Below are 138,473 nucleotides of genomic sequence, written 5' to 3' on the forward strand. Positions count from 1 at the left end.
CATTCGAATTAGTTGCAAATTGAACTATTACATCATTAAATCGGTTGAAATTTTGACGAAATTGGACGGGAAAACCTATATTAAAAAAATAAACCAGGAAATACCAATTAATTAAGATCCATGGATCGCCATCTTGTGGAGCGTTGTGGCCCAGTGGATTAGTCTTCTGACTTTGAAACAGAAGGTCGTGGGTTCGAATCCCAGCCATGGCGTAATTCCCTTCAGCAAGAAACTCATCCACATTGTGCTGCACTCAACCCAGGTGGGTGTTTCATAAAGCTGTTCGTAAGTCAAGAGCGACTTTAAGAACGACTGGTGATCCTTTCTCGTGGCAAATGGTATATTCATTGGTGATGGTTTAGCACGTAAGAAAGGTTCACCAGTCGTTCTTATCTTATGAACAGCTTTATGAAATTCCTTGAATGCTTGAGCGCCTAGGCAGCTCAGCTAAAGCCGAGGTAGAACAGTTTTCGAAACTGAAGTGGCTTCCCTGGGTAAATATACCAATATCATTATCATCATTATTATGATTAAAAAAAAACACACCCCCATACCTGCAGCCAGCATAAGGACTTTTCATATACTTATGGCTATGGTGGGCATGGATTATCAGATCAAATGGATTGAGCTTGGTGGAAATGGCTCAGTCAGATGTGCTCTGATCTGCTGTCCCGGTTCATAAATTTTCGACAAAGACCTCCCGGCTGTTCATTGTCATTTGACGGGCATTTTCAATATATTTGCTATGTTATAGAATTTATCCTTGTTGCTATTGCGAAAAGTCGCGACTATCGACAGATCTCAGACGGCTGAAATATGTCACACACAAAAAAGACCCCAAAATACACGTTCCTTGTAAATACTCAAGGTACGTACGACACGTTCGTCTTTTATTCCCCCCGGCAAGTCTGGAGATGTAAATATTTAATATCAACAGCGTTTAGGTGTGGTTCAGAAAAAAATCCTGGTCTTCGACGAAAAGGGGCAGAGAAGTTTCCGTATTATCTTCGACATACCAACATAATCAACGTTCATTTGTAGGTCGGGATTATGTCCCGTATATACATGAGATATTGGGCACATGTTACAAAAAACAATCATTGTGCGACTATTTTATTTACTTGATTTCGTGTTACAACGAAATTAAACAAAAAAGATTACGTGGTATATTACATCATACAGACAGTAACGATTGTTGAAAATAAATGAAATAGATGTGATGAAATCAATAATGCTATAGCAATCAGCCTCTGCCCAGTTACATATAAGGCAATCTCTTTTATTACAAATCAACTTACACGTCAAACCACTTGTGAAAGCTCATTTCGAGGAAAACAATATCGATCATAATGTGATTGGGTCCTTTTAACGGACCGTATAAGAGTTACATCGAGGGTAATATAATATAGTTCTTTGGATCTAACAGTTCAGTTCCACAAAAGAAGGACCAGTTTATGGGGGGAGGGGTTAATTTTATTTATTCAACGTTTCAATATTTCAGGGAAGGTGTGAGCAATGCACTTCAAAAACTCCGGTGTTGATTTAACACCAGCCGGGATCTATATATGTCCACACCATAAAAGTATTGAAACCAGTATGGAATCAACCCGATGCCGTTTTAATACTAATTTGTGTTATATGATTAACACCTAGTATCTGGTATTGTTTACCACTTATCTCTGGTGTGGACATAATATATATTCCGGGATGGTGTTAAATCAACACCGTAGTTTTTGAAGTGTAATATGTCCATGATGTGAGCAAGCTAATTGACACAAAGGGCCTTCATTATAATTTACAAAAAAGGTGAATATGAAAACTATCTTATTCTAAATTATAAGATAAGGACGATCTTAGTTCTGTTACAAAACAAACACAAGTAAAACACAAAGATCACATCACTGTGATCACGTTATCCTCCTCTTAATCTTAATAAGATTCCATGTCGAGTCCCTCTTATATAGCTTGAAGGGGAATTAAACCTTTGAAACATGTGGACTTGTGTGGAAACAGAAACATAAAAGAATAGGAACAAAGAAATTTTGAGAAAAATCGGACAAATAATGAGACAGTTATGCGCATTTGAATATCGCAATTACTAATGCTATATGGACATGATCGAGATCCTCCGATTGGCAATGAGGCAAAAATGTGTGACGTCACATGTGAACTTTCCATTTGGTGAGGTGGTAGACTATAAAATATCCCCCAAATTTCTCTTTTTGCTCTTTCTTATGGTGATACAAACTCTTTATCCATATTCTTTAGAAATTTGTATTACGTGCCGTCTTGTAGAAAGAACCATGATCTACTAAGAGTTGTGATAAAAGTGGCAGTTTAAGTGAAATATATACAAATAAAAAGTACTGGGAGAGTAGTTCACAAGTGACACCACACTTTGTCGCATTGCCAATGGATCTCCGTAGCATTAGTGATCGCCGTATATAAAAATGCTCATAACTTCCTAATTATTTGTCAATTTTTTCAAACTTTTGTTGATCTGTTTCTTTCATTGATTGCTATGTTTTTACACAAGCTTGTTCCAAAGGTTTTATTCTCCTTTAATACAACCGTCCCCTCATCCCTTTTCCCTTATTCAGATGATTCAACTATATCCACAATATACAATATTGTTATTGCCATGGAAATGTGCATAATTATGTCAGTCAATTGTCGATTATACCCAGGGGCGGTATTCTGAACATTGTCTTTTCTCCATATTTTATCTTATCTCAGAGATATGACAAAATCGGTATTCTGGTGGATGTCATAACTTTTGTCACAAAAATTGTCATAAATTTTGTCTCTTCTCTTTAGCGCGCAGCAAAAATACGCGGCTTTAAATGCGCGTAATCCTTTTATACAAGCAAAAGATATGACAAAAGTTATGACGGGGGTAGCAGTCATAAATTTTGTCATATCTTTTAGTACCAAATATCCCGATACCCTGCCGACTGAATGTCAAGCAAAGAATTATATTATTTAGATTAGATTGTGGTATTAGTTTCACTCATCTTCCATGACAATTTTCAAAATTATTTTTTCATGCTACAATTAGTTAGGCCCTACATATTTATTCCTCCCTTTTTTCTCTGTTTTCCTTACTTTTATACTTCTCTAAAATTCTTCACAGCTCCCTGTCTCTCTTTGTAATTAAGCGCATCAATATATGCGTAGTTGCGCGATGCCAGCAACTGTTTTGGGGATACGCCCTACTTGCCACGGGGCTTTCCTATTGGCTAGAAGGGCTCCAACTGGGAACTAACGATGATTTTGATTGGTTTGCTTCCGAAAAGATGGGTGGGAACTTTGAGAGATATGACAGGGAAAAGACAATGTTCAGAATACCGATTTGTGACAATCATAGCGGTGTCACATCTCGGAGAGAAATGACAAGTTATGACAAAAGTTATGACAGAGTTACAGAATACCACCCCTGGGGTGGTATTCTGAAAACGTTCTTATCTTTGTTCTTATCTTTTATCTTATCTCACTGAGATAAGAAGACGCTAAAATCATTGCAAATCGGTATTCTGAAAATCTTCTTAACGCGTTCTTATCTCTGTAAGGACTGCCCCCTTCTTATCTCCAACACGCCCATTTTTAAGATTTTACCAATCAAAATGCGCTTTATATTGGCAGTTTAACCAATAGAAGCGTTCCTTATGTGAAGAGAATATCATGGGCGCTGCGCGTTCACCGTTTCTGGCGCATTGCGCGAAATAGGCATTTTATACGCAATGACTGATTTTATTATTTCGAGACGTCCACGTGCAAAAAAAGTAAGAAAAGTAAGTAAAGCAGGTACGAATAAAGAACAAAATATGAAGAAAGCAAGTAAGTAGGTATTAAAGTAAGAAGACAGAAAAGGGTCAGAATGAAGCAGAAAAAAAGATGAAAGGAACAAAACAGAAAATAATGAAAAATAAAGAGTAAACGAAAGAAAGCAAGCAAAAAGGACTTAAAAATAAAAAAGAAAGAAAAATAGAATAAATAAAAGAAGGAAAAGGATGAAAGAAATAAAACAATTATCAATGATAAAGTGAAGGAACAAAAAGAAAAAGAAAAGAAAGAAACTAAAAGGAACACACACACAAAAAAGAAAAAGGTCGAACTGAAAAGATTTAAAAAAGTAACATGGAACCGAAAAAGAAAATAGTCTAAAAGCGAATAAAAGAAAGTTAGAAAGAAAAAAAAGAAGGATAAAAAGGGAATAAAATGTAAAAAGTGAAGGAAGAGAAAAAAAGGGAAATGAAACAAAGAAATAAAATTGAGAGAGAAAAAATGAAAGGAAAATTAACGCAAACATGAAGACTACAAAAAGATAAAGGAAAGAAAGGTAAATTCAAAGAAAGAAAGAAAGAGAAAAAAACGAAAAGGGAAAATAAAGAGTTAAGAGAAGAAAGACAGAGAGAAGAAACAAAGTAAAGAAAAAGGGTAAATAAAGAATGAACGAAAAAAGAATGAGCGACGAAATAAAGAAAAAAAAAGAAAGTAAAAAAAGACACAAAAATTTCAGAAAGCAGAAATAAAATAAATTTAGAAAGAAAAATTAAGAATTATTAAAGGGAAGGAAGCAAAAGGGGGAAAAACAAAATGAATGATTAAAAAAAGGAAAAGCATATATAAAAACGAAAGAATTGAAGAAAAAATAAGGAAGAAAAATAGAAAGATGACAAAAAAGTGAAGGAAGAAAGAAAGAAAAGGAAGAGAAAAGGGGGAAAATAAGAAATAAAGACTCAGTAGCTATAAAGAAATAAGAAAGGGATAAAACGAAAAGGGAAAATAAAAATGGAAGAAAGATGAAGTATAAATGAAACAAAGCAAAAGAAAAAAATTCAAAAGATTTAAACAGATCAAAAGAAAAGATATAAATGAAGAATTAAATAAAAGAAAGACATGCAGATAGAAAGGAAGAAAGACAGACAAATAGAAAGGAAGAAAAAAAGAAAAAGGGATAGAAAAAATAGACGGGCAAAATAAAGGGTGAATGAAAGAAATGGTGGGAGTAATACTTGTGGGTACTTATTACTACTAGTGGCCGTCGATTTTGAGCAAGAAAAAACGCAGACATCGTGAGATGTGATAACCCTCTAGCTATCTTAAATATTATCTTAAATACCGTGAAAGATAAGAAAGAAAAAAGATAAGAACGTTTTCAGAATACCACTTATCTTGATTTTGTTCTTATCTTTTTAGCGCACTTTTGTATTATATGCGCGAGTGGTAAATTTACGCGCTCAGCATTGGGGGTGGAGAGCAAGATAAGAACAAAGATAAGAACAAAAGATAAGAAAAAGATAAGAACGTTTTCAGAATACCAATTTAAGAAAGTGACGTAGATAAGAACAAAATTAAGATAAGAACGTTTTCAGAATACTGCCCCTGGTGTTTTACGGCCACCGGATGCACCTTACTTGCATCAACGATCTGAATTTGGAACAAAGGGTATTTTAAACATTGTTTTTTCAAATCATTAAATAAACAGACAGTTTCATTAGAGCTCCAGGAAAACAGAACATCTAAATTGTTCAATAGATATGTGTCTTCTGTAAGCAGTAATGTACAACTTGGTAGACAAATCGAAGCTAATCCTACGATTGCTATAACTAACGTCTAATTACGATTATGAATTAAATTCGATTTTTTTATCATGAAAATATTAAATAACAATTATTGTTCACATGATGATTAAGTAGTTATGGCTCTATTGTTTGTTCTATGATTTAATCTTATCATTATTATCACGTATTTATTCCAATCTTGGGTCTTAGTCCAATCGTAAGGTGTTTAGTGGCCTTGATACATCGTTCCCACTGTCGTGTGATCCGTTACGATTGGCCTTTCGTAGCTGATCGCGAAAGATTTTCAGCCGTACACAAAATTCTACAACCGAAACGATCGGCAAGATTGACCGCCTTAAGATTTGATAAGATGTGACACGATCACTACGATCACTCCACGATATTGATCACGGTTTCAATCGTGGCACAGATCGTTACAGTGAGAAGTGGGTACACGTGTAGGTCATTTATCACATCCGACTCTATGGCCCGTATTCTGAAGTCAGGTTTAACTTAGACCATGGCCTAACTCTTTGCTAAAATTATGGGAAGCCAAACATTCCAAATTTTGTATTAAGTTGAATGTTTCTTACTGCATGTTTACTGTACTCTTTCTCGATTCATCGATGTTGAAGACAATTATCTATTCATACTTCCTAGATAATTATGAATGATTTGAAAGCCAAATGGGATGAAATATGATAGCTCTACTCTTAGTGATTTATGTAACAATTGACTATCCATACTTAAACCACAACTTTAAACCTGGCTGGGTTAAAGTTAGACCTGACTTCAGAAAACGGGCCTATGTATTGAACATATCAATGTAGAGAAAGTAGACTTGTTTCCACAACCAATTACAACATGAACAATGAAAAAAAAATGATCATGAAGAATGATGATCTGATTGTACATAACTGTACAGTATTTATTCATATTGACAGTGTGGTAATGTTCTATTCCATTATCATATCAAAATATCAAATATGACGTCACTATAAATGAACCGGTGAGAAGATTGTTTTAAGTCAAATACAGCAATTTAAATATCTGCACTATATAATTATTTTTATAAGCTTTACGCAAAATCATGTTGTATTCATGTAAGATGTATACAAAAATATCTTTTATATTTTAATTCAGATTGAACACTTATTTGCACATGTAGGCCTATGCGGTAGCATAAAACAAATGCAGAACTAAAGTAGTTTTAAAGTAGTTTTAAAGTAGTTTTATGTGGAATCAATTGTCGTTGCTCGCTTTTTTTTTGCATTGTGGGCAGTGGTGTATCAGGGAGGGGGTGGTAAGAGAGTGCGTGCGTCGGTGCCACCTTTCGGGACGCAGAAAGGAGGAAAGAATGTAAAGCTGAAAGTGCATATGATAAAGATGAAACGATTTTCGCGAACAATCATACTGCAAAAACTCCGGTGTTGATTTAACACCAACCCGGAATCTATTTCTGTCCACACCAGAGAAGTATTGAAATAACACCAGATTGGAATCAAACCGATGCTGTTTTAAAGCTAATTGGTGTTGTATAAACACCTATCTGGTGTTAGACCAAAATCAAACTGGTGTTGTTTAACACTTCTCTGGTGTGGACAGATATAGATTCCGGGCAGGTGTTGAATCAACACCGGAGTTTTTGTAGTGCAAATAACATGATGCGTGAGGAGTTGGAAGAGATTCAGCCTCAGCGTTTAACGACCCCTCCCCAAAACAAACACACAAACAACTTTGAACAGTGTTGAAAGGGGAGCAATTTGTGCCTGCCCCAATATGCCACAGATAGTACGGTAGAATTACGATCCCAAACATAGCTCCCAAGACAAACATCTACCATGAAATATCATGATAATATAACCGATAAACCTACAATAACTTATGCAAACATAATGACAATTTATGATTTATATCAAATTAATTCCACCAGGGGCCAGTTTTATAAACCTATTTGTAAAGCTATGATTGACTCTGCAATCGATCAAATTATACTTTGCATTATGGCGATGCGCATGCGCCGGGATAAAAGCTAAAGAAATGATGAAAATCACCTCCTTGAGACACGAACGATTACTTTGTAATGTTATGCAATAAAGGAGAATGTTAATCATTAAGATTGACATCAACAATTGCATACTTCAAACTTTACTTAATGCAATAGACTATTGGCTTCCCAAATATATAACATATATATCTAGGATATATGAAGAGTTTGGTTGCAAAAGGGGTTAAATCCACTTTGGGCCATCATGAGAAAAAACTTGTTTTTTATTCTCCCATAGTGCACTATTTTTTTTTATAAGAAACTAAATTATCACGATGCACTACCCTTCCGTGTGAACATAAAATTGAGTATAAAAGAAAACTACCTGTCTTCTTTAAATATTTTTTCCCCAAAAAATCATCATTGTAGATCTAACCCCTTTTGCAAGCAAACTGAAATGGATCCAATCCCTTTTGAATAAAAGGTGATATTTCTTTGCCATTTTATTCACATTTCAATGGGAATTTCAAATTTTCTTTAGTATCACCAGAGCACTAAAAATCGATGGGTTTTGAAAAAGAAAAAAAAACAATTTTTTTCTGAAAAACGGATCAAACCCCTTTGGACAAATGAGCTTTTCAGAAGAGTTTGTTTGCAAAAGGGGTTAGATCCACTCCAAGAAAATCATGTTTTTTTTCTTTCTCCCATATTGCAATATTCTTAAGAAAAAACAAATTTGCATGATACCCTACCACATGAAAATAAAATTGGGTTTTCAATTTTTTTATAAAATATTCTTTCAAAATAATTTATGTGGATCTAACCCCTTTTGCAAATTAACTGTAAAGGATCTAACCTCTTTTGTAGAAAAGTGATTTTTCTTTGTCATTTTGTTCACTTTTTAATGGGATATTCAACTTTTCTTTGGTATCATCTTATAGAGCTACCAAAAGTCTATACCTTGGCTTGAGACCCCCCCCCCAAAAAAAATCAAATTTGATGAAAAATAAATCTAACCCCTTTTGAAATTAAGCTCTTCATATATATACAATAATCATTTATACACTCTTACTTTTGAAGTGTAAATTTGACTAAGAATAACGCTACCTAAGAGTTAACTCTGTTATGGACGGATTTCTTAGTCAAATTTGATGCAGAGGAGTCAGGGGTGTTAGTCATCCGTAACTTTATAAACAGGTTCATGAAACACACCAAATAAGAAGAAAATAAAGTACTAGACACAACAATTATTCATTCAACAACAGAAAACCAGCAAAACTACCTCCAACATTTGCAATAAATACAACATAAATCACTGACATAATTAACAAAAGCAACAATTGACATTAGCATATATTCTGCTTTTATTTTCATATCACACACTACTCTTTTTTTTTTATTTAAAGCTGCTATGCACCCATTCAAAACTATACTTGTAGTAAGGAAATATAAAAATCTGGTAGTACTATTATCACATCTACAGGAATGTAAAATTATGTTTAAAAAAAGAGTATGATCATAAATCATATTTCATTAAAAAACAATGTTCTATAAAAAAAATCAGGTCATGTGTCATACTACAGACCTGCTGACTTGTGAGATATGACATCACAGAAATCAACATGTGAAAAAAAAAATCAATTTTTACTTTACTTATTTGATGGCTTTTCAGTAAGATTACAGGAAAATGTTTTGCAAGTTTGTTATATGAAAACAACTTGATGGCAGAGCGAACCTCTGCCCTACAAATTTACATGTTTTTTTTACTTATTTTGCACAAGCTAAAACACAGGATCAAACAATTTAAGAAAATAACTCAAGTTTTAACCAGTTATATGCAATAATGCAATATCACCAAGCAAATATGTCTGTCACAATCTTGGTAAGCTTTTCACAATTATTCGGGAATACAGACCATGACATCAAGATTTAATGTAAGTGCCTTGATTTAGGTGACTTGATTGTATACTGTGTAATATCCCTACTAGCATAGAATAGTGTTCCACAGTTTTCCACAGTGTATTCACAGTGTGTGTTAAGTGTGCTCCAGTGTGGAACACAATGGGAAACCATCCTCTCACTGTTAAAAAGCTCAAATTACATTTAGAAGCCTCTTTTCACAGATTTAATTATGCAAACACACTGTGAATATCCACACTGAAGACCATGGCACAGTGCAAAATTATCTTGTGTTAAATTTGAGCACTATCATAGTGTGAACCACATCTTTATATTGTCTTCTATGTGAAAGCAATGTGAACACCCAAATGGTTTAGAGATCCAGTGTGAAATTATCTTCTGTATTAAATTTGAGTATGTTCATAGTGTGTACCACATATTCACATTGTACACTATGTGAACACACTATGAACATTCACACTCAAAATCATGTCCACAGTGGGAAATTATCACTTTAAAGTGTTAAATTGCTAAAAAGTTAACATTGATAATGACACCTTCACAGTCTACTATGGGAATACATGTTAACATACTGTGTATCATTTCCACACTTTGGAATTATCTTGCAGGGTTAAACTGCTTAAATGTAACATTAATAACATTTTCACACAGTCTGCTATGTGACCACATTGTGAAAACATACACTGTGCAGATGTCCACAGTACTATTTTTTCACAGTGTTAAAATTTAACGTTTTAACAGTGTGAATACTATTTTCACATAGTCCACTATATTAACACACTGTGAATATACTGTGTTCTTGCCAGAAGAGATATATAACATTTACATAATAACAAAGCAACATCTTCTGACAAAATTGTTCTTTGGTTTACTTTGGTCATCAATACTATACTGAAGGGTATGATTATAAAGAACAAAACAATGCATGAACATGACTTATCCATTTCAAGTGACCCAAGTTGGCATGGTAACATAATTCATTAAATTCTATATGTCAAATGTACTGTAATACTAATAATATATAGCATTTATGAGGCGCCGATCTATCTAGTTGCCTATTCAGTGGCGCACTATATATTACCCCGGCTGTAGCTCCAGCTACTAAAGGCGCTTGGTGCGTTCAAGGAATTAATCCTGCCGGGTACCCATTCACCTCACCTGGGTCGAGTGCAGCACAGTGTGGATAAATTTCTTGCTGAAGGAAAACACGCCATGGCTAGGATTTGAACCCAAGACCCTCTGTTTGAAAGGCTAGAGTCAGAACCACTAGACCACGACGTGCCCTGTAGAATAATATTACTATTCAGTTGGTTTCAATGAAAGCATCAGTGAATATTCAAACATCTTCATATAGCAAAACGTGGATTTTAGATGATAAATGTATTACATTTTAAGTTAGCGTAAACAGTCATAAAATCATGAATGATTAAACATTTGGATCATAAAAACATGTCTATATGTGGTCATTATGTGAATCTTGTTTTTTCATCAATCAATTTAGTTTGCACTCAAACTTTGTGATTATCTCTTTACCAATAATGTATTAAGTTTCCTAGATAGCTTTTGATATATATGTATGATATCTGTACCCTCAACATAGCATCAGATGTATTATTTTCTTGCACAGAGTACAACAGCACATTATGACTTTGTATCTGGGTAGTTCTTTACAACAGAGCCACCCTAGGCCTATTGGTTCTTTGATTGAAGTCAAGATGGCTTGTTAATTTTGGGGGAAAAAACATATCATGATCAGGTCTACGATTGCATAACAGGAGGAAGATAGAAATAAACTGAATTAGATTAATTTTGTTCATAACATGTTTTTTATGAATGGAAAACTTCAAATGTATTTCTTTAACAAATAAATAGTACAACCTGATTGTAAAGCAACCTCAAGTGTCAATTCATTGTAAAAAAAAACAGAACATACCAATTGCTGCACGACATCGAACTTCAAAATTCACAAAATTCACATTTTTTTTCAGCACTACTGCAAGAATGTGATGAATATAAAAATAGCTCAATAAATATACATGTACATGGACAGTGAGTTTGTATTTGCAATAAAGGATTTCACATAAAATTCATAACTTTACAAAATAGTGCACTCTGTGCTGAATCTGATGGAATTTGTACATTTCTTGTTAAATTTGCATATAATTCAAATACACAATATTCAGATACACAGTGAAGACTAAGGTGCGGAACAGAATTAACTACTTACAGAATGACTGACTGTCATATGATGCGCTCATGTTTGTACAAAATGACGGCCAATCAGCGCAAACAATTTTGCAATTCTAACAAAACTGTCACCCAAGCGAAACAGACTCCAATACGACCAAATCTTTTATATTTTCTTGGTTTGGAGTCAGTTTTGTTCAGGTGTTACTGTACCAGTCGGCATGAACTTCGACTGGCTATATCCAAAATTTCACATTTCAATATTGCTCAACCAAGGCCTCTCCAAACAATGAAGCTCCTCTATTCTTCCTCACGCAATGCATGGGTCCTCATTTCATGAAACTTGTGATTGACGACATAATTTCTATGACAAACTTTGTTGTCATCCGATCAATTGTTATTTCTGTAACTTGTTACTGGGCATTGATTATAGTTTCATGAAACTTGACATAGATTCTACTTCCATCATAAATTTGTTCTCAACCTATCAAATACCATTCAGTAGCTTGTAACATTAGCTTGCCACTGGACGTGAAACCGGCTTGGGCCTCTGCAGCACTAAGTCCATGAAAAAAACTTCAACAAAATCACAATTTTGAAAATTCATACCTAGTTTATTTTTTTCCTATTAAGCTTGCATTGAGAGCGCAAACAAAATGGCCCCATGTTTGCATTGATCTGTCTTCAGCTTTGATGATACCAGACTCTGGACGCAGACTCAATGGAAACCATTGTATCATCAACAGGGCTCAGCGAAATATGCTGTCCAATGAAATAGAATCAAAGATATTCCTTTGCCTGATAAAGGCAAATTCGGACCAGGGATGGCAAGAAAATAAATGAACGTAGTAAAGTACAGGCAAGGTTAAAAATATAAAAAGCAGTGCATTGACAATTCTTATCGGTTGTATTGTAAAACCTTATTCCACTCTAGATGATGCACTAGACCTGGTATTTGGTAAAACACTTGGGGGTAATTCCCCCACGAAAATTGATGCCCGACAATGGAATGACTGAATCTAACGTTGTACAATATTGACTTTCTGCACTTGATGTGTTCACTGCGCATTACTGTACATTTGAATAGAGATTTTAAAGTACATGTTGGAATTCCACAAATCAGAGCATGCACAGAATTATTTACAAAGCTTTTCTAGAAAAGAAAAAAAATCCATCTTGAAATACATGAGGTAGATCATATTCTTTACAGACCAGGGCCCTGTTTCATAAACTTGTAATAATAACAAATTTGCAATGACAGTTTAAAGCTACTGAAATCCTTCGATTTGATTGGCTAATAGTAAATTTCTTATAATTTGTTATTATAACAAGTCTTAATGAAACAGGATACAGTTATTAGAAACACTATGAATTTGATAATTCAATGATTCAGATAGATTTTCACAGGGTAATAAATCAAAAAATCAGGGGTACATATTACATTCATTCAACAATGCAAATGACTAGTATTTAGAGATGTATGCTACTGGAAGTGGTTTTTACAACGATGTAATCCTAACGTGAATATTAAAGGCTGCAGAGTAAAATTTCTTTCAAAATGATTCAGTTATTTGGTAAACAATATTTTTTGTTATTCTCAATTTGAACTTCTGACATATTTATTCAATCTTACACACATAATGATAATAATAATAGTCAGTTCTTGTATAGCGCATTACACATTATGAATAACGTCTTCCAAAGGAGTTGGATATTATTACCCTGGCTGTAGCTCAAGCAGCTTTTACGCGCTCGGCATTTCAAGGAATAAATTCCTGCCAGGTACCCATTCACCTCACCTGGGTTGAGTGCAGCACAATGTGGATATTTCTTGCTGAAGCAAACTAGGCCATGGCTTGGATTTGAACCAACGACCCTCTGTTTCAAACTCCGGAGACTAATCCACTGGGCCACAATGCTCCACATTGGTATTGACATGATATTGACTATGATATTGACTATGTAAACAAATTCCTATAGCACACATAATATGCTGTTTATTCAGAATAATAGAGCTAAAACAGACAAGCTGAAGTCCATATCTGAACAAATTCCATACTTTTAATAAGTTTGATAACACTTACTCAAGAACATGAAGTATAATTAATATTTAGTCTTAATTTTATATATTGACCATGATATGATATATGAATTATCAAAAACTCATAACAATAACAAATGATATTACTGTCATAAAATATACAAGCTTACAAAAAACTTACCATAAATAATCATAAATGATATATTTCAAGGATCTCTTTGTTCCCTGTTAACCAAATAAAAGCACCTGGGTTTTTACTGAAGCTGGCAAGCATTACATTCAAAGCAATTCAATATTTTTCAGCAAAATAGTAATACATTCAGCAAATGGATCTCAGCCTCTTGAAATTTCTGTTTTAATAGTAGACAACTATGGATACAGTTACAATGGTGCGACCGGGCTGATAACACTAGTAGTAGCATAGACTTCTGGTCCCGCAATCTGACCTCGGGTTTAAATTAAACCCTATTTTGAAGTTGTGGTTTAACTATGGATAGCCAATGGGGCACAAATCCTTAAAGGGGAATCCAACCCAAATAAAAACTTGTTTTTATAAGGAAAAGAAAAATCAGACAAGTTGATAGGTGAAAGTTTGAACAATATTGGACAAACAACAAGAAAGTTATGAATTTTTAAAAGTTGTAAATATTGGTAAATCATTATACCCATGGAGACTTCAAATTGGCCGCATATGGGATGTCATAGTGATGTAAGGCAAGGACTACTCTTCCATGTACTCCAATACATATTATGGCTAAAATGTCATTTTTCCCAAAAGTTTTATTTCAAATTATATTTTTCTTTCATGAGGACATACTACAATATACTACCTGGGTTATATTTAGATTACTGCCCCAGGGGAATGGGTACTTAGGAGAAAACCACAAATCCCTGATAATAAAGTACATGGCCTATGGGAAAGTTGTCCTTGCCCCTTGTCATAATTTACTTACACAGTTGCCAATTTGAAATCTACATGGTATTAGTGATCTCAATATTAAAGCAGCTATAACTTTCTCATTGCTTGTCCGATTTCTTTCAAACTTTCACCATTCTGTTTAATTTATTTTTCTCCTTCCCAACATAACATTTTATGGCCAAGGCTGGATTCCCCTTTAATGGTACACATCCAATGATGACTGAAGTGATTTGAAATAGATTTCTTCATTATTAAAGCAAAAGGAAACAAAATAGTAAAAATAAGAAATATACAATACAAACAGATTTTTTTAACTTTTGGTTCCCCATAATTTTAACAGAGTTAGACCATGGTCTAAGTTAAACCTGACTTCCGAATATGGGCCCTAGGCTCATATTCTGAAGTGCAGAGTAACTAAGACCATGTCGATCCAAACTCAGTGCTGAAATTATGGTTAAGCGCATAAGAAAGGATCACCAGTCGTTCTTAAAGTCGCTCGTAACTTACAGCTTTATGAAACGGGCCCCCTGCTCTCATATTGAGACAATGAATTCATTCATTATTCCCAGTTAATTATGAATGATCTGAGTGATGGATGGGATGATGAGCTTTATGAAACGGGCCCCCTGCTCTCATATTGACACAATGAATTCATTCATTATTCCCAGTTAATTATGAATGATCTGAGTGATGGATGGGATGATGAATAGTACATGTACCTGTACTTGCAAGAGATATGTGCCACAATTGGCTATCCATAGTTTAACCACGACTATACACCAGAGTTTCTCTCAGGGTAAATGCACATGAGGGATTAGATGCATGTATTGTGAAATGCATGGAATTTTACTGAACACCAAGAGCAATTGTCATTAGCAAAAGTAAATGAACACTTTACGCCTCAAATCACATATTAAAGTATAGTAAGAACAAAACTTCAACACAGTAGTTTACTAACATGCCCACTTTATGAAGAAAAGATATGTTTGATGACCAAAAAGTTGGCAGGACTTTGGATGAAACAGCATCATGGAAGGTACATAAAGTGGATTCTAAGTAGTATTGTCGTTTGAATATTGTCTCGTTACTATGTTGGAAAAACACAAACATACCAAAACAATAATCAAGTCTATGATATGACTTGACTGGGGATCAGACCCGTGAACTCCCCATTCGTGAGGAGTGCACCTACTGCTAAGCCACTACACATCTTACGATGGCAAAAGGAGATATGGGAATTTATAGTTTCCAAGGAATGGCTACGAGTAAGTGTATTTGGAATGACATTTTACTTAATGCACTAGCACACTCTAATCAAGTATATAAGCTGCAATCTTACGATATTACACTTTTTTCCACACATCTAAGCCTTGAAAGATGCAAAACAAACAGACATACAAAAACCAAACTATCTGTAATCACATGATCTAGCAATTGACTAATTAAAAAAATGAAACCTTTAACTATGTGGATAAGAATAAAATGTAGGTGCAGAGATGGTATTCTGACAATACTAGAGAAAGTTGTAAATGGAATCTTTTAATCAAAGAGAGTCCTGCTCTCCAAGAAATATATTTTTAATATTGTTTTGTGGCATTTGACACAGAGCAATATCAATCTTGAACTTATCAATAACTTTATTTAAGTTAACTCACTGAATATTGATACTCTATTTTTACATATAAAACAGCAATATTGTAGCATAATAGAGTTGTAACTTTTCAAAGGGCTTGTGACAGCAAATAGCCGGAAAGCAGGGTGGTGTCAATATTTAAAAAACTTACTTGTATTTCAATATTGGAGATTGATTTTCACTAGTATCAATAGAAACAATTTTTTTTCTATATACTATATTTTATTTCACACAGGACTTGATAATTTACAAAAGGATTATTGCAAATAGCCTGCAGCCACATATGTTGTCAATAAACATTTATTTACTGGTATAACAGTATTAGAGTTTACTCGTATCAAAAGAAATAAAAGCCTCTTGATATCTGATAAAGTATATGTTTCAATTAAGAAAACGATTATTACAAATATCCTGTAAAAAAACAAATATCATGTCAACATACAATATTGATCTATGTGACAATTCCAGAGTTTATTCTAATCAATATCATTAGAAACAATATACTCTCTCCTTACAGCCTGCGGGGGTTGTAAATTTGCAAAAGGGTGTTTTTGCAAATAGCCTGTTACCAAAGTGATGTCAATAAAAAAAATTGATACATGTTATATTAGAGTTTGTTCAAACTAGTACCAATATAAAAAAAATATCCTTCAATATTTATCACAAACTAATTCATATTGCACAGTGAACATATTACAAAAGCATGTGTATACAAAGAAATATTGCATGTGCTAGCAGTCAATATAACATGATATAAACACCAACAAATGGAGAATTGCCTCAGGTGGTGTCAATATAAAAATGTGATATTACAATGAAATACATGTAGATTCAGCCTGGGGATATTTACATGAATAAAATATTGACTGGTCTTGAGGGAAACATCATATATATTGACTCCAATGGAATCATATTGGCCTGAGTCTAAGATGAGGGCAATATATATGAATGGGGAAAGGTGTAAAATGGTGATAACATGAACTGCATTATAGAAATTCCATGATCTGCACCCTATGCTTTAATATTTTAGTTAGCATGTAGATTTTATCAAATGCAACACTGGGACTTTTATACATGTAAGATAGGGTTATGTTGAAAGAACATAAAGGAATAGCAGAATGCATTCTAGATAATTTTTTTCTCTCATTTATAATATGCGACCTGCTAAGAGGGAGGGGGCAATTGTGTGTATGCTTTGTTTGGCTCAATAGGAATAATAGGAGACAACTCCACATCACATGGGCTGCAGTACAAACTTTGAAATATTTATTCAAAGGGGGGAGGGGTGGGACTTTAGTTTCCCCATGCTCAACCGAACATTCTATTATAAATAATTATCAAATGACAAGATGATTATGCAATTTCAAATCATACCAATGAAATAAAAACATCAAATGACTTTAAAAAAAGACATAAACTCCTGAACCTGAAATTTTCACAGGTTTATATAACGTATTAGAGGTAATCAGATTTCAGCTTTTTGGTCATATATGTTTCAAACTTACTACTTCTTTAACTACAACATAATACTTAAAGCAGTGTAGAAAGACATTCTCTCATAAACATCAAATAAGGTTTGATGAAGTTAGCAAAGCCAGCACATATTGTTTTAATAGCAGGATGTAGCCTGGTAATTTATCTCCTCAAAAAGATATAAAGAATTAAATATCATCAAAACTGAGAGATATCTAAAAAAAAGATGTTTAATGGTAATGGGTGAATTGTGACGAACAAGTGTTGCATGGATGTATTTCTACATTTTTGCATAGAGTGCAAAATTACAGGGCAGCAAAAACTGTCACATTTAATAAAAGTCTGAGAAATACATTTGCTCGAACGCTTATACATGTACATACTGAGAAGTAGAGGAATTGATTACTTAAAATACTAGTTGAATGACTACTTACTAGCATCAACGACATCATAAACAGCATGGAAGTATCTGTAAAGGACTAAGGCTTAGGTTCTTATGAAGAAATATGCCTTAATGAAGTAAATTTTGTTCTTCTTCTCCAGTCATTCACTGCACAGGTGCAGTCTTGTGAAAAACACAAAATCTTGTGTAGTGAACCGATATTGGTAAAAGAAAGAAAAAAAGCAGAATAACAAACAAAATACTAAATACAGATGTTCCTCTCACTGGCATTGACATGGAACCTTCAAATGCATGGACAATACAAGAAATACCCATACAAGGAGTATCTTGATGACTTTTCTCAATTTTCATAAAATCTTTTTGGAAACAAACTTGGAATATAAATAATGGACGATTGCTTGCCTAGAAGAGTCTCTTGACCTTCATCCTCAGAATGCAATAACATATGACCCGCAGAACGATGAAAAAGACGGCCAAAACGCCAAAGTCCAATTTGAGGTTGTCCGAGCCGATGTCCAGCTCATCGAGAATGTCCTGGGCGGTCTCGAATATACAGTGGTCCTGGCTCTTGCAGGGAATGGGGCCTCTATCGAGACCGTAGACGGAGATCATCACCCCCTCGTAGGAGTAGCGGACGAAGGATCCATAGCTCATCCAACGGAGGTAACTAGGGATGTTCTCCAGAGTGACAAAGAATCCGGAGAAGAGGAGGATGGGAATGCTAGAGACTGGACCTACAAACACAGCCACCTGGTTAGGCAGGGTCAAGGTCATATGGCGAGGTCAAAGGTCATAGGGAGAGGTCAAAGGGCATTGAGAGAAATCAAAGCTCACAGGGGGTGTGTTGGGAGGTGACCAGGGAAATATGACAGGAGGAAAAGTTGACAGAAGAATGATAACAGCAAGAGAGTGAAGCAGATAAAAATGATTGGATGAGCATAAAGGTGAGTTCAGTGATTGAAATGTGTGGTCAAATGGGTGAGGTAAGGGATAATTCAGTATGGACATAGGGTAAGGTCAGAGGTCATAGGGTGTGGTCAAAGAGGCGAGGTAAGGGAAAATTTGGTATGGACATAAGATAAGGTCAGAGGTCATAGGGTTTGGCCAAAGAGAGGTAAGGGATAATTTGGTATGGACAAAGGATGTGGTCAGAGGTCATCGGGTGTGGACAAAGAGGCGAGGTAAGGGATAGTTTGGTATGGAATCAGGGTAAGGTCAGGGGTAATAGCATGTGGTCAAAGGGGCGAGGTAAGAGATTATTTGGTATGGAAATAGGGTAAGGTCAGAGGTCATTGTGTAAGGTCAAAGGGTGAGGTCACAGGAGTGTGAGGGAATGGCAATAGAGATAAGATCAAGGGAAGAGGCAAAAGAGAAATAACATAGAATTAATTTTGCTATCAAAGAGAATGGATGCAGTAATATTGTATACAGAATCTTTTTAAAAATCTATTTGGAAACATTCCAAACAAGATCAAATATACCCTATAACTAATACAGTAAATCATATAGGGTAATATGTCATAGCACAATTGCACAAAGCCTTGGTAAACTTAGATCACAATAGTATGGAGTGCCAGTTGTCAACTCATTCACCAAGTAAATATTTGATCCTGCAAACAAACACTGTCCACAATTGTTATCCTAAATAAAATGAAAAAGAGAGAAACTATGAGTAAACCATGGATTCTTTAGAAAGTTATTCTTTTAAATAACGAAGATGAAACCCGGAATTCCTTAGAAGTGTGAACTTAATTTCTTGTTTAGTCATGGGTAGATCGTGGGTATAAATATCAGAATACAGGGCTCGAATTAAGAATTTAAAGGGGCAAGGCCATTTTTTTAAAAGGGCACTTAAGGGAAAGGGCAGGCAGTTTTCACTTTAAGGGACATCCAAGGCCACCAAAAAAAGGCCATCAATAATAAATGCACTTTTCAATGGGGCACATGCACTGGATTACCGCAGGGCACCAAGGCCACAGCAAAAAAGGGCAGTTATTTTGGCCTTAAGTCTACAAATATTTGAAAGGGAATCAAGGCCATTTCTGAGGGCATCTAAGGCCATGGACTTGGATGGCCTTGGATTAATTCGAGCCCTGAGAATACCACTAACTGTGGGAAATTCATAGTATTATTTTGTGATCTTCTTCATCTGGTAATGAAGGGTTCCCTGCTAAAAGCGGGGTTCCCGCCAAAAAGCCAGGAAAACATGTATAATTATTGCTCGGTTAACATTTTATTTTTATTTTTCATTTTCTGACCTCGATGGAGTTGGGCAGGTTTGGGGAGGAAGACCTGTGGGTTATGAATATTAAGTTAGCCTTTTCCATACCCAGGTAGCCTCTCCAACTCTCATCCTGGGGCATCCAATCAATTGTAACTCTATGGAAATCCATCAGTGCCATAATCTTTTTCTACAAGAAATTTGCACAATGTCCTTTGTAAACAAAGAGAATTGCACTGAATCTTCAAGAGAACGATGAATATATACCTCATATCTAGAAAATATATTGCACAAATTTGCATTATAGATGTTGATGTTGCTGGCCGTCCATAGTTGCTATTGTTGATCGGATCAATCGAAACTCTTTGTAAGACGGGGCCCAGGTCTTATTTTCTCTATCATGTAAAATTATAATTAATCTTCTCTTTGATTTTTTTGTGTTCTCTATGTTTTTAAAATGCCAAATAAAATGATAATAATCAATTCCCCCCCCCCCCCAAAAAAAAATTTCAATAACCTGTTTATAACTGATAACTAAAATCAATGGAACTGGAAATTAGTGAAATAATTTACGGCCCATTCCAAAGAAAATAATAGGCATTGCGTCTTTTGGCAAGGAACTTATCCATTTTTGTCACTCTCCACCCAGGTGTTAAATGGGGTACCCTAGAGGATGTGAATGTCAATATGATAGATTGGCATATGTGCACAAGTAAAAATAAATACCAGGTCATGATACTCCCCAGGGAGAGGAGATGGTGCACTTTATGTGCAGAACAGTGATAGATCCTATGACTGAGGTCATCATAAATAAAATGAAGTATGAAAGACTAGGCTATGAAAGACTACATAAATGTAACTATTATCATTATTATAACATTGCACTTTGCAAAAATAGTACATTTTTGTTTTTAGGACAATTGGTGCCAACTTCAGGCCTACCTGCAAAGAAGCCAAAGATGCTTGTTAGTAATCGGTGGCCACAAGACTCAAAGTACACCCTGGGAAGACCTAGGCCCCATTTCATGAAGGACTTGCAACTGTTGTAACTGCCATTATGGCAACTACCATGGTAACATGTCTCAGAAGCCAATCAGAATCAAGGTTGCCATGGTAGTTGCCATAATGGCAAAGTTACAACGGTTGTAACTCTTTATGAAATGGGCCCGTTGCATAAAAGTTACCATACTGGTATCTTTACAATCCAATGGTAACTCGCATGGAATTCTTCATTCTGGTTGGCTGTTTATCAACGTTGCCACGGTAGTTACCATAGTAGTAACGTTGTATGCAACAGGGCCTTGGAAATGAAGATAGATGCTGTTTTTACCAAAGGGTACTAAATGAAGCTCACTAAATGAGAATGGAACCCAGGTTACTGGATTTCAAGCCACTGCTCTACTCATTGAGCAAGAACGCTTTCTCTAATCTCTCACCTCTAAAGGCAGCCCTGCACCTATAATTAATCCTAACGACTGTGCCACTAGTGACGTTGATATTGCCATGGAGATGAATAACAGGAATCTACCGCCATCTGAAGGCTGCCCCGTCATCCAGTAGACGATTGTACAGTATACAGCAGGCATTAAGATCTAGATGGAAAATCAAAAGTAAAGTGGAGCAGGCTAAATCAAGTTCAATTTTGGAATGTGTGTATTTATTCAAAGTTTTCTGACAAAAATATATGCGAACTGCTCTCTAGGTTACAATAACATTTTTTGTCAGTTATTCATTCTTATTTTTATCTACTTTTAATTTCAAATTTTCATATTTATTTTTCATTTATTCATTTTTCATTTATTCATTTTATTGTTATTATCATTATTTTTGTTAGGGGGCTTCTATGTTACTACATGGCTACTTAGCCTTTGTGACTTTTTTAACACTGCCAGGCAGTTTAATAAAAAACAGATTTTACATCCAACCCGTCTTTTTCTATTCGAACTTCTAAAGCCACAATAATATGAGAGCTTTACAAAAATACCGAGACTTAAAACAAAAGATCGAGACAAACATTTCAAGAAGGTGGGGGATGTCATTGGCCCGCTCACTTGCATACTGATCAGTAAAGTATTTCACAAAAAGACTTGCCGAACTTTTCACCTGGCAAATTATCTGGCAATTACCATCATAACTCGAAGTAATGTACTTGAAGGAATATATTCTACTAATTTTGATTTGATGTACACAACAGATTTACTTTATTTCAATTTCAATCACTTGACTTTTGCTTCAACTAAACCACTCCTTTTTTTTTTGCTTTTGTTCATTGTTGTTCATTTAGACTATTTGTTTGTTTCTGTATATTGATTTCAAACATAATAGTAGAAAACAAATTTATTGATATTTCTATCAATCGCATTTGGCATTTTATCAATGTTAATGAACTTATGATTTATCTCTTACCATTGTATAATTCTGTTTCTGTTTGTGGTAACTCCCGTAGGAACTCGGCAGGACAGCATTTTGCTGGTAAACACCAAGCTGGTATATAACCAATTACCTACGAAACGTTTTACATCTAGGTTAATCAGTCATAGTGGCTGACGTTATAGACGACAGATATCACTCTCGGGCCTTTTTATCAAAGTGGAGACAATGGCAGAGTTGGGATTCGAACTCACAACCTTGCGATTATGAGTCCAATGCTCTAACCACTGGACCACACGACCCGTTGTAATTATACCATCTCTGTTGATATTTTGCTTTTTAATTCAACATTTTCAGCCTGCGAGCTGCCTGTTTGATATTGTTTTCAATAAACCAGACCAAGCTAAATAAATTTGTGCTTCTCAGTCACTCATAATCATGGAAAGTTGTCTGATGACTTGTCCGATGACATTGGTAATGCTCTCCAGTTTGTGCTTATAACTGTTTTTCTGAGATCAAGTGAAACTTTAAAATAACATAGCCTTCTTATTTCACATCGATTTTTTAATGAAATTTTATAGCTATTCTTGTTTGATTGATCCATGCTTTTTCAGAACATCTTCTGTTTTAGTGGACATGACCACTACCCAACTACATAAGTAGTACTCACCTGAAATATAAATTACATCTAACCAATTTTTTCCACCTTCATTACAATTTAATCAATCCAATAATTGTTTTTTCATGATATTTCCCAAATTGCAAATTTCAGTGGTCTCATATAATGCCTTTGATGTTATTTAAATACTCTGTTATGAATTATCATTTAATTAAGATATATTATGTTTATTGTCATGTTCAATTGTTCTTGTTAAATTTATACAATTTGTTGTCTATCATTTTGCATGGAATGTAAACAAGAAGAATTTCTAATTATGGACAATAAATAAATATTTATATTTATACTGATACTTTAACTTACCTGGAATGGTAGATCGGCCATCATTTTAGCGATGTAATACGATTTGAGGCTGTACCAGTAATTGAGATGCTCTCGGATTAATACATTCATCTCAAGTGGAACTGGAAATAAAATAAGTCAGAGAGAATCAGCTAAGTGAATATATGCACAATCCTATTGAAAAGAGTACATAATTGCAGAAATTTTAGGGATGGATACTTGTGGAGCGTTGTGGCCCAGTGGATTAGTCTCCGGACTTTGAAACACTTTAGCGCCTATTAATATGGCAGCTCAGCTATGGCCGGGGTAATGATATGGTACCAAGTATCAAAGCGCAGTTGAGTATATGCACAAACTAACTGCACTATATAAATGGACATATTATTATTATTATATCCTACATAAATTAAATCCTGTATTCTGATTGGTTTAAATAGCATCATGTGATCCAATATATTCACACTATTTTGGGATGATGTCGAAAATGAAACGCCCACCAAAGAAAATGTGCTATTTTGTGACGTCAATAATGGAATAGTCGACTATTCCATTATTGACGTCACAGATCATGATGGCGCAAGCACTAATACGCGTTCCGCACACTGAGCGCGTAGCTAAGCGCTTCAGGAAAAGTAGGTCAGTCAGCGCAGCTGGTTTGATTCAGCTTAAAAAAAGGATGAACTAAGAGTACAAGAACTAGATTATCAAGATCTATTTCTATAAATTATTAAAGTAGGATATAAAACAAATATACCAGGCATTTATTTCGAAAGTATAGAGAGAATTATTCATCCTAGGTTGTACTGGCATAATAATAGTAATGCCAGTCCAACGTCAGATGAATAATTCCCGCTATACTTACTCAAAGCATGGTATATTTGTATATTATTATACTATATAGAGTCATTTCCAGGACCAAGCACATGCATGCCCAAGAAACTGCATGGTTTACTGTGAAGCCACTCCAGCGAATCATTCTTCACCATGGAAACCTCCAGAGTCCAGTGACACAAAGGTTAGCGATCAATTGTAAGCTTGATTTTGATGACTAATTGTACACTGTAGTCAATGCAATCAATCATAAAGATTGTTCTACGATCATTGCTAAGCTTTGCATTGCAATCCCCGGGAGTAAAGTAATGAAATAAAAACCACACTCTCATCTATCCTTCATTGTCACTAAAAAAAAACATCTTAAGCTTAAAAATGGAGCACCATGTGTAATTTATTAAAGGGGAATGAAACCTTTGGAACAAATAGGCTTGTGTAGAAACAGAAAAATCAAAGAATAAGAATAAAGAAAGTTTGAGAAAAATCGGGCAAATAATGAGAAAGTTATGAGCATTTGAATATTGCAATCACTAATGCTATGGAGATCCTCACATTGGCAATGCGACAAGGATGTGTGATGTCACTGATGAACAACTTTCCCTTTGGTGGACTATAAAATACCCTCAAAATGTCTCTTTTTGCTTTTTCTTATGATGATACAAACTCTTTATCCATGATGTATTCTTAAAAAATATGCACTACATGCCATCATGTAGACAGAACACATGATTTTTGGATAGATGTGATAAAAGAGGCAATTCTAGTGAAATATATAATAAAGTAATGGGGAGAGTTGTTCACAAGTGACATCACACATCTTTGTCGCATTGCCAATTTGCTATCTCCATAGCATTAGTGATCGCAATATTCAAATGCTCATAACTTTCTCATTATTTGTCCGATTTTTCTCAAACTTTCTTTATTCTTATTCTTTGATTTTTCTGTTTCTACACAAGCCTATTTGTTCCAAAGGTTTCATTCCCCTTTAAAGTTGATCAACAATAACCCACACCAGTTATTTGATTGAATGAAGACGACATTCAGTGAGAGTTTCAAATAATAAGAAATAAGTTATGAAGTTCAGAGTTCACTCTAGCTTGAGATGAGCACACAGTGCGATCTTCATTAAATTTCCACTCAGTCAGGAAAAATATGGTGTCAAGAAATGGGGAAAAGATGTCATATTCAAGCAAATTATTTCGTAAATATGTTTTGAAATTATTGGTAAAATACTAACTACAGGCATGAAAGAGAGCTTAAAAAAATGCTTATCTCGTGTGATTTTTACAGAAACTCAGCAAGGAAGTGGAGCTAGATAATAATTTTTTTCAAAAGCTTTTGAAGCATGAACACTATGATAGAATATTATGCTAGCATTCATGCGATGCCTTTACAGTGAATGGGTAAAAAGCAGTACCGGCCGCACAGACACATTGAGCGCTTTAATACAGAGTGCTTAGAGTAGGCCCAGTCATGTCTTTCAGAGTGTGATGTCAAACAATGATTCAAGATGTAAATAACACTTTGTGGTGATATTGGGCATCGCCTCAACATTACCGGTTGGAAGAGGGACCACTGTCAGTGCATTCTTAACACTGACATCTTTTCTGTCAGGCCAGTACTGAACTCTCAGGATTTTATAACAGAACAACAAAGAGGAAAGGAAAACACTGAATTTCAAGAGAATCAAATAATCGGCCAAAGAAAAGATAGGTCTGTTGGCTGTAAAAAAATTGATAACAAAATTCCTAATAACAGCTCAATAAAAGATGGGGGGTTGGGGCTGATTCACCCCCTCTTATGATCTCGGCCGTCAATCATCCAATCGCGATGAAAATTGGCACGCGCATTACCCATGGTATAATCTACAAGACTATAACATCGAATTCTGCAAAAAATCTCACTCTAATTAACTAAACAATGCCCTTAAAATACTATTTTTTGGTTCGCAGACTCTTTTTTAAGAATCTGATCAAATGAACTGTAAAACAACTTCAGCATCACATTCATATTTATTTATTTTTTCTTTATTGTTTTCTAAATTTTTTATGGATATCTTTATTTTTTACTTTTTGTTTTTTATTGTTTACTCAGTGTTTATTTTCGGGGACTTTATTTTGACCATAAACAAGATGAAATTAAGTGATTTTCATAAGTAATACGAAAAATAATGATAAATTTATGAATTTTGGCTCAAAACACTACTTGCATTGGATTTGTACACAAATTCACGTTTTTGAGCAATTTGGAGTATGTATGCACTTACAAAATGTTGCCTGATTTTGGAACCTCGCACCCGGGGGTCATAATTCTGGTCTCAAAAGTTGCGCGAGACTTGAAAGTAAAAAGTCAGTGGAGACGCGGTAAAAAAAGATGACTTATTTTTTATCCATCTCAAAAATGTTGAGGGAGGCTGAATCAGCTCCCCCCCCCTGTCTTAAGGATTAAAGCTACTAAGCTACTGAAATCATTTGATAGGCCTATGCTTGGTTGATATGAAACTTGTTATAAAAATGGTGAATTTGTAATTATAACAAGTCTTTATGAAACAAATAGCAGAAGTCTGAAAAACTGTCAGATAAGAATCTTTTTTCAATGAAATGTAACACTAAATGGAGTGTGTGGGACAATGATATGAATGCTACGAGAAGAATGTTCACACTTACATGATAATACTGTAGGCATCATTGCAGAAAACATGAGAAAGAGCATAGAAAGAAACAAGAAGCCGGCATTGTTGAATGCCTTGCCTGCATCGTCACCGATATCAAGATAGAGCAGACCGATTAAGACCCCTATTACTACATGTGAGGAGAATCGGGTGTGAGTCAGAGTCTGGAATGGAAAGGGAATGATGAGAATAGGGAATTGATGAAAGATGTACATGACGATATTGTCATCATGATCATGACAATGATGATCATTATGAACATCATTATCCTCCTGATCATGATGATTTACTAACATAAATGTTATCACCATCGTTGCCATCATAGTCATCCTTGTCATAATCATCAAGATAATCATCATTATCATCATCATCATAATCACCATTATTATCAGTAATATCATCATTATCACCAACATTCTCATAATCATCATCCCCACCACCCACACTGCAATCATCACCATACCCACCATCTCCATCATCATCATCATCATCATCAACACAATCACCATCACAATTATTATTACCATTATCATCAATCAAGATCATCATCATGACCTTCATCATCACCACCACCACCACTGTCATAATTGCCTCCATCATCATCACCATTATCCATAACCATTATCGTCATCACTATCACCACCATCATCATCATTACCATCACCATCATCACTATCATCATCACCATCACTTTCAACCACCATCATCTTTGTCATCATCATCACTTTCAACCACCATCACTATTCTCTTACCCATGATCACAATCACAACCACTATTATCAACATCATCAGTAGCGGACCGTGGCCCGGAGGAGACAAAGCATTGGGGGGGCGGGCACTGCATTGTTTGTGAACAATGCCGTGCCCCCCCAATGCTTTGTCTCCTCAGGGTCACGGTCTGCCACTGAACATCATCTTCACTCTCATCATCACCATAACCATCATTATGAACATCACCATAACCGTCATTATGAACATCATCATCCTACTTACAGGATCCCTGAAGATGGTGATGAACGTTCTCTTGAATAGAACCCAGAACTGCATGAAGACATCTGTTCCAAAACTTGTTGTCAAAAAGTCTGGTAATTTGTTCTCTGCCTGCATGCACAGAAAGATATATTCCTCAATAGTAATTTCTTGATGAAATGTAAACAAAAAATCTTAAAACCTGCAATAAATAAATAAATAATAACAATAAACTAAATATGAATGACGATCTTCAAAACTTGAACCAAGTTGATTGAATGAAAATTATTCAGGAATTCAATCATCATATTCCATTTATTTTTTTATTTCATGAATAGCTCTGCTGTCCACTGATAAAAGGAAGCAACTGTAATATTTTTTCAAAATATTTTTTGCCTTGATTTGAGAAATTTTCCCCCTAATTTCTGAAAAATAGATGTTTCCTAAGCAACTACAGCCTAAATTTGTGACTCTAAGATTAAAGAACATTTCATATCAAAAGGGCATGTCAGATCCCAAAATGCTCCAAGACGTGAATCCACTAATAAATCCAATGGAAATTGTGTTTTTAGCTCAAATTGATAAATGTATGATTATTTCTACTCTTACTGATAAAGCTCTATTCATTTCTTCATTATGGTCAGAATAAAATCACATGCAATTTCCATAAAAATGTTTTTTTTTTTTAATTAAGAAATCAACGAAATGCATAACAAATTGAAAAAAAAATCCATAATGAAAAAAAATGCCATATGAAATTTTGTTAACTACATATGATCAAAATCCTACAAAGGCCTCTGTCAACCGAAGATACGCAGTTTGGGGCCTTCTTTAATAAATTGGAGCACACATTTGTTTTATATGCATGAATTAGCATAATCAGTAGTGACATTTTTCGAATAATTTGACCTTGCAGTTTTATGCCATGGGTGACACACGTCCCAATTTTTGTGTGGTCGATGGCTGAGATTGAATGAGGGGCTGAATCAGCCCCCTTCCCTTCAAAATAGCCCAGTCTCTTGAGGATTATATTATAGTTTTCCTGAGATTTCATTGCTATTTCTACTGATCAGTCTTTATTCTTCCCTGGGCTTGCAACTCATCGTTCAATTGAATGTTTCCTTAATTGTTCAGTCCTCACTTGAGGGGTGGGAAATAGATGTTGATCTGCAAGGAAAATTCGGCTTGTCATGAGATTGAGCATTGGTGGTGCTGTATTGTGAATGCATAAATTCTAACAATCCCGGGTAAAATATTCCTAGTCTATACAGGACCTACTGTCGTTATTTTGGTGCTGATCCCATCCGGTTCCTGAATCACCACCGTCGCCATGCCGTTGTTGGTGTGTGAGTTGCCATTAGCAACGGCCACGCCCCCGCATGCCCCCTGTATCGATGACTGGCTGGTGTGACTACTAAACCTCTCACATTCTCCGTCCTCTACTGCTTTGGTTAGTTGCTCCACGGCTGTGCCATATTCACCAGAGGCAAGTTCTATGACTGTGATGGGAGAGATGTAGGATAGGATTCATTCATCAGTTTAGTGTTATGTGCGTGTCCCTTGACCTCATCTCACTGCAACTAGGCGGTTATGAAATGAGGTGCAAGCAGTGTAAATGAGATTACAAACTTCTTATTCAATTAAACATATATGGCATTTGGGGTAGCCATCTGAAATCATTGAGTAGACAAAGTAACCAGTTATCTCACGATGTATCAAACATAGTTGGAAATCGACAATTTGAAAAAAAAAAATATTTAAAACTCTCTCCCTCATTCCTACAAAAACTATAGTTTACTTTTAAAAGCAATGAGAATCAACACAACCCACACCCACCTAACAAAAATCAGTAATGATAGATCAGCATAAATACTCTAGCTGTATAGGAGAATTGAGATAAAGGCAAAGTGTATCATATAACAAACTTTCCATCAATATATAAATGCTAAAATTCCCACACACACACCAGTGCACACCAAAACCCACTTACACCATCTTGCCAAAAGAAGCTGCGCTATGATATGTTGGACATACAAGAATTCAAACAGTGAGGGAAGGGGAAGGCAAAGCGAATCAGATTACAAACTGCTCATTCATATCAGCACTGGACACGAACATACACACCCACACAAGCTAATCCAGCTGGATATTGCTAATTAGTTGAAGGCATAGTGAAAGAGATTACAAACTTTTTATTTGTATAAGAAAATGAGAATCACCCCCTATCTCCCCCCTCCCCTACACACACACATCCACATCCTGACATCTTACAAAAGTCCTTTGCTGGACATGCATAGTCAAATGGTGGAAGGCATATTTAATCACATAAAAAATTCCCATTCCTAAAGCAATAAACATTACCATTACCATCCTAACCTCGCACACGCACCCACATCCACAAACATCATCTTACCAAAATCAGCTACATGTAGGTTTTAATACGGTGGGCATAAATAGCCATTTTATTTAGATCATACTGAATCTCATAAGTTTTCCAATCTCTGAGGATTACAATTACCCCGTAAATCTCTCACACACACACCCACACCCATTAAAATCATCTCACACAAATAATTTGGGTTCTAACATGGGCATTCATAGCAAATGGGTTATAGGTATTCTGAATCAGACAACAATCCTATCCCTATATAAGCAATGAAGAATACCATTACCCCCTAATCTCCCTAACACCCACACGCACAACACACATATACTCCCACACCCACCCACACAAGCTAATCCAGCTGGATATTGCTAATTAGTTGAAGGCATAGTGAAAGAGATTACAAACTTTTTATTTGTATAAGAAAATGAGAATCACCCCCTATCTCCCCCCTCCCCTACACACACACATCCACATCCTGACATCTTACAAAAGTCCTTTGCTGGACATGCATAGTCAAATGGTGGAAGGCATATTTAATCACATAAAAAATTCCCATTCCTAAAGCAATAAACATTACCATTACCATCCTAACCTCGCACACGCACCCACATCCACAAACATCATCTTACCAAAATCAGCTACATGTAGGTTTTAATACGGTGGGCATAAATAGCCATTTTATTTAGATCATACTGAATCTCATAAGTTTTCCAATCTCTGAGGATTACAATTACCCCGTAAATCTCTCACACACACACCCACACCCATTAAAATCATCTCACACAAATAATTTGGGTTCTAACATGGGCATTCATAGCAAATGGGTTATAGGTATTCTGAATCAGACAACAATCCTATCCCTATATAAGCAATGAAGAATACCATTACCCCCTAATCTCTTTAACACCCACACGCACACACACACATACTCCCACACCCACCAACATCATCTTACAAAAATCATGACAAGTTGGGCATAAATAATCTGTTGAAGGCATATTGAATCACATATTAATTTTATTCCCATTCCTATATGCAATGAGGATAAACATCACCTGTTTATCCGTCCCCAACCCCCCAACATACCCACTCCCACACACACTTAACAACATCTTACCAAAATCCGCCGGGTTATGATATGGAGGGCATACGAAACCCATGGAATGTAGGTAAGGAACCAGGTTAGATACCGTCCCTCTGTATAAACAGTGGCCTTCTCCTAAAATATAGAGCTAGAAAATAACAAGATTAGAAAAAATAAATCAAGAAAACACCATACAATACATAGTAGCAAGCATGGACAATACGTAATCAAAATAAAGCATCTACATAAACCCACACACCATAAACTGAAATTCATCTCTTGTCTTTATTCAGTTGAAGAGCTTTACAAACACAGCATGGAACTGCAATTATAAACCATTGTAGATAAATCAAATATCATATCAGGCACGAATAATAATTCTTTTCTTTACTTTATTTTTTAATGTGTGTTATTATATTTCTTTACTCCTTTTTTTCATCTTATCTATATATTTTTACTTTATAATATCTTTTATTTATTTATTTTCTCATCTATTTATTTACTCATTTATTTATTTATTTTCTTGTCTTATTTTTCTTCTGGGGGATGGGGGTCATACCAGTTGACCTGCATTCTTGGGTTAGGGGGGGCATTATGAAAAATATTGTAAGTTATTCAGTGATTTGACAGACAAATCCTTGCATCTGATTGGCTGAGAGCTAATTCGTCAGATAAAAACATTTTCTTTTCATGAAATGCTCCCATGCATTCTCTCCAATCACTAGAGTTAAAATATGATAAGTTCAGAATACAAAAGGTCTTGCATGTACTTCTATATTCATAACCATACTCAGTAGTCAAACATATTAACAACCCATTGTTTAGTAGACCCTTGCGGTCCCTGTACAAAAGATATAGGAATCAAGAGAACAAGGCAGTCAATCAGGGTAACAATTAATGAAACAAACAACTATTCTTATCACCAACTAGTTGTTATAAGCAACTGAAATCCTTGCTTCTGATTGGCTCAGAAGAAATAGTTGGAGCCAATCAGTGTACGTTTCATGAAATGCTCCTATGGTAACACATTAGCTAGTGGAATTGGGGTCATCCCTAGACTATGGGGATTACATAATTTGGTAGTCAAAGGGTAGATGACCTGATGTCAGACATACCTTATCAAACATCTCAAAGAGTTTGGCGCTAGGCTGGTGGATCGTACAGATAACTGTTCTCCCTCCATGGGCTAAGCTCTTCAGGAGTTTAACACATGTCAGACTTGACAAGCTATCAAGGCCACTACAAAGACAGGACAGAAAAAATACAAAATCTTACTACCATATTTACGTGTCAAATAGTGATATAAAACAAAGTTGCATATCATCATTTACATATAAAACTTGACTGTGCTTGATATTCTGTCACTAATGACACAGCTGCCACCAGTCAAGAATCATTTACAAATTGTATATACTTTGTTCCTGATCTTTTTCCATTTTATGACACAGGCATATGAATAACAAACAAAGAAGATAATGGATTACATGTTTCAGCAGGTCCCACTACCCCCACCCCCCAAAAAAAAAATTATTATTATAATTAAATATGTGAATAAATTAATCAATTAAAAAATTGTAATAATTAACTCTAAAACTGAAGTTTGGAAAAAAATTGAAATTAATATGCTTTCAAAGTTATGATGATGCTTGATGAAAAAAAATTGAGTGTGCTTGATATTCTGTTACTAATGACACAGCCACCACCAGTCAAAAAAGCAATGGTTAGGACTGGCTTCTGATATTCAGTCAAAACTGAACTATGAAAACACCTGGCGATGTGTAGTATGGTTAATATGATACCATGAATGCAACGGTTATCTAAATCTACCATCAACATCTGCATGCCCTTGTAATTTTCACTGGTATCTGGTAATACAAAACCACAGGCAAGTCAGACCCCACCAGTACCTCACAAACATCTGTTGTAATACACATCATAAAAAAGGTTCATTCACAGAAATGATGCAATGTGGTATCTATGTTACTTGCGGATGGTAGATTCTTATAGATATTTCTTCATGAAGGGAAAGTTCACCCTATGATGAGATGGTTTTCATGAAAGCACAAAAATTGGTGAATGTTTGACAAATATCTGTCCAAGAAAAATAGTTGTGATTTTTTTCTACTTTATGACTTCTGTGATGTTACAGGAGAGCAGCTCTTTATTATGCTGCATGATATGAATTCCCCATGATGCAATTTTTTAAAAATGTTTTTCTACTATGGATATATCATCAGGCACCTTATTTCATACCCTTTCTGGTAAAAAAAAGATAAAAAATTGTATTCATCATGTTCTAGTAAATAGAATTTATGGAATATACAGTGCGTATCAAAAAAAGTTTACACTTTGAAAAACCCTGGGAATTAAAAGATATACAACAGATGGGTAATTTTCTCAGATATATTCTTGGATTTGGGTATCATCTATCCAATGAAAGTAAAAGTTATGACAAAATGTTACACTTGAGTGAGCACTGTCCATTTTTGTAAAGCTCGCAGAAATCTGTTTGCACAGAAATGATAGTTTTTACGAGGTGTCAAGCGGGAAGGGCAAAATCAAACTTAGCCTGCGAAACATTTCTCATACATTTCCCTTGCAATTTTAGTCAATTAAAATATAATAGCTTTATTCAAGCATTTTGTAATAATTTTGCAATCCAAATTGAAACTTAAACACTTTGTAAGCACAACCTTTACCCTTTCTGTGCCAGCTGGATCTGAGGACATAACTGAATCTGACCAAAAGTTTATATCGGACATATCCAGCATTTTCCCACTAAGTTTTTATCTTTAAAGTGGGTTACATTTCATTTTTCATGTACTACTTGTTTCTCCACACTTTACCCAAGCTTGACAATAATTAATAAAATGAAAACCAAACCTGAGCCATTTCATTTAAATCACAGCTCAGTGTAAAGCAATTATCGTCACGATGGCCTTGATGTGTGTGCGGGAGTGGGGAGGGTGGCAATGCATTCTTCGAAGTTTTTGGGGCAAGGAAACAAGTTTAATAAAAAGGTAAAAGATATCTTCAAATCAATTTTACTAGCTAAATTCCACGTGTTCTTCATGATTAAGGACTACTTTTATTGGCATAATTATTTCAAGGTTCTGCGCAAATCATTTTTCACTAACTTTTCAAAAGTATGTGGTGCTCACTCAAGCGGAAATATTTTTCGACAGTTATATTGTCATTCGCTTAAATGGATCAGTACCAATGTTAAAATGTGGAAATATCTTCAGAATATTACAAATCTATAATTTTACAGGATTTTTTCTAAGTGTAAATTTTTTTTTGATACCCACTGTATATTACAGGGAACTGCTCACATATGACATAACAAAGTAATTATAACAATTCACAACTATCTAATTCTTTGTAGGAATTTCTCAACACTTCACCGATGTCTTTCTTCAAATTTTCTGTTTTTTATCAAAACAGCTATCATAAGGGTGAGCTTCCCCTTTAATTCTACCAAGCTGCATTGCTACAAGCAAATCAACTGGAGACTTATAAGGCTGTATCAGACCTTCAAGAAGCTTAAGATCAATTAAAGATCTGTGCCCCCAAATCAATCATATGTCTGGCATTTAATTGCCATCTTGTAATTCTTTGCTGATTTGTTCCTTACAACAATTAGTGTTATACCTGATTTGCTATAATCAAACTTGATTTAGTAAACGTTCAATTTGAACAGAAGTTTGCAATCAATTCTATTTTCAGATGATTATTATTGGGATAAAAGTGAAGTAAATGATACTAACTGTTGACATGCTAATGCATTTTGCATCTTCTTTTTTTATAAATCACTTTTGACCTCTATTGTTGATGCACATTTTGTATTTTCTATGATTGACATATTCATTATTTTACATTACAACTGATTATGTAATTAATATGTTTGTTCCAGAATTTAGTATTTCAGCAATTTCAAATGATAAACACCGATTTGAACTTTTACAAGGAAAGTAGGTATTGCCATTTTGGTTATTTCACCAAAATTAAGCCATGTCCTATCAATCCCTTGTCTGATTTAGTACCAAAAGACGGGCGAGTATGGTAAGAATTGGTTTGTCGAATGATGTGGTTTCAACACTAAGACTGTTGCACAGCAACATATAATTCCCTAAACGTATCAAGAAGGGGGGGGGGGAGCAAAGGGGGCAGGTAATTTGACTCCTCAGTTCATTTAGTGTTAAATACTTGAAAATAAAGCATAAATTAAATGAGTCCCTCAAAATACTCCATAACCTCAAAACTTTCATTGACAGTGCTGATTTGTTTTAACTGTCAAGGATCCCTTCCTTCAAAACTTGAAATATGTATCAAGTTTTAGTAAAGGTTCAATAGTGCGAATTATACTTGACTATTATCCCAATATTCAAATCTTACAAAATTGTTGACCATTTCATTATTCATAGAGCCCTCTCTTGTCCTTGATATTGGACTCACATTTTTTGACTGGGCATTGTGGCATGCGCCTGTAATCCAATTAAGTAACAAGTTGATGAATAGGTTCAAGCCCTAGTAGGAGTCTCATAAACCTGTTTGTACATGTAAGTTAACAGAAACTTTAAGAGCGACAGGTGATCCTGTTTTACTTGCTAAACCATCACCAATGAATGCTTGGTGTATACCGTTTAACATAAGAAATGATCACCTTTCATTCTTAAAGTTGCTCTTAACTTACAAACAGATTTAGGAAATACCCACCTGGTCACATCTTTCGGATGGTGATGTCAAAAGTTGGTCCAAGACATAAATAATAATATCTAATTGATGATAATAATAGGCATGTCTATGGCACCATCTATCTAGACATAATCTATTCCGAGGCGCATTTTTTTATTACCCCAGCTTTAACTCAAGCTGCCTTCCAGCACTCAGTGTATTCAAGGGCTTATTCCTGCCGGGTACCCATTCACCTCACCTGGGTCGAGTGCAGCACAATGTGGGTTAAATTATTGCTGAAGGAAAATATGCCAAGGCTGTGATTTGAACCCACATCCTTCTGATTGAAAGACAAGAGTGGTAACCACGAGACCTCTATGCTCCAAATAAACTCAATTACACACCCACCACATTTAATTACCTGGTAGGTTCATCAAAGAACATGATGGGCGGGTTGTTGACCAGTTCCTGGGCTATGGCAAGTCTCTTTGTCTGGCCTCCAGAGATCTGAGAGGTCCTGGTCTTAGCACATTCCATAAGACCAAGCAGGGTCATAATCTCATCAATCTACGAATAATGACACAGAAGCACTAGGATCAATAAATAATGAATAGATAAGCAGTACAATTTTCAAAATATTATATACATGGATGGATGTAAACTGATCTTGGATTGATCAATAAATTAAGGTAAAACTGAAAGAGTAGGAAGCAGAAGCGTGAAATATATACATTTTTTAACAGAAAATTTATCAATGGATTCACAGATATATGGTTTTACAGCGATATAACAGATTTTTAAGACATTGATGAAAAGGGGAGTATACAGAAAATATATAATGACAAGATAGAAAAATAGATAGACAGACAGACGGACGGACGGACAGACGGACGGACGGACGGACAAACTGACAGACAGACAGACAGACAGACAGATAGATAGATAGATAGATAGATAGATGGATAGATTGTGCAATGGAGTTAGCGTAAAGGAAATTCTATGAGAACCCATTTACACAACAGTCATAATGCTTAGTAAATATCAATTGCAAAATTAATGTCATCTCTTTGTATAGATATCATTCATGGATAAGCACTTCATGAAGAGATGAATATCAATTTTGATTATGAATACATCACAGATACATCACAGCGAAGAAATTATATTATGCATATGAAGAAAGAAAAAATAAATTACATGTCAAATATTTAAAAAGATAGATGGGTAATGGAAAATGAAAATAGAAAGATAGTTGGGGAAATGACAAATGGGTAAATAGGGAGATATATGAGCAGAAAAACAGTTCCACAGAATTGAAAAAAAATAATATATAATTGGAAGCTGGATTGTATTATATTCTATGATGAACATAATAAATGGTTAAAAATAGGAAGTAAATTTGATGTGCTTATCAATAAATCATCCGAGATGAACAATAACTGTGGGAATCCGATTACAAATTATTGCCTCTATATATCATGATTGTCAAGCAACAGCAGGTATTTATTCTAGTTTCCATGGTGACGGGACAGTAAAAAAGCAATTAAAAAAAAACTAGCAGCTATCAAATCCATGTGGCGAAACCCATTATTCCAATTGGTTAATACTCTTCATATTGCTGTTGCATGACATTTGCTCCGGCGACAATTGCTCCAATGGAAAATCTGCACATTAAACCAATTAGACCTTAGCAAATGTCGTGTCACGCACAGAAACCAGACATCATTCCCTCTTTTCCCTACAAGAATTACGCTACAAGCTGCTTTGTGGCTTTTTTTTCTCTGAGGGGGATTGCCGTATTTGTAACAAACTGTTTATCTGTTCTATCTTTAGCAGCTGTGATTGTGATGGAGATGGTCGAGCACTTCCATCATGTTGTCATGGAAACCAGCAATATTCACTCACAGCAACCCATATTCCAGATGTCTTTTTCATACCACCCCCATCAAGCTTTTGCAGGGTATCTTCGATGACAAAAACTTCAGGAAAACGTGCATTTCTAATCTGAGGTTCTGTATTTACCAGCTGAGAGGCCATGCAATGCTTTGTCTTTTTTTTTTTTGGGGGGGGTATTTGAATCATTTAGCTTTAGTAGTATGACATTATTATTGAACATTGTTTATTCTATTTTCATCCGATATCTTCAACCCAAATTCCTATGTTTCTATCTCTTCTATCCTCCCCCCCCCCCTCTCCTAAGGAGTCGAAAAAACCCAGTTTCTAATCTTTCAGTCCTTACCGCAACCTTCTTCTCGCTCCATTTCATTCTGCGAGGGAGTTTCAGCCCGGCTGCGACATACATGGCCTCCCTCACGGTAAGATGTGGTAACAAGTGACTGTCTTGCATAATATAACAAGACATTCTTCTGAACAACTGGGGATCACGAATCTCTCCATTCACCAACACTGTTCCCTTGGTCATTGTAGTTCTGTCAAATGAAAGAGAAAGAAAAAAAATGGGAATGCTATATTGTGGGCATTAAGGCCACCGCACACCTTACGACTGTTTGCGATCCGATTTTGGAACGAATTGCATTTTGCTCATTTTCTGAAAATGTGAATGGAACATATCATTTTATTTGAGGCTAAAATAAATTGAAAGAATAAATATAACCATTTTGAAAGATTGCAAGCCTTTATTTTGGTGTAAAGGCAAATTAGTTACAAATCGTAGCCATTCGTAGGACTGCTATGACATCATTAGGACTAGATATTAAATTTACTTTTATTCTAAGAAGGATGATAGCAGTCAAAGATTTGAACATAGGTATATTCATACGATGATTTAGAACATTACACAGTAAGATGTTCCATGTTTCAATATTATCATCAAATTCTACCATGTTTTATTCCAAATCGGGTTGCAGACCAATCGTAAGGTGTAAGGTCGCCTTTCGTCATACAATCAATCACTATTACTTGTGTGTAATACAGGACCAGGAGGGTGTTTCACAAAAAATTAAGTGAGACTGAGTCGCTCTTACATTCCTAGTTGTGCCTTGAATTACAGGCATCACCGCATTGGGCAAATCATACCAAGAGTTTGCGCACTACTGTGTATTAATCAATAGGAATGAGAGTTATATTTCATGCTTGCATCAGTATCTAAGTCAAGCACAACTCTTGTGAAAACACCCCTAGGGGCCGAAATAGGAGGTAAAACTGGGCTAACTTTGCCATTATGGCAACTACCATGGAATCAGGGCTAAGCTACAAATCACAATCAAGTTTAATCAGGGTTCAAATCAAGAATTAAAAAGGGCATGGCCATTTTTTTAATCGGGTACTTTCATAATAAAGAAAAGAATATGCAGGCTCATAAGGGCATCCAAACCATTTCAAAAGGGCAATTGTAAAGAGGGACACATACACTGGATTACAAAAGGGCACCAAGTCCATAGGCAATAAGGGCACATATATTGGACCTTAAGGGATGATCCAGGCTGAAAATATTTATATTTTTACATAGAGTAGAATTCACTGACCAAAATGCCACAAATTTCATCAAAATCGGATAACTAATAATAAAGTTATTGAAGTTTAAAGTTAAGCAGTAAATTGTGAAAACAGTCTTCATGAATATTCATTAAGTGGGCTGATGATGTCACATCCCCACTTTCTGTTTTCTTATGTTATGACATAAAATCATAATTAATTTTTTTTTTATGATAATTTTTTTTTCATTACTTGTGTGAATATGTCTCCCTTATAATGAAATAAGTTGCAGCACTAAATATCTAATGCACTAAATCAGTTGTCAATCCATTTTTTCTAGTTCTTGGAGCCCTCCTACTGATTATTCATGACAACTGTTTTCACAAAATATTGCTAAATTTTAAAATTCAATTACTTTGTTATTTGTTATCCGATTTTGATGAAATTTTCGGCATTTTGCTCAGTGAATTCTACTCTATTTATTAAGCTATAAATACTTTCAGCCTGGACCATCCATTTATTAAAGTCTACAAATGTTTGAAAGGGCATCAAAGCTATTCAGAGGGCATCTGAGACCATGACCTTTGGTTTTCACGTTAGGAAATAGGAATAATGGGAAATTTACAATAGTTCTATTAAAGTCTTTATCAATCTGGGCCATGGTACAGAGAGGGTTGATGATAATGTCACTCTTACTTGTATCCAGCCAATACATTCATGAATGATGATTTCCCTGCTCCGGACGGTCCCATGATAGCGATCAATTCACCGGGTAGAAAACAGCCAGATAGACCATTTAATATCGTCTTGCATTCTAATATGAGAGACGGCATAGGAAAGAGAAAACATGGTGGAGATGGAGATTAATGAAGAAAACATGTTGGAGATGGAGATTAATAATTGGTAAGCCAGAGAGAAAGAGAATGGGGTAGAGTGAGTGAAAGAGGGAGGAGGGTCAGGAAGGAATAAGAAAGGGAGAGGGGGAGGGGTAGTCTGCAGGAGCAGACCCTGATTGAAATTCTGATCAGCAAGTGTGTCTCCATGCAAAGACTAGCACATACAAAACTTGAGCGACTTCAGTACACAAGACATGAGTAGGCTGCACATTCAGACCCTTAACTCGAGCGAAGGGTTTGCACAGCAGACTAGGGGAGGGGGGAGTGAGAGGAGGGGGGGGGGGGGCGAGAAGGAAACAGAAAGTGGGAAGGGACAAGCAGAGATGAAGAAAGACACACAGAGCAAGAGAAAGACTGAGAGACAGACAAAAAGAGAAGGACAGACAAAGCCGAGAGAGACAGACACATGGACAGCAAAGCAATAGATGGAGGGAGAAACAAAGAGCAAGAAAAGGACTGAGAGACAAACAAAAAGATAAGGACTGACAAAGCCGAGAGAGACAGACACATGGACATCAAAGCGAGAGATGGAGGGAGAAACAAAGAGCAAGAGAAAGACTGAGAGATAGACACAAAGAGAAGGAAAAGCCAGAGAAAGAGAGGGAGAGAGGTGCAATCCAATGGAATCGCAAGACTATATCGCGTGAAAACTCAGCATTTGCGATGCTGGCTGTGACTTCCATAATTCAATAGCCGTCTGCATGACATGAATTTTACATTTACTCCCAAATACAAACCGGGTGTTGAAAGCAAATCGGCTATCTCAATACGTCATATCTCACTATCCTTGAGGCAACTGTCAAATCTACTATGAAAAGCTATTGGAAATGCTGTCTATGTAATGCTCATTTTTTTTTATTTTCATATTTTTATTTGATTTACATTGTGCTCTGCCCTTTTATTTTTGCTATGAGAGAGAAGGAGGTTTGTTTTGTTCTCTTTTTTGCAAACAGTTATGTGTTGTGTTTTTTTCTTTTTTCTTCAATCGAAATTTTATTTCAATATTGTAATGGTATCTCAAGTTCAATGGCAGACTAGCTGATATGAATGTCTTCAAGGTAAAGGAAATATTGAATGGCGAGATGCCAAGAAACAATGAGCTTTTTAAGGGGCTACTCCAGGCCTCATATAATATGATTTGAACAGATAAAGTAAAATCTTACAAATAAAACACTGAAAGTTTCATCAAAATTGGACAAGGAATGGCAAATTTATGATATATTTTAAAGTTTTGCATTATTATTGTGAAGCAATTCTATGCATGTGTCCATGCAATGACTAAGCTGACTCTATTGCATTTTATAAAACAAAATTATATTCATTCAAAGTTTCTCAACAAATTGAAATACAATTTGGATTGACAGTAGTGTTGTATTTTTACTGTGTACCAAAGCTACAGGCCTGAAATGGAATTAAATTGTCAACAACTACATGAGATGTCTTATAACATTCATTATCAGTTACCATACACAAAGGTATAGGTTTATTCATGGCTAAATATATCACCATGCCCATAATACATAGTAGACCAAAAGAGATAACATATCTCTTATAACACCAAGCAATATCATTCATAGAAAAGAACTTTGTTCTCATATAGGCTTAAAGCTCCATGGGCTTACCGTACTTTTTAAAACCCCTTTACTATAGTGGAACCAGCTTATGGAAGCGGTCATAGCGGTCTTTGAAGCTACGATCTTCAGTGCAAACCAGCTTGGAATTGTACCTCGCGATGTGGTTTTCACCCGCAAGTATAATAGTGTGTGTATGTTGGAAGTGCTACCTGTGAACACAACACTTGTTATCATGCCTACACTGCGGTTTGGAATATTGCACAAAACATGTGATCCCCCTGAGAGCGTTTCCTTGAAGTCAAGACCACTTTTCATGAAGACTTTCTGGAAACTAATAGGAGATATTCATGAAAATGCCATCAAAAAATATCTTCCACACTGGTTTCGTGAAGTGCTTTTAGGGGAAATAAGTTCAGAGACCCATCTTAATTATACACAGAATTGCGATTGATCAATCACAATTTTTTGTAAGGGGCCAAGGGGTGCCATTTTTCAACGTTTTATGTCCGACAAGTTTTTGGGTCCCATCTTACAAAGAATTAAGATTAATCCCATCAACTTCAAGTATATGGAAATCCATCCATGTCATATTTTTTTTCTTCAGGAAATTTGCACAAAGTCCTTTGCAAACAAAGAGAAGCATGCTGAATTTTCAAGAAAACTATAAATGTAAGAATATACATCATATCTAGAAAACATTTTGAACAAACATGTAAAATAGATGTTGATGTTGCTGGCTGTCCACAGTTGTGGTTGATTGGATCAATCGTAACTCTTTGTAAGACGGGGCCCAGATCTGATACCTTTCCATGAATTTCATTGGCTGAGAAGCATTGTTACCATGGAAAATGAGACTTGTTGGATAGAACGTCTGACAAATCCTTTCATGAAACGCTCCCCTGGAAAGTAGATCTATGTAAACAGGGTCAAATGCAGCTGTGCAAAACGTTTCACTCAAGTTAACAATGGTCTGCATGAGCAGCCTATTATGCTGTGCATATTGAAGGCCCTCATGAATTTAAACAGCAAGTTTTGTATGTGCTAGTCTTTGCATGGAGACCCACACGTTGATCAAAGTTTCAATCAGTGTCTGCACCTGCAGACTATGCTTGAACTAACAGTGACTTGTTTATGATAGGAAAGCAAAATACATTTATCATCATGAAAGTGTTGATAGCTTCCTTGTTTCTAAGTGCCTATTGTAATTTAGCTGTATACGGTCATGTTGATGAATTGATTTATCTCTGCATCAGATTTCAACCTTCAGTATCTAAATGGCGACAATGACACATTCAACCTCTCTCTGTCTCTATCAATAACGAGTCTTTGTGTCAGTCATTTATTTCACAGGGAAGTTTGCAATGAAGAAAAGTTTTATGTGTAAGAATACCAAAATTTAAAAAATATTGGTAACTGTTTGAGGAAAATCCATCAAAAATAAAGGAATCTGAAGTTTTTAATTTGTGATGTTTTATACAAGCAGCTGTCTGATATGTCATGTAATGCACACATTTAGATTTTTTTATAGATTTATGATGATTACATGTACATGTACAAGGTTTTTTTTCTATCTGGGGTGGTGTTAAATAATTTGTCTGTTGATACACCAAAGATATTTTGTCCATTGTCTGGAGCAGATGAAAACGTACTATGGAGCCACCCCAAAATTTTGCTTGTCCTCTGTATCCGTTATGGGTACGTTTTGTGTCCGTTGGCCAGTGGAACCAGGCCATAAGGTTATCATGAACCATAACTTTAGGTGGGCCAACATACCTCTTTGCCTCTTACAGCAGCTCCCGCCGACCTGGACGCTGTACGTGATATCTTCAAACTCTAGTTTGACCGGTGGTCTACTGGGTAGGTTGGTCAGGCGTTGGGTGTCCGGCGTCCTGGCTTCGTACTTCTTGAGGGTAGCCATGGGGCTTGGCCCAGCGGATAGAACAAGCTCTGGGGATTTCCTCTCTTGCAGTTCTGTATTGGAAATCATAAACATGGAGGTTAAATTTCTACATGTAGATGTACATGCTAGTGATGCTACAGTACTTAATGCATGTTTCATGTTATTATTCCAATTATAGCCAAGCCACTATACAGTGCGTACCAAAGAAAAGTTTACACTTTGAAAAAGCCCTGGGAATAAAAATATATACAACATGTGGGTGATTTTTTCACATATAATATTGGATTTGGGTCTCATCTATCCAATGAAAGTAAAAGTTTTGACAGAATGTTACACTTGAGTGAGCTCTGTCCATTTTTGTAAAGCTCGCAGAAATCTGTTTGCGCAGAAATGCTCGTTTTCACGCTGTGTCAAGGGGAAAGGGCGATATCAAACTTACTCTGCGAAACATTTCTCATACATTTTCCTTGCACTTTCAGTCAATTTAGATAAAACGGATACATTCAAGCATTTTGTAGCAATTTTGCCACCCAAATTGAAATTTCAGCACTTAGTAAGCACAACCTTTACCCTTTTTGTGCCAGCTGGATCTGAGGACATAACTGAATCTGAACAAAAGTTTATATCAGACATCTTCAGCATTTTTTCACTAAGTTTTTATCATTTAAAGTGGGTTTACATTTCATTTTTCATTTAATACTTGTTTCTCCACACTTTTTCAAAGCTTGGCAATGATTAACAAAATGAAAATCAAGCCTTAGCCATTACATGTAAATCACAGGTCAGTGTAAAGCAAATATCGTCACGATGGCTTTGGTGTGTGGGGGAGTGGGGTGGGGCGCAATGCACTCTTCGAAGTGTTTTGGGCAAGGAAACAAGTTTAAAAGGGTGAAAGATATCTTCAACATGTTCAAATAAATTTTACTAGCTAAAGTCTAAATGTTTTTTATGATTAAGGTCAACTTTTGTTCGCATAACTATTTCAAGGTTCTGCGCAAATCATTTTTCACTAACTTTTCAAAAGTAGTTGGTGCTCACTCAAGCGGAAATATTTCTCGACAGTTTTATCGTCATTTACTTAAATGGATCTGTACGAATGTTAAAATGTGGAAAAGTCTTCAGAATATTACAAATGTATAATTTTACAGGGTTTTTTGTAAGTGTAAACTTTTTTTTGATACGCACTGTATAGACGTTGGAGCGTTCAAGGTAATCCGACCAGGTAACCCATTCCCCTCACCTGGGTTGAGCCAGTGCGAATTGTTTTTCATGCTGAAGTTTACTGACATCGGATTTGAACCCACGAGTTAGAACCACTGAACCAACATACATCCACACAGATGGAAGAGGAAATATAGGGAGGGGGGAAAGAGGGAGAAGGTAAAGAGGGGGGTGGGGAGCAGAGGTAGTCTAGAGAAGTGGGGGTGTAGAGAGAGAAGCAGAGCCAGGAAGACAGAGAGATACAGAGAATATTGGGATAAAATCCCTGCAATCCCTGCAAGTCCATATCATTTGTAAAAAACATCTACAATTTATCAAAGTTTTTCAAATTCAAAGAGGTAATATCTTTTATGTTTCATGCTGATTTTGTTCAGTATCTCACAATCCACATAAAAACACACTTTTTATTCTTTTTTGAGATTCAGCATCTTAGTACTGATCCCTAGATTACCCAACTGTAATTTTCTTTACTCTTCAATGCAAAGTACGTTACCAGGGAAACATCTTTATTCACAAAATATACATAATATGAAATGACTTTTAGTCATGCAGTAGGGGGCATGACACCATCAGCCAGCCTATATTCATAAGGGCACGCTTATAGCGTTTCAACAAATATTGCCAAACTTGAATATTGAGGTTGAAATTCTTCATTCTCTAATAAATAATGATGTTGATGCAACTTTGGGCTTTGATTGTTGACATTTACTCTGTATGATTAATACAGCCTAATGTACCCCCGTTGGCTCTAATTCTGAAGGTGGTTTTGAAAATGGTCTGTTAAACCCATGGTTTATGCAGATTTCCTGTATAAATTATTCTTATTTTAATACCGCGTATATTAATTAAATATCCAATGCTGATGCGCACTTTGGCCAAAAATCAATTGAAAATCATCTGTTGAACCCATGGTTTATGCAGATTTCCTGCATAAATTACTGCATACAGTAATAAAATATCCAGTACCGATGCGCGCTTTGCCACAGCGCGCCAAATTGACACCTGTTACCATAGACAATTACGCTATTTTATTCATTAATCCACTGTTTTAATAGTGAACTCACTAATTGTTAACAGTGGACTTAAAACATAAAATAGCATACTTGACCATGGCGCAAGGCATCACTTTGGCCCACTGTGACAAAGCGCGCGTCAGTATACAAATAGCGAATAGGCAGGAGTGGGATGGTGGGAGATTTCGCAAGAGGTGAAAGAAAGTTGCTCTATTTGAATTGAGCGTTTCTTTTTTCACCGAATGCGAAATCTCGCACCATTGCACAAATAAGAATATTCGCTATTTGTGTGACAGTACAACGCCTCGGAATCTAGCGAAAATATGAAATAACAAGAGTTTTTCCCTCCAGTAATCTATGAAAAGGGAGCAAAAATATTGAAAGCGAAAAGCAAAATCCCACAAGCCAGGCCCACAAGCGCACATGATCTTGGACAGCATTGCGCATTTAGCCAGCGGGCTGTACGCGCATTGCCACCTACATGTAATTCAATGAAATCGCATTATGACGTCACCTCCTAAGGCCGTGTATTGGTACATTTGGATGGTACGTCTTGTGTGCAACGGTACGAATGTGTGACATTGAGCCTCCCATTTGCTCGCATAACCTAGTGGGTTCTACCGGTGGTTCTCAAAACCACCTATGTGAATTTGGGTCTTTAAATTGAGCCTGGGCAGTTTGTACATAGATAGACTCTTAATGAACATACTGCCATGTATTGAGCATTCATTATCATACATGTCACACACCTTATAAACACTGATGCATCATCAATTATGTTTTAATAATGCACTGCCAGTGGGGACCGTTCCAAGGGGAAAATAATAAAATGGCCTCTCATTCTAGATCTCCAGGCTTGTAATTATATGAACATTGATATCCATTTTTAATATTATGAAATAGGAATAATATGCAGACTAGATATATCTTATCAAACAATACAATCATGTGAGTCAGAGACCCTGTTGAATAGGGCTCAGGGGGCAGGGGGCTCCCCATATTATTCCAAATGTTCAATGAAAAAGGCAGGAAAACAAAATACAGAAAAAGGGGGAGAAGAAAAATTATTAAATTATCACATACACTTTCAAATAAAAGCCAATACCAACCACTATTCATTTTTTTTCTGTTTTCCCTGAAAACACCTTTGAGACGAGGAAAGAGGGGGTGGGGAGGTATTGTACAGATCTCCTCTGACGATCTCTTTACTTTACGGCAATGATGTTGTGTGCCTGTTCATCGATCAAAGTAAAGACCATTGCTGCTCTCCTTCAGACAAAATGACATCTCTTGGATTTACAAGAAAGACAATGTAAAGCCTTCTGGCCTAACTTCCTAACATGTATACTGCATGCATACCATTTGTGACTGGTATAGAATATGTTCACATCTTGCTTAGATCTGGCCCAGGAAAATAGGACAAAATAGCAATATGGAGGCTGATCAAAGGGACAATGCACAGTTTAATACACATTTAAAGGGCACAGGAAGATATTAGGATACCATGCCTTTGATATGAGGCTCTTTCTTTTACTGAATGAAAATCAGAACTGTTGTATACTTTGTAATGTTTGTGTGTTCTTTATTTTGCATTTTTTTTCATTGAAAATAAATGAATTCAATTTCATATTTACATCCATGTACATGTATACTACCCCAGAAATCATCCTTTGGAGAAGCACCAATCATTATTAAATGCACCTCTTCAGAGTTTTACGGGTGGTGTTTACGATCAGCATTTTGATAAAATGGGAAAGAATGCAATCATGTTTGAACTACATTTACCCAAAACTTTCTTTTGTGAAAACACACTCTGAATAATGTATGCATGATTTTATTTTTGTGCACTTAAAATGGCAGTGTTTAGGATTAACATTGAAAGATAAATACCAGTTGTGGTAATAATGCTCTCAAAATGAGTCCAAACAGAATCCATGGCAAAAGAAGCTGCTAAAAAAAGAGCCAATGGAGTAAATAAGAGAGTCGAAAGGGGCCTAATCTTTCGAGCCTAGCAGAATCTTCTTCGGAGGCAAAATGACAAACATATAAAGTGGAACAACCACAGACATTCAACAGCAACGCTAGAAACAAGGAAGAATCCAATGAACTTACCACCAAAATGTTTGTACAGTGTATGTATTTAATTTCAAACAACATGCGCCAAATTGCTCTGGAGAATATGTGTAATTGCTGAGAAATAGCAAAATAAGCACAGAATTCTATCAAATGTCCGGTATTTTTCGAGGCAATATTACTACTGTCCTACATATGCTATTCTGTGTTAGTGATCATCAGAACTATCAATTCTGAGCTAAGATTTCGTTATTTTACAAAAATATGTTTAAATTAATGTACCAGACCTAGATGTATCATATTTCAACAATTAAGCTGTATTTAAAAGCCTTTCTAAAGAAATAATTGTTTGATGCAACTACTGTCTTTAACCTTTAAGGGGTACAACCATCATTTGAACTGCACTTCGGCCCAGTAATGGGAAGCACACATGAACATGTAAATACAGCCTAAGATCATACTTTAAAACAATGTATGCTTTCTCTATCATCAAATCCCTCTACTGCATTAGATTGGATAAGCTCCCATCTCCCAGATGTGTGTCCCAGTCAAGGGCGCATTATTCATGCTTCTATTCATCGCTCACCAAACGGGAGATATCACACCACTCTTCAAGATTGGATGTACAAGTAGTGGAAAATGAAAACCCACTTAGCATACATCTACAAGTAATACAGTATCTAGAATATGGAGGATTCATCGGGCTGAACGAAGCGAATGGAGAGGTGAAAGATTTCGAGATGAACAAAACATTGTCAAAGCGAAGACAAAAAAACTTAGAGAGACTGTGAAAGAGAGAAAAGAGGAGAAGCAATAGGGGAGACAAGGAGCTGGAGAGGGAGGGGGGGGGGGGCAGATGAAGAGAGATTGCTAATTAATTAGATCATGAGAAAGAGGAAGAGAAAAAGAAAGAGAGATAGAGTGAAGGATCAATTCTTGTAGGAATGTGATAAACCTATATGATAATGAGGTAACGAGAGAGGGGAAGGGGGGGGTTAATTATTAGAACATGTCAATGATATTTGAAAATCCATTTCCAATCCAAAATCTGCCAATTTCTTTCCAATATTACAAAATCATGTGTTTTTGTTTTCTTTATCTTCTCCATTATTCTTTTCATCTGAAAAGCCCTTTATATTTCAAGATTTGATTTACTACACGTACAATATAAAAAGAATAATATGTAGGGAATTTATGTCAGGCTAGAGCTGGAACTTTCATAATTCCATTGCATTTTTATGGATCTATAGTGTGTCTGATACAGTTCAGGAGCAAAACAAAATAAGGTTTTATTACAATACCACACAGAACACTGTACAGGTAATTGCTGAGCAGCAGTATACTTCACTGTAGTCCCATGCATTCAAACGGGTGGAGGGAAATTATAAATGTCTAATGCACTTGCTAATGCACGGTGATAGATGTGGCAAAGTACAGTGGATAGAAACAACATGTAACGATGAGTGATTAGGAGTGCTCTAGAGAGACAATGCTATCAGTGGTTAAATGATGCATCTACATGTACCGTTATACGTTTGGGTGGGGGTGCTAAAGGGAGTAAGAGGGGGAAATTAAGTGCAACCCAGTAGCTTAATGAGTCACAAACTTCGAGGGATCCAGACATGACGTATGGGGCTGAATTTCTAAAAATTGGCCAGCGAGTAAGCAAACATGTTCAGTCCTGATACAGAAATCTAGTTTTGCAACAGATTAAAATTTGAATCATTCAGAAAATATTATTATATAGGCCCATTTGAAACCTTTTTGTTTCCTTATCTTCCCGTTTTTCCTTTTTTTTCTTGGTCATGAAAACTTTAGGGGTCAATAGCCCAGTTTCCTCCCCCATCTGTAATTCTGTACACCAAAGATATACAACAAAAACATAGCTAGATGAAAGTAATGTAAATTGCTCTCAATGAAATAGGCCTATGCTTTGCGAACCCTTGCTCATATCACTTGTTCACTGCTACCACCCTGCCTGTGGGGAATCTACAGGTAGGACTATGGTATGCCAATGTTGTACAGAGCACACACATTAAAAAAATCACTAAAATATAACTTTTGTGACCAAAATTACTAATTTTCATACAGTTGCAATTTATTTTTCATTAGTAACTTGGGAATAATTTTTGTATTCACCAGAGCGCTCAAAAACTTGAATTTTTGGCATATTTTCTTGTACGCCCTCTATTGGTGGAAAGTAATATGGCAAGAAAATTTTCATTTTTTTATCTCTATTTGTAATTAATAAAAAAATAATTCAAAGAATCAAATTTAAATAAGAGTCAAGTTGTATGAAAAATAAGTGTAATGGAAACTCTCATTGTAAAAAAATCAAGCATTTGCCCCAAAGAAAAAGAAAAAATAAGCCATACATTGCCACCCTTATTTTGCCACACATGGAGATATAAGTGAGAACAAGGTTATATAACCTATTTTTGGTAATGTGAAAGCAAACTACGCGTAATTTCCCCGAAAGAAAATACCCGCTAAATAGTAGGTACTTGGCAAATTTACATGAACTTTCGTGGGGATTTTTCCAAGGTCGCAGCCATTTTGGCGATGTGAAAGCAAATTACGGGAACTTTTAGCCCAGCGTGTCGTTGGGCGCGGCGGCGTGGGTGGCTGCTGGGCTAGTGATTTTGAATCTCACTCCTTGCCTGCTTATCAGACCACACTGCGCATGCTCGTAACTTCGGGAACTTATCCCGAAGGATGTGTTCCAGGGCGGTGTGAATGCAGGAATAATTTATGGGTATTTTTTAGCCTTAAAAAGTTCTCATAATTTAACAGGGATTCTTGTGATCGAGGCGGTTTGAAACCACCTAAAGACAGAATGGTTTCAAACATTAACATTTCATGGGTCATAATCATAAATAAACTGAAATTGTTAAACAAAAAAAAAAGGTTACAACAACCTATGTAAAGACAAAACAGGTGAAAATAGATGAATATTATTTGATATTTTTTTTACTGCATTGATTGATGTGCATGTATGCAATGCTGATCTGTAAACTGTATGATTGAAAAATTATGTAATTACTCATGTATACCACACATTAGAAATATGTAACATAAAATTGAAATCTTTCACAATTTTTTCTAGTACCCCAAATGCAGTCCCTATGAAGTTATCCTAAATTACAATAAGAAGGTGTATCGTAGAACTACATGTACAAGCTACATGTAGGTAAAAGAGTGTTCAGTCCAACTCCAATATTCTTGGTCAAGACAATTATTCTAATATGGATGGTTGGTCGGTTGACTGCTTACCAATCCAGGTGACCCCCACTGCTACAAGATTAAACCAAACCCCAGGGATAAGGGAACAATGATTGCAGATGACCCAATTCTTCTCTTATACAAAAAGGATCTGTTTTCATCAGCCAAAGTTTAAGAATTGCTACATGTACATGTACATGCAGCTATTTCTGATCCAGGGGAAACTGGTCCAAATTACTGGACATGGAGAAGCAATGAGCATGGGGTTTTTCTTGGTACATGTATCATGTACATGTAGCTAGAGATCAGAAGTCTTTTATTCTCTACGGTCAATCCATAACACAATCTATTCCAAGCTTCAGTGTTGCCCCCCCCCTCGAAAAGAAAAATAATAATAATAATTTAATGAATAAATTTTACTGAAAATTTGCACAAAATCCACCAAGTGCGTGCAAGAAGTGAGGACTTTCACTTTCTTAACAAGCTCCCTTGCTTTCTATCTTCTCTGAATTTTTTTCTTTAAAATGCATCCTCTTGCCCACCACCCCCTTCCCCATCCCTTATCCCCCCCCCCCCCCGGAAAAAAATACATTGAAGGCCACATGCTACATAGTGAACGAATGGTCTAATCATAGCTCCATGGTCTAGTGGAGACTTGTCTAACATGTGCATGTATAGAGGAAGGAGCAGAAAGCATCTTGTTGGCTGAATGTAATTATTAGTATGCATGCATGAGAGTCTACCGGTGCAAGAATGAAGTAGGAATTTTCATTAAAGCTCTAATGGAAGTGTGAAAGTCAGTGGCGGATACAGGAGTTTGAAATACATCGGGGCTCAAGAATTAAGATCAAAGGTGCTTCTGTTGCATATTACAAGACATTTAAATGTATTGTTTAACTGTGTAAGCAGCCGATTTAAAAAATTCTCAAACCAAGATTAAACATGTGTACAAGTGCATGTATTAGAACTAATAAACCCTGAAAACAACCATTATTGAGAATGAAAAGATAAAACTACAAGGCAAACCCCGATTATATGTAAATAGGCGTCTGATAGACACCTAAATAGTACACAGTGACATATTGTGTAGTGGATGAAATTCAGATGGTGTTTCTGGTCACTTTACATTTCAATTTTTGAAGCACTAAATAATTATTTTTGAACGCAATTTTTTCTGGGCTTCATTTTTGTAAAATATTGCAGACACAGGTGACAAGTGTGACATTCTAGCTCAGATGTTTTAAAAGTCAAAACAATTAACCAATCACTTTAAATATAAGCACCTTCACAGGCATAAGAAGCTATAAAATTATCCACTAAATTTCAGGACTTTTCAGAGAAAAGTTTTAATCCTTAATGAAACCCCTAACAAATGGTAAAAAGGACCCCCTATTCCCATGACTTTTTTTTCTTACTCCTGGGTTTATGCATGAACTGAGCCCCTAAAACATACCTTCACTAAAGATAATTGGGAAGACATGCAGGAAAGAAGACCAATTGATTTTTTTTGGGGGGGGGACAAGACTGAAGCGGATAGTGACTGTCAATGTATACCATCATAGGAGGAAATAGAATCCTGTTTTCAGATTGCATTCAAATCCTGCAAGGAATTCAAGATTAAGTTAATCCCTAGATAAGTACACCTGTGTCTTCCTGCTGTAAAATATACTAGAGAGTTAGTTTCCTTGGTGAGTGCTCAGCAACAAAACTGTAAAGAAGTGATTAAGAGGACGAAGAAGAAATCCAGGACAAAACTGCTCATTATTCACCAATTTTCATCAAACCCTTCTTGGTTGCTCTTTTTCATGATGCGAATTCAACAATTGATACATCATTGTCTATATGTAGTTGAAAATCTTCTGCATCACTATGCAAATACTCCTTACTGTAGCATACACACAAAGAATTTAATGACTTATGACCAAAAAGAAAATACATCATTAAGTTACTATTGTAGAGATTCAAAAGCAATTATTTAAAACAAAATAACACATCGCAAAAGAATGAAGGTTGTGCGAACAAACATTCCTTTTTTCCTTGAAATGATATGGTTATATAGAAAGAGAAGAAGGAAGTTCATTATAAGCTCAATATATAAGATCAATTACCTCCCCATGCCTACAAATCTCTATGTATGTGCCAAAACTTATGTACTCAAGGAGCTTCAAACAGAGCTACTTTAGACTTGATTACAATCTAAAAAAGCTGCTGATAAAATAAGACACTTCCTTTGTCCTCTCAGTGTAAAATTTGAACCTTCAAAGAAACAGGAAAAAAAGGATTCTTAACAATTATTTGGAACCATTTTTGGTTCTACTGTGGAACCCTTAAAGGGTTCTTAGAATGATGACACAACATTTGCTCCTGCAAAATCATATAGAGGGCATAGGAGCAGAGTTAGGATTGTAATAGAGTTTTTTACTTTCTAGTAATATGGAGGTTAGGTTTTATGCTTGCCTGAACATGCATATTTTCCATATTGAGCAAATGTCATGGAACCCATTTGTATTTTTAGGTTTCCTGTGGCTGCTGGTGTAAAGTACCCTACCATTTTTGCATAGGGTTGTTTACATTTTACTCTAAACCCTGTACATTTAGATCAAACCTTGAAGGGTTTCTTGCAGAACCACAAACAAAGAAAAAATTCTCTTGAAGATAAACTTGTTTTTTATAAGACAGTAGCTCTTCTGAAAGTGATTAATCAGTCTCATGGTGAGAGCTAAATAGAGAGAAACACAAAGCGAAGAGCAGCTCTTCACTGCTTCCTCAACGCTCATGCATTATTCATAAAGGCTAAAGTTGCTTCACCCCTGGATGGGGAGTGCTAGTCTACTTGAACAGACATAAAGTAACCACTGTATTTGTGATTCTCTGTACAAGGGAGTTGCCAAAATAAATAATACTCCACAGTTTATAACTTACATGCAGGACAGCTGTGATCACATGGTAAAATAACCAATTGAAGAAATATACTAGTAAAGCATCAGGGGAAAATGTGGCAGGGGCTGCATAAGAGACTAGCAGTATTTCTCGCTCTGGGGTGAAAGTTTGTTCACCCCATCTCTCATTACATGAGCTGGTAAATCACATGCAGAACCCTTCTCAGTGGATTCAAGCAGGCTTTCCCATTAGCTCCCATGCATTACGTGTTGAGGGAGAAATGGTGAGATGGGATATACTTCGTTCTACATAGCCTAAAGCTGCTAGCATGATAATAATGTTTTTCTCAGCTAGTGATGATCAACCTTTTATGTCATAAATTTAAGGAAATTGCCTCTGAAATGTGACAGTCGTAAATTCATCCTCAATTGCTCTATAAAATTCAATGCTAGTACGCGCACGTGCGGGTACATCAACATATCTTTAATATGGTACCAGCGGATATCTGATTACATCAATTACAGAAACCTACATGTAATGTACGAAGTGCAGTATAAATGTAACTATTATTATTATAGCATCATGATCTTTAGGCTTCGCTTCAAATTCATGTACATGTACATTGACTTTAGGGTAACCTTTACGTGAGCTGGCTCATGGAGTAGGCTCTCCATGCACACTTTATTGATTATATTGAAAGCTAGACTAAAGTGGATTAATTAAAGTGAATTAATTTGCCAGTGTTCAAAAACAGCAAATCAATGGAGGATACATGGATGCTGGCTAGAAGAAAGAGGGTTCAGTTGTTGTTGTTGTTTTAGTTTATACGGCGTGTGTCAGTCAGTAGTGAATATTTGCTCCTCTTACCCTATTTGTTTAATAGGGTAGAGGTAGTCTCGATCCAGACATTACTACTTGTTTGCTGGAAAACCCTAGATATACTCACTCATTGCATGACACCCTATTCCTATTTCAACTAGTCCTCCTCTTTTCACCTTCACTTTTGTAATAAACCTACAGTATATACATGAGTCTATGTACATGTACATGTAGGCAGTCAATTGGTTCATATCTACTGCTGACAGAAGACTATTCACAATATGACCTTTGACCCCCAGACAAGTTCAGTAGGCCTACTTCACACATACCGGGTAAAGCATCAGACATTCATATATGTAGATCTTATTTCTAAGTGACAACATTTGATTTTTGTTCATTTTTATCACATGTAGCTCACTTTCTCTTTTATGTAGACTTGATAGAGAATGGCTTTATATTTATGATGTACATACAATGAATAATACAATCTGTTATTTGCACAAAAATACGTGTACAGTGATTCTAATGTTTCTACCACTGCCGGTTGGAGATTTTAGCTACATGTATCATTTCCCTTGAAAGTAACACCTTTATCTTCTGTCAATATGTCATATTTAACTTTTGATCATAAATATCTCCTTCCTAGTCTGAAGGCACAGACCCTTGGTTTTCACAATTTGCATATTATATAATATGTAGAGTCTGAAGTAGTGAGACTACATGTACATGTAGATTCACAATCTACTGTGGCTTGCTCTACAGATAGTTTGGCAACTTGTCTTCACTCTCGACATGGTATACATGTACACATACATGTAATTGGTCAGAGTGTCAAATGAGTCTGCGCTTGCAGACTATCTCCTCCCTTCTTCCTTCCATAGTATTGTACATTCTCTTTCCTCTCCATTCAAATATTCTCTCTGAAAAAGGGACATGAAAATCATGTCGAGCTTTTGGTTTCTAGCAAAATGCAATACTTTAGAAACTATAATTACACTGGTTTCCATTTCCCATTAGTTAAACCTTCATCTTTATGGGCCTACTTCTAAAAAAAAAGAGGTATAGCGGAGTGCCCTGTGTATTTTATGCATGTTCTGACACCTAACACTACTCAACAATGCAAAGCCCATCACATTAGCCTGAAGGTCTCTACAACATACATGTAGCTTGCTGCGTCACTTCCAAAACGATGCCTTATTTATAGATTTATCAGTCAAGAAGAGAGAAGTTGAGAGGATCACTGTTTAGCTCACTATTTTTTCCTCCGTTTGATTTAAAGGGATGCTCGGGGCTGAAGATAATAATATCTATAATAAATAGAGTAAAATTAACAGAGCACAATGCTGAAATTTCTTCAAAATTTGATAACAAAATAACAAAGTTATCGAATTTTAAATTCAAGCAATATTTTGTGAAAACAGTTTATGCCCGTCGTCATGAATATTCAATAGGTGGGCTAATGATGTCGCATCCCCACTCTCCTTTTTTTAATGTATGTCATGACATGAAATTATAATTGTTTATGAGTCTCCATTATGATGAAGTAAGTTACATCAATGAATAAAGTTCTATGCACTAAATCAGTTGCCAATTCAATCCTTATTATGTTCTCAATAGAAATTTTTTGTATAAACCTAAGCACAAGTTGGGAAATATGACATCATCAGTCACCTAATGAATATTAATGAAGACATGCCTCAAACTTATTTGTCCAAAAGACGGTACATGTACATATATGCATGAGAGGATTGTTTAGATTATCAGACTCTCTTACTCGAATACAGTCTACAATTAATCGTTGAAATCAAGCGTACAATAACCCATTGTGTCTAATATAAGACCCATGTGTAATAATTTAAAGGAGGTATTACTACTGCTAGTAATGACACTGATGTTTGACAACCCTGGTCAAAAGGAGGTACGTACGTTGATGTACGGTATATGCACATGTATAGAGGATTGTTTAAAGGTCAAGTCCACCCCAGAAAATTGCTGATTTCAATTGACAGAGAAAAATCAAACAAACATAATGTTGCAAATGTCATCGAAATCGGATGTAAAATAAGAAAGTTATGACATTATTAAGTTTCCCTTATTTTTCACAAAACAGTGATATGCACAACTCTGTGACATGCAAATGATTCAGTTGATGATGTCCATCACTATTTCTTTTGTTTTTTACTGTTTGAATTATACAATATTTCATTTTTTTAGAGATTTGACCATAGGGGCCAACTTGACTGAATCATATAGTATTAAACAATGCTAATTCCACATGTTCAGGGAGGAATCGATCACCGTTTCACTTGACAATGAGGAGAAAATTAGAATATTTCATATTTCATGTAATAAAATACAAAAGAAATAGTGAGTGGCTGGAGTCATCAGTCTGCCAATTTGCATACCGACCAGGATGTGCATATCACTGTATTGTAAAATTAAGCGAAACTTTAAAATGTCATAACTTTCTTATTTTACATCCGATTTTGATGAAATTTTCAGTGTTTTGCTTGTTGAATTTTTTTCAAATCAAAGTTTTGTTGGGGTGTACTTGTCCTTACAATGTAATTTAAATAGTAGTATGTTGCTCTTTCCACCCCCTCCCCTCACTTTTCTTTGTTTCCTCTCTCTCATTGGATCAGATTAGCTCAGAGCAAATTGTCATTGAAAATCACTAACAATATACTTCATGTGGAGCGTTGTGGCCCAGTGGATTAGTCTCTGGACTTTGAAACAGAAGGTCGTAGGTTCGAGCATTTGAATCACAGCCATGGCCTTATTTCCTTCGACAAGAAATTCATCCACATTGTGCTGCACTTGACCCAGGTGAGGTGAATGTGTACCTTGAAGGATTTATTCCTTGAATGCTTTATGGCGCCTATATGGCGGCTCAGCTACAGCAGGGGTAATAATATGATACCAAGTATCAAAAGTACAGTTGGGTATATGCACATAGTAACCGTGCTATTAAATGGACATATTAATATAAAATGAACACTCCCCCTGTCTTGATGATAGCACATGGAAAGGTGAAGAACATTCCATGTGTTTCTCAAAGAATGTTATAAATACTTCACTGTGTTATATTTTGCTTCAAGGTTTAGAACCACAAACCACATGCCCGTCTCCATGGAATCCTGCATCGCATCTATGCAAATGAGGCCTTAAAACATGCATGCCCAGACCAGGTGCCTCCTCGCAATACAATTTCCCTCGGAGCATGCACGCACGCAATAAATCATAAACGACGTCTCGTCAATTTATGGCTAATAACTCCCCGATACAATGGATGCAATAAGGGCTAGCATCGAGCACATTTCGAGGAAAATATGAACACAAAAGAGGTTTATGGAAGCTCAAATGCCAGGGACTTAATCATTTGTTGTAAGTTTTCCCTGTTGTATGGCTTCAGATAAATTTATGTTTCTTTGAGACCTAATGCACATGTCTACAGTTCTGTGCATTACCTTGTGGAGACTGAATGATTGTCATCATTTGAAGTATTTTACATGTAAGGTATCTGATTAATCATGATGCTTTCAAACATGTTTTTCATACTAATATCAATAATCAAATATGATTTGTGACAGATATAGAGAAACGACACACTCAAAATATCTACTGAAATTTGATGAGGAAAACTTCCAGGCTTTCTGAGTAGGGAAATGGAAATGATTTTTATTCCCCTGGCTAAAAAGAAGGAACCACATTTTCAAAGGATTGCGAAGTATTAGATATGGAGAAAAGTCCTGAGGAAAATCATATCAAAACAAGAGTTCAAAATGACCAAATGATATTATTTCCTCCAAGTTCAAAATGGTTCAGGTCTACCTGAAGAATTTCTGTCACACATTGATATGACTAAATAGCATGCTGCTGGTCGTGCACATGGAGAAGGAATATTGCAGCATCTGCTTTCATAATTTTAGAACTGATGGGGGTTATTTATTGAAGAAACAGGGTGTTTTCATATAATATTTGGTTACCCTAACAACTCATGGAGTTGAAGGCAATTGAATCCTACTCATAAATGTACAATAGATTTCATGGACAATTACAGTATTCTTTTCCTTAATGTAACGTGTAGGCGTTCTGGGCCACTCTGGGAAAAGCACACTTACATTTGATGACAATGATGATGATGATAACTTAATAACAATAATAATAATATAGAACAATAACCTTAGATTATTATTCTAGATTATTGTTCTAGAATATAGAACAATAACCCTAGATTTCTGGAAAAAGTCTGGTTGCTGTTTAATATACCAACAGAACACCAAGTTGTGGAATAATAGTATAATAATAATGATATTATGATAAAAATAATAATAATAGTATAATAATAATGATAACAATAATAATAATAATATTATAATGACTATAACAATAATAATAATAATAATAATAATATAATAATAATGATAACAGGTCGCATTTCATAAGTTGGGTGTGCAAAAAGGGTGGCGTATGAACAATTTTCCACACGGTGCCATGGATAAATTGTTGCTACATCACAGCATCTTGACCAAATTTATTGAGTAATATCTCATTTTGAAGCTAGAACTATAGGCTAAATATATTACTATGAATTAGATCAATACAATATCAGGAACAAAAACTATAGCACATTAAGTTTGAAGTAACAGGGGTGGCGGAGCCGGTGGATGCGGTAAATGATAAAATATTAATCAAACCTACTTAACAACTTACTATAATATGTAATATGACTGATATCCTCATATTTCTGGGCATTTTAAAGCAGGGAACAACTAAATGTCATAAAAAATTGACAATTTTGAAAATATGCAGCAATGGAATACATGTGTATGTCAGCTCTGATCTGCAACCTTATCAATTAGTAAACCGGAGAGATTTGGTTAATTATCTAATTTGTAATCTTAATTTTTAGTACAAATGTTGTGTATCATTGCAACAAACATTTCTACCCATGATGTTGTCATTTTGCCAAGCATACAAATACAGTGACAGGTATTTTGGGGGCAGAAATGTGAAATTAAATACTGTTAATTAATTAGTATAATTAACATGCATAAAATAATAGATAATTATTTTATTTTTGATACAGATTTAATCATTGATGTTTCAAGATTATAACTGCAAAATACTGGGGTGATCCAATGTTGCATTAACTTTTGACACCATTTTATGTGCAGCAGGTCCAATTTGAGAAAAACGCATTTCAAAATTCACATTTACATTGACATCTATGTAATAATTAGCTGTTAATTAGTCATTTTGAGGAAAAATAACGGTATTCAAAATTTAAAAAATTTTCATTATGTAGAGAATGGTAATAGCTATAACATATCAAATAATAACATTTTTGACCATTTTTACCCTGTTCGCGAAATTGGACCACCTTATGACATGCGACCAACAATAACATTTACAATTCTCCCTGCTCAAGATTAAGAGTATTGGCATCAGTATTACCCAATGAAGTGATGCAAATTGGTTAAATCCCCAGTTTATCACACCATTGACCATCAAAGTATCAGCAGCATCATTAATGTGATCACCAGTGCCATCCATCCTTTACATCAGTATCACTGCTTTTAACCATCATCAGCCCTTAATTTTATCATTAGATACATATGTGCTACATGTATCATCATCATCCTTGTCGTCATTATCACCATCATTTCCATCACTATTAAGTGACAAATACTATCATCACCACCATCATCATCTTCATAACTATCATTACTTCTCCACTACCACCACATGACCACAATCATTGTCACATCATCTCCACCATCATCATTGTTGTCATCAGGTCATCATCACCACTGTATCATCACCTCCACCATCATCATCATCATCATGAACATCATCATCATCATCCTCCAATCACCATCATCATCATCATCACTATACAATCACCACCATCATAATCATCATTACTATCATTATCTCCACCACTACCATCATCGTCACATCATCTCCACCATCATCATTGTTATCATTAGGTCATCATCACCCCCATATCATCACCTTCACCATTATCATCCTCAACATCATCATCATCATCATTACTATCATAATCTCCACCACCACCATCATTTTCACATCATCTCCACCATCATCATTGTCGACATCAGGTCATCATCACCACCGTATCATCACCTCCACCATCATCATCATCATCATGAACATAATCATCATCATCAACATCATCATCACCATACAATCACCACCATCATCATCATCACCACCACCATCATCACCATACAATCACCACCATCATCATCATCATTACTATCATTATCTCCACCACCACCACCTGACCACCATCATTGTCACATCATCTCCCCCATCATCATTGTCGTCATCAGGTCATCATCACCACCGTATCATCACCTCCACCACCATCATCATCATCCTCATCATTATCATCACCACCATCATCATCATCATCATTATCATCACCACCATCATCATCATCATTATCATCACCATCATCACCATCACCACCACCACCATCACCATACAATCACCACCATCATCATCACCATCACCACCACCATCATCACCATACAATCACCACCATAATCATCATCATTACTATCATTATCTCCACTACCACCACCTGACCACCATCATCGTCACATCATCTCCACCATCATCATTGTCGTCATCAGGTCATCATCACCACCGTATCATCACCTCCACCATCATCATCAGCATCATGAACATCATCATGAACATCATCATCATCATCCAATCACCACCATCATCATCATTATAACCACCATCATCACCATACAATCACCACCATCATCATCATCATTACTATCATTATCTCCACCATCACCACCTGACCACCATCATTGTCACATCATCTCCACCATCATCATTGTTGTCATCAGGTCATCATCACCACCGTATCATCACCTCCACTATCATCATCAGCATCATGAACATCATCATCAACATCATCATCCAATCACCACCATCATCATCATTATCACCACCACCATCATCATCATCATCACCACCATCATCATCATTACTATCATTATCTCCACCACCACCACCTGACCACCATCATTGTCACATTATCTCCACCATCATCATTGTCATCATCAGGTCATTATCACCACTGTATCATCACCTCCACCATTATCATCCTCAACATCATCATCATCCTCATCATTATCATCACCATCATCATCATCATCATCATCACCATCATCATCACCATCACCACCACCATCATCACCATACAATCACCACCATCATCATCATCATCATTACTATCATCTCCACCACCACCATCATCATTGTCGTCATCAGGTCATCACCACTGTATCATCACCTCCACCATCATCATCATCAACATCATCATCATCATTATCACCACTCACCAAGCTATCATCATCATCAGCAGCATCAATATCAATCATCACCACCATCAGATTTAAAAACCATTTTCGTGCCATCAAGTGGGAACTGGTTTCCTGATCCGGTGTCCAGTATTTAAACTAGTTTCAGAAAGCATAATTAGAACGATGTCTATGATGCTAATTTACATTTCAACCGGTGTAGTAGTGTACCAGCTTCTGGCATTTCAATCCATTCCAATCTGCTTTCATTCCTTCATGGTCCTCTATACCACGGGCAATCAAATTATAAATACAACACTACTCTCTGATCTTTACGATCGATCGATAGGAATCAGCCGTGCCTAGAGGCAAGACTAGGCTCATTTTCCCAGACAGCACAAATGCATGCATACACATGTAGCTACAAAGTCAAGATCTGGACTTATATTTGTTTGGAAAATCCTTCACTCACTCAGACACTCACTTCATACAACATACAGTCATCTCTCTTTTCACCTTCTCCTTCTAGAACTTAATTTCACTTTCACCATTAGGAGAAGAGGAAAAGAGAAAGGACTGGTGTACAGAGTAGAAGTGTGTGAGTGAGTGTTGGATTTTCCAAACAAATAACTACGTCCAGATCTGTAGTCTGCAGGTGCATACTCTTGGTTTTTGTAATATGTGAATCATCATAGAGGAGACTTGGTGGAGGCTGTTATTCGACACACTAGTCTGCAGGCACAGACAGATCTAGATAGTTTTTGCAATTTGCAAAGTACATTAATACAAAGTCTGAAGTAGTGAGACTAGATTCACTGCATGTATGTACTGTGGCTGGCTCTACCAAGGACATAGAGATCTAGTCTTTACTCTAGACATGGTAAATGTGTACATAAGTAAATGGTTAAAGTGTCAAATATTAGTCTGTGCTTTCAGACTATCGACACATTAAAAGTGCCGTATCTGAGTCTGTGCTGTCAGACTATCAGATAGCCAAGGATGTTCCTAATCGATATTTATATATGTAAAGCCAATCTAATAAAAAAATTATTGTAGCATTGAGCAATGAATGAAGTACGGTTGTTATTGATTGCGCAACAGATATGATACTGCACAATGCCATATTACTTTATTAGCTAATATTAGAATACGTCACATAGCAAGACAATGTCGCAACAATCGGGCTAAAAGTTAATGTCACGAGAAATTAAAGTCATACTTTATTGGTTTTAAACAGCCAGCTGATCTTATTTCCTTCTTGTCTAATGATTGGTGATGGACATAAGCAGAGCTTCAGTAAATGTAATTTGAACAAAAAACAGGTTAATGTCGTGAGATTAAATCGTTCAAATTAAAACTAAAGGTTTGCAACAAACAAGTATTACTGCGTGGAAAAGTTGCTTGATGGACAAAGTTCCTACTCTTGTTCCAATTATAAAAAAGATGACTATGTCAAACAAAAGTTTATTTGTTCTTTCAATCCAAGAAACAAGCCATATATTCCACAGAAGAAAATGAAGTTAAATGACTTTTTGTTTTATTTTTGGAGTTATTGTTTGCTATACTTGTAGCTGGCAATGCTTCCTGGGATGGGCTTGTGGATGAATGAGAAATTAATTTCAATTATCTCGAAACCTAAGTGACACATTAAGATTGTTAGAAATACAGTTGCTCATCCACAAACAATCATAAGGAGACTTTCAATTCTTGAACTACATGTACCATACAAGTAGTGCTTTTCATATTCTGAACAGCTTCAAAAATATTCACAAAGTTTGTTGACCCAGACACTGTGATCGATGCATAATCTGCTTTCTACAGGTCTACACATACATCCAAGCAAGTTGTGGTAATGAATTTAATATTGAGTTCTACAAAATTTGGTCAATTCAGATCTGTGCATAAAGCCTTGCTACTGATTTCAGTAGCCTTGAAATGAACTGCACATTCTGTGGAAAAGAGCGATGTCAGTTTCGAGCTTAACACCAGGTGGCTGTACTAAGAATCATTTTTAATTACTTTTAACATTCAAAGGCGAGTCTGATAATTGAGATCAAAGAAAGACACTTTAGTCTATTTCTTCAGATTCTTGAGACAACTGAGCTACATTCTTGTCCTGTGGGGATTTCCTCAAAAGTACACGTAGCATAGACAAAGGTTCCCATTCTTTAAAAAAGATAAGCCATTGATGAAGGCACCTAGACTATTTGTGGCAACAATATAGAGCGCGGTCTTTTTTTAAAACAGCACATTTTTTATTTCAGTACAAATCAGGGGGAAAATTCAGGGCCAAAAACGGTCAAAGACTATCAAAGTCCAATGAAAAGGGCATTGGGGCCTATGACATCATGCAGTGGCCATCTCCTTTGCATTAATAAAATCCCCTCTTATTTCATTATGACATTGCAAGTATTGCATCACTGGTAGCAATGAAGCAGTCATGCTTCACAAAAATGTTAGTTACACAAACAAGGACTTACCAATTGCATGGTCCATCTCAGATCCACTGGGTTGATCTCCTTGACCTTTCCTCTTTTGATCACTTCCTCTTCCTGGACCGAAGGTCAACTGTTTCTTCAGCTTCTCTACAGCAAGGAGCTTTGTGAGTTCATCTGACTTCTCTGCTTGATCTACCTGATCCGCCACCCTCTCAAGCTCGTTCCGCAGCGACAAGCCCTCCAGTGCCAGCTGTTTTGTGTTGTCCGTCAACGCTTTGATCTGTGTTGTAAGAGTCTTCACCGACTGGACCAGAACGTCCGGATCAGCTTGAGGACTGGTCCGTTTGGTCCTGTCAAGGGTGCTACAGGCTTGGTCTACAACAATGACTGAGTGGACGATGCTAGAGTTAGAATCAGAGTCGGTGATGCTATTCCCACACTCCTCCAGTATGTCCTCATTCAGCTGGCTGTAACCGTCCGTCGAGTCTGACTGAACATCGATAATGACGGACTCGGGCTTCGCATCGTGGGGTATCTTCCTCCTGGCCTCCATGGTGTTTGCTTTTAGCCTCGATAAATCTCTCTCGGCAAACAGTCACAAAAGAAGAGCTTGGCAGTGATGGTGATTAATCGCACTTGATGGGGATACAAAACTAGAGTAGCTGTGTGAATCATTCACAACGTGCAACTTCTTCTCCTTGCTGCAGAGTTCTTAACAATTCTAAACCAATTCAAGGTAAATCTACATCTTCTGCTGAATTGAAAGAACACAAGATGAAAGCCCTTGACAAGATATTAATGACCTGAACTGAACTTCCCTGGTGGTGATAAAAACTCCTCGCTCATTTTGTCAACACCTTCACAAAGACGTAAGATATCTTGCAAAAGATTTTTTATGGTGCTCCATCAAAATTGACATTCATCGACCGACTCATTATGCATGATGACAGCACACATCAATTCCAGGGTACGATCAAAGTACATTTACCTGACATGGCGCCCTCTCCTAATATGCCTCACTAGCTTTAATAGTTGCTTCATAAGAAAGTTTGAAATATGAAGATATCACCGATATGATTGAAATCTTTGATTCAACCAGTTCTCACATGGGCTTCCAAAAAGGCAAGAGTGTCATCCATGAAGGTTGCCCATTTATGAGTTGGAGTTTGTGATCAGAAGTCTTCATCCTGTAAAAGTAATCACAAAGACAGTGAAATAACATTTGGAAAGAAATAATATTTAATATACATAAACAAAATGGAAAAATCAATGTCACAATTGTCTTGTATGTAAATTTATCCACCCCTCCACCCCCCTCCCACATTCGGACCATAATGTATGTGCGTGTGGGTGTGTGTGAGGGTTTGTGTGTGTAAATACTATCATATGTGTATCAATCAGATGATTATCTACTATACGTCTGGGACTGAGCCTTCACGTCACCATCCGAAAGACATTACCAGGGGTTTACAAAGAGTTGCCAAGAACCTAAGATTTACTGTTCCCCCCAAAATAAAGGAAAACAAAAGAAAATACTTGAGTTTATTTCGCTGTCTTTTGTTGCTATTAATGCCCCCCCCCCCGGAAAAAAAGCATACAAACAACCAGTACACACACACAATATATCATTCATGAGCAGCCAGAGTCATTTTAAGAGGGGAAGTATCAGTTTCATGTTATATGTTGTACCTGTAAATCTGGTTATTTCTGAAAGTTACTGGTCTGGGACCATAGGACCGCTGCCAGTGACTCACGCTGCTGCAGGTGTATATAAAAACAAAGGAGAAAACCAGCGACATAAATATGTAAAGTGATCAACTTCAGTGGATCAGTTTCTTTTATTTCAAGTTTGCAGACCACATTTATTGGCAAATTCATACTTTTGTCTTGCTTGGAGACTATAGGCTACATGAATAGGTCCTTATTTTATTATAAGGGGGCTGTCTTTCTCCTTTTCCCATTCCATTTCCTCTTTTTTTTCTTCTATTAAAGGACAAGTCCACCCCAACAAAAAGTTTCTTTGAATAGACCAGCTCGTAGTTTACTTCATGAACAATTTTGGTTAAAGGACCTTTTATTTCTTTCATGGCAGATTTCAAAGCAAGATATTACTTAAGCATGCCTTACATAGCAGGAGAAGAAATTGAATAGACCAGGTGACTAGAATAGCACACCAATGAACACTTTATGAAGGTATTTGTTGCAATTGTACTTTGAATGCATATCATAGTATGTTGCACAATGTACTTGGCAAACTATGAAATACCAGTTGTTCGTGGATGTATTGTTGATGTTTTTGGATGTAGGCCTAAAAATAAAAAACACAATTCAAAAGAATATGAATAATCAAGTCATCAAAGTTGGTGCTTATCTCATTAGATTTTAAACCACCATGTCATTTTAGTACAAATGACCTTCATCTGATCATGCGCAGAATCTTTTGATCATGTGCAGAAAGGAAAGTTCTACGAACTGGCTCAAATAAAAGGAGAAAAATCCAACAAGCATAACACTGAAGGTTTCATATATATCGTATGTAAATTGAGAGAGATGACATATTAAAGTTTCAAATGCTTATATGCACATCTCGGTATGCAAATGAGGGTACTAATGACGTCACCCACTTACTATTCATTTTATATTTGACTTAAACTGTTTTCTGAAAAATAAGCTAAACATTAAAATGTTACATCCGATATTGATGAAAACAACAAAAACTGCAAAACAAGCCTACATGTATACTGAAATTTTCATCAATAATTTCAGTATAGGCTTGTTTTGATTTTTCTCAATTGATTCAAATTAAGTTTTTTTGGGGTGGACTTGACCTTTAACAATAACAAAAGCAAGATTATATAACATTTGACAATCCACAAATACAATATTACTTTTAATCTGATTAAACAGATCATCATAATTTACACGTATTGTTTGGTTCATATTTTGGGAGGGGGCTACTACAAAAAAAAACAAGTGGATGGCCTCTGGCAGTCTCGCCTGCATTACGCAATTCAATATAGCAGCAGTACTGCCTTTGAAAACAGCTAATGAATAATTATTCACAACATACTCCAAACACAGCCAGAGTTCATTGACCTTTAAATGACCGTTGATCTTGGCAATGTTCACAGGGTAGTGAGGGATACATTGCTGCTCTTACATGTATGCCCAAGTTTCATCAACTAGATCCATAAACTTCTAAAGTTCTGACAGATCCAGAAATACCCCTAATATTACCAAAGTTTGTTGACCCTAAATGACCTTTGACCTTGGTCATGTGACCCAAAACTTGCACAGGATGTTCAAGGGTACTTGATTGCACTTTTGTCCAGGTTTCATAAATTAGATCCATAAAATTTTGAAGTTATGACAATTCCTCAAATAACCTCAACATGGACAAAGTTTGTTGACCCTAAGAGACCTTTGACCTTAGTCATGTGACCTGAAACTTGCACATAATATTCAGGGATACATGGTTGCTCTTATGTCAGAGTTTCATGACCTAGATCCATGAACTTTTAAAGTTATGATGACAATTCCGAAAATAACCCCAACATAGCCACAGTTTGTTGACCCTAAGTGATATTTGACCTTACATGTAATCATGTGACCTGAAACTCAGGCAGGATCTTCAGTGATGCACTAAGTACCCTTATGTCTGAGTTTCATGAACTAGGTCCATATAATTTTGAAGTTATGCCAACATTTCAAAAACTTAACCTTGGTTAAGATTTTAATATTGATTGCCCCAACATGGTCCAAGTTCATTGACCCTAAATGACCTTTGACCTTAGTCCTGTGACCTGAAACTCAGGCAGGATGTTCAGTAATACTTGATTACCCTTATGTTCAAGTTTCATGAACTAGGTCCATATACTTTCAAAGTTATGATGACGTTTCAAAAACTTAACCTTGGTTAAGATTTCAATGTTGACGACGCCGCCGCCGTCGCCGGTGGAAAAGCGGCGCCTATAGTCTGCCAAGCGAGACAAAAATCATTTCAATAAATGATTACTTTACAATAACTTGCCTATACAAAAAGTCTTCCATCTCTTTTTTTATTCAATTTCCTTCATAACATCACCTAAGGAAGCCTCTTTTCCAGTTTAACTTTTTTTTGACAGAGTTCCTTTCCTCTGAGAGGTTATGGGGAAGGGTCATTGGTCATGAATCTAGAATAACAGGAAATGTTGATTCATGTTTAGTCGACTGAACATGATTCTGGGAAGTCTGACAGTAACCACAAGATCTTGATAAATCATGCATGATACTAGATCTACTTATAAAGGAAGGGTATTTTGTCTGTAGGAAATCATCATTTCTTGATAAGTTTTCACATTACTACATGTACTTACAAATCCTTGTCTAGAGTTAATTTTGAACAAAAGAATGACAAGTGGAGCCTAATTTTTATACATAATCAGATGAGTGGGAGAGGGAGGTAGGATGCATTGTGAGGGGGGTTGACAGAGGGAGAGAGAGAGGCACAGAGGAGGAGAAAGGGGAAGAGATTGAAAAAGAGAGCAGAAAAGGAAAGATTTAATAAGAGAGTGCTTAGAGGAAGGAAGGGTAAGGGACGTGTAGGCAAACCAGGAATAAAAAGGGAGGGGGAGCAAAAAGAGCAAGGCAAGAGAGAGGGAAGACAGACAGAGAAAAAAAGGAGTGGGAGAACAAGGTAGAATGACAAGGGATGAAAAGGAGAAAGACAAAGATACAGAAGAAGCGGTGATGTGGAGAGAAAGACAGAGAGACGGGCTTCCAGACAGAAAGGCGGAGAGAGAGCGGCCAAGACAAGGGCCCACAGAGGACAATGAACAGCGCAGCCAGTCTGACGTCTGGCTGCATGCATTGTATTCTCATGGTCATATTTTGCATTAAATTATCAATACAGTCTAGTGCAAATTATAGTGTGAATTCATTTTGTATGCAAAGAAAACTGATAACGATTTATGGGCCAGGCAAAAAATAACAAACCAATGTACGTTTAAGAGGTGATTAAAAAATTTGTCATTTTTATGGGCCACCAATCAATACATGGCATAAAATGGATATGCTTTGATTTACATGTACAAACCACATTTTAATCCATATTTTCTTTTTCCTATTAAAAACGTTGGCCTTCTATATGGTTTCAAAATTATAGACCTAAATATTCAACTCTATCCTATATGGCTATATTCATTTATCCTCATCATCATAGGCGGCAGAAGCGGGGGGGGGGGGGGGGACATGTCCTCCCCCCTTAATATTAGGTGGGGGGAAATCCCCCCTAAATTTTTTATTAGTAACCTTTTTCCCCCTCCCCTAAAATGTTTTGCTTCTGCCGCCAATCCTCATCATACAACTCTTCTCAAACAGTGAACTGTGAACAAAACATGCAATCATGTGCAGGGCAATTCCACAGGTTGGGACAAATCTGTAACGTGAGTAACCGACACATTCCAAAGATTTGCCAGGAGCATAATAGAATTTCCCAAGTTTTGTTTTTATACAAAGGATAGTCAGACTGTGTACTTTGTTGTGATACGGAGATGTTTAGTTCCTATCAATAATAATGGAGTTACAGCTCCAAGTATGAGTCAAGGTGTCTCCAAATGTAACTTGAGTAACCGTGGAATAGCCCTGCAGATTATAATACTTTACGGTAGGGCGCTAGACTCAATTTTTAGACACTGTTCATTTATTTCTAACAATTCAAACTCCAGAAATCTAAATTCACAGATTGAGATTTAATAAAATAAAATCATGTTTCATTCAGTCCACTGCAAAACAATGATCAATATATACAACTGATTTCATCTTAAAAAAATCATTCATACACCCCCCCCCCCCCCCATTACCATCATCAACAGCATAATCATCCCAAGACTCAAGTTTGGCTGAAGGAGCCAGAGGGGGTAACCGATCATTGTCCTGGGAAGGAGGAAAGGGGTGCTGAAGCCCCCGCCCCCCAGATTTTCCTAGGAAGGGGATGCTTCGTGTATAGGCTGCAGGACCCATGGAATTCTTGTATGTGTGAAAAATAGATCAAGTTAACAAAATCAACCTACAATACATTTGGTTTGTGGCCTAACATTTTACCCTTATTCCACGAGCCTTGCCCTTGGATCTTTATATTACATCATAATCAGCGCACTACATTATCCCGCACACCTGCAAAAAGGAATACTTATAAACATCAGACAAATCTGTTCTCCAATTCCAAACTCTCTCAGCTCCAGCCGCCCCGTGCAGTCGCATCATCTCTTCAGACTTCACTCGCATCGCTCTTCTTGCCCAAGCAAAGACAACGTCAAACTAGTAATCATGATCATTATCATAAGGTAACTAGACACGGACACGTAAATTCAAACCTTCAGAACCTCTTGCACGAATTCCCTCAATATAAAGGCAAATGAATATACTTACAATTATTTGTCCCAAGCTTAAAAAATCCCGGTGATGCTCTGCTGCTCTCAACTCAGCGTGTGACACATGCATGAATATACCACAGCTGTGGTGGCAGCCTGGAGTAGATCGCATCTAGCGCGAGCTTGGCGCTACAGCTGATCGAAAACATAAACGTTCAAAGAGCTGAACATTTTATGTTTTCGCAGGCAAATGTCGTGCACATAATTTAAACTCGTATGGTTATATTTTGCTTTCTGAAAAAAGACTATATCTTTCATAGAACACCTTTTTTATTGTATAGATGAAAAGAAATATGAATGAAGGAGATTTATAATCTATTGAATGCAGGTGATTGAATGCGTGTTTGAAAGAAGGCTATACAAATCTTTGGGTCAACAAACTTTCGCTGAAACGTGAGATGCGTGATGCCAAATGATGCAAATATGACAGCATAAAAATACTAGTAAAGCTGGAAGTGATGAGAGATATCATTTTCCAGTAAGTACATTTCCATTCACATGTATACCGCGATAGCAAAGCATTTACATGTACGGCCTCTATACTATATTGTTATATTGATTCTTAGAATGTGAACGCTGGATATCTATTGCTATATTATGATTATGATGATATGATGATAATCGAGGAGGAGGATTATGATGATGATGATTGTGATGATGATGATGATGATGATGATTATGATGATGATGATGATGATTATGATCATGATGATTATGATGATGATGATGATGATAATGATGATGATAACGATGATGATGATGATGATGATGATGATGATGATGATTATGATGATGATGATGATGATTATGATGATGATGATGATGATGATGATGATAACGTTGATGATGATTTGCGCTCGCATTAATTATCAAAAATATATTAACCAACGCATAATAATAATTATAATAATATAGGTATATTTACCCAGGGAAGCCGCTTCAGTTCCGAAACTGTTCTCCCAGCGGGCCCTGCTATTATTATTACCCCGGCTTTAGCTGGGCTGCCTAGACGCTCAAAACATTCAAGGAATTTCTTCCTACCGGGTACCCATTCATCTCACCTGGGTTGAGTGCAGCACAGTGTGGATAAATTTCTTGCTGAAGGAAATTACGCCATGGCTGGGATTCGAACCCACGACCCTCTGTTTCAAAGTCCGAAGACTAATCCACTGGGCCACAACGCTCCACCTTCTCCAACCTTCCTATTCATATTTATTACAAAAGTGCTTAAAAACGTCAAATTTTCAGGATTTCGCGCTCTCATTGGGCTTATTAGATTGATAAATAAGATGATAACATTTCCATAAATTCCTTACAATTAAATCATTGTCCCTTTTCAGGATGGAATTTCGACAAGACAGTTTCGCGCAAGCATTTGTTTTAATATGCATCTCTTTCAGAATCACAAACATCGCTCAGAATGTTCTTCTGTATTTTCAAGACAAAATGCACGAAATAAAAAAAAGATAATAAAAATGAATAAATAAGTTCGCGCTTCGTACTCGCACTATTTGACGAGGGCTTATGATATTATAGTACATACATTTTTTTAAATAAGTGACTGTTGGGACTACCCCTCCATAGAAACAAGCAAAAATCAACTTTGAGCGGCCAATCGGGCAAAAATATGGGAGAAAGATCCCCCCCCCCCTTACTGGCGAAAGCTGGATCCGCCCCTAACATTTAGATGTGTGCCCCCAGTAGTTTTATGCCTTTTTGCATAGCAATGTTGTTCATGAGGCATCAGTTCTTAAAATATTTTGTTTCTGGATGACTTGGACTCGTATTGCTTTCCCTTTATCACGACGAAGATAAACACGATAGCGCCCCCTTGTTGTAAAAGCAAGATAGTGGCCCGTAGGACTACTCTGTCTACGCTGAAATTATGTAAATAGAGTGGAGGAAAATGAGGAAAAGTGAAAAAACTCAAGAAAGTCTGATATTAATGAAATCATTGAATTGTAATATTCAGTGGCCGCGGAACTGGGAGGGGGGGGGGCTTGTTGGGCTTCAGCCCCCACTCTTTTTTTTCTTCAAAAATCATGAAGGCCTACAAAAACGTAAAATATACAAACTGATTGAGATTTTTTGCAAGGTCAGCCCCCCCCCCCCCCCACTTTCAAAACCGTCCCGCAGCCCCTCTGTAATTGGTAACATTTTATGCGTGTTGTTATAAAAATTCAATAGGGGGACTTATGATGTTTTCATTTTTCTTAATTAAGTGAAGTAATCATTTAAATAAAAACATGTCTCCCGTGTAACAAGATAAGGTTCAGTACTGATTATCTAACAAGTACAAATGTTTATTATTCTTGATAAGCATTGTATCTCTTTCAACAGGCAAAATTGCGAGCCCTCAGCGCAAGCGAATTTTGATCTTTAAGTTTTCACCCTTTTTCGAATTATTCATCTCCCCCTAGTTCATCCATATTTCTCCCTTCTTTTTCCGTTCTTATCCTTTTCTTCTCTCCTTTTAAACCATTATGCTCCTCCCTTTTTTGTGCCGCCAATATGGGGGGGGGGCACCTCCTCCCCTGGACTGCCTGGACGTTCATTATGCTACCTATAGAGTGACTTGTTTGCTTGTTTGTAAAATTCATATAGTTCTTTTTTTCATGTTCAAAACAAGCTTAACAATCAGCCACGAGCTAAATAGCTCATCATTGGATATGATAATACGATTGTCTATATTATCATCTCAATGAAAAACACGAGACTATCATCTGCAAAATATAAGAACATGAAGACGAATTGCCGATTACGTTATTCATTCAAAATGAATAATAAGGGGAACACGGAAGTTAAAAACAAAATCCCTTTCTCACTATTTGAAAATCAATGAATGAAAAATCCATTCAATTAAAAAACTATAATTCTCCTTTTTTGCTACGTCGTTATGTAGTTTTTTTTAATGTAACTAACGACAGTTGCTTCCACCTTATTCGTCTGACAAACCTTCAACATTATTGATTGATTGATTTATTGAATTCATTTTTTTCTTTATTTCAAACAAATTAACAAAGTAAGTAGGAACAAAACATATATGAATAACAGAAATGAAAAAAGGAAACCTTCGCTTGTTTATGCGAGTCCCCTGAAATAAATAACTGATTAAAATTTATCAAATACAAATAGAAATTAACAATGTTCGATAGAATATTTGAAGAATACTAATTGGGTCAATCTTCGTTATCAAAATTCGATCGTTTCGGATAATGATTTTAGGCGAAAATAACGTGCTTTAGCATCCACTTCGTAGACGCTTTCTGCAATGTTCAAAGTCTTTTGAAATGCCCGTCAAATGGACAGATTAGAAGTCATTGTCGAAAATTAGTGGACTGGGACAGGCAGCACTTCGTTAAGATTCGAACTGGACTTAAAATTGCAAATGTGTCGTTGGTCCAGAGTCCAGGGCCCTGTTGTACAAAGAGTTGCGATTGATCCAATCAATTGTAACTCTATGGAAATCCATCAGTGTCATATTTTTTTCTACGAAAAATTTGCACAGTGTCCTTTTTATGCAAAGAGACGAAGCGCAGTGAATTTTCAAGAAAACAATGAATGCATGAATATACATCACAGCTAGAAAATATTTTTAACAAACATGCATAATAGATGTTGACGTTGCTGGCTGTCCATAGTTTCGATTGATCGAATCAATCGCAACTCTTTGTACAACAGGGCCCAGGACGACACTGCTGTTTTTATTCGATTTCGACAAATGCTGCTTTGTTATGAAGGGCTTTTGACAAATACATCATTTTCTGTGTTATCGAAAGCGTCTGTGAAGTGATGGTTAAATGCATGGGTGTCGATCGGTATTCTTGGTTGGGGGGGATGATTGACACAAAATGATCATTTGAATGGGGATCTTTCAACATTACCCCCACTAAAATCACAAGTTACGAAATTTGAGAGTGGTTGATATGCATGGAGTTCTTGGAAATTCCTTCATTGTTGTAGTGTACTGAAAATTCAATTTGTGTTACAAGTAAGCCTAATCTAAACTAATACGAAAGAAAAAAATGACAAAAAAATGTCTGGACCATGTACATAGTGATCTGTTTATTGAGCATGATGTATACACACATATACATATATGTATATATATATATAAATATATATATCACCCTCACCAACAATGCGAGCGCGAAGCGCGAGCTGAAATTTTTAAGTATGACATGAAAACAGGAAAAATTTACCTGTTTAGGTTTGTTTTTAGTAACTCATGAGGAGTATAGATCAGTATGAATCTCACTAGAGAGCGAGCTGAAATTCCTTTATATTCTGACCTGAAAGCTTGATATTCTAAGCATTTTTGGTATCAATGATTAAGATGAGTATCTAGAAGAAAATTTTGATATTTCGATCTGGAAAAAAAGAAAGTTTAATGGACGCTTTTACTAAAGAACAAGATATATTATATCCAACAAAAGATTATTGCAAATCGAAGCGGGAGTTCTTTTGAGGTTTAGAACTGAAAACGGGACATTCTATTCACCTATTTAATGATGAAAAGTATGGGTTTTTGGTACAGAAATCATGCGCGCGCGAAGCGCGAGCTGAAATTTATATATTCCAATCTGAAAAGAAGACATTTTGAGCACGATTTTAAATGAAAATCGAGTTGGTATCTCAATCTCGCCTGCTGATTTCAGTGTAGCATTACAATCTTATTCTATTTTCATTGGTTGCACATGCGGAATTATTGGGGGGAGGCAAAACGATATCTTTTCCCCCTCCCCCCCCCCCCCCGATCGACGCCTCTGTGTATACAACTGATCTTAAATCTAACCCGACTGGCAATATCTTTTTTCTTCTTAATGTATGATGATAAAATGCAGATTCGGACCAATTAAGACTAGCACAAATTACAGACTGTGGCTTCTCGTGCGCCATCAGGCTTACCGTCATTCCATAGAGCTATTACTGTAATAGCTATATGGTAATTCCTTATACAATTTATCTTGCCACTCTTTTACTCCGGTTTATTTTTCCACCCTTTTGAATTAATTGATTTATCAAAATTAATTTATTCACCACTGGTGGGATGAAACATCCTATCAACAAAAGTTGTTTTTCGTTAGGGTCCTCTTATGTCTTGTGTTAAAAAATATCATATACATAAACATTTCATTATTTTTCATCTTGAACCTGACCCATCTGATTAATAGTCCTGAAAAGGAATGTTTTATTTAATAACAACATACACAAACTGCAAGGAAAACACACTGATTGATGGCATACTATAATCATTATGATCAAACTTTTCATTTTTTCATCATCATTATTATAATTTTTCTACCCTAAATTATTGGGGGGATGATAATACAGGCCATCCCCCCACTTGAAATATTGGGGGGATATATCCCCCCATCCCCCCCGTGATCGACACCCATGGTTAAATGCCCATTATATCTTACAAAGACACCATAATGACAAAGCTGCACAGTGGATGTTTATCAAATGATTTTATTGTCAACACGTCTGATTGTAAATGCTGCTTATTGACGAATATAAGTACGATGTTACCTTGTTGCATGTACCTACTGCATTGCATGCAATTAGCTCAGGATAGAAGCTTAGCACGCAAGTGTAGAATAATAGAATTATGTATAAATGTTTAGAATGTGATCTAACATTATTTTGATTGAACAGGAGTGAGGGGGAGGTACAAATATGAATTAAGAGAGAGGGGTATAGAAAGAGATAGACAAAGAAAGCCATGCAGCATAGTAATAATGATTCTGTATAAATATATTAATAAACTACAAAGTTTTTGGCTAAAACACCAAAATAATATTCCCATTAAAAATGGTATAGTTTCAATTTATGAGGGAGAAGGTTCAACTTAAACGGATACATTCTATACGTATTAGAGTAATAAAAAAACTTGGATGTTGAATTGGTTAAATTGGAATATGAAGTGTAAAAGTGTGGTATAATAATTAAAAAGATGGTATAAGTTGGGAGTACCTTTAATTATCTTAAAAAATATTAAAATCCATATTTTATTGTTCGAAATAGACACCAGAAATGAAATACGCCGAAAATTTGTTTTTTCCCCAATTGATCGTGGGCCCGACAGCCGCTGTGCAGCGCCAGATCGACGAGGCACTATCCCTTCAATTGATGAACGCCAAACAGGGTAGCAGCAACTCCCATCTTTTAACGTCCTTTGGTCTGACGCGGCCGGAGATTGAACCCCCGACCTCCCGGTTGTGAGACGGACGCTCTGCCAACTGAGCCAACACACCATGGACCTAATTGGTCCATGCTTTAACTGCATTGTCTTCCCCTTTATATTCCGGTGGCTGTTTCATGGCTATTTTCGTTAGTGAATGATTTGACGACTGGCACTAAGGTTTGGGGCCTGTTGGTGGTAATTTCCATGGTAACCATGGTAACAGGGCAAAGTAGCTAATCACAATTATGAAATCAAGGGCTCCAATGTAATAACAATAATAACAACATGGTGCTTGTAAGTCTTTAAGAAACGGGCTCATGATGACCAAATAATGAGCCAAGTGCTGAATTTGTCTAACTTTTCGAAAAATAAATGATGAAAATTTTTGTCAATGTCATTTTAAATTATGGAAGATAATTTTTTTTCCAACATCATTTTCTGACAGTATAGTACTCAACATTAGTATGGTATTTTAGCTTTTGCCTATGCAAGAGCACCCGTAAGTCCGTGGCATGAATAGCACCACTTTATTGATTTTTAGGGAGAATAGATAAATCATTTAATTCTTTATTAATACCTTATTGGGTAACCAGCTTTAGGGGTAATGCACGCCATTGAGAACCTTGGCATTTGTAATCTACAACATTTGGTTATTTGCTATTAAACTGTGGTATCTCTTAATTCATTTGTCTTTACATCCCCACGGCATAGTGTGCATTATAAGGAATCAGGTTTTGGTTGTCATGCTCATCATGTCAACTGGAATTAACCAGCCATCTTAAAAACCAAGTCGCCCAAACTTAATTTTGAGATTTTTAAATGAGATATCACCAGTCGAATTGATAGACAATAACCAACACAAGTATTTGGTTGAATGCAGAAGAATCAAAGCGAGTGCTAATTAAAAAAAATAAGGAGAAAACTACTTTTGAAGTTATGGGTTCAACTCAAGCATAAGATATGCACACTTTGCAAATTCAATGAAACTTCTAAGCAGTTCGGGGGGGGGGGAATGTGTCAAGGAAACTTTTGTATGTTGTCTTTGATTTACTTTTACAATTTGAAATTTTGACAGTATTAAGGGGAAGAAGAAGGCTACTCTTCTAGATTTTTTTTTCTTTTAGAAGAACAAATAGGTATAATTACGGAGAAGCTTCCCTGGCAACTTATTGCTGGTTTTCGGGAGGCTGGACACATTGTCACCCTCCCCTTTGATGACAATGCCAAGTTCATTACCAATCTCTAAATTGTAAAAAAAAGTGATAATCAAAGAAAATTGCATAAAATAAATAAAGTATTAAACATTCCTTTGTTAAACCGTCCATCATTCGTTTTATTTTGAATAGTGCTGACTGACTGCATCCATAGAGTACCATCATGAATTGTGGAGCGATGATGAGATAGTTCTTCTGTATTTTGTGGCAAATCCCTCAGTCTGTCGATACGCAATAGGTCTCCTTTTACTAGCAAATAATGACTCCTTCGATTATTTCTCAGCTCCCCATTCGAACCACAGACAATCGGATATTAAAACGTCAATTAAAACATGACTTAAAATTTTAAACAAACTAGACCCATAACGAGTCTCCAACACCTAACAAATAGTCTCTCCGTCATGATTTTGTTTTGAAATATTTCTTGAATCGCTTTATCTCCTACAGTCCGGAAGACGCATACAGACTTCAAGGACATGATCATTGGGAAGCGTCTGCAGGAAGAAACCAAAGCCATGTTTGGTTTGCGGGTTTTCCGACTGGCCGAACTTGATGCAGACGAAGCGGACATCCGGGCAGTCGTTGACTTCTAGCTCGTACCCGACGCCTTTGAACGCGAAAGGTTTCCCCCAGATGTACTTCTTTACCCTCTGCTGATCGCTGAGGACTTGGTCTACCATGTTGTTCGGGTTAGTCCCTTCGGGCTTGCGGCTGGTCCACATGGAGAGCTTCCACAGGTCCTCTCCAGAGACGCTAGTCGTGTCCCAAGAATCTCTGAAGGTCACATTCACCATGAAAGTAAGCTGGAAACGTTGGCCAGGTGTGAGCTCTCTGATGTTGGACATGAGAGACGGGGCCACTCGAGTAACGACAACATCTGATTGTGGAGGTAAATGAAATGGACTTATATCAATATGATGATGATGATGGGGATGTTGCTGTTGATGATGGTGGTAGTGGTGGTGATGATGATGATGATGATGGTGTTCGAGATGATGATGAACAAATCAAAGAAATAAAATGTAATGGGCATATCAATGATGGTGATGGCAACAATGATGAAGATGATGATGGTGGTGGTGGTGATAAAATATCAATGAAATAAATTTAAACTTATTATTTCCACAATATAAAATTCTTCGTTAACAACTATGTACAAAATAGACTATAAACGGAAAAATAGTACAGATCATTCGAAGTTTAAAACTATAAAGAGGGCAAATAATAGTTCTGGCATGCAACATGATAAAACAAAAATCTAAAATAAAAAAAAGGAAAATCCTATAGGATCTGATTGTCTGAGAGAAAGAAAAAGTGCGCGGTGGGAATATCTAACAGTACACATGCCAGTTCGATGCAACTTACTTGCTGGACAGAATGGACAACACTGGTCGTCCAGGAAAATCGGGTCGAAGCAATAGTAGGGTGGACAACTCTTGATGACACAACGAATTGCCGCGTCGTTGCATTTACACTTGGTACACGGATCTGTCTTCCATCTTTCCCCATGTCCGTGCTCTGCGCTGCGTGTAACACACGGACGCGGAGGGCGTGGTTCAACTTCCGAGTAGACAGGTGCCCATGGATCGGGACGACTTACTCCACCACCTCCACCTCTGTCTTTGCCCTTTCCTTTGCCCTTGCCCTTCCCCTTGCCTTTCCCCGATGCTCCGTTATTGTCTCTGTCGGTTCCATCCACCTGGTTATTTTCGGGAGGAGGGCGCCGAGTAGTGGTGGTAGTTGTTCTTACCGTTGTGGTTGTTGGTGGCAGTGTAGTTGTAGTAGGTGGTTGCGTTGTTGTTGGCGGAGGTAGTGTTGTTGTTACTACTGGGGCATCCGGGTCCACCCAAAAACTATCCAGTTCTTCGTCAGCTAGAGACATCAGATACAGTTTAACATTTTTAATTGAATTTGATTATTATGAAATGTATCTTTAAATTATTTTTTAAAAACAGGATTGCACAAGAAGTGCTCAGACAGAACGGCTATTTCTTCTGACTAACCAGTTCCTCGTCACCTTTATGTTCTGACTACCCGAATTTTGTAACTGATTATGATTTGTTTTTTGACGTGGGAACAAATGAATGAATAAAATAAATAAATAAATAAAATAAATAAGCAAATATGTTAATCTTATCTGCAATTAGCATAAGTTCGGCAACTTACGATCTATCGCAATCATGATTACTCAGTTTTCTTAAAATTCTAGATGTTTTGTTAGACTTGTGTTTCGCCACCCGAATATTTCTATACATTTGTTTTCTCTAAATATCTGTATTTCGTCACCTTTATTTTCGTATACACTACATTCAAATTAAATTGTTGGAAGAATGCAAGATACCCTTGGCATATATGCCAGGCTTCCCAAAACCATTTTGGAGCACATTATACTCACGTAAGCATCCCGGAGCTTCCATGCATTGAACTACATCGTGGCTGATCCCTCGTAACTGGAAATCGACTCCGTTGTCAGGTTGGGGTTCGTCACCCTTTCCAAACGTGAAACAGAAGTAGCGCACTGCCTCGCACTCATAATTCTCCAGATAATACCTAGCATCTAGTAAAGTAAAAGATAAACAAATCGGTCATCACTTAAAGCCCGGTCCGGACCCGTTGCATTGAAGTTAATATCATCGTAACTTTCTCATCCAATAGTAACTTCAGTGGCACCATGAGATCGACGGATGTTGAGCATCGTCATCATGGTAACCATTTTGGTGCCAAAGGTATCATAATGATATCTTATTCAATGGGATCCAGTAACACCGATATCACGTAAAGGCAACTGTTATAAACATAGATGAAACTGATTAGATCTATCAGTGGTCTTTCAATGAAAGTTTAATAGTCTTAAAGATTTTACATGATTCAGAACCGATCTCGCAATGGTTTTCGATGTTTTTATAGGATCCAAAGTTTTGAAATGGTTCAAAACACAGTCTTTCAGGAAAACTATATATATTGTATTCAGGAAAACTATCTTTCAGCGTGTTCTTCCAGTATAGTCTCTCAATTAACTTCCATGATCTTTCGAAAAATGCTGGAAGATCATTTGTTGCATAAACATGATATCTGAAAAACCAATACAATGTTATTGAGTACTGAAAGACATTTGACAAATCACTCTAGGATTAACCAAAGTTCAGCAAGACAAGAGGTATTAGTAAGTCATCCAGATATTTCTCCAGAGGTTTCCGAAACCATTCCGCAGAGGCCCTAAACCCCATTAATCCCGAAGACTTCCGAAAGACCTTGCCAATGTCGGTCTTTCGAGGTTTTCAATGGTGTCCGTTCTTTGGCATGGGGGCCTTCAATAACATTATTTTCAGACAGCCCTACTGTCCTAATATTTCAAAAAAAGGAAGTCGACCCTACAAAAAGTTGATTTGAACTAAGAAGCAATACTCGATGTATGTGTTTTCAATTTTGTGGCGTGTCGATTATATTGAGAAAGTTCCAACGCAAGTCCTGGATTGGCACTTTCTCACTAAAATTGACAGGATGGAATGAGTGGTGTCCGGACACTATGCAGATAATAAGAACAAAGTCTTTTGGTCTGGATTTTCTAAAAAAAAATCATGCATTGAATAGAAACAAATTACAAATAACAAACGAATCACCTAGCATTTGTGCTAGGTAACATTATCTGATTTTCTTTCGATCTATTGATGACATACTGATCGCAATAATAAATTCCTGAAATTGCTGTCTTGTGCGGACAAACAGCGCGTCCTGACAAACAACAACCGTGTATAAAACACACGCGGGGAAACTTTGATCAAAGTGCCAATTAGGGCATGCGCCTCCAGACGAGGTTCGGTTTGCTTACTGTTTATCTTGAACTTTTTGCCCTTCTTGTAAGTCTTTGATTGCAGGCTTTCGTCAAGGATCTGGTCGACGTACAGCATCTGAGTTCCACTTCCTTCTCGGTTGAAACTCGCCCACCCACTCATCTTCCAGAGGTTCTTCCCCTTGACCGAGGTGGTTCGGGCGTCCTCTCTGAAATTCACGACGAGGTCGACGTCTAGATAACGGGCCAGTCCGGTGTTGTAGTTAAATGATGCGTCGTAGTGAAAATCCAATCGCCTTCCGATTGCCACTGATCGAGCAGAAACAAAAATAAATACGGATGAATAAAGTACCCGCCCAATCGATCAGGGGCCCGTTGCAGAAAGAGTTGCGATCAAACCCGATCAAACGCAACTCAAAAAATCCTGCGCATCTTGATTTTCAGCCAATGAAGCACCCGTATTCGGGAGTCTTGCACTTGTTATTTTGACTTGCGTTACGCAACTCTTTCTGCAACAGGCCCCTGACGTAGTACAATACATGCACACAATACGAGATAAGACATTATTTGACCATAATAACATGTAAAACAATAATAGCGAGCCAACGGCATCATTCTTGAAAGTTGGAATACAGTTGGCACGCTGGTAGTGTTTTTGGAACATGCAGGAAATTGGCGGGGTAGAAGGGGGGGGGGGTGCTTAGCTCAAATATCGTAAGTTTGATGGCCGTTACAGATGATTTGACGTTACATACGCCGAATTCAGCAAAAAGAAAATCAATTAAGAATAAAATCAATTGTTTTCTTAGCTCGCTAATTTTAAGCTTTTCCAATTCTTTGGTCGAAAAAATTCACTGTAAGCCAATACAAAACTAAGGCCCTACATAAAAACTTTGCATTACGTCGCAGCATTGAAATAATTTTGGCCACTTAATATCAACAAAATTTTGGCATCTCATTTGGTCTGCAGCCATGGAGCTATAGCTCCATGCACTATATAGCTAAACAAAATGTAATAAGCATGAAGATTTAAAAAAAATTGGTCTTTTACGTCCTTCAAACGTCTGGCGTAGATCATTAATGATTTTGAAAATGCTGCGATAGCTCTTGCATTCTTACAAGAGACTTTTCAAAATCACGCGTTACCAATCAAAATACAATATGGATAGGCCCTATTACACATAATTAGTACTATCGGGGGAAATAAAAAAAACGGGGGGGGGGCAAAACTACTTACTATAAGGGCAGACTCTGCAGCATACCCCTTCCACCTGGACAGGGTTAGCGCAGTTAGCACGTAAGCATCTCTCGGTTTCACAATTAGCCTGTCCGTCTTCGCAAACACAACTGACACAATCGGACTTCTTCCATTCTTCACCGGGAAGGTATTCCCGTCCCCCGGACCGACATGTCTGTCCCATGATCGACTTTGGTTGGAGAGGAGCTGGTTCTGGGAAGAAAAAAAAATGTTTGAAATAAAATTGTGCTTTGAAATTGTAGTGTCTTCTTCTTTCTCATCCTCCTCTTCTTCCTTCTACTTCTTCTTTTTCCCCTTTTTGTTCTCCTTCTTCTTTGTTTTCTTATTTCACTTCTGCAACTCGTTTTCCTTCCTCTTCTCCTTCTTCCCCTTCTACCTCTGTTCTTTCCTTTTCTTCTTCTGTCCCTCCTTCCTTATCTACTTTAATCATATTCTTTTTCTATTTCTTCTTTTCTTGTTTTTCGATCTCCTTATTCAGTCACGTAATTGGTGTGGAACCACTGTTTTATTTGAGTTCTAAATTCGATAACTGTTATTTAGGCCATATGCCATGTACGCCATTTAACCTTATTACAGTCAATGATAATAACAATGTAGATTCATGGTGTGTCGATAACCTTTAGCTTCCAGAAAATTCACCACTTCGGGATTCTAAAAACCTTTTTCTTTTATTTTGCCGAATCGTGAATATATTCTTCATGATTGCAAGACTTGAATAACTGTTTTTGTTGTTGAATTTTAGTACTTTGTCATTCTCACTTATGGAATAAATACTCTCAATTTTTATGGCTCTTGACGGTTCTGAAGAGCGAAGCATCGACAGACAATAGGAAGTTTTCGCAACCGCCACGCAGTCGTTGCCGGGGGGGCCACTTACATTGGCGAGTGGATACCATTCGCGACCAAAAAAACACGTAAAAAGGATGTCTTTTTCACGATAGGGCACGTTACGTACGTAACGTGATAAGGGTGTCAAAAACACAAAAATAATGAAAAAAGGGTATCTATTTCGCTAGGAAAATTACGTGTTTAGGGTCGAATTTGCGGGGATGATAAAACAAAATTAAAATGTTTTATAAAGGATGTCCTTTTTGCCCCAACACTTCGTGTTTAGAGTCTGATTTGCGCGAGGTGTAGATAGCGGGGTCGTTCTAAACCAGTAAGGTAAAGCGGACGACCGAAGGACCCGTAACAATAAAACATTCCTGTACTTGTTTAGGGGTTCATTTCAGGAAATATTTGCCAAGATAATCGTTTTGTTTCCAATACTTGTTAAGGGTAGGGTTTGACACCCCAATACTTGTTAAGGGGTGCATTTTCAGAATATGGAAATTACGTGTTTAGGGTGCTTTTCGAGACCCCATGGTCGCGCATGGTATCCACTCGTGAATGGAAGTGCCCCCCCCCCCGGCAGTCGTTGGTATGAGCAGTGGTATAGATCAGATAGTTACTTCATGGACAATTTTGGTCACCTTTCATTGTGATAGGCAGATTTCAAAGCAAGATATTATGCAAGCATGCCTTACATAGCAGGATGAGGAAATTGATCGATCGGGTGACGTTTTATAGCACTCCAATTAACACTCTATGAACGTGTTTGGTACATTTTTAGTTTGCAATATGCATATTTTAGCATGTTGTACAATGTACTTAATTGGCAAATTGGAAATACTAGTCGTTCGTGGACGCATTGTTTTTAGTGGATGCCGCAATTTAAAAGAAAATCAAGACATCAAACTTGGTGCTTATCTCATTAAATTTTAAACCACCATGTCACTTTATTACCAATGACCTTCCTCTGATCATTTGCAGTCTTCTGATCATGCGCAGAGTGGAACTACGAACTGGCTTATTACGGAGTTAACGGGCCATTACCACATAATCTTATCTCTTTGTTCCTCTCTCTCTTCCCCTAATTTTTATCCTTTCCTCCCTTATCACAACATGATCGAAACATCACATGGGCAACCACCCATGCCCCCGCAAGCGCCCTTGTCTTTAGCCCACATATGTCCCAACCAACAGACCGCTATATTCGTAGGTCAGTATTCTTCAGTCGGAGTTTAGCTTTGCTCTTAAGTTTCACATTAAACCGGATTTTTACTGATCCATTAAGATCGAGGTTCAATTGAAACCAGACTTCAGAATACGGACCATAGACAGATAGAGGCCAACGTTAGAACTTACCGTCACAGCGTGGGGCTCGCACACACTTCCTTACATCTTTCCTTTCGTCATCGGTTCCGGTAAATATGAATTCCAACTGCGTCCTTGTAACGGGTGCATCGCCCCGGGCAAAACTGACGCAGATATACCGGACAGCTTCACACGACGGCGGAACAAGGTCAAAGGTTATTTCATCAATGACGAAATCGGTGTCTCTTTTATGTGACTTTGACGACTGACGTGCGGTAAGGACTTGATCGACGTAGCCATGCCAAGCTCCTCCGCCGTCCGGTTGACTGCTCCCCCATGCCGAGACCTTCCACAGGCGTTTCCCGGTTACACTTGTCGTCTGAGAATATTCCTCGAATAGGACATCGATGTCGAAGGTCAATGTGACGGGTACGTAGGCAGTCATGACGTCATTTAGAGGATGGAGTTTGACGTTAAGTAATTGGGCAATGACGTCTAATCAGAGAAAGACGTTTGGGGGAGTAAAGAAATATGGGAGTGAATGCGGGAGAAAAGGGAAAAAAGCAATGCAAATCACTGTTGTGTCGTCATTATGACCTTGATCTTTACCTGTGATGACAATATATTATATTAGCATGTATCAAAATCTGAAGCACCTTTCAATAAACACTAAGGTTACAATAAGTTTGCCATGTGGAAACTATCATGGAAACTTTGAGATTTATATGGTGATTAGCCACGTTACCATGGTAGTTACCATAAATGGCAAATTAAAGTTATCGCATTCATGGATTCTTCATGAAACTTGCCCTTGTAATAGTATTGCATTGATGATAAATGTATGCAACAATCCATTCTTCGTAAAACATCCAAGTCATGCAAAGTGGTATGAGCATTCATTATCAATGAGTCAAGTTACACTGTTCACACCAGGAAATGGACCTTAAAATTAAGCCATGATTCAACCATGTTAGCAGTCACCTCTACAATCAAACTTTTTCGTTCCATTGTTTTCTATTTTGCAATAATATTTTATCAAGACAATTATTGTGACTATTGACTACCCTCCCTCATTTTATCATCAATGAATAAATCATCAGTAAATAATTAATAAATGTTCGAATAAACTCACTGTGGAAACAAATCGGGCATGGTTCTTTCGGAATCGGGATAGGATTGTCGCAGTCCAGGTATGGACAAGTCATGACGTCACATATGACGTCACTATCGTTGCAATGGCATTCCGTATCTCGATCGATGACCCATGAATCGGCGTGGAAGTACATTTCGCCTTTGAAGGTGCAAGGTAGTGGATCACTGCTGTAAACCTTACCGTGACTGGCGGTGTCCCAGCCTGTCCAAAGGAAAAAGTTTTTGATTTGTTGTCAAAATAAGTAAAATGATCGACATTCATCTTGATGAAATACATTTTACCATTCATTATGAGAGTATGCAAATATACCATTATTAATATGATTAATATGATAGATTTATGGGGGTATAAATTTCGAGCAAAGGCCATATGCCATTGGATGGTTTTTAAGCATTTAACTACTGAAATAGGCGATACCGCAAGGATACGTTATGGGACCACAGTTGTTTACCTACCATGTGTATTGGCTTTAATGAGGTGGACAACAATCCGATGTTTACTTATTTTATTTTACCAATTCAGGTTGGGGTATAACCATAAGAAATACGAGTGATATTTACAATCGATAGTAATTTTTACACATGCATGGTTTGAACAAAATATATACTTACATGTACATTTACGATTGTTGGATGAAATAAAATGGTGGAATTTTGAAAACAAAACTGGACAAGCAATAATACAGTTATAGCTGTTTTGAAATGAAGATCCCTAAGTTCAGATTGGCAACTCGGAAAATAATGACAAATTGTGAGGACACATTTCTCATGGACATGAACTTGTATAAGGGATTAACGGTGTTCTCATAGTACGTATTCCACTGGGGCAGTAATCGAATATAACACAGGTAGGATTGTATTTTATGGTGTCCTCATACATGCCAGGGGGTAGGAGACGTAGCCATGTTTATGTACTAGGTAAATAAAAGAGCCGCCCTTGCCTTACATAATTATGACATCCACTATGTAGCCAAAAATGAAGTCGCCATAGGTAAAGTGATGACCAAGTTTTACGACTTTTAAGAATTCATGATATTCTTATTGTTTGTCCGATATTTTTCAAATTGTCACCTAAATACTTACTTGTATGATGTCCCTTTATCTTCAGAAACATCTTGTTTATTTGGGTTGAACTCAATTTAAAATAATGAATTCTGATTGTAGATATCACAAGATTAATGTTAAACATTAAAGGGGAAGTTCACCCCAACAAAATGGTTGATTTGAATAAAAAGAAGAAATTCCAACAAGCATAACATTGAGGATTTCATCAAAATCGGATGTTAAATAAGAAAGTTATGACATTTCCAAATTTTGCTTAATTCCACAAAACAGTTATATGCAAATCCTGGTCGGTATGCAAATGAGGAGACTGATGACATCATCCACTCACTATTTCTTTTGTATTTTATTATATGAAATATACTAACTTTCTCCTCATTGTCAAATGAAACAACGATAAATTACTCCCTAAACACGTGGAATTAGCATTGTTTAATTATGGTTCAGTCAAGGTCGTCCTTATTGTCAAGTCTGAAAAAAATGAAATAAATTAAAAGAAAGAGTGAATGATGGACATCATCGACTGACTCATTTGCATATCACTGTGTTTTTTTGGGAAAATATTAAAGCGAAACTTTAAAATGCCATAACTTTCTTATTTTACATCCGATTTTGATGACATTTTCAGCGTTATGCTAAATTGTTTTATCTCTATTTATTCAAATAGACATTTTTCTGGGGGTGAACTTGACCTTTAAAAGAAGAAATACTTGCAATAAAACTAATCCATTCTTCGTTCTCCTTCCTCCCAGGACATGCGTCTTTTGAAACTTATTTTTCTCAGCATGTAGATGACACCCACTTAACCCTGCTTTCAGGGTAATTAGATTTACCTACTATAACGTCTGGACTTAACTTTGCTCCCCCGACTTCCCCCTCGGCAATGACCTTTGACATTCTATCCTTTCGTCATGACATCATGCCTGACATGACAACGATGTAATTATGGCCTAGTTTCTGGTTTCCCATCTGACTGCCATGCTCGACACAAATTTGGAGAGTGTTTTCATTTTAGCAATAATATGAAAGCACCCCAATCAGTGTGAAATATGTCCATTGGGATATTTGAAAGGAGAGCACCCAAGTATTAAGATATTCAATTGTCTCTGTAGGCCTAATAATGCACGCAAAGGCTTAACTACGGGGGGGGGGCTACGTGTCCCAGTGCCCCCCACCCCAACCCCCACCAAAAAAAAGGGGGAGGAGAAAAAGGAGGCAGAAAAGGATACGTTATAGGCGAAGAAGAAATTATTGTGTATTATATTATAATAATAATATATCATAATTATTATATCATATGATATGTTATATTATATTACATCATAATTGTATCTTATAATATACATTAATTTTATGTTAATTGCATTATAATGTATTATAATATATTACACTAGTTCATTTCAAATAACTGATTGATACATACATATGATACATTTGCTTATGGCCTATGTTTTCATCACTCTTGATGCTCGCATTTTATGTTTAATGAGATAAATAATCCTGTTCAAGGGTATTAAATGGTATACTAAAACATCCCACTTTCAAGTCGATATACACCAAATATATTTCCTTGTATTAAGAGTTTTTTTATTGATAGGCATATGTTAACATACCTAATGTTTTATTTCAAATCGATTGTTGGACTATTTGATGTGCACTGTATACAATATACATAAAAGTAGAAACCAATCAAATGACATTTGTGCAGACACTTCTAAAATATTTTCATTCATCTCGTGGGAAATATTATTGTAACATTATGTAGTACATAAAGCAACGATTGGGAATGCAAAGATATGACATTTAAATTTTTTATATATCGTTCGTATTTATCTATTATTGTTACCTTTTTACTTTCATGTACATTTATATATTATGTATTGGGTGTCCCACTCATCAAGCTTTTGCTTTTAAGGGGCATCCTAATCGTTTAAACTATATTGTACATTCATGTATGATTTGTATTATATTTTGGGTTGTATATTGATTTTTAAATGATTGAATAAGATGAATTGAATTGAATTATTTCGGTGAAACAGTTTTATGCATGTCTGCATGAATAGGTCCTGCACTAAGCAGTAATTAACCTCTTATGTCATATCCCAATTTATTTTGCTATTTCATTATATGAAATTAAATCTATTTGAAATATGTCCTCAAAGAATGAAAAAAAAAAATGACTGGGGCTTATGTATAAATGTGCAAGATAAACATTGTCATGATTGATGCACCTTATTTTGTGCAGGGGATCCGTTTCATACACACAGTCAAGTATGGAAATATGAAATATTGATGATTTTATGACGTATGGAGAAGGAAAGTGGAGACATGACATCAGCCTACCTTATGCATATTCATGAACGTTTCCACAAAACATTAATAAATTCCAACACTCAATAACTTCGTGATTTATGATTAGATTTGATGACATTTTCAGCGTTTTCGCTCGTTGAACCTTACTTTATAAATATATAGATCTGAATAAAATCATTTTTTTCACCCCGGACTACCCCCTTTAATATGGGTTGTTGTCGCTGATCTACTCTACCAATGGTATAGACCTACGATATTGAATTTGTAATGAATTCATTGTTTAGATATAATTTAATTCAGCCCAGAGTACAGGGCCCTGTGAAACATTTTTTTTCTGGGGGTGCTGAGGTAAATTTGAAAAAAACAAACAAAGGTTTTTGCTCCAAATTTGGAGGTAAAATAATTTGAAAAGAATAAAAGAAACAAAAAGGGCTTCACTACAAAATTAAGGCCATTTTGGTTAAACTTCTTTCCATTTTTACATATCTTCCATAACATCTGAGGGTGCTGTCTATGGAGAATAATACACACAGAACCCCAAGGATTTTTTTTTTTTTGGGGGGGGGGAGTACACCCCATGCAACCCGCTACCCAGGGCCATGCCAGAGAACCCTTTAATATGATTTTATGTGGCTGATCATTTTTGCCAATAGTAAACCTATGATAGTGAATGTGGCCTATATTGTGTAGGATCATAACTCGATAAACTTGACTCGTTGCAAGATGACTCAACACAAAATCGCCAAATGTATTATAAAGAAAAAAAATCAATGTTCTCACCATCGCCTCCTTGCACTAATCCATTGAAAGCACCGCCAAATATAACAGAAATCCAAACGAGAAAGACTCTTTTAGCCATCAACGATTTGTTCAAAATAAGTCCCTCCATTTTTTTAAGTATCACCAAAGCACTAGACGTTTATCTGATCTCCAAGTTAATTTCCTTCTCGGGCGTGTGCGAATCCGCTTTGTGTCTCCGCTCTTGTCTCGGACCTATATTTTTATGTCTGAGGTTGTAAGGAAGATATCATACTGTGATCATGGTGATGGTTAAACAGTGGTCTTCTGCCAGCTCAAATTTGAAGGGATGTTCAGCGCATCTGCCAGGTTCCTCGTTACATCAAGGGGGAAGGGTTCCAACAGAGAAGATATGTTCAAGTTTTCGATGAGACTTAAAGGACAAGTCTACCCCAACAAAAAAGTTGTTTTGAATACAAAAAAAAGAAAAATCCAACAAGAAGAACACTGAAAATTTCATCAAAATCGGTTGTAAAATAAGAAAGTTATGACATTTTTAAATTTCGCTTAATTTCACGAAACATTTACTGATCCGTATGCAAATGACGGGACTGCTGATGTCATCCACTCATTATTTTTTTTATTATTATGAAATATTATTATTTTCCCCTCATTGTCACGTGAAAGAAAGTTTCATTCCTCTCTGGACATGTGAAATTACAATTGTCTTAACATTTCATCATGTTCATGGTTCAATCAAGTTGGTCCGTATTGTCAAATTTGTAAAAATTGAATTATTGTACAATTTAAACAATATAAAAAAACCCAAAACTAATGTTGAGTAAGGGATATCATCGGCTCTCTCATTTGCATATGTTACTTACCTTTTCATATAATTATTTTGTGAAAAATAAGCGACACTTTAAAATGTCATAACTTTCTTATTTTACATTCGGTTTTGATGAAATGCTCTGCATTAGGCTTGTTGATTTTTTTTTTCTATTGATTCAGGTCAACATTTTTTCTGGGGTGGACTTGATCTTTAAGGAGGAGCAAGTTTGCTAGATCTAGGTGCAGGAGGCTTGGCTAGGATAAATAGTAAATTAAAGAAAACGCTCTCCAATTTCCCTGTATATAGCTCCAGTCCCTCGCAAAAAAAAGTAGGCCTCACTTTGCCTCACAGCTAGCGTGGGGGCAAGGACTAGACAATGTTTTGGGAAGACACTGTGACTTTTGCAAGCTGGCAAGACGTCCAAGTCCGCCTATCTATACCAGTCATTGCCAATCAATGCTAGAAGCGATGATGAGTGTTCTAAGATATAGAGGCAAGATTTGGTCCAATGTGACGTCATTAAATCGGTGCCGCGGAGGTGTACATCCTATACGGATATGTGGTTGGTTTGTATTAATGCCATTAACTAACATCCAAATTCTGTAAGATCCTGTCTGGCTAGAAACTTGATGTCCCTTTGTAGCGGGGTTAATGCAAGGGGGGGGGTTCTGTGTATACTGCAAAAACTCCGGTGTTGATTTAACACCAGCCCGGAATCTATATTTGTCCACACCAGAGAAGTATTGAAACAACACCAGTTTGAAATCATATCGATGCTGTTTTAATACTAATATTATTGGTGTCGTATAAGCCCCTTTCTGGTGTTAGACCAAAACAAAGCTGGTGTTGTTTAACGCTCCTCTGGTGTGGACATAAATAGATTCCGGGCTGGTGTTAAATCAACACCGGAGTTTTTGCAGTGTATATTATACACCACAACCAGCATCCCCTGGAATAGGTTAGTATATGCAGATGTAGAAACTTGACCCGAATCACCCTTAATTTGTAACAAAACCCTTTTTTCAATTCATTTTTTTCTGACCAAAATTGCATTAATTTTGGAGACGAACCACTTTTTTGTTTCCTTTTTTTTGCAAATCATTTTTTTTTAATCCAAACACCTTCTTTTTGTCAAAGAAAACTTATTTTCGCACAGGGCTCTGTCAAGAAAGTCTGAATTACCTGTAGGCTACTTATTTCTCTCGTGAATAATCATTAAAGAAGCCCCCCCCCCAAAAAAAAAAAAATACATATAAAAATAATAATACAAAATAAAATAAATAAATAAAAATAAATAAATAATATACATATTTATTTGTATACTTAGTTGAATTTTCACAATATAAGTTGTCACAAATTTTCAAATATTGATATGTGTTTTGGTTTTCCAAGTAAGTTTCAACATCTTTCAAACACAATTTTATTTGCAAAGAACTTTATTTTCAGAACAAATGTCAAGAAGGAAAACTTTCGTTAGCTTTATTCATAACGGAGTTGAAATTTGTTGAAAAGTTTGCCTTTTTAAAGTGCAAGGAAAAGTTACATTATAAAATATGGAGACCTTTTACTAATTTTGAACTAAGTTGAGACCCACTTGTATTTGTTATGTATTAAATGGTGTACTTCATGTTCATTACGATGAATATTGATGTATCTTGTACACGAAGAATATTGTACACATAACATAATGAATTGAATTCTGAAGAGGTAAAGCAGCTACTATCCAGATTGTTCTAATTCATAATGGTCAGATTAATTAAAAATGTTTCGTTTTTGTCTCACCTGCATAGCAGAGTTTGACTAAAGGCGCCGCTTTTCCGACGGCGGCGGCGTCGTCAACATCAAATCTTAACCTAAGGTTAAGTTTTTGAAATGACATCATAACTTAGAAAGTATATGGACCTATTCATGAAACTTGGCCATAAGGTTAATCAAGTATTACTGAACATCCTATTAGAGTTCCATGTCACATGACCTAGGTCAAAGGTCATTTAGGGTAAATGAACTTAGACCATGTTGGGGAAATCAACATCAAAATCTTAACCTGAGGTTAAGTTTTTGAAATGTCATCATAACTTAGACAATATATGGACCTACTTTATTAAACTTGGACATAAGGTTAATCAAGTATCACAAAACATCCTGCATGAGTTTCACGTCACATGACCAAGGTCAAAGGTCTTTTAGGGTCAATGAACTTTGGCCGATTTTGGGGTATCTGTTTAATTACAATCAAAAAGTTTTTGGATCTGATTCATGAAACTTGGACATAATAGTAATCAAGTATCACTGAACATCTTGTGCGAGTTATAGTAGTTTTCAAAGTCAGCACTGCTTCTATGTTGAATCGAGTGATGCAGGTGAGACGGCCAGAGGCATTCCACTTGTTAAATCATTGTATTAAATGCAAACAAAATACAGCAATTCATTCACGCAAAACATTTCGGGGGGGATGACAGTTCATTGCATCTCTGTTATATTATGATGTATTAAAATTTGAATACAAGAATGTTATTAAAGTGGTACTCCGGGCTGAAGGTAAGTCAATCTAAGTAAAATAAATGTAAGAGTAAAAGTCACTGATCAAAATGCTGAAAATTTCATCAAAATCGGATTACAAATAACAAATTTATTGAATTTTATAGTTTAGCAATATTTTGTGAAAACAGTTATATGCACATCGCCATGAATATTAATTAGGTGGCTGATGATGTCACATCCCCACTTTCCTTTTTGTCGTGTTATTACATGAAATCATAATCATTTCATTTTTTCATCTACTGTATGTGTGAATGTGTCTCCCTTATGATCAAATAATTTGCAGTCAATCAGTTGCCAATCATTTTTTTTAGTTCTTGTGAGGAAAACAAATTGAATAAACGCAATTTTATTAATAAAATACAAAATAACAAAGTGGGGATATGACATAACCAGTTTGCGCATTTAATATTCATGAAGACATGCATAGAACTGTTTCACCAAAATGATGCAAATGTTTACTGTCATGATTCTATTATTTCTTGCCCGGATTTGGTAAAAACTTTCAGTGTTTTGCTTGTCTGATTTTTCTTGATCTGTTCAAATCATACTATTTTCAGCTGTAGTACCCCTTTAAAAACACAAGACAGTCTATTAAAGAGAATGGTGTCAGCTATAATGATCAGGAAATCATATAATTGTAACTTCATAACTGGACCACATCAGAGGACTGATGCATAAAACTTTTTACCTGAGAAAACTTAGGTATTTTTTACCCGAGTTTTTGATCTGTTTTAAAGTCAATGGCAGAAATCAGCCAAACCTTAGTTTTCAGTTTTTAACCCGAGTTTTCTCAGGTAAAAAGTTTTATGCAACAGGCTACAGATGTATTTTAAGAGGGATCAGAATCCCTTCCCACAATAACATGAATAAATTAATACAATCATACAAAAAGAGATATATAAGAAAATTAATAAATGAACAAATAAAATAAACAAATAAAAAACAAATGAACACCAAAAAAGAGAAAAGAGAACACAAAATTAGAGAAATGAATTAACAAATGAATCTTGGCTTATAGTTTGGTAAATATGGGCCAATTTTCATCACTTTATGATTACATCTGCCCAATGAACAATCTAAATAAAAAAAATAATAATCTAACAAATTTACATTTTTTATTTTTTTGTAGTGCATATTCATTTATTTCATATGCATTCATTTGTTTTTTTTAAATCTGTTTATCTATCCATTTGTTTATTCAAATTATTTGAGTTACCTTATATTGTACAAATGAAAAATAAGAGTGTCACATTAGGAAGGAAACAAAGAAACAAATTTGAAATACAAAAACAAGAAATTAATATCACAAACAAGTGGAGCGCCACTGCCAGTCTCGCCTGCATTAGGTGATTCAATACGGCAGCAGTGCTGATTTTGCAAATGACTGATATAATTATAAAAAAACACCTTTCAAATAATATGCTACTACGTTCAGTGACCCTCAATGACATTTGACCTTGATCATGTGACGTATGACTTGTTGTGAGATGAGCAATGATACTGGATTACCCCAACGTCCACACTTCATTAACTGTATCCATAAACTTTCAAAGTTATGATGGCAATTCAACAATTACCCACAACATGGCCAAAGTTTGTTGACCCAAAATGACCTTGGTCATGAGACATGAAATTCGCATAGGATGTTACGTGAAACTTGATTATTCGTATGTCCAAGTTTAATGAACTAGACCCATAAAAATACAAAATTACGATGGTAATTCAACAAATACCCACAACATGGCCAAAGTTCATTGACCCTAAATGACCTTTGACCTTGGGCATGTGACCTGAACCCTACACAGGATGTTCAGTAATACTTGATTACCATTATATCCAAGTTTCATGAACTAGGCCCATATACTTTTTAACTAATGATGTAATTTCACAAACTTAAACTTGGGTTAAGATTTGATGTTGACGACGCCGCCATCTGAAAAGCAGCGCCTATATTCTGGCTCTGCTATTGGCGAGACAAAAATGAGTAACAAAACAAGATAAAACAAATAAAATAAAAGGGATGAAATTTGGAAGGAATATCATAATCAAACACAAAATGAAAATGAAGGAAAGCAATGATGCTATAATAACTAAGAAAATGTACAAAGTTTTTAAGAAGAAAATATTTCTAAAATTTTATTAACATTTGCTTTACAATGATCTCATAAATGAATATTTGGAATGCTAACAGTGGATAGTATATATCTATTTTTTTTAACAGTACAATTTTCCCATGAAAAAGAAACAAATTGAGATGACAAACTATTGAAACATATATATATATATATATTTATATACATACATTCAGAGCATCCTATAAAAAAAGGAAACCCATTTTCAGAGATAGATTTCACAAATGCGTTTTTACTATGATAAGTATGGTAAGAGTAGAATCTTGTCTTTACTTCAAGACCAAATGCTTTGCAACTTATTCATGCATGGCAGATTACAAACAATAAATATTGAGGCATGTCAGAAACGGTTCATTCGTGTGTAAATCTGAATCCACTCTCATTTCAAGGAGCAGCGAGAGAAACTTACTTATATGCCAATGAGTCAATTGTCGAATAAGCAGTCGTGGTATGGCTAACCAATCTTAACATTTTTTTCTGCACAACCTAATTTTGACAATAAAATTTCAAACTCATAAATGCGTGACGTGTTCATCTCATATTAGGCATCAAAATATAGAGGAATAAATGAATTGTATGATGATGTAAATTGAATATCTTAATCCATTTGACTTTAAAGAAAAGTGGCAAGGGATTTACTGCAATGGTTTATATACTGCTTTGTCAGCTAGGGATAAAATAAAGCTTGAGGTTATTCAGAATCGTGCCGCTCGATTAATTTTTGGCTTTGGATCCAGAACTCAAACTACACCCCTACGTAAGGAACTCCACTGGCTACCTCTACTTCAACGTATTCACTTTAAAGTCTGTTTATATGTATACAAAACTCTAAGTCAATTGGCACCTGAATATCTTAATAATACCATCAAATTATACACACCCTCTCGTAATCTTTGTTCAATCACTGACACATGCAAACTTTGGATTCCCTTGTCAAAACTCTCCTCTGCCGAAAAACGTTTTGCTGTAGCAGCTGCCAAGACTTGGAATGCTATCCCTCTTTCAATAATAAATGCTTCCTATGTTTTTGGCTTCAAATCTTCCCTTAAGACATACCCTTTTCCTCAATAATTAATTTCCCTCTTATCGTGAATATTGTAGTAATTATTGCAAAAGTTAAATTATTATCCATACATTGTACGCTATGGTACTTTTTGTTTTTAGCGCCTCTAAATATCCATTATTATTATAGTTATTATTAATCCTGGTTTCCTTTTTCTTTCTGGAACACACTGTCATAAGACACATTGACAAATGTAATGTGTGACCATGGGACCGTCTTGCAAAGAGCTGTGAATGATCCGATCAATCGCAACTACAGAAAGCCAGCAAAGTCAACATATAAAATGCATGTTTGCTAAAAAAAATTACCTAGCTACGAATTTATATTCATGAATTCATTGATTTCTTGAAAATTTGGTGTGTTCTCCTTTGTTTAAAACGGACATTTAGCAAATCTTGTGGAAAAAAATATGACACTGATGGATTTCATTAGAGTTACGATTGACTAGATAAATCGTAACTCTTGTAAGACAGGGCCCAGAGAGAAGGGTTTCATGTGGGGTCTTGTTGATGATTTCCACTGAATGATTTGCTCTCAACCAATTAGATCAAAGGATTTCAATAGCTTATGACAGTCATCAGTGAAAGTCACTAAAAATCTCCTCATGAAAATATCCCTTGAAATGGCTTTGGAAAGAAAGTTGCACTTAAATACCAACTAAAATGTAAATTAAAGAATAACTCTATTCTTTATCTATTCAGTTTAATACATCAATAATACATTGACAGCTTTCTGTACAAGAAAATACAATTATGTCTCTTTTATTTCATTATATCTGAGAAAAAAAGGGTAATATATTTCATAGAAAAATTACTGTCAAAAGCAGCCATGCTATAAGAATGTGAAGACTAAAAGATATAAAAAGAAAGAAAACAAGTTTAATATCTTCCCCTAAAACTCATGGAGCCAAATTCAGCTTCTGCCAAACAATGCTTGGATATTATAATTTGCATTATCATCCATGCCAACAAGTGCATACTATATGCTTCAAGTCTAAAATTTGTTCCAAAGCGGTGCACAAAACTTGTGGCATCATAATATCATGCTACACGTATTACTCAAGGTAAATGCCAAGATGATGATGAATATCTCACAAGTGATGCTAAGTTTATCTGTGCGATTCCAAACAAATTACACTTTGTGCAATTTTCTTATCTATTTGTGCTTTTTTTTTCAAAGAATTTGATCAGTTACCAGTTACTTGCCTCTGTAGAACTTTTTTTTACAGTCAGTTCACAGTACTTTTCCCTCTGTAATAATCATGAAAAAAACTTAACCCTGAACAATTCCCATAGATTTTGTACAAAGAAAATTTGGTTCTACATGTATTAAGCAAAGGGTTAAGTTGATGCCTTATATCCCAATTACATTGTATAGGAAAGTGTTGCTAAGCTTTATTGCACCAAATCTGAGGGAGTCTGTGTGTTTAAAGAAATGAAAAAAAAGGAGGGGAGTGGAGTACATGAAGAGAGGACAAAGAGAGAAATGGGAGGGGTAGTGGGTAGGGAGGGGAACGGGAGGGGAAATTGGAAAGGGGATGGGAAATGGAAGGGGAGGGGAAATTGGAGGGGAGGGGAAACTCTAAGGGAGGGAAAACAGGAGGGGAGGGGTAATGGGAGGGAAAGGGTAGAGGGTGGGGAGGGGAAATGGAAGGGAGTGGATATGGGAGACAGAGGGGATCAGGGAGAGGAAAGGGAAATGGGAAGGGAGGGAAAATTGGAGGGGAGGGGAAATTAGATGGGGAAGGCTAATGGAAGGGGAGGGAAGTGGGAGGGGAGAGGGTAAATGGGAGAGGATAGGAAATTGGAGGGGGGAATTGGATGGGGAAGGGAAGTGGAAGGGGATGGGAAGTGGAAAGGGAGAGGGGAAATGGGAGAGGGAGTGGAAATGAAAGAGGGGAAAATGGGAGGGGAGTACATGAGGGGAAGATGACCAAGAGTTGAGGAGTGAGGGGGGGGGGGTGCAAAGTGGTAGAAGAGGAATAGATGTGTAGGGATGATAACAAGGTGGAGGGGATGGAGGAGATAGGAAGCAGAAAGGTGGAGGCATAGCAGAAAGTGGTGAAATTGAAATGGGATGAACAGGGAAGAGAGAAACAAAGATAGAGGGATGGATAGAATATTGGGAGAGGGTTGGTGGGGCTTGGAGAGGAGAAGGGATGGAGATGTGCGGCCATTAATCTTGGGTGATAGCAAGGTATGACATAGCTCCGGCTACAGCTGCTCCTAGCAAACCCACGGCAGCAGCACCTGGGAACAAGAGACAGAAAGAGGATTGGATGTAATCAGATTATCCGCTTGATGATTGGAGATTCATAGGTCTGGGGCCCGTTGTAGAAAGAGTTGCAATCATCGCAATTCTAGAAATCATGCGCAACTTGATTTTCAACCAATCAACAGCGCACATTTGGGACCTGCGATTGTTTGACTTGCGTTTAAACGCATCTCTTTCTGCAACGGATCCTTGGGCCCCGTCTTATAGTGTTACGGCTGATCCGATCAGCCATGACTATGGACGGCCAGCAACGTCAACATCTATTATGCATGTTTGTTTGAAATATTTTCTAACTATGATGTATATTCATGCATTTATTGTTTTCTTGAAAACTCAAGTGCTGTGCTTCTCTTTGTTTACAAAGGACATTGTGCAAATTTCCTGTAGAAAAAATTATGACATCACTGGATTTCCATAGAGATACAATTGATTGGATCAATCGTATCTCTTTGTACGATGGGGCCCAGATTATTCGCTGATGATTGGAGATTCATAAGTCTGGGTCCCGTCTTACAAAGAGTTACAATTGATCCAATCAGCCACAACTATGGACGGCAAGCAACATCAACATCTTAAATGTATGTTTGTTCAAAATATGTATATTCCGAAATTCATTGTTTTTTTTTTAATTTTAGTGTGTTCGCCTTTGTTTACAAAGGACATTTTGCAAATTTCCTGTAGAAAAAATTATGACACCGATGGATTTCCAGAGTTACGTTTGACTGGATCAATCGTAACTTTATGTAAGACGAGGCCCTGAACTCTTAAAACTGGGCTGAATTTCTAAAACCGGTGCCACCTGGAGCAGTATGTATTTTAAAAAATGTGATTTTTAGTCACAATTAAATCTGTGCAAACCAATCCTGGGGCCCGTTTCACAAAGGACTTGCAACTGTTGTAACTTCGCCATTATGCCTACTACTATGGGAACCTTGATTCTGATTGGCTGCTGAGCCCCGTTACCATGGTACATGTAGTTGCCATTATAACAAAGTTTGCAAGTCCTTCATGAAATGGGCCCCTGGTTCAAATAAATCAAACATAAAACTATGAGAGACAGACAAGGAGAATTGTGGAAGACAAAGCAAAGGAGACTCACCCATATATTGTAATGATTTGCTTGATCTAGTTGATACATTCAGTTCACCTTCCTCTTCATCGACACCATTGTCAGTTGGCTTCAGTAGACTCTCATCTGTGGAAGGTTAGAGGGAGCCATACAATAGAGTAAAAATATAAGGCATTATTATGGGGTTCCGTCTTACAAAGAGTTGCAATAAATCCGATCAACCACAAATATGGTTAGCTAGCAACATTACATGCAAACTTGTTCATAACATTTTCTAGATGTGATGTAACATAATGTCAACGTCTAAAATGCAAATCTGTTCAAACTACTTTCTAGATATGATGTATATTCATAATTCATCATTATCTTAACAATTTAGTGTGATTCTCTTAATTTACAAAGGAGATTGTGCAAATTTCCTGTAGAAAAAATATTATGGTATGGATGGATTTCCATACAGTTGAAATTGATAGCATCAAGAGGGACCCATGTAATTTAATTTGTTTCGACTATTCAGTTAACTGATAATTACTCCATACATGTCTATTCACCAATATAGAGCAACAGTTCATCATTGGATTGGCAGATACCAAAAATAATCAATAGTGACATAAAACAACAGGACAAAAATATAATTATTTGAAGTAGGCATGACCCGGCAACCTTGAGTGCACAAACTAAAGTCCTCAACTAATAAAATATGGCCGGGTTTCTAACCCATTAAGCAGTGTAATCTTGGAATTGAATGATAACATACTTATTCACCACACAATACATTCATACTGTAATAATGTTACTATGTACAAAACAATCTTCCCTCTCAAAACACTCTCTGTTCAATGGCAGTGATCCCCCCCTAGGACAGGCAATTCCTAGCTTTACCTGGTAATGCCTCAGTGTCAAGGTCCAGGTCTTCCTCGCTAACCTCTACATCCAGGAGTTCTGCCATTCTCTCTGCTATCTCCCCTGCCTGCTCTTCAGCAAAGGCATAGTCGGACACCAGGATGGGGCTGGTACGGAGTCTAGCATAGATGCGCCTGGGTGTAGCTATGACGGTGGGTGGAGCTGATAGCATGGGAGATAGAAACGACATATTGAACGTCAGAAGGTGATCTTTGGAAAGGAACCTTGTCTAAGGTCTGTTTGTCTTTTTTGCAGTATTTTTGTTGGCTGTTAAGGTGTTTCATTTCTCACCCACTGTGTGAGGCCTGCCAACCCAAGACCAACAATAAGTCACCACAAATGAGTTTTAAGAATTGTATTGAGCTTAAAAAAGCTAAAATTAATTGTTAAACTGATAAAACTGCTTGCATATGATGTCACAAAGCAAATAATTGAAATTCTGATTAATTTGTTTATTCTTTAATGGTCTAAGGTAGCTTGTCAAAAGTCCATGCACCGTTCTTCATCGTTCTTCCCGCATCCGGGTTTTCGCTTCGGCTTTCCCGCCCAACGTTCCCTTCTCTTCAAAGGAACGGTTGCCATCAAAGGCCCTTTGATGCCACCGTTCTTTTGTTCGTCTTTCCTGCACGTCTTAATTTCTGTCGAAAGGCCGAAGAATCTATTCTAAATAGCTCCCTCTACGACCAAAACAAATGTGTGCCTTCATCATGTTCATATTGACTGTTGGATCGAGATTTCGCGTCACTGTTCTGAACTGTGGTTCGCATCTATAATGGAAGTTCTGGTGCATTCATAAAGCCACGGTAGCTTAATCAAAAATCACGCACATGTCATAAATCGTTACTGATCTTACGAATTTGCTGCAATAAACATGAAAACCTCTTTTTTTGCAATTGGAAGAGAGTCAATTCATGATGTTTTAGGTGGGAAAATAAGATTCCACATATTTTCGTTTCGTAGGCCCAAGCCATTCGTAGAATTCACGTCGACTTAGAATATTAATTATTACTCGCATCTCAAACAAGTGTCGAGAGCCCCCCCCCCCACAAAAAAAAACCGAAGGAAATAGAATGATAAAATAAATATGACCGGAACAGCTTGAAACTATTAGGCATAGATAGATCAAAGATTTACAAAGATTTATTAGAAACTGTTTTAAATAGTTTCTTAAAATTTTTGACGGGCAACAATTTCCCCAGGATAACATATTGTCTCTTAATTTTCTTTATCTCCATGTTGTAAAGAAGCGGGACCAAAAGAGATTGTGAAAAGAGGAAAAAGAAAACTAAGAAGTCAAAGGGAGAGGAAAGGAAGGGGAAATAGAGAGAAATAAGAAAATAATATTGGGATGGAAAAAGAGGAAGGGTGAGAAAAAAATGGAGGAAATACAGTTGAAAGAGTGGGAAAAAACTCGGAAATTTGAGAGGGGTTCTCCAGATAAGCGATTCCACAATGTCCGATTGTTTTAAAAACGACTGTCATCGATTAATATTAATTTTTTTTTTCGTTGTTTGACCAAATGCGTGCGCATCCCGATTGCTGCTTCTGCATCGAAATCAATATTCATGAGAAAGCAGAGTTGTGTTCTCGCAGAATTCGTGATCAGGTGGGGGGGGGGGGGTTAAAAACATTTTCCCCAAAATTCATGACTTGCGTCTTCGGAATGAGAGTACGCATGCGCGTGGACTGGATATTTACGAAATTGTGGTCGTCTATTTGAATATTGTATGCCATGAATGAATCAGCATCCTCAAATTTCCGGTACCTTTCTACCCCCCCCCCCATTATGAGAGGCACAATTAAAATTTGTAATGCAAAATGCAGCCAAAACAGAAGAGTGCCCCCCCCCCCCTTGAAAGCGAACCTAATTTTTCCCCCTGTCATGGATCCGCCCCGACCTTTAGACATTATGTTGCATAGACCCAATTATTGGTTGGATTTACATTTACATAGGGCCCGCCCCTCCCCCCTATTGGCGGAGCAAAAAAAAGGGGAAAGAAAGAAAGAAAAAGAGAGGAGAAAAAGAAGGGGAAACATAAGAGGAAGGCGAGTGAATAAGATGAGGCGAAGACTTAGAAAATAACTTTAATAATCATTACGCTACTGAGACAACCAATTCAAAGAAATAAACAAATATCAACCTTGGGCGGCCGATCGGGGAAAATATGGGTGAAAAATGAAATCACCCTCCCCCTATTGGCGGAGGCTGGATCCACCCCTGATTTAGATTTACATTTTATTCACACTATCGATCCCCTCTCGGGGCATGAGTGTACAACATAAAAACATATAACAGACTAAAGTATAACTTCATTTAATTGGTTTAACGTATTAAACGTAATGTTCGGAATTAAAGATAAATACCAATTGTGGTAACGATCAGAAAATTAGTTCGATCAGAATGCAATGAATTTTACCAACGAAGTGTTTGTTTGTATAAATGAAAAATATTTGCCAAATAGCCCTGTGAAAGAAAATCGTAAAAGTGCTGAGAAATGAGCGATATAAGCACAGAATTCCATCAAATGTCAGGTATTTTTGAGGCAATATTATAACACACTGTACCACGTATGCTTTAAAAAAAAAAAAAAACAAGTACACACCTAGTTACAAATAATGCGTGAAGCATTTCCATTTATTTGAATGCAGGATAAAAGAGCACAGGTGTCGTAGCCGGGGATCGAACCCCGGACTTTCCATGTATAGCCAGGCGTCTTAGACCACTCGGCCACGGCACCCTCACATGTTTTAGCGATCATCAGAATTATCGTTATTGAGCGGCGATTTCATTATTCTACAAAGATAAGTGCAGGCGCGAATCCAGGAGGGGGCCGAGCCGGCCCCGGCCCCCCTATTTTTTGACAACCTGCAGAAAAAAGCGTTTCTTGATAGAAACTACGAAAAGCAGGAAGAAAAGTAAGAAAGAGCTATTATACCCATGATGTGTAATTTACAGCCTCGTAACGGCCGGCCCGACCCCGAAAGGAAACAAAAAGATGAGGGGAAGAATTGGAAAACAGACTTTATATAAAAAAATTTCGCTCGCGCATCGCGCTCGCATTAACTGTGTAATGAATCCCATTCAAGAGGATTAAATGGCACTTTATATATCCAGTTCTGAAATCAATTTGCACACAATATTTTAGCTCACGCATCAAGCTTTCATTTTTTTTGTTTGATTTACACAAATTGTTATATCAAAATTTTCATCTCGCGCTGCGCGCTCGCATTGTTTTATTTGTGAGTAACCTATCCTCTTTGGAAATTCTTTCCAAAATTTGTCAAAATGCTCCTGTATCATGTCAGTTTATCAAAAAATTAAGCTCGTGCTTCGCGCTTGCATTTAATTGTTTGAGACATGCAAACAAGCTTGTTCTTTAATTTTGAATAAAAACGCACTTAGACCGTCCAGTTTTCAGGTCGGAATATCACTCATTATTTAATTGGTGATACTTGTATCCTCTTCACTAATCACTAAAAACAGTCCTAATTGAGTCCCTTAATTTTCACGTTTCGGCTCGCGCTTCGCGCTCGCATTGTTTAGTTGGATACTTTGTTCATTATTATAAAAACTGCTCAGAATCTTCGAATTTTTTTGCACGCGCTTCGCGCTCGCATTTTATATTATGACCACATGAGATACCTTATCTTGTTTATAACAATAAAAACTAACATTTACTTAAAACTTCAGTCTTCAGTTAGGACTACCCCCTGAAAAACCAACAAAAAATAGAATTATGGCGGCCAATCGAGAAAAATTTTGCTGAAAATATTTATCGGCCCCCCTATTGGCGAAAGCTGGATCCGCCCCTGAAGTGCACATTAATGTACTAGATCTAGATTTATGATAAATATTTCGTATCGAAATCGTCATGTAATCATATTTAAAATTGCTCCTGATATCTTGTGCTGTTCATGGTCTATAACCTCCCATAGTTATCGATATCGTCATCACCGCTGTTACTATCGCAATCATCTTCATTTCTCTATTATAAGTATTATCTTCGTTAACATTTCTATTATTTCATTATAATTTCATCTTCATGAATCGATGGGGTGGGAGGAGGAGGAGAAGACTGAGAATTACCAAGGAGAAGCAGACGTACATGTAGAATGGGGGAGCAGTAAAAAGGGATGATAATAATAATGAGAGATGAGGAAGGATACGGAGAGGAAAAACAAAGATAGAGAAAAAAAGGAGATGCAAGAAGAAAAAGAAGAAGAACGAAGGAAAAGCAGTAGGAGACGTATAAGAAGAGCAGGTGGGCAGAAGAACAAGAAGAGAGGAGACGTAGAAAAGGGGGAGGAGGGAAAAGAAAGAAGCAGCAGAAAAGAATGAGGTGGAGAAAAAAGAATAATGAAAGACGACTAAGGATATGAAGAAGAAATAAAGATAAAGAAAAGGAGAAGGAGTAAGAAGAGTAGATGAAGAAGGGGGCGAAGGATGAGAACAAGAAGAATAATAAGGTGGAAAAGAAGAATAACGACGGAGAAACAGAAGAAATAGAAGAGGGGGGGGGGGTGAGTTTGTTCTAAAGTAAAATCAATGTGAGTAGAATTAAATTAATGTTTTTATCTATATTGCAGTGATTACATCATTACAATACTAGGATGCCATGTTCAATAATTTAAGCTTCAAAATTCTGTACTTCACGGGTGAAGATATGGGGCCGTAAGCTGCAGGGAGATATGTAGAGTGATATATTAGCATTAGATCATTACTCTAAAATAGATGGAACGTGATTATTTATTTATAACTAATATTAGTTAGTACACTTACTGGCCTAAAAGCCAAAGCAAATAGGGCCATGATATAAACTTCTCCATCAAGAGAATTGAACATTATTGACCTTTCAGGATTGCTTGGCATTGATACTCATCGAACTGTTCTTAGTCATTGCCCAGGCCTATGATCATGAAAGAGCAAGATCACTCACCCGTATAGTAGAGAATCATTGACAATAGCATGCTCAGCGGGTTCGCCACAGAAAACAATGAGAGAGCTAGACGCTCACAGTCTTTAATTCCCCATATCCGCTGTCGTGATTATTGTCGTAATTTCAATAGATAAACCTACTTCAAAAGACCGTTGGCCCGCCCGATGGGGAATCTTTTGTAATAATGTAGTGTATTAAAGTACGTGTATGCAGTAACTACCATCCCGACTTCTGTTGTGCTATTTAAAAGATTTCTTTCACCATCATCGAGGAGCGATTAGCGTGTAAAATCGCATAAATTATCTCACAGAACGGATATAATGTTCATGATTACCAACATCACCATAATCATTACTATTATCTTTCATATTTTTTAATGATATAAACTATAAAATTGATACTGGAGAACGATTGGAAATAGATAATGAATGAATGATGATGATGATAACAGTGATGATGATGGTGATAATTAGAACTTTGAAGTGATATTAATGGACATGATAATACGAATAACATGAATAATAATATCAGTGATAATGTAAACATTAACAAGCGAAGATGATTGGTATATTTGAGGCAATTAACCATGTATAACTTGAGACGCGTTTTTCCTTTATCATGTTTGTTATAAAAGGGTTTTCATATCATGATCCTGAAAGACATAGATTATATTTAGATTAAAAAGAAAGAGAATGGATAGCAATCTAATTATGGGAAAGATTTTGCGGGATGTCAAGTCCCGGGGGGGGGGGGCACTTACATTGACGAGTGGATACCATGCGCGACCAAAAAAACACGTAAAAAGGATGTCTTTTTCACGATAGGGCACGTTACGTACGTAACGTGATAAGGGTGTCAAAAACACAAAAATAATGAAAAAAAAGGTATCTATTTTGCTAGGAAAATTACGTGTTTAGGGTCGAATTTGCGGGGATGATAAAACAAAGATAGAATGTTTTATAAAGGATGTCTTTTTTGCCCCAACACTTCGTGTTTAGGGTCCGATTTGCGCGAGGTGTAGAAGGTGGGGTCGTACTAAACCAAATAAGGTAAAGCCGACGACCGAAGGACCCGTAACAATAAAACATTCCTTTACTTGTTATTTAGGGGTTCATTTCAGGGAACATTTGCCAAGAGGATCGTTTTGTTTCCAATACTTGTTAAGGGTAGGGTTTCACACGCCAGTACTTGTTAAGGGGTACATTTTCAGAATATGGAAATTACGTGTTTAGGGTGCTTTTCGAGACCCCATGGTCGCGCATGGTATCCACTCGTGAATGGAAGTGCCCCCCGGGTGTCAAGTCCGATGCAGTATAAAACTTGATTGCATATCGCGGTCGATGCGATTCTTATATCAACGATATCATCCCCAAGAGTCTATCAAGTTATGAGTTTATGTGCATTTTTAGCAAAATTGACATTTGTAATACGAGATTATTCTAATTTTAGAGTGCTGTAACATCCGAATTGCATGGCATTCCTGCTACGTACGTTTTGAATTCATCGGACATTTCGATTTCTGGATGCATGTTATATCAGTTAAAGCGGTGTACGTCTGAATCATATTGATTGTCATTTGTATTAACTTTATGATAACGTTGATATACAAAAACAGAATTCATCAGGTTCTTTATCATTACACCAATGGTATGAACTTATGCACATATAGGCCTACGTCTTTTGCTTGATAGAACACTGATACCCCCCCCCCCTCCATTAGAGCGAGAACAATATTGTGCTCTTTCATTAATATTGATTTCGATAAGGAGATCGGGAAGCGCACGCCATTAATAGGAATTTACATTATTTGTATACCACTTACAAGTGAAGCACAAAACATGTATCTAAACGCTACGGAACAAATAGAAAGAGAGAATGAATTTCACCAAAAATTAAAGTAGTTGCACAGTTCACAGTAGGCTGTAAACGATAGGGGGCTTCACATGCGGCGGGAAAGGCTATTTACCCCCCCCCCCCATAAAAAAAATTGAATTTCTCTCTTGAATCTGCTTGTTTAGTACTTTCTGTTAGATTGTTCCTGAGTTGGATCTAGTGGGGGGGGGCAAGGGGCCCGCCCCTCCCTCTATTGGCGGAGCAAAAAAAAAAACGGTGAAAGAAAGAAAAAAAGGAAAAGAGAGGAGAAAAAACATAGGAGGAGGACAACGATTGAATAAATAAGATGAGGGAAAAACAATTTTAAAAAATTCTTTCATGTCATTATATAAAATTTTCGCTCATGCTTCGCGCTCGCATTGCCTTTTAGGTGATTTACACATATGGAACTTAAAATATCAAATTTTTAAGTCAATATACATAACATATTTTAACTCGGAAATCGAACTTTCATTTTTAAAAAGTGTTCTGAAAAAAAATTATTGTCTGAATATTAAAATTTTCTGCTCCCGCTGCGCGCTCACAAAATTTGATTTGTCAGGTACCTATTATTTTCCTGTATTCCATTTTAGTTATCAAAATATCCCTATTCATGTCAGATTGTGAAAACATATTAGCTAGCGCTGCACGCTCGCATTTTGATTGGTGAGTTATGAAAATTTCAATATTAATTATATTACAAACTAATTAAAATCTCCATTTTATGACAGTTTATCAACAATTTTCGGCTGGCGATTTGCGCGCACATTGATTTTTGAAAATATATCAACTCATGCATCTTATTCATAATTATAGAAGTGCTATAATATTGACAGATTTCGCGCTCTGATTAGACTTATTAGATTAATAAATTGATTTAATGATAAATTGTCCCTTTTTCAGAATGGAATATCAAAAAGTTTCATCTCGCGATTTGATAAGAAGAGAAATAGGAAGACAGTCATAATTTTCATATGATGGAATATTGTTCTTAGAATTTTCCGGCCCTATGTCAAAACTCAAAGTAATAATAATGAATCATATATGTTCCTTTTTAAATGTGATCCATATCCACTCACAATTCTCCTACAAATCTCAAATTTTCCGCTTGCGCTTCGCGCTCGCATCGATTACTTAGTTATGTATGTACCTTTTTCATGATTACAAAAATTGCTTAGAACTTCCATTCTTCAGGTAGAAAAGTAAATATTTTCAGCTCACGCTTCGCGCTCGCATTATCTAATTGTTGAAATATGTAACGTTTTAATTTACGGATAATTACAAGCAGCCGTTAACAGATTCCTTTTTTATCAGAACGATCAATGCGTACTAAATTCATTCATCTCGTTTAGGATCAGAAGCATTGCCAGAATGCTATTTTAGGACAAAATACATGAAATAAAAAAATTAAAAAAAGCGGGCGCTTCGCGCTCGCACTATTTAGATTAGGCTTGTGAGATTATTTTACATTTATTTTTACATTTGATTTAAAGAATAAAGCTTAAAAGTGACAATATTTGGTTTACATATTATAAAGCGCCTTCTGATATTCCAATTTTACCTTAAACGTAAGTATTTTATTTTCAAACGAAGTCTATGAAAAAGGTGCAGTTAGGCTTTCATTTTGATGCCAAATAGTCTCATAATTGGGATTAGTTGCAAACACGGTTTTTGAATAGAAGGCACATCGGGGAACATCAAAGTAACAAGACAGTCACCAGCGCTGACAAAGTGATAATCTCCCCTTGACATACCCCTATATACCAATCAAGAGGTCATCTTTCTATTGAAATCCGCCACCACTCAGACCACCTCTATATTCTCAAGAATATAGGGTAATCTCCGCAATCAAGAATGGGGTAATTTAAATCTACCTTGACAATGGGGTAAGCCGTTAAATACAGCTTGCAATGCACTGGCCCATGTCATTTTCAACGTCCGGCTTTCGGGGAATTACAATTAGCATCAAATGGGTAGTTCTCTTGTTCTCGTTTTGTCCCCATACTAGAACCTTGATTTTGTTTCTTTTCGAAATGTGCATTTTGATATGGTTTCCAATATATTTCTCAACATTTCGACATTTAATGTAGTTTAATGCTTGCCTTTATAAAGAGCAATATTACATAAAACCTGCTTGGCGAAGCAGATTATAACACAACGTTCGAATGATATTTTATCAACACATTTTTAATTAAGCATGTAAATTCCCTCTTTATAGGCATGATAGGTCTACTCTTAATGTAAACATTCGAGTTATATTTATTGCCTACCATCTCTCTGTGCATTTTAATCCCGGGGGGGGGGGCACTGACATTGACGAGTGGATACCATGCGCGACCAAAAAAACACGTAAAAAGGATGTCTTTTTCACGATAGGGCACTTTACGTAACGTGATAAGGGTGTCAAAAACACAAAAATAATGAAAAAAGGGTATCTATTTCGCAAGGAAAATTACGTGTTTAGGGTCGAATTTGCCGGGATGACAAAACAAACATAGAATGTTTTATAAAGGATGTCTTTTTTGCCCCAACACTTCGTGTTTAGGGTCCGATTTGCGCGAGGTGTAGATCGAAGGTGGGGTCGTTCTAAACCGAATAAGGTCAAGCCGACGACCGAAGGACCCGTAACAATAAAACATTCCTTTTCTTGTTTAGGGGTTCATTTCAGGGAACATTTGCCAAGAGTATCGTTTTGTTTCCAATACTTGTAAAGGGTAGGGTTTCAAACGCCAATACTTGTTAAGGGGTGCATTTTCAGAAAATGGAAATTACGTGTTTAGGGTGCTTTTCGAGACCCCATGGTCGCGCATGGTATCCACTCGTGAATGGAAGTGGCCCCCCCCCCCCCGAGATTTTAATAACCAAATAATTTTGAAAAGGGGTGTTTACCAGGCTAAAGTGAAGGTCCTCATTTGGGTATGAACGACATATTCTCATTAAAATACATGTTGTGAGTTTCAAAGGGGGCACACTTGTGTAAAATGGCATATTTACATTAACAAAATTGATAATGGCTCTCAAAGGGGGGGGGGTCGGCACACGGGCCGGATCCCCCCCTGGATTCACTACATAACTGTAGTATATAGACCCCCGTATAGACCCACTACTTCTTTTAGTAGAGGTCACAAAATAGACCACAATACTTTTGAGAGCCCAACTATTGTTCAAAATAAATACGGCGCTTATTGGATTGTATTGTGTTACTCCGGCAGGATCCGCACCAGCATGCACTCCATCCTTGTTGATCTAGTATGCTAAATACCTCGGTCACATTTGTTCTAAGGCAAGTCGAAAACAGTCATTTTAACAGTTTTTGTACCAGCTAAATATAGGAAATTTGAATAAAATGAATAAAACGGCTGTTTTCGACTCGCTGTATGGCCGCCGTAAAGCAAATATGACCGAGGTATTACCATTTCCTGTACGTTAATTTATTTTTGGTGCGCATTTGAATATGCAAGCTATACAGAATGCAGCTATACAATTAAGAGGTGAGGTACAAAGTTGGAAGGGAAACTAGGCCAAAGAGGCTTTCGTGTTACGTCGGTAAATTATGTTTACCTTAGACACTGGGAATCTAATTTGCAATAATTTGACAGACACACATTGCAGATTAATTCAGATATTTGATAGGAAGAATAAATCAACGGCAATATACACGTATTGTTCAAGTCAAACGTGAAGGTTAAAAGAAAATAGGTATAGAAAAGTTTTAGAAAAATTCAAAGGAAGAAATGAAGTTGGATAAAAAAAAAGAAGGAACCATCAGTATTAAGTTGACAAAATTGAATATTGTATGTAGAACAGGAAAATTGAAAGAAATATTTATGTCCCCTCCCCCGAGCGGACTGGTTTGAAGGGGTGGGGTCACCATGCATAAAATTATGGTACTTGTGGAGGCCTCAGCCCCAGATCCCCTTCGGTTCTGTGGCTCCTGGATGGTAATCAAGAACACTAGGTCACAGAGCACTCTAGATCACAGGGGAAATTTATATAAGAGAATAAAGACGGATCACAGGTAAAAAGATATAGTATAGAATTTCCTGTCCAGTGTCATGTTGGAGTCACTTCAATGTGTTAAGTTTCATTTTAATTCACGCGATATTTTTCATCGGTCATTCAAAGTTTAGAATGGGATTAATAGAAGACGCTTAATTCCTTTATAAACACTCAACTCTATTCATGGTCAAGACTACCTCAACTTTGATAATTTCAATATTTATTTTTAAGTGCTTTTGATTTCGTTCGAAGGTAAAGATTTTTGTAATGGTCTTAAAAAGTAACGAAAGTACTTTTTGTTCTGAATTTCGGGTAATAATGAAATTCAAGAATTGTGCATTTAAGCTACAATTACCGATATGACAGCTTGAGCATCCAATTTATTTTTTAAAGTTCAAATTAATGATATTTTATTCGTTTGTTTTGCACGGCATCTGTATTATGTGCGAATATATAAGTTTCTAGAATTCCAATGTTTAAACAAATGCAGTGGCGTACCTCGGATTTTCCACAATGGGGGGGGGGGCAAAATCGCCTTAAAAGAGTCCTCAACAGGATATAAAGGACATTTCACAGCTAAAACAAATTGACAAGCAAAAAAAAGGTCTTCAACTTCTCGTCGGGGGGGGGGGGGGGGGGCAGGGATAGGTCCGTTGCATGGGTTGTGACTCGTCAGGGGGAGGGGGGGGGAGTCTGCCCCCTGTAGGTACGCTAGTGAACATATATGTAAGAGGGCTAAATTAAACATAGGCCTATATTAAGCTCAAATTTGAATTTCAAACGCCGCCCTTAGTTTTCAACCCTTTTTCCAGAAAATAAAACGGTTGCATTTTATGTATTTATTGTTATTTTTTGTCACGGTAGCGTTTCAATGTATATCTTTAAATGCCATCATTTTTGGACCAAGGTATGATTTATATTGTATCTTTTGCGTGGGTTTTTGCATTTCGTTTACAAAGATGTTAAGGACAATTCCATATTTTTCCTCTTCACCCGACAATGCTGACTGTGTGGGCTCAGTGTGATGAAAAAAAATCTTACCCTCGCCTGAACACTTACTTTCAGAAATTCAATATGTTAACGGTATGTTCTTCAAAATAAAACAACATGCTCGTGCTATTAAGGGCTAAAGCTTAATTGTTCTATTAAAGAAATGAAATCTAAATCTATTTGAAATTTGTCATATACTGAAACCCGAAACGAAAAATTCTCCCAAAAAATGTGAAAGCGTAACTTTTGAAAATATATATTCCACTGGACTACGCACACCGATACAAGGACACAACAATATTCAGATCAGTGAATAGAGATCGGGCGTTTAACAGTTTGCCTAAAATGCCGATATCGTGGACATAGAGGGCGCTCATGCAGAAACATCTTATCGGAGAGACAACCGGGTGGTGTCAAAAGAAAAGATCAAAGCGCACGCTTCCGTTTTCGCTGCAAAAGGGAACGGTGGCGTCTTGAATGGCAAGAGCACTGACCCGTAGGAAAGAAAAATGGACAATGGAACGTTGAGCGGGATCGCCGTGGAATATAAAGGTAAAGACGCACGCACACCTTTGACAAGCCGCCTAAAACCCTCAGCAAATTTTTTTGATTATTTTTTCTACTTTATTTACAAATAACTTGTCAAGGGTGAAATTCCCCTTTAACTGGGATTATGTATTGTATTACAAGTATAACATACCGATCTGTGTTTCTTTGAGTTCCTCATCGCCGCTGCTCTGCCGAAGGTCACTAGCTAAGAGGTCAAACCTAGCGTGGACTGTACGCAGGAGATCTTCTTTGACTGCCTGCAATACATGGAATACAGGCTTATGGATGAAAGATCTAATAATTCAGAACTACATTATCAGGGAAATAGCTATAGAAATATTATCGATGCAGAAGAAGACAGACATGAGGATGTCAGGGACTTTGTTTTAGACACGAGAGCAATTTTTCTTCCTTCCCTTTTGTCCTTTAATTTTTTTCTTATTCTTTCTTTGTTACTTGATTTTTTTACTCCTTGCGTCATGGCTTGGATTTGAATCCACGACAATCTGCTTCAAAGTCTGAAGACTTATCCACTGTGCCACAATGCTCCACATTATCCCTAATGCTGGTTCCTATTTTTCACATACATCTATGGGAAACACTTAAATAGAGGTGCATAACTTATAGGCCCGAATTCACAAAGGTGGTTTTCAAAACCATCGATTGAACCCTTGGTTTAGGCAGATTTCCTGCACGAATTACGCTTATTTACGGCGTATATAAAAAAAAGTCAAATGCTGATGCGTGCCTTTGTAACAGTGCACCAAATTAATGCCTGCTGCCATGATTATCAACGCTATTTTATTCATGAGTTCACTCTCCACACAGTGGACACAGAAGAATAAAATAGCATACTTAACCATGTAAATAAGCGTAATTTAATAAAGGAAATTGGCATAAGCCATGGGTTGAAACGATGGTTTTAAAACACCATCTTTTTGAATTTGGGCCTTAGAGACACATACATACCTGTATAGCCTCGTCAACGGTTGCCTTTGGATCCACAAATGCCCTTGAGGACATCGTTCCTGTGATGTATATATTGGCTTGAACAGTTCCCCGCTCCACATCTTTCGACTTACTGCTCAAATCATTCTAATCAAGGAACAGAATAAAAACACAACTAAGCTGTGATATATAACATCCAAAGTAATCATAAATTTAACCCATTGGAGACTAAATGATTTCCCTATAACATGTTTTCCATAATCTCCTTCCCGCATTATATATACACGCTCAGTCTCAAACGGGTTAAATTAGAGGGTAATCCAGCTTTGGGGTTAAAGCAGATACGAACCAACAGCGCCATCTCAAGTCCTCAACTACTCATACCTGGCCAGTTTCCTGACCCATAATGTTAGTGTAGTCTAGAAATATAGACCCACTTGAATGATACCATGCTAATTAACTACTCAATACTTATACTGCAATAATATGTTACCAAGTAGCAAAGCAATTACTTTTCCTCTCAAAATATTTTAGTTTCTCTATACAAATACAATTATAGGTCAATTTATTGTCTGTAGTATTATCTGAAAAAAAATATCTGAAAACGTACATTTTAAGGGTATGCATAACACACAGTCAATGAGAGACCACACACACTCCCTTTAAAATGCTGTGTTGGAATGGAGAAAAATAAATAAGAAATGGTGAAAGTTCGAAAGAAATCAGACAAACAATAAGAAAGTTATGGCTGTTTTAAACTGAGATCCCTAAGATTATGTAGATTTCAAATTGGCAACTGGGTAAGTAAATTATGACAAGGGGCAAGGACAACTTTTCCATGGGCCATGTACTTAATTATTAGGGATTTGTAGTTATCTCCTTAGTACATATTCCCTGAGGCAGTAATCTAAAAATAGCCCAAGTAGTACATTGTGTTATGTCCTTATGAAAGAAAAATGTAATTTGAAGTAAAACTTTTAAATAAAATGACATTTTAGCCATCATATGTATTGGAGTACATGGAAGGGTAGTCCTTGCCTTACATCACTATGACATCACATAAGCAGCCAATTTGAAGTCTCCATGTGTGTAGTGATTACCAATATTTACAACATTTAAAAAGTAATAACTTTCTTATTGTTTGTCTGATATTGCTCAAACTTCACATACCAACTTGTCTGATTTTTCTTTTTTCCTCTAGAAACAAGTTTAATTTGGGGTGGAATCGAATTAGTTGACTGAACTGAATCTTATTAATCAACACTTGAAACCAAAATAAAGTCATGCATCAATAACAAACAGTTACTTGACTCAGCCCCCACCCCCCATGAGCAATCCAATAAGCAGTTAATGGTACTTGTTTATGTTATTACCTTATCCGTAACAAGTTCCACCGTGTGTGTGCTGCCTTCGTTTGAGCCTGTACTCGCTTTCTTACCGGACTTCTTCTACAATGGAAGATATGACAAACAATATAAGTTTAAGATATCCTATATTTCATACAAATTTCTTACAATTTCATATGAAATTATAATCGAAAGCGTCGACTGAATTATTCCATCAAAAACATATATCTAGAAATTCATTCTCGTATCGTTGTACATCTGACATTTATCCTTAACCTTGTTCTTTTCAATGCTTCAAGAAATTCTACTGACCATATCTCTTAACCTGATAAATTAATTTGTCTCTCTTGATGCCAATTAAGGTATGAGAGGGTAGTGACTAGGTTTGTTATCGAAAACGTCTTTATCGCTAGTCCTGTCGATAATTGCTTGTTTTTTGCCACTTAGCGATATTCATAACCTCTCTTTCGTGTTGTCAATAATACTATTATGTAGGGACACAGTGACTTTTCACGATTTCACGTAATTCGCGGAAACGGCCCTTTGACAGTGGCTTTTCAAACAAAAAATTAGATTCAGAGGACTCGGAAATGCACGTAAGTTTGAATTATTTTCCCCCAGAATAGGAGTGTTAATGGAACTATTAGGCATCCAATTCATCTATTTTCATGACCTTCTCATTTTTCTTTCCTTTTTTCCCCTCTCTTGTGTAATTATTATTTTTCATTTACATGAAGTAACCTAAAAATTTATTTTTTTCCCCTCCACCAGAAGTGCCACCCTTAACATAACATAATAATCAGGGTTCCCAGCTTTTCAAGAAAACAAAATTCGCCGATTTTTCCCTGATGAAGTTTAAAAATTCCCTGATAATTATTCAAAACCATTCCCAGTTTCGCTATTATTTTGCATGTTTCTGAAGTTGTTGCTCTGAATTACATATAAAAAAAAACACAAACACCACCTTAACCATTCATTCAATGGATGTTGTTTTGATATGTAACAAAATATAACAAAGTCTGACTGACTACCTGACTACCATGCTTTTAACTTTTGGGCCAATCAAAATTCCCTGATTTTTCTCTGACTGGAAAAACATTTTTAAAAATTCCCTGATTTACCTTATGGGGTGGGAACCCTGATTATGAGACCAGTGATATTTGTTTTGGGGTAAAGGTCCTTTTAATAGCATTCTTACTTTCATCTGCTGGTTTTCAAGAAGTTCTGATCCGGACCTTAGCTGTCCATCCACTAAAGCTATTGCATCTTCTATCATTCTTGTGACTGGTGACAGACGTGCCTGTATAGAAAAAAAAGCATTGAAATAAATATGTGGGCATAAGGGCATGACATCAATCATTGTAGAAAATTTTTCCTACGATTGATTGCATTGTCTACAATCAAATGCTTAATTAATCATAAAAATAAAGCGTACAATTAATTGCCAACATTTGTGTTACGGGACCCAGAAGTAAAAATGACCCTGGCTTCGTTGCATAAAAATACCGACTGAGCTTAATAATAAAGAGTGTTTGTTTCCATGTGCAATTATAATATAGAGACAACAACACTGCAATGTTCGGTGAGCCCAGAGAAACAAACTTTATTTAATGTAATATTTTATCACTTGAATTCAAAATTAAATATCGAAAACCTGGCAGAACTTGAACATTTTTAAATGTGTTCATTTTCTGTTGGGGTTTGCTAACTTTTGAGCACCAATCTCTATACAGTGCGTATCAAAAAAAGTTTACACTTTGAAAAAGCACTGGGAATTAAAAAATATGCAACATGTGGGTAATTTTTTTCACATATAATCTTGGGTTTGGGTCTCATCTTTCCAATGAAAGTAAAAGTTTTGACAGAATGTTACACTTGAGTGAGCACTGTCCATTTTTGTAAAGCTCGCAGAAATCTGTTTGCGCAGAAATGCTTATTTTCACGCTGTGTCAAGGGGAAAGGGCGAAATCAAACCTACCTTGCGAAACATTTCTCATACACTTTCCTTGCACTTTTAGTCAATTGAAATAAAATGGATACATTAAAGCATTTTGGAATAATTTTGCCACCCAAATTGAAATTTCAACACTTTGTAGGCACAACCACTACCTTTTTTGTGCCAGCTGGATCTGAGGACATAACTGAATCTGAACAAAAGTTTATATCAGACTTTTCCGGCATTGTTTATCATTTAAAATGGGTTTACATTTCATTTTTCATTTAATCTTGTTTCTCCACACTTTTCCCAAGCTTGACAATGATTAACCTAATGGAAATCAAGCCTAATCCGTTTCATGTAAATCACAGCTCAGTGTAAAGCAAACATCGTCACGATGGCATCGGTGTGTGGGGGAGTGGGGTGGGGCGCAATGCACTCTTCAAAGTGTTTTGGGCAAGGCAACAAGTGAAAAAGGTAAAAGATATCTTTAAATCAATTTTACTAGATAAATTCCACGTGTTCTTCATGATTAAGATCTACTTCTATTCGCATAACTATTTCAAAGTTCTGCGCAAATCATTTTTCACTAACGTTTCAAAAGTAAGTGGTGCTCACTCAAGCGGAAATATTTTTCGACAGTTATGTCGTCATTTGCTTAAATGGATATGTACCAATGTTAAAATGTGGAAAAATCTTCAGGATATTGCAAATGTATAATTTTACAGGATTTTTTCTAAGTGTAAACTTTTTTTTGATACGCACTGTATATACATGGATACTTACTGTGAGTTGCTTACTGTACTGGCTACAGTCTGGCACAGTTGATGGGAGATAAACCCCTATATCTAGTCTCAGACAACTCTCAAGGATGGACCACTTGTGAGGGTTTGTCTGGTACTTGAGATCCGCCGGCCTAGCTGTGCACTGAAAATAAACAACAACAGCCAAAAATAATTATCATAATTATTATTACTATTACTACTTTTATTATTATTGTGGAAGAGCCGTGGTGTAGTGGTTCTGACTCTCGCCTCATAAACAGAGGGTCGTATTTTCGAATCCCACCGCGGTTTAGCGTCCTTTGGCAAGGCGTTTATCCACACTTTGCCACTCTCGACCCAGGTGCTAAATAGGGTACCCGGTAGGATGCGAAAGATATTGTATGTTTGATTTTGCCAGCACCATAATGAGGCTGCGATGAATGCAAGGAATGCTCCCCAGGGAGTGAAAATTGTGCACTTTTCGTGCCGGATTGAAATGAATCCAATGACCGGGGCAATAATATGCTGTAAAGCGCTTTGAGCCATTCTGGGAAAAGCGCTCTATAAAAATTGGCTATTATTATTATTATTATATTATTATCATCATGAAAGTGTGGGGGGCTGACCAGGCAAAAAACCATAATAAGATAGCGATATTTACGTTTTTGTGCACTGCAAATAAAACAACAACAAATAAAATTAATCAACTATTAGTGATAGAACCAGTACTTCAGTCGAAAGAAATATTTTCTTTTAGTTTCAAGGGGCTACGTTACTTTTCACCACTTACTTAGGGGGGAGGGGTGGCTGACCATCCAAAATATCAACCAGATGGTGATATCTACGTTTTTGTGCACGTTTTTTTTAAAGAGTACAAGGACTTTCATTCACAATACAGAAATGTGTGCACCGCATTGTACATGCAAATGTGTATACACTCACAAACACACAAACAACTTTTCTTGGCAATAAGAGTTTCTGGCATAGTCCATGCAAAACCCCTCTTAAAGTTGCGACCCCAAATTAATGTCGCAAAGGTGGGATGATATCTGCGGTGTGTAAAGAGTTAAGAGAAATAATTTATACTTACCTTATGGTCTAAGACATTGATTGTTTTACACGTTGTTCTGAATGGGTAAGCTAAGGAATAATAAATGAAAATAATAGTGGTGTTCTGCTGAACTATATTCTGTAACATGTCTATTCACCAATATAGAGCAAGGGTTCATTAATAAAATGGCACGCATAAAAAATAACTATTCCAGTGACATGATACACTATGAATGGCAATAATATAAGTCCTCGACTAATAAAATATGTATAGACAGGTTCGTAATCCATAATGCAATATTATAAGTAGTGGAATCTCAAGTCTTGGATACGATTGGATCCAACTGGCGACATCATTGGCACTGGTATTCATTCTTTCTTTGCTCTCACTGGTCCTGGAGCATACACCGGAGGTCTGGTTCCCACTATCTCAGCTGTGGAAAACTTTCTGCATTCCTAGAATGCTGCACGGCTCATCTATCCACAAGTTCACTAAATCTATGCTTGCAAAGTTAGAACAGGCTCAATCTCATCTGTTTAAGCAAGTTCTAGGGGTCCCAAAGACTGCTGCCGACAAGATCGTCTACCTCCTCACTGACCTCCTTCCAGTCTCATCACAAAATTGACTTTAGGAAACTGCTGCTTCTAGGTCAACTCATCAACCTCGATCACAGCCGCTTCGAGTTTTAGAACATTCCTAGAAGCCCTCAATTTAGGCTCTCTTACGATAAGTCTTGCAGGAGATAGCAAAGAAGTAAGTTCTTCCTGATCTTCAGTCTTCTTTCAAATCCCCCCGAATACTCATCTTGGACGAGATTGGTCACTTACAAAGTGAACCTGCTGACCCACACTTCAAGGAATCCTTTCCAAGCCATCTCTTATGTACTGGCAATATTGTATACCTCCTTCTGCTAAATTCCTGTACCCGAAAAGTGTACCCTCTCCTGTCTTACGAAGAGCATTTGTGGTGAGAGCTCAACTCCTCACAGCCACCTACTTAACTCAGTGTCGTCTTTTCACGCTGAATAAATCATCCAGTCGCACTTGCCCTCTATGCAAATCTGCAGACGAGACTGTGGAACATTTTGCTTGGCAGTGTCCCAACCTAGACCATCTCCATAAAGACCTTATTGGCAAAGTCAAAGACTGCCTTGTGGACTTCCAAATACGTGTTAATCTATATGTCAATGCCAACCCACAGGATTTTACTCAGGATACCCTTATACCATTTCACTCGTCTGCCTCATGAAATACACCATAGTCTACTTCTATTATCTCTCTTTGTTTCTCCACAAAATTGACGCATTACATTCTGATATGGTTCAAACCTCCTAAGCCAGAATGACAGTACATATGGAACAAATCCGTTCTCCTTGGACCCTAGGAATCTCCAAATAGTGGAGGGATCAGCTAAGACAGGGAGAGCGGTGAGGTGGTGGCGCAGAATACATTGAAATATATTATCGATATCAAAAAAATTGACAAGCTCAAATGAGGATAAGTGAGGTATATTCCTATTTTTCAAATTATTTTCATAATGCATGGAAGGAGTCAAAATAATGATTTTACACACTTTTTCAGCACGAGTACGTTTACAATCATGAAATTAAATGCATTTCTAATCATATTTTCTTACCAGTTCTATACCGTACTTGTCTTTTGAGCTTACTTGTGTACACCTATAATGAAATCAAGCGCTGTCATTGCTTGATTACTGCCGAGTACAACGTCGTCATCGAAGGGGTTTTGGAGCTGCACGAAGTCTCCCGGTAACATTTTCTTGATGAGGATGGTTAAGGCTGACAGTGGGGATCTGCCACCAGTCTGCCTCAGTTTTTAAAATAGCTTTGTACATGCTGTATTCAGAATAATATATTTTGGGTTATTATGTATTTTGGGTTTATTGTGTATATGCTGCAGATGTTTAAAAGTTTTTATGATACTGAGCATGCTCAGTGCAGTCTCAAATAAGAGTGTCGCTAAGGCGAGCAAATAATATGCCCGTCTGTAACGAGGAAAATGGAGTTATTGGTCAAGCAAGTGGAAGGTGGCATCTTCACCTTTGACCTTCTGACCTCAATAGAATTGCTAGTATCATACACACCAAGTTATACAAGCATACGTTATGTTATTAACTTAAGTTATTGTATTTACAAGGACTTCATTAGGGTAAGATGAAAACGTGTCATTGTGACATACACACCAAGTTATACGAGCCTATGTTATTTCATTAACTTAAGTTATTGCATTTACAAGGACTTCATTAGGGTAAGATGAAAACGTGTCATTGTGACCTGACCTTTTGACCTCAAAATCAATAGGCTTCCTGGGATCCATGCTAGTATCATACACACCAAATTATATGAGCTTAGAATAAGTTAAACTAAAGTTAGCGCTTTTACAAGGACTTCAGACGAGTAAGATGAAAACATGTCAGTGTGACCTTGGCCTTTGATTTTTTGACCTAAAAATCAATAAGCCTCCTGGGATCCATGCTAGTATCATACAAAAAAAATTATATGAGCCTAGGTTCAGTCAAACAACATTATCGCGTTTACAAGGAAAAGTTAACAGACGGACGGACAGACACCAATCGTGATACCATATGTCCAGTCTACGACGGGTGTATAAAAGGGGAAATCCCTAGATTTGATTGAAAACCCTATAGGTTGACATTTTAATTACCATGAATATGGAATACATGTACATTTAAGTACTATGAAACCCAGTATTAATCAGCAGCTGCCCAGGTAGAGTTGTCTAAAATTCTGGATTAGACTAGGGTTATTACCATGCCTTAAGTCTATCTTTGACTAGAAATATTAATTATTATCAATCAGTTTTATCAAGGATACTTGCTAGTTGTGATACAGATATGAAGCACGCTCCATTCCATACTACTATCCCATCTTGAATCGAATTGCAGCATGGATAAAAATAGTCTGACATTTTAATTACCGTCAATATAGACAAAGTACTATAAAATCCAGTATTCCATAGTAGTGTGTGGTCTAAAATTCTAGATCAGACTAGAGTTATTGTCTTGCCTTACGTTTAGCTTTGAATAGAAATATCATCATTGATATTACCATCATCTACATGTATCAGTTTTATCAAGGATACTTCCTGGTTGTACTACATATATGAAGCACACTCCATTCCATACTACTATCCCGTCTTGAGTCCAAGCCAAGTAGAAGTCTCTTGTTAAGAAGCTTGTAGATTGCGAAGAGTGCCTGGCGAGCCTTGGTTGCCATGGGCGTGGCCTGGTTTGGGGTGCAGACGTAGAACACGCCTATCACTCCAACACCACCTGGTAACATACATGTCACCTAAGAAATATGTAATTAAAAAAAAAAATAATAACATCTTGCAAAGCAATGCAAACAAAAGTTTCAAGTCTGTAAATCAAATTACAGAAGATACATGTTGGGCACAATGTAATTTCAAACCCCAAACTCTAAATCATACAGATACCTGGGGGGGGGGCGTTTCATGAAAGGACTTGTCGGACGTTTTATCCGAAAAGTCCCATTTTATCCGACAGTTACCATAGTAACAGTACCTCTCAGCCAATCAACATCAGAGAAAGATGTCAGATCTGACAACTTGTCGGATGAAAATGTTGATGAAACACTCCCCTGAACAAAAGTAAATTAGAACTTCCAAATCAATGAAAATCAAAATATTATTTAGTCTATCAAAAGCTTTGGTAAATTTAGTAATGTGAACACAAGATATTACAATATTTGAAAAACTTAGAAGGCCTAGTCATTTAATGCAATTTTAGCCATCAGAATTTTAATACTCAAAGACATTTTCCAACCATTATCATGATAACTTAGGATTGAACTTTACATAAAAAACAAGAAAAAAAATCCGACAAAAATATGCCGATATCTTATTTTGATCAGGCACTAAATCAAATTCAATTTTGATGTAAATTGTTTAAATTAACAAAACAAGTGGAATGCCTATGGCAGTCTCGCCTGCATTGCGTGATTCAATGTACAACATCAGTGCTAACTTTGAAAACTATGGTTAATTATTCACAAAAATACCATTAATTGATAATAGAATACTAAGTTCATTGGCCCTAAATGACCTTTGACCTCGATTATTTTACCCAAAACTCGTGCAAAATGATCAGTGATACAAGACTACCCTTAGGTCTAAGTTTCAAGAACGAGATACATACTGTAACATTCAAAGCTATGATGATAATATTTAAAAAAAAGATTCTCTGGCCCCAACATCGCCAAAATTCTCTGGCCCCAACATGGGCAAAATTCACTGACCGTGATCATTTTTTTTTCTTCTGAATATTCTTCATTTTACCGATCTTCATACCTGTCTGGCATGTTCAGCAACCCACTGTTCACATAAGTTTTCTGGCGACTGCTGATTTTCGCTGCTCTCATTGTCTCCTTCCTCACAAGGTGTTGGGATCAGGTGTAGGGCAGCATCCTTCTGTGATGAGCACTACGGTAATGGAAAGAGTGAGAATCATAAACTTATTTGGTTACATGATGATGATTGATGGTTATGACGAAGGGACGAAGATGATGATTTTGATGACGATGATGTTGATGATGAAGAAGATGATGAGGTAGATGATGTTGATAATGATGATGATGTTGATGATGAAGATGGGATAGTGATGATGAAGATAATGATGAAGACGATGATGATGAAGATGATGATGTTGATGAAGATAATGATGTTCATGATTATTATGATGAAGATGTTGATGATGATATGGATGATGTTGATGATGACGGGGGTGACCATGATGATGATGAAAATGATGAAGATGATGATGAAGATAATGATGTTGATGATGATTATGATAAAGATGTTGATGATGTTATTAAGATACTCCCATTTTCTCCTTCCTCACACAATGTTGGGAACAGGTGAAGGGTAGCATCATTCTGTGATGAGCACTTTAATGAAAGAGCAAGAATCAAACTTATTTGGCAACAAGCATAATTATGGTAAGGAATGGAAATGATGATGATGAATATGATGATGTTGATGATGATGAAGATGATGTTGTTGTGGATGTGCGTCTTGTAACTTGGCGGAAAATGATGATGATGACAATGTTGATGTAGATGATGATAAAGATGTTGTTGTCGATGTGCGTCTTGTAACTTAGTGAAAGACAAAAGAGAACAAGATGGCGACGTAAACATCGCAGAAAGTCTTCCCCAACTTTTCAAGATATTTTTGTTTTTTAATAACTTCTTTGACTTCAAAATGGAAAAAATGGAATCAATATCGTATATATCTAAATGTCAGAAATAAAGTTGTATCCCATTTTTACATGATTTAGGTCTAGATCTAGTTTTAGGAAAGTAGAAATCTTGGGGGCAAACATTTCAATTTCTCATGGTACGGGGGTACACAAACATAAATGGTACGCAATCCCTAGCTCCATGGAGAGTAAGCACAATTAAGATTTTTACTCCTAGGAGCCTCCTGCCTGGCCAAGGACCACCATTTTTTTGTTCAATCTGAAAATGACTGCTTTAGGAAGTTTAGGTTTTTTTTCCAAGAAAATCATATACTTATTTAATTTGTTTTAGATATTTGGTACACTCACTCATAAAAATACAAGGAAAATGATCAACTTAAAGATTTTGTGAAATAATTAAGAGGAAATTTACGTTCAGTCTCAACTCAATCGTTAGGTGCGCAGACTTGAGGACCACCATCATAGAACTAACACAATTTACAACGTATGGGACTATACTTTCTTTTCAAATCTACAATAATGGTTCATTGTCATGTTTGTGTCGAACTAACATCGTGTTTTTTCTTACCTTCCCAACAATTAGGCCAAATACAAAGCTCGTATTTTCTATTAACTTCCAAACTGATTGTTCTATCTCACTTTCAGCAACAATTGTCTTTCCCATCTTGGCTATTTCGTGATCACAGCTGCGATGGGTGAAAAACAAAAAGTCTACCCCCCTCTAGAGTTCTGCGCTGAATAATCACGGATTTATTCAACTCGCGATCACTGATCTCTCCCTTAGCTGGATGGGAACAATAACGCTGATTGGCCTATTCCGTGTTGAAGCACCGGAAGTTGGTACCTCCGCACGCCGAGTTCCCCCAAAAGAGCCAAAATCGAAGTAGAGTCTGGTTCACGACAATAGTATCAATCTTAATTATACTTACCAGATCAACTCTTATAACAGCACTTTTCAATGTGAATTTGTGCCTAATACAAAGTTTAAGATGTCTTCCTGTGCCACGTATAATTGCACTTATCGTGACGACCGTGAAAACAGAGAAAAGGGGATTACTTTTCACAGATAAGACAAGCTGGTGAACTGCATAGGTGTAGACTTTATGTAGTCCCATGTGCTCAAAATACATGTGTGGTAATTCTAAATTACCAGAGCAAGTTTCCAAAACTTTAAAACTCCAGGGGGGGGGGTAATCGATGTTGTGATTTCTCTGGAAGCGTGATGAATTTAAACCATGATTCAAATAAATATTCAGTTTATTAATATTCACAAATTATCAGTCATGTTTGGACAGAAGAATATCACGAGACACGAAAATACTGACCGTGTATAGCCTGTATTCTGAAATTTGACTTAAGTAATAACTGAAAATCTGCCGTTTCGGAGGAGTTAAAAAAAAAAAATGCGAAGCATAGATCCTGACCGAAATAGACTGATTTTTTGGACAAGGACGGGATCTACAAGGTATTCTGAAAATTATTTTATCTTTTATTTGTGAAAGGACAATGAAATTTACAAGCTAGAGGTACATGTACGGTAGGAATAGGACTTTAGGGGGTTATGTAACTTGTGGCATGTGAATTTGTGATATTTCTCTGTCAACAATAGATCGAATTATTTTTTCCAAGAACTCATTTTTTAAACGAAAGTATGTAAAAAAGACATTAAGCTACAGAGACGGATTTACAGACTTCAGAAATTTCACAGAACTTATTTTGAGATGCTGAATGTCTTCAAAGAAAAAAATGTCTCGGTGGAACAAAAAAGGGGGGTTATCAACCAGAAATTTAGGGGGTGACGCAAGAGAAATAACCTGACAAGCAAAAAAAAGGTTATCAACCCAAAATTTAGGGAGGGATGCAAAACAAAAGAAATAATCTGACAAGCATCGAAAAAAGGAATATCAACCAGAATTTTAGGGCGGACCACAATGATTTTAGGGGGGTCCACCTTAGGGGGGATGCAGGAAAAAAATTGACAAGCAAAAAGAACAAAAAAAAAGTTGTCAACATAAATTTTGGGGGTCTATATCCCCCACCTAAAATATAGGGGGACAGGACCCCCCCCCCCCCCCCCGCTTCCGCTGCCTATATGAACAAACTGGGTAGAGGATAATTGAAGAGGGTCGATCGATGTGACAGAAGGAGAGAGAGAAGGTCAAGTCCAACTCAGAAAAATATTGATTTGAATCAATAGAGAAAAATCAGACAAGCACAATGCTGAAAATTTCATTAAAATCGGATGTAAAATAAGAAAGTTATGACATTTCAAATTTTCGCTTATTTTCAACAAAATAGTTAAATGAACGAGTCAGTTACATCCAAATGAGAGAGTCGATGATGTCACTCACTCACTATTTCTTTTGTTTTTTATAGTTTGAACTATACAATATTTCAATTTTACGAATTTGACGATTATAGGACCTCCTTGCCTGAAGCACAAAATGTTAATAATGGAATACCAACCGAGATGTGCATATAACTGTTAAGTGAAATGAAGCGAAACTTTAAAATGCCATAACTTTCATATTACATCCGATTTTGATGAAATTTTCAGTGTTATGCTTGTTGAATTTTTCTCTTTTTATTCAAATCAAGTTTTTGTTGGGGTGGACTTGTCCTTTAAAGGGCGAGTCCACCTCACGGAAACGATTATTTGAATAGAGAGAAAAACCACACAATAATGCTAAAAATTTAATCAAAATCAGAAGTAAAATATGAAAGTTATATTTTAAAAGTTTTACTTAAGCGATGAGATTTTCGGTGTTACACTTGTTTGATTTTTTTGGGGGGTGGACTTAAATTAAAGGGGGTTTCAAGCCCAGTGTTTTCAGCCTGCATAACCTAGAAAATCGCCAAAATCGTCGCCCTATCGACCCTAAGAGGTTATTTGGCAAACCTCCAAAATACCCCTAGACAAGTCAAAGATTTTATCCATTCTTCCTTAGGTGAGAAAAACACCAACCCCTTCAAAATTATGTTTCCGAAATGTACTGGGAAAGTACCATAGTTTCAAGAAAATTGCGAATTCTGGCACCTTAAATATATGAAGTTTTGTTTAAAAAGCAAGAGCTTTAGTGTGCAGACAGCTAGCCCCGCAGCTAGCGTATCGCTCACAATGCATACGCTAATGGAGCGATCGCGTTCTTTTTGGGGGAACTGGTATGGCGGACAATAGAACTCGCTGGCTTCAAACAAAGGACCCTCCCCGCATATCCAGTTAGGGGAGAGATCAGTGCTCGCGATCGGTGTCCGTATTTTTTTTAAACAACTAGTTAGAAATTAATTAATTTTTAAATTTCATGTGAAAATCATTTGCAAGTATTAAATAAATCGAAGAATCGAAGGAGAAATTCAAATGAAATACATTTATTTCTTAATCCAAGAAGTTCACATGAAGGAAAATGTGTTTCTTATAGCATTAATGATGAAAACATATTCTGGGTGATCAAGTTCATAGCCTGAAACAGTAACACATAGCCCTAATACTTCCGCCAGTCAAATATAGTATCAAAGTTGGTAATATTTCTTCCCATTTTGGAATTACGTTTGGACATTAGGTTTAATTGTCTGGAGTAATTAAAATCTGTGTTGTGTAGAAGTTGTGAATAATGCCACCAGAAAGCTTGCCAGCAGCTAAATATTATATTTATCCCATTCCAGTTTCACATTATCAATATTTTATATTTTGTGACATCATTGTGTTCCATCACGGATTTCATATCGACCTTCTGGCTGCTCTTGCTTCAAACAATTTTCTGCTTAGGCCTATAAAAAAAAGTTGGTCGCATGCCTTTCATGTAACTGTCAATCTGTGTGATTGTCTCTTTTATTAATTGTTACATTCAAAATGTATTAGTTTATCTTTCTTATTAAGTGAAGATTTTAAGTGAAGACTTATTGATTTATGCATGAATTTCAGAAACCCCTATACAGTGCGTCCCAGAAAAAACGAAACCGAGATTTAGCGATCATTTATCATTATTTAATCATAAATAAAATAGACAAATGACCTACCAATTTAAAGCTTAGAATCTCCTCTTTCATCTGATATTACTTAGATCATTTTTCATTCACGCATGAGTGAGCAAATACAATTTGAAGGAAGGATATCAAAAACTCATTTGGCGGGGGGTATCTGGGTTTCAAAAAGAAAACCACATTTTTGAAAAGTTCAATATCTCCTCTTTAATTTGATACCTAAATTACAGAAAATGGTCACGAAATAATAAAGTTCTGGTCATTTGAAATAAGGCTTGAATTTCAATAATTTCATAAAATGAAGAGGTTCTCCAGGCTGGCTTTCAAACTCACTCGACACTCCGTTTTGTTGACGATCAGCCATGCATTAAATCTTTTGTTCACCATGCGAAAGCTTCTGTAGGAAACCGGTGAAAACACGTTTATCTCATGAAATTATGGAAATACAAGCCTTATTTCAAATGACCAGAACTTTTTTATTTCTTGACCATTTTCTGTAATTGAGGTACCAAATTAAAGAGCAGATATTGAACTTTTCAGAAATGTGGTTTTCTCTTTGAAACCCAGATACCCCCCGCCAAATGAGTTTTTGGTATCCTTTCTTCAAATTGTTTTTGCTCACTCATGCGTGAATAAGAAATAACCTAAGTAATATCAGATGAAAGAGGAGATTCTAAGCTTTAAATTGGTAGGTCATTTGTCTATTCTATTTATGATTAAGATATGATAAATGATCGCTAAATCTCGGTTTCGTTTATTCTGGGACGCACTGTAAATACGTGGATATCTGATATTGAATTATTAAATGAAACGGTAATAGACGAAATTAGACGAAGTGATGATTGGACCAAATGGTTATTAGACCAAATGGTTGCTAGGCAAAATGTTGGTGGACGGAAGGGCATTATACTAAATGTAGACCATGTGGTGAGTGGACGAGTTGGCAGTGGAAGAATTGGCAATTTACCTTACCCTATAGAGGTTTTGGAACTTGGTTCAAGACGTGTAGTTTACACGCAATATATAAAAAAGAACAGTCTGGGGGTTTCCGGGGCAGGCATTATTAATTGGTAACAGCAATTAAGTAGGGTAAATAGAATGATGTTACGTTTTTGGTAACTGCATTTAAGTAGGGTAAATAGTATGATATTACTTTTTTTATTTTTAGAAACCAATTTTACCTTGAGACTGAACCTCCCCTTTAAATTAGGCCTATGAGGTTGAAGGTAGCATGCTCATCGCTGTTCTCTCATGGTTGATGAACCTTGATTTGTTTGCATCTGATAAACGGTGAGTATTTGTTTTGAGAAATGAAATAAAAAATAAACTGCACTTATTATGGTTTGCTTACATGAAACTACATTTACTAAAGTTGAACTTGACACCGAACAAAATAAAAGGTAGTGATAAAAGTTAATAATTTACCTAATTGGTGACGCGATTTCAGTGTGATTCGTCATGAGGACGAAGATGGTCTGTGAATTCCTACGATGATTCATGAAAAGAGCTATTTGTGTCACTCTCAGATAAATAAATAAGCTCATAGAACATACACAGTAAAACGGACCCCATGGAAGAACAGTGGTATCTTATTGATACCGCTGAAATGGGCCATCCTCCATCTGTATGTTATGTTAAATATAGATCATGTATATATTTTATCTTTTTATATGGAAATAAATACAAACAAACAAACAAACAACCTAATGTAATTGATTTTGAGTACTTACTTGGAAAAACTGCACGTTTACATGAGCCCGAAGCTAGACACGTCAGAATATTTCATTGCATTGTATCTATAACAATTTATACATCTTACAAAAACATGGAATTAGAAAAGTTTGTGGTGAAAAATTCAGTCAAACTAGTGCAATGCATGTAATGTTAGATTTGAAAACATCGATATTTTATATTATACCAACTATTGACTAATTAAAGTGTGTAATATTTCTTATTGGCGGCTTGTGGGTTAATGTTCCATTTAATACCCAGCCTATTCGAAATATTTAAAATATACCAATTTGTTTGTTATAAATTATTTTTATATAAGTTACATAAAGATAACTTAAGTTGGGCTACATATACAGGAAGGTAATTCGAATTTGAACTACACCCCCATCCACGTGACCTACTATTGGTGACGCGATTTCAATCCGATTCGTCATGAGGACGAAGATTGTCTGTGAATTCCTACGATGATTATGACCTGAAGACCTACAAATATGATTCATGAAGAGAGGTATTTGTGTCACTCTCAGATAAATAAGTAAGCTCATGGAACATACACAGTAAAAACGCTGTTTAAGATTTTATACAACGCTGTTTACTATATGAACCTTACGGTATTTGTTCAACCCTTTAAAAAATCATGTTTAATTTATTGAAGATTAGATAATGAAAATTAAACTTTGTTGCTTAAGATTTAAACACTTGTTTAAACAATTACTGTAAGGTTCATATAGTAAACAGCGGTGTATAATTTTATTTTTTTCTGTGTACAACCTCCTCCCCTTTCCCCCTTTTTTGTAAACTACTAAGGACAGGCCACTGTGAACGATTTTTCTTTAAACAGGGGGTACTGGTTTAAATTCGGAAACAAACAAAAAGTTTTACTACAAAACGAAGTCCAAACGGTCACGAGAAATTTGTTAGGGGGGTTAATAAGGGGAGGGGGGTCGCTAGTAGTAGTATTAAAATTAGTTACTGTTCCTTTTAATAATTTAAGATATTTTAGTTTGATTAATATTACCATTTAAGTAACAATATTTGTTTATTTATGTTACTAAGTATTGTTATCTTTGATTTAGATTTTTACTATATTTTCATGTATGATGTGATGATTTATGTTATTCTTTATGTTTTCATCAGGTCATTGATGAAAAACAGTTTTATACTGATCTTTTGTACCTGAATAAATATGTTCTAATAAAAAATAAATAAATACATATTAAGTGAAGGTGATTTGATCAAATTTCTGCGATTTATAATATCTACGAGATTTCCAGGGGGGGGGGGGGGTGCTGCCTATAGTGAATGATACATGCAGCACTCCAATGTAATTCTTTGGGGGTGCTTGCACCCTCACTACCCTCGCTTCCAAGGACCTGTGGGCCATGGATGGACGCATCTACGCGGGGCTAAAGGACTCAGCTGGTGGCCTCAAGAAAAAGCTTATAACTAACATTAGAGACATTGACAATCTAAAGTAGTGCAGCTCCTTTCCATCAGTGGAGTAGGGTTACCTTATTTTAGGCCCTTTGGCGATAATTCTAATTCTTTTAACATTTGTTTTCATTTATTTTTCTCACCTCAGAATAGATGTATAGTATAGGTAGTATTTTTATATTTTCTATGCTATATTTAGTATGTTATGCTGTATCTTTTCTTTCCTTTCCTTTCTTTTTTCCCATCTTTGTGAGCACGTCAACTGTTGTAAATGTTTTACCTTGTATGAGGAAGAGAATTATTTTGAAATGTGTATCACGTTTTGTTGACTGCATGGTCGCACATTACTTTGTACATTATTCCTATCAATGTAATGGTTGAAAATGAAGGAAACATAAGTGAATTTTTTGAGTCAAACACAAACACTTTCTTGCATTTTGATGATGAGCATAATGAGGTATCTTCAAACTGCAAGTATTTTGCTGAAAATGAGTTTTTTACTAGTATCCAGGGTGAACCTGAAAATCAGGCACTTACTCTACATGAATGTGCGTAGCATGTGCAGGAATTTTGATCTCTTTAGTGTCTTTGTCAATCAACAGTAATACCTCCCCTGTTATAGGTATCACTGAGACCTGGTTTTCTCCAGACACACTCACAAGTCTGTATAATATTCCTGGTTTTAGTTTAGTTAATAACAGGGATAAGAAAAGAGGTGGTGGTTTGGCTGTCTATGTCCCATCTAGATTTGATTTTAACATTTGTCCAGATATCACTTTTATGAATGAGAGTTTAGAAACTATTTGTTGAGCCATTACTTCCAGGCAGGAAAAATGTTTTTATAGGAGTTATTTATAGGCCTCCTCATAGTAATCTGAAGTCATTTTCCGAACAGATGCAGACAATAATTACTAACAATTTACTGAACAATAAATGTGTGTTTTTAATGGGTGATTTTAATATTAATTTGCTTAACTGCGATTCAGATGATAAGGCTAATGAAATTGTGAATATGTTTATTTCATCTTCCTTTGTTCCACTGATTACTAAACCAACAAGAATAACAAACACGTCTACCCTTATCGATAACATTTTCTGCAATATTCATCCTTTACCAGAATCTGGTATAGTCATTTCTGATCTTTCAGATCATTTTCCTGTATATTGCAGAATGGCTTTGCCCAGGCGTCCATTTATTGATACTACAAATAAACGGTCTCGGGTAAATAGCCCTGAAAACATTGCCAAGTTTCAGAATGCTTTAATGGCAACTACATGGGATGATGTCCTCTCAGATCATGATGTAGATAGTTCATTTAATACTTTTTTGATAAATTCATGCTATTGTATAATGATAATGTCCCATTTCGATCTGTGGACCGTCCTAGTCATAAGAAATTGCCTAAAATGCCAAGGATTACTCATTCTTTACTGAGATCAATTAATAAAAAAATAAACTTTTTCACAAATATAAAGTTAGTAAATGTGAAAAATCACGAAGAAAATATTCCAGTTATAGAAATATCCTCACTTCACTTTTACGCACTGCTAAACGGGAATATTATGCTAATCGATTGAAGGTTGCATGCAATGACATTAAGGCAACATGAAAGGTAATAGCTTATTCAAAGGAAAGCAAAAAGTATCCAATATAAATGAGTTGGAGGTTGATGGCAACTTGATCAATGATCGAAAGATTATTGTGGAGAAATTTAATACTTATTTTTGTAACATTGGCCCTAATTTGTCAAGGGAAATACCAGACTTTCAGCAACAATTTCGTCATTATCTTAAGTCACGAAATGAACAAAGTATTTTCCTCTCGCCCATAAAAGAGAAGGAAATTCTTGATTTAATAGATGCCTTAAACATGTTAAAGAAAGGGAAAAGCCAGGTTGTGATGGTATTGGAAAAGGTTTACTGTTGTTGATGGCATATTGAAACCTCTTGCTCACATCTTTAACCTGTCTTTGTTAAATGGGGCATTGCCTTTGAGGATGAAAATTGCTTAAGTAGTGCCTGTATTTAAAAAAGGGAATGTAAAATTATTAACAAATTATCGTCCAATTTCTCTATTAACAACCTTTTCTAAGCTTTTAGAAAAGCTAGTATACGTAAGAACTGTAAAGTTTTTGAATGAGAGTAATGTACTCTCTCGATTCCAATTCGGTTTCAGAGAAAAACGGTTACAGCCCGATAGACCGCGGGTCCGATAGACCGCGGGTCCGTTAGACCGCGGGTCCGATAGACCGCGGGTCCGATAGACCGCGGGCCCGATAGACCGCAGGTCCGATAGTCCGCGGTGTGTGTAAAATTATGATCAGGACAACATAGTGAAATCCATGTCATCAAGAGGTCAAAAGGTCATTGATACGAGTCCATGGGGTTCTATAACGATGACCCACAGGACAAATCGCCCCCTGACATCTACTTCAAGGAAAATATTATCTCCATATTTTTATCGTCGGGGACTGTTACACCCCCCCCCCCCCAGAAATTTGCCCTCTAGACGCCATACGGAGCCTCTAAAATGCCATCGACGTGACGACATGGCGAGATACTTTATCTTGCCATGTCGACTATATAAGCTTATTATGTCCGCATGGCGAGATACATTCCAGTCCACTAAAAAAAGTTATATGTCAACATGGCGATATATCGGGATTCTTGCCGGGAATTGTACACTTCATATCTCGCCATGTGGACATATCGACTTGACAAGATAGAATATATCGCTATGTCGAAATAATAAGCTTATTAATTACTTTAATAGGCGGCGAAAGCGGGGGGGGGGGCTTTCCCCCCTAAATTTGAGGTGGGAGGACGGTCCCCCTAAATTTTTAGTTGAGAACCTTTTTTGGTCAATTTCTTTTCTACGCCCCCCCCCTGGCCACCCTAGAATATTTTTGCTCCCCCTAATTTTGGTTGATAACCTTCTTTTTTTTCCTTGTCAAAATATTTTGGTGGTCCCTCCTAAAATTTTGGTTGATTTGCTTGTCAATTTTTTACCTGTGTCCATCCCAAAATTTCAGGTGGATCCCCCTAAATGTTTTGCCTTCGGCCGCGAATGATTAATTAAGACATGGTAAGATGAAGTACCACGCCATGTCGTCACGTTAAGGCATTTTCACAATTATTATTTTCATAATTATCTTGAGAGTAAATTTCGGGGGGGGGGGGGGTAACAGTCCCCGGCGGTAAAAAATATGGGGATAATATTTTCCTTGAAGTAGTTGTCAGGGGGTGATTGCCCTAAATGGGTTATTGTTATAGAACCCAGGCGCGAATCCAGGATTTCAAGGGGAGGGGGAGCAAATTTGACCTGATGTTTTGGCGCCCATGTGTACTTTTCGAAAAATGGCGCCCACTCCCTCCGGCCAGGCTAACTTAAATTATCTTATAATCACATTAAAAAAAATAAAGACCACTTTTTATTGTGTTCTTGAAAAAAAATCCATGAATACATAAATACCAAAAGGTAGGGGGACACAGGAGCGGTTCCAGCCTTCGCCAAATGGGGGGGGGGACTGGGTGGGTCGGAAATTTGATTCAGCCATATTTTCCCCGATCGTCAGCTCGAAGATAATTTTTGTTTGTTTCTTTGAAGGCGTAGTCCTCATTAGTCACTTCTTGGCTTTATTCTTATAAATTAATACATAATATCATAATCCTCATTTATATGATGCGAGCGCGAAGCGCGAGCTAATTTTGGGGGGAATTTTATGTATTTTTTTCCTAAAATTTGAACTGATTCTGGGCAATGTTTGTTATCCTGAAAAAGACATGTATGCAACTTAATAATTACTACGAACGCAAAGCGCGAGGGGAAATGAACTGATGAAAAAGATACCTGTTAAAGTAGCATTTGACAATCCAATAATGCGAGCGCGAAGCGCGAGCTGAATCTTTTTGAAATTTTCACCCAAAGAAAGGAAATTCTTAGCACTTTTTTTAAATCAAGCAGAATAGGTATATGAGTAAACAATTAAAGCAAGCGTGAAGCGCGAGCGGAAAATTTCTAGATTTAGTCCTATAATATTTACTGAACGAGACACTCTATTCATGATTTGAAAATCCTAAAAAATATGAGTATTAATAATGCGAGCGCAAAGCGCGAGAAAAAAAAATTATACGTTTTAAACTGATACCTATTAAGGACTGCTTGCACTTAGCCATGAAGGCGTCACATATTTCAACAATCAAAAAATGCGAGCGCGAAGCGCGAGCTGAACATTTTTGAACTTCTTTAAAGAAAGAATGGAAAATTTCAATCAGTTTTTGTAATCGTGAACAGGATAGCTATGTAATTTAACGATTGATACGAGCGCGAAGCGCGATCAGAAAAAAAATCGAGATTTAGACCTAAAAGTGGGCCACTCTGTTCATGTTTTGTAAATCATCAAAAGGATGATTAATATGGCGTCTACCTACATTAATAATGCGAGCACAAAGCGCGAGCAGAAAATTTTTGATATTGTGATCTGAAACTAGATAATGATTTAAATGAGAGAACAAGTTGGGTATCTGAATAAACATGCGCGAGCGTGTTTCATATTTAGACCTAGAATCTAGGCATTCTGAATACAACTTTAATCATGAAAATCATGAAACTTTGATAGTCCGATCTGAAAAAAGGAGTCAATTTCAGCTTTATATTTCTAGCACTTTGTAGAAAAATTGTAAGGTGGATATGGATCGCACTTAAAAAAGAGCTGATATTATTATTACTTTGAGTTTTGACATAGGACCGGGACATCCTTACGACATACCATCATATGAAAATGATGACTATCTTCCTATTCATCTTGATAAGCGCGAGATGAAACAAAGGGACAATTCAATTATTAAATGGATATCATATTTATTAATGCCTAATGAGGGCGCGAAATCTGATGATATCATGGCATAAAACTGGACATTTCACTTTTTTGATTATAAATAGGATGCATCAGTTTATATATTTTTAACCATTAATGCGAGCGCAAGTCGCGAGCTATAATTTTTGATTAACTGTCATGAAAAGGGGATTTTAAGTAGTTTGTTGTATAAACAAAATTGAAACATTTATATAACTCGCCAATCAAAATGCGAGCGTGCAGCGCGCTAGCTGATGCGTCTTAACAATCAGACCAGAAAACGGATATTTTGAAAACTTTATGGAATACACAAAAATATAGGTACCTGATAAATCAAAATTTGCGAGCGCGTAGCGCAAGCAGCAAATGTTAACATTCAAACCATAAAATTGACATTTTTACAGAGCACTTTTTAAAAACCAATTGTAAATTACACAAAATAATGAAAGTTCGATTTCCGAGGTGAAATATGTGTTGTATATTGACTTCCAAACTTGATATTCGAACTCCATATTGAACAAGATATGTAAATCACCTAATAGGCAATGTGAGCGCGAAGCGCGAGCGAAAGTTTTATATAGTTGCACGAAAGATTCTTTTTATTTTCCAAGTCTTCCCTCATCTTATTTTAT

The 138,473-nt window shown here is 36.5% G+C and overlaps 3 protein-coding genes across 3 annotated transcripts; all 3 read right to left on the reverse strand.

Moving 5' to 3' along the window:
• Positions 1-15,817: 15,817 nt before the first annotated feature.
• On the reverse strand, positions 15,818-71,851 carry LOC121420169 (ATP-binding cassette sub-family G member 4-like). Its single transcript, XM_041614715.1, has 14 exons — positions 71,523-71,851; positions 65,157-66,301; positions 43,973-44,170; positions 40,426-40,543; positions 38,534-38,723; positions 36,716-36,861; positions 32,736-32,859; positions 31,654-31,768; positions 29,429-29,649; positions 28,175-28,282; positions 27,177-27,345; positions 23,701-23,801; positions 21,785-21,940; positions 15,818-18,877 (listed from the first exon to the last, which is right to left on the reverse strand). Exons 2-14 carry the CDS (start codon positions 65,665-65,667, stop codon positions 18,530-18,532), a joined length of 2,505 nt encoding a protein of 834 aa, XP_041470649.1. The 5' UTR covers positions 65,668-66,301; positions 71,523-71,851; the 3' UTR covers positions 15,818-18,529.
• A 5,867-nt stretch (positions 71,852-77,718) lies between these two features.
• On the reverse strand, positions 77,719-91,771 carry LOC121420170. Its single transcript, XM_041614717.1, has 8 exons — positions 91,417-91,771; positions 87,242-87,463; positions 86,161-86,604; positions 83,953-84,165; positions 82,755-83,024; positions 81,321-81,482; positions 80,291-80,797; positions 77,719-79,802 (listed from the first exon to the last, which is right to left on the reverse strand). The coding sequence occupies exons 1-8, from the start codon at positions 91,523-91,525 to the stop codon at positions 79,360-79,362; spliced, it is 2,370 nt and encodes a 789-aa protein (XP_041470651.1). The 5' UTR covers positions 91,526-91,771; the 3' UTR covers positions 77,719-79,359.
• An 8,120-nt stretch (positions 91,772-99,891) lies between these two features.
• On the reverse strand, positions 99,892-126,549 carry LOC121420171 (protein odr-4 homolog). Its single transcript, XM_041614718.1, has 12 exons — positions 126,408-126,549; positions 124,930-125,061; positions 123,703-123,911; positions 120,620-120,656; positions 119,552-119,692; positions 118,028-118,129; positions 116,857-116,931; positions 115,505-115,630; positions 114,687-114,792; positions 102,168-102,350; positions 101,316-101,411; positions 99,892-100,191 (listed from the first exon to the last, which is right to left on the reverse strand). Exons 1-12 carry the CDS (start codon positions 126,501-126,503, stop codon positions 100,118-100,120), a joined length of 1,377 nt encoding a protein of 458 aa, XP_041470652.1. The 5' UTR covers positions 126,504-126,549; the 3' UTR covers positions 99,892-100,117.
• Positions 126,550-138,473: the final 11,924 nt, after the last annotated feature.

This window comes from Lytechinus variegatus, chromosome 8, assembly GCF_018143015.1.
Source record: "Lytechinus variegatus isolate NC3 chromosome 8, Lvar_3.0, whole genome shotgun sequence".
NCBI classification, from domain to species: domain Eukaryota; kingdom Metazoa; phylum Echinodermata; class Echinoidea; order Temnopleuroida; family Toxopneustidae; genus Lytechinus; species Lytechinus variegatus.

Bases quoted from the DNA above. Each gene is read 5' to 3' on its own strand.
- LOC121420169 (XM_041614715.1), bottom strand. From the start codon at position 65,667: ATGGAGGCCAGGAGGAAGATACCCCACGATGCGAAGCCCGAGTCCGTC. The intron at 38,724-40,425 runs GTAAGAGTGACA...TTCATTTGACAG, and splicing joins AATGTATTGGCTGGATACAA to AACTACAATGACCAAGGGAA. The intron at 32,860-36,715 runs GTAATTAAATGT...CTGTCTTTGTAG, and splicing joins TTCTTTGATGAACCTACCAG to TGGCCTTGATAGCTTGTCAA.
- LOC121420170 (XM_041614717.1), bottom strand. From the start codon at position 91,525: ATGGAGGGACTTATTTTGAACAAATCGTTGATGGCTAAAAGAGTCTTT. The intron at 84,166-86,160 runs GTAAGTTCTAAC...TTTTCTTCCCAG, and splicing joins GCGAGCCCCACGCTGTGACG to AACCAGCTCCTCTCCAACCA. The intron at 81,483-82,754 runs GTAAGCAAACCG...TTACTTTACTAG, and splicing joins CAAAAAGTTCAAGATAAACA to ATGCTAGGTATTATCTGGAG.
- LOC121420171 (XM_041614718.1), bottom strand. From the start codon at position 126,503: ATGGGAAAGACAATTGTTGCTGAAAGTGAGATAGAACAATCAGTTTGG. The intron at 116,932-118,027 runs GTAAGAATGCTA...CTTCCATTGTAG, and splicing joins TTGAAAACCAGCAGATGAAA to AAGAAGTCCGGTAAGAAAGC. The intron at 100,192-101,315 runs GTGAGTCTCCTT...TCTTGTTCCCAG, and splicing joins CAAATCATTACAATATATGG to GTGCTGCTGCCGTGGGTTTG.